The sequence below is a fragment of the Perca fluviatilis genome, chromosome 8, assembly GCF_010015445.1.
Source record: "Perca fluviatilis chromosome 8, GENO_Pfluv_1.0, whole genome shotgun sequence".
Taxonomy (NCBI): domain Eukaryota; kingdom Metazoa; phylum Chordata; class Actinopteri; order Perciformes; family Percidae; genus Perca; species Perca fluviatilis.
In genome coordinates, this window is record NC_053119.1 from 23832218 (window position 1) to 23956789 (window position 124572).

The window sequence follows — 124572 nt, forward strand, 5'->3', positions numbered from 1 at the left end:
CTCTCCGTCTGACTTCCTCTGTCCAGGTCATACAGACACACACACACACACACACACACACACACTCTCACACACATTTCCTTTGGCATACACTGCCCAGTCTGTTCTCCAGGGCGTTGGCTGCTGGGCACTTGGTCAATGTGTGCCCAAGTGTAATGCTTCAGTGCTCTGGGACTCGCATGCAGACAACACACACACACACACACACACACACACACACACACACACACACACACACACACACACACACACACACACACTGTGTAAAATGTGTCACCTTTTTCAGCCCTTCTGAGTTTGCAGGTATGGTCTAATGTATACAAGTGTGTTTAGTGTTTTGCAAATCACTGTGTGTATTTTTTTGCAAAAAACTGTGAAGCTGACATTGTGCTTATAGTGGTGCACATCTGGGCCAAAGTTTTGCTCCTTGAGTGTAAGGTTTTTATAATTGTGTAATACTTTTGATTTCAGTGTGTGAGCAATCGTCAACAACTGTAAACACCTGCTGAGATAGATTGATTCAAGTGAATGACTTGGTCAGTCAAGACATTAATACTTTTAGGCCATCAAAACATTATGGTTGCCTGTTCTGTACTGTTAGAAAGGTCCGTAGAAATATGAGCTAATATACTGTGTTAATATCAAGGACTTTTCTTTAATGGTTTTTCCGTATTTTGATTGTTTGTATTACTGTAACAGAAATGTCTGTTTAGAGGTACAGAGGATATACTGTAAATTTACAGAACTTTTACATTTTTTAATTAACAGAAGTGTCCGTAAACATAACGGAAAAGGTACTGGTAATTTCCTGCCAGGACATTATGTGTTTTTCTACCGATTTTTTTCTTACAGTGTATATAGGTTTGGATTATTGTTCTAAAACTGGTGGACATGTGTAAAACGGGTCCTAATCTGTTCATATGAAATGGACGTGACCATCCACAGAACACCCTCAAAGCTGGAATTTAACAACAATGAAACACACAATTATCCAACAAAGTCCTGTTGGGTATAGTGTTGTATCCACACAGCTGGGCAACTGGGAAGGAAAGGAACACACACACACACACACACATCGCCTCCACTGTTTACACACCCCTAAGCAAATGTCTGAAGAACGACGCAGCCGTGAAAATCTAAACAAAAACCTAGTGTTGTGGTCAACATCTCACTCAACATCGACCTAACATCAGTCCAAACCAAAAAGGTGACACGATACACCATTTGCAAACACACAGGCACATGCAATATATTCAAAGAAAATCAAGAACTTATGCATAGTACAATAAATGGCTTAAAAAACGGCTTAGGGTATTGCACTATGTATAGCTTTCTAATTTCAATATATTTTATAGTTTTTCCTACACGTTCTTTACTCTCCTCTACTTTATAGGTCCTTATATAGATATTTGTGCTTTATTTTTACGTCTTTCAAATGTAGTTTTGTTCTCAATGATATTATTGATTCATACCACTGACCTAAATTGAAGTTCTTTATCTTCACAATTCTTGCCATGTTATCACTTCTCTCTCTCTCTCTCAACAGTGTTGAAGAGACTAGCATGTGATGCACATCATGACTAATAGAATGGAATTGTAGCCAACTGTTCACGGCTGCACCCACGCTCTACAGCATAACAACTACTTATAAACTGAAATAATAATTAATGATGTGAAAAATGTCTTTGTTTGTGGACCACAGGTAATTTATAATGCTTTTCAATTTAATAAACCACACACACACACACCACACACACACAAACAAACACACTGATCACATGCAATATATTCAAAGAAAATCAAGAACTTATGCATAGTACAATAAATGGCTTAAAAAACGGCTTAGGGTATTGCACTAAGTATAGCTTTCTAATTTCAATATATTTTATAGTTTTTCCTACACGTTCTTTACTCTCCTCTACTTTATAGGTCCTTATATAGATATTTGTGCTTTTTTTTTACGTCTTTCAAATGTAGTTTTGTTCTCAATGATATTATTGATTCATACCACTGACCTAAATTGAGGTTCTTTATCTTCACAATTACTGCCATGTTATCTCTCTCTCTCTCTCTCAACAGTGTTGAAGAGACTAGCATGTGATGCACATCATGACTAATAGAATGGAATTGTAGCCAACTGTTCACGGCTGCACCCACGCTCTACAGCATAACAACTACTTATAAACTGAAATAATAATTAATGATGTGAAAAATGTCTTTGTTTGTGGACCACAGGTCATTTATAATGCTTTTCAATTTAATAAACCACACACACACACACACACACACACACAAACAAACACACTGATCACATGCAATATATTCAAAGAAAATCAAGAACTTATGCATAGTATAATAAATGGCTTAAAAAACGGCTTAGGGTATTGCACTAAGTATAGCTTTCTAATTTCAATATATTTTATAGTTTTTCCTACACGTTCTTTACTCTCCTCTACTTTATAGGTCCTTATATAAATATTTGTGCTTTATTTTTACGTCTTTCAAATGTAGTTTTGTTCTCAATGATATTATTGATTCATACCACTGACCTAAATTGAAGTTCTTTATCTTCACAATTACTGCCATGTTATCACTTCTCTCTCTCTCTCACCAGTGTTGAAGAGACTAGCATGTGATGCACATCATGACTAATAGAACGGAATTGTAGCCAACTGTTCACGGCTGCACCCACGCTCTACAGCATAACAACTACTTATAAACTGAAATAATAATTAATGATGTGAAAAATGTCTTTGTTTGTGGACCACAGGTCATTTATAATGCTTTTCAATTTAATAAACCACACACACACACACACACACACACACACACACACACACACACACACACAAACAAAGACTGTGAGGTTGAAATCTCCATTAAGTGGATGTTATTGTAAGTCTTTGTCAAACTATTATTCCCATGGCCAAGAATGAACTTTCAATTAATTGTACTTGTTTAAAAAAGTTTTACTGAACATTTTAACCTTTCATTCCTACATTTTCTGTGTCCAAGCCTCTGCAATGATTCCTAGATGTTTCAGACTCACAGTGAAGAGAGAAAGAGACAGACAAGTAAAACAAATCTTCAGCCTATGTTTTAGATGACTATAAATATCAACTACATTCAAAATTGGATTCATACTGTGCCTAAACTCAACCCTAGATAGGAGGTTTATTTGAGTGCATACAATCCTCCACATCCATCTCATAGTATTTACTTGCCCGCCGGCCCGTTACTTCCTACTGACCAAGAAAATCTCTCCCTCTGACCTGGCCTCTGACCTTTCCCCTTGGTATCACCTGCTATAAACGCCTAGCATTTGAACAAGGCATTCTTAGTCAGGGTGAGGCAACAATCTGTGTCAGGAGGCAACAGCGGCCTCAGGGAGATCTGGAGCCAACCCCCTCTTTGCTTTATGGCGCTCATTTAAGACGGCAGGCAACCAGAGTAATTGCGTGTTTGTGTGTGTGTAAGAGCTGATTTAGGGCTCTAGGCAATAAGTGTAGACCAGTGCTGGAATCCAGCTGGCTCCACGGTGAGCTAACCATCAACTAGTAATGAGTCCCTGGCACAGACAGATAGACAGACGGATAAACAGACAGATAGACAGACAGACAGATAAACAAACAAACGGATAAACAGACAGACAGACAGACAGACAGACAGACAGACAGACAGTACATATCTACAAACCACTAAGTGCATGACTTCAAGAACTTTATATTTAAGGAGCTTCTTTATTGAGAGTTTTGGTAGAGAAGGCGACTGAAACTGTCACTGTCAATAAAACCAGTATTATCTTTCAACACAAAAGGTTTGATATTTACTGCTAAAAGGTCAGATGCCTGCATCAGTTTCACACGATGTCGCTGTGGCGATCAGCTGTGAATCCCGCCTACACTAAGGGGGTACTATCCGCAGTGAAAAACGAAATAGAGAAAAGAACCTGGTATCAAAAAAAGAGTTTAGTCGTGCTGAATCATGCAGTGGAAATTTTGCTGTCAGTGGGAAGCCGTGTGTGTGTGTGTGTGTGTGTGTGTGTGTGTGTGTGTGTGTGTGTGTGTGTGTGTGTGTGTGTGTGTGTGCGTGCATGCGTGCGTGCGCGTACATGCGTGCGTGGTGAGTGTGTGTGTGTGTGTGTGTGTATAGAGAGAGAAGTGAAAGAGAGAGTTCCTTTGCAAGTTACACCATCATTCTGTACATGTGGTGCATCCATCTGTATATATTATGTATATTAATGTATGCTTATCACATTGTTTTAGTAATATGTATATACATTTAATATACCTTCAATTCCCCTCACACTTTTCTACTCATTTTGGTCTACTAATTTGTGTGTAGTGACCTGCAACTCACACTGTTTTTTTTTTGGCAGGGGTGTAGGGGGGGTTATTTATCTGAATTGATTAAAGACAGACTGGGTGTTGTATATCCACTGCTTTCATAGATCATTTAACATCAAACACTGCAAATAATAAAACAGAAGCTGAGATGTAATAAATAAATATGAAATGCTATTTATTAACATATAGTGCACTTTTGTTGAGAGACAGTTCAGATTTGTTATGGTAACCTTTGTTGGCTCATCTTTATTTTAGTAGTCATTCAGTATGTTTCAGGGTTTGGTTTCCATTTAGTAGCAGATGGTATGCACAGAGTTGGGAAGATGCCTTTAAACATGTAACCTTATACAGCAAATCCACATAAAGTCATGGATACTGTTTCAAAATATCAGTTGAATCTGTTGTTCCTTGAAATATCACCACTTATCCGGCAGACGTTATTGTCCTAGTAGCTACAGTGGATTTCCCTGCCAGTGTTTTGGGTTTAAAATGTCTGACAGGCAGATTTTTTCAGTTCAACAACTATGAGATGAAAGCTTGTACTATGGTCTGTAACCAACATAATGTTGGGATGTGTTCATGTTCACCTTTACAATGTATTGCTTCTGTGTAATCCTTTAATCCTAGAATACAACTTAATTCCTCAAATGTACAGTATATGACCTTGATGCTGTTCCTCTGAAAGCGAATGTTTACCTATTAAGAAGATTACTTTGGGTACTCCTCAACCCCTATGTGTTTAAAGCAGTTCTAATCATAAAAGCCAAACCACTTCGGTAAACCACCAAGTGGTAGCTATATAGTAAATACCTTTATCTTGCACTACAATTACATTAATTAGGTAAGTACTTTTTTTTCAGTCCTATACACTAACTAGCCTTCATTAATTCGGTGATGATGTCTTTGTGTTGACCTCTCTGGAATCTTTCTCTGCTCAGACTTTTCTAAACTGATTTCCTCTGGACATTTTGCTATCGCTGCACATGTGTTGTCAAATTAATGAAGATGTTTTCTTAATTTGCTTGTGTTTTGTCTATTAGCGTGTGTTTCATGAAGTTGCAGTGCATTTGCCCCTGTCGGCCACCATAGTTTACTAATAACAAAACAAAAACCTTTCTCCAACATCTTAAAAAAAAATAATAATTCCTACATGTTTCAGATAGCAGAACAACAAAGAGCAAAACTAAATTACTGCTCTTTTGGGTTGGAGCAAAATTCATTGGTAGTTCAAGCGTACAGTGAAAAGCCATTTCACATCTGCACAGACAATAGTGCCTGCAATGCTTTTTTTCTGCCTCCCAATCCTCCCAACCCCCACTGACTTCCTTCTTTCTTTGTGTGTGTGTGTGTGTGTGTGTGTGTGTCTGTGTGTGTGTGTGTGTGTGTGTGCGTGTGTCAATAAGTGTGTGCATTCTCCCCCCACAGCACAAAGCTGCCATTGGTTGGCCAGATTTGTTGGAGGGAAAAAAAGAGCGAGTAGCAGGGAGAGTGAAGCAGGGAGATAGTGCTGACTCAGGCACTTGGCCCATTGTTCTTGTCGTCTCGTAACCCTACACCTCCCTGCCTCCAGCCAGACAGCCCATTGGCCAACCACAAGTGCTGGAGCCAGTGGGACTGCAGTGTTAAACAGCACCAAAAAAGCTTATCTCTTCCTCCATTAGTCCCACAATGAGAGAATTCAGCAGCCAAAATCACAATGGACACAGGGCCATTCAGGTTGTGATATCTCTGCTGCATCTTGATGAGTGAGAGAGAGGTATTTTGGTGATAATCAGAGCATTTTATGTAAGGGCTTCTACCTATTTGTTGTGCTGCTTTGACAGGACATGTGCACTTTGTAACCAGCGCTTTCTTTAGGTGTAGGGGCGTCAGTTAGGTCTGTTTGTTGTAGAAGAGCTCTGTGAGACCTTCACAATAAGGTTTTGTAGTTTAGACCAGTGTAGCCCAACCTTTTTGGCTGTGACCCCCAAAGCAAACCATTGTAATTGTGATCAATTATCATTAACCAATTATTATTTTTTCTCATTTTGTGTTTCCTTTTAACAAATTTTAGAGACCCAAAATGGAGCAAATATCAGGCAATTCACAAGAAAAAGGCAAACATTAGATGCAGAAATGTTTTTTTTTTTCTGCTTTCCTACCTTGTTAATCGTATTGCGACCCACCATATTTATCTTGCAATAATGAGTTTTCAAGTCATTTCCAAATGCTGGTTTGGACACATTTCACATTGTTTCATGTTTAAATGTCATCATCTCACCACAGTTGCAGGCACTTGGAGTTAATTGAAATTAATTTGAGGTATTTTGGTATATTCTGAAACATGTTGGTTTTACCCAATGCATCTCTGTTAGCCTACTGAAAATGTATCTTTCCCAAGGACTAAACTAAAAATAAAAGGAATAACACAGAAGCATTTGGCATTTCTTTTACAGTGCTGTTTAACAAAAGACCAACCGAAGATACAGAAAACATTCCCTGAACCCTTTAATGCTATTTCTAACCACCCTTTGTTCTAGTAAAGCACTGGCAGACTTTTAAAACTGTAAACATAGCACATATTGTCACGATACCACAGGATAAATGATACAGGGGAATGTTTGCCTTAAGGAGACAGATTGACAGGTAACAAATCAAGGCTCGACAGGGGAGGAAAGTGAGATTTGCAGCAGTGCCAGTAATGGGATCCTCAGTTAACTAGGCCATTTAGATCCTCAAGGTGATTGTTGTGCCTGCCACAGAGGGCTGATTTTAGTGAGCTGAAACTTGGAACAAGCTGATAACTTGGTACTATAACATATTTTATGTCACCTTGCATCATCTTTCTGTCTGTGTGGCTTTGTATTGTCTTCACGGCTGCACCGAGGGTTATTTCTATCAGATGACAGTGATTTCCATGCATCAGGTACAATAAAAATAAAACAGCTAAAACACATTTGTACTTTTGTTTCTGTTCAGTCTTTGTTGATAATGTGATCATGTGCTTTTACTTATTTATGTTTACAGGCTGAGATAGCAGGGAAATGTAGTCCCTCTTTCTCTATTTTGTCCTAGTCCTAGTATCGTGACCTTTATGGTCAAGCTAAAAAATTTCCATAATGCAACCCAATGGCATGAGACGAAATAATACAACTGTTTTCACAGGTTGCTCCTCACGACAGCCTTACAAAATTTAGTTACTTATAATGCAGAATGGCCTCTTTCAGAGTGGTATGTGTTAACATGTAAACAGAATTTCAATGTTGTAAGTTGTAATAAATGTATAATGTACAATATTTTCTTCTGAAATGTAGGAGTAAGAGTGCAGAAAATGAATAAAACTCAGTAAATAAAGTACAACTACCTCAAGATTGTTTTTAATTACTGCACTTATTACATTTCACCTTTGAGTTATTTTTCTTTGTAACAACAGCATTAATTTCCATTACAAGTTAACATACTATCAAATAAGATAGTAATAGAGTCAATCTTTCAACAGAATAAGATAAAATAAAAATGTAACCTTCACAGACCCATGTAAACAAAATCAGTCACAACTTGCTAAAAGGTCACCCTTACATACGTATGTACAGCACAACCTGAGATAAAGAAAACGGATGAGTTCTTCTCTTGTTCTGATTAGACATGATACTTCCTTCTCGGAGGGCAGTTACAGTCCTGTGATCACGTTTGGGGATTCTGTAGCTACATAAGGGTCTTCTTAGTCAGAGGATTACGGCTGATTATTTTCCTGCTAAATGTTTTTTATTGTACAATAGTTGGTTATAGCATTAGGAAACTGTTCCACCGTGTTCATAAGAGCTAAATTATCGATTGTATCCTTCATTATTATTATGTGTAGTGCATCATATTCTGGCATAGTGGATAAAGTGTTAAATTCCATAGTTTATGTAGTTTTGATCGAACAGCAAATATATGTCAGAGAAAACTGTGAGAACAAGAACATCTGAAGATGTAGAAATGTATGCATTCAGGCACTGATCCACCTACACGCATGTTCACACGGATATATCCACCCTCATTGGCGTTCTTTACGTTCTCAACAGTGAACACATCACATACAGAATCACAACAGCCAGTTTCCACGCTCTCATAGCTGAGACATTGTTTGCCTGTGACGCCGGACAATTAGCTGCTTTTCTCATGTGAGACAATTGATTCCCCTGAGCCTACGTTTATTAGATTCCGCCCTGGTTGTATGAATATGGAGGAGGGCTGGCGCTGGGGACACAATGCCCCGCTCCTGTCCGAGACTGCACATCAAGCTTGGTCATAGATCGAAAAATTCTGCCCACGGACACTACACGAGACAACAGGGCTCTTTCAGCTGGCAGGGCAGCCCAGGCTCTGCCTTGGTAGCGTAATTTTGTGTATTTGTGTGTACACCTCTCCTGGGAATGCTAGACAGTGGGTTAAGTGTCATTTAATCATGATCAGAATTACTTTCCAAATGCAATAAATCAACTGAATCTATTAAGTTGATGGGGCAGTTTGGCAACTTTCTATTCACGTGAAGTTCTGTCACAAGGGATGACATGTCAGTTAGCATGTTAGCTCACTTTGAAGATATTTATCCTTTGAAAACGTAGCTGAGGTTGTAGTCGCATATTTGTGAAAAAGACTGATGATGTCTGATCTGGTGCAACCAAATAAAAGTTGTCATCAGTACATTTAGGTGCAGTTGTTCTTCTCCAGGTAGCTGATTTCTTAATTGTCATATAAACGTAAAACTGCTGTCCATAATCGAGGGTAGGGGATTAGATAAATCTGCTTCCCCCAGCTGGATTTCTTTGTCGTGTATATGCATAACTAGGATTACTAAAACTTATACTAAAACAAAGTAGCCTCTCTAAGTCTAAATAAGTCAGTTCACACCACTAAATAAATGACATTTTTTTAAATCATGACACATTTTCACTATCAGAAAAAAGGCTGTGTTTTAAAATCAGGTCAGGATTGGAGATAAATCTGATGTCCTGCTGCATGTATACATGGATGTATGGTAACCAGCTAACAACAGTACATGTAAAACAAATCCTACGTAACCTGATTTCTCTGAGTAACCCAGTGCATGTAAATCCACTCCATGTTTGAACTCCTGAGTCTCTTCTTTTTCACCTCCACCCTGTACACTACAGTCACTACGCCCATTTGTCTTCTCTACCCTCATTCTTCGCTTCTTCTCCCCTCCTCTTTTTCCTCCCCTCGCCTCTTGGTTTGGGGTGTACAATCAGCTGTCTGGCCCCCTTTTTTTCATCCCCATGTTCGTTCAAAGAGTCAAAGCGGGGCCTCTCTGAGGTATTAAATATCTTTATTAAACTGCTGCTTTTGGGGCTCCCGGTCAGGCCCCCTGCCTCCTCCTTTTCTCCTCTACACCCCAACTATCCCCACAAACTTGGCCCCTTTCGGCTCCTCTTCAAAGGCTCCCGCCATGCGGCTTCTGCCGACTACCTGCTGCGCTGCAAGATCGTGCACAATAGCCTACGTTGGTACCCGCTGCGTTAAACCAGGCAAGCTTCACCACACTCGGCTGGGCCACATCTGACGGGGGGACTTTGACCAGGCGGAGTCCACCGGATCAGGGAGTTGAGTGAGACGGAGGAGGATGGGGGAGTGAGGATAGTGGGGAGTGGATTTCTTGGGCCTGCTGTGTCATGGTTTAGTGACTGCTATCAAAAGACAAGCTCTGGAGTAACCAAGTAACCAAACACATGCATCCTTTTGGTGGTTTCACTCATGCACGTAGTGTCACTGTGTGAAACTGTGAGGGTGTTAGGGATGTGATTCGCTCCTATGCTATCTGAACAAAAATCCACACTCTTTAACAGATGGTTGCTACAAATTTGTACCCTCACAGGCCTGACACCCCTCTCTCTGAGGGTGACTACACTCTGGGGCGTTCCTGACTTGCATTATGCTAAATCCTTAAACCGTGACTCTGAGCAAGTCATCTGTCATCACAGTGACATCACAGGAAATCACATGGTTAGCTGCTGCGAAATATCGTAATCACATAGCATAGTAGCACTAGAATGTGACATAGAAGATCATCAAAAACAACAAGAAATCAATACTTACTTAATAATATATTGTAATTATATCCATGTGAATTGTGGTGCAACACTAAACACATTCAGTGTGGTTGGACATTCTGTCCTTGTCCTTGTGTTGAATAGGTTTGTCAAGTTGCACCTGTCTGATTTAGAACGTCAGTGGCATTCAATTTCATCATTTCAGTGTCATGTTTTTCATGTCAGTGACCAGTCCATGACATCTTTATCTGCAGACAAATCTCGACTACTGTATGTGAAACTATCTATGCTCTATTCATTCATCCATCCTGTACCTTTTTAGTAGTGGGTTCATCTCCTACTTAAGACATGTCTTAGTACGGATTTTAAAACAGTCCTTTCTCCTTACTATCAAATGAAAATTGATGTTCTCTTCAGTCTAGGCTTCGTTTGATTGATATTGCATTCATTCTGTGCTGTTATATCCCACCTACAAAGTCCTGTCTTAAATAGACTTGAGCTACTCAGTCTGACAATAAAGTTCTTCTTCAAACCACAAATGTTCTTCAATTTTGACCTGTGCAGACCTTTTATTAAGCTGCTCTTTGAAAGTCAAGTCTTATCAAGTCACTGATAAATTGTCTGCATGGATAATTCATGCAGACAGCGATCCTTATACAGACTGTAGTTTCTGGAAGGTGTGCAGTGTGTTATAGAAAAACAGCTGAAAATGATGTGCTTTTCATTTCATACACAATATATTTTTGCTGAATGAATACACAGAGTTTGACTTAATAAAGCCATGAAATAATGAAAATATCCATCAATAACAACAAGCAGTGGATGTATCACAAGTAGATTGTTTACTCCAAGTGCTACATGAAAACACTTTAAATAATGTAAAGTGACATCTGACTTACATTATCCCAAGTATGAAAATTCATCTTTTAGTGAAAATAAAATGTATTCTTATTAGCTTTATTAATTAAATCAATTTCAGATTTTCATTCATTTATTGCTGTATTAGGTCCTGCTGTATACATTTGAGGGGAAACAAGTACAAATTCAACACAAACAGATCAAAAGTTGCATGTAAACATTTTAAATAGTCAGTCTAGTCCACATTCACCCAAATGTACAAACTATTTAGGTGTTGAGCTCTTAGAATTTCAATTTTTTTCAGTGTCTATAATAAATATACTATACTCTTAGCCATCTTCCCCTCATCTCAGTGTGTAATCTAACATCCCAATCACTGTAACTTTTGGCCGATTTTTCTGCTTGACCGGCTTCTTCCACTGTGAAGTGGGTGCTTGTAAAACTACACTTTCAAAGTAGCCTCCCCCCACACTGCCAGTTGCAGCGCACTCTTTGTCCACCACAATGTGAGCTGAGGAAACAAAGGCGCTATTGCGGACCCTGAGGTGTTTTGGGAGCCGTCTGCCACTCAAACCCATTGTTGACGTGTGCAGGACTCAGAGGACAATGGCACTTTGTGTGAGGAGAGAGCTGGGACACACCCTTCTCCTTCTATATCTCTGCCTTCTCTCTCTCTCTCTCTCTCTCTCTCTCTCTCTCTCTCTCTCTCTCTCTCTCTCTCTATCTATCTATCTCTGTCACATTTCTCTACAGTTCTCTCTTCTTCGTTTGATTTTTTTATCCAGTCTTATTAATGCTATGCATTTTTTTTAATTGTTTGTCTTTTCATTACACCTTTTTGTCTGTATCAGTGTGTGTCTCAGTTTCTATTTGTTGTTCATACCATAGCACTACATTAAATGGGGAAAAAAGAAGCTGTGTGACTACTTGCAGAGTTAGTTGGTGATCTACTGTAGCTGGTGAGCTATCCCTAACATGCCAGGAAGTCAGGAACATGCTAGCATTAGTCAGTCACAACTACTCTCATGGTTATTTTTTCACTGTTTTTACCTGTATCATTATTGTTTTTGAATGCATTGTAAGGCTACCTTGGGTATCCTGAATGGTGCCCTAAAATAAAATGTATTATTATTGTTATTAGCTTCCTGTATTTTGGACTCTCCAGCTCTCTGTTCCCTCAAAAGTCAGCACTATCAAGACAGTTTGCTGTTTGGTCAACGGTGTAAATTTGCATGTCACAGATGTACTTGGCCAGGGCGAGCAAATCCATTAATCAATTCCACTAGATGAATAAATGGATTTTGCTGCAGAATGTCTGTTTCAGATGCTGACGTCTTAAGAGTAAAGGTTCTTTCTTTCTTTTCTTTATTTTTTGCTTCTGTCTTTCTCTTTGTGTGACACTGTTTTTCTTAGTGTTTCTCCCTTTTCTTTAGTTTTCTCTGCTTTTTTCCTTGTTCTTTATTGCTTTATTGCATTTAGTTTGCTGCCTCTCACTATCCAACAGGCACATGCACAATATAAGTGCTAACATTTGCTACAACAAGCACAGTGAGGCTTCTACCCAAATGTTTTGACACAAAATAATGTGCATAATATTAGAAGAGCAACAGTTTAATCAAATGTCCTAGTATTTCATCACAAAAGCACTTTTCCTTTCAATTGAGACAAAAGTAGCTGTCAAAAAAGATGTTACTGATACTGATGGAAACAACTTTATCAACTAATGAAAGTTGGTTCTGCTTCATTGCAGATGAAAAGTGGCTAGGACATTTATTTATTTTTTGAAAAAACTCAGTAACGAATCTTAACTTGACAGTTGAGTAGAAAATGATCCAGTCTGTGTTTTTGGCTTCAGTTTCTTTGTTTCTCTACAGTCCTGTAACTGCAACAGTAGTTCAGACGCACACAATTTTTTTGGCCGTGTTTTTTTCTTTTTTCCTTTTTTTTTTTTTTTTTTTTTGTGTGGGGTTTTTTGTTTTTTTTAGAAAGGGTGTGTGTGGGGGGGGGGGGGGTTTGGGTTGGGTGTTTTTGCTCTGAAACGATGTTCTATTTACTTTTTTTGTATGTGTGGTCAAAGCTATTGACATGAGTAAGCGAGTGTGTGAGACAGACACGTCGCAGTGTGCATGTTTTTATCTGTCTTGTAACAGTTTGTATTTTCATGTTTTCTCTAAAATGAGCTATTTGTCTCCTTTGTCTTTTTGTCCATGAAAATGACATCATTCGGTTAGCTTTTGAGGTCATATACATAACATTGTTGATGGCCATGGTTAACTTGCAACTTGGTAGAAGACGTTTACGCAGTTTACGGCTGACTGTAATTTCTTATCCCCTCTGCTCCGATCTTCTCTCCTCACATCACGCCAACATTTGCTCTCCTTGCCCTTTATCCTTTCATTCCCTGTCTTTTGATCTGAATCCATTGATTTCAAATTTACTGTTTAAAACTTGTTTACGTAACTGAAGTAGTTTGTTGCCTAAACCTAACCAAACTGCAACTGTCAAAATATCAACCACATGTTTAAAACTGTGACCATTGCATTTAGGTATGAGTACATGTTGATGAAGTGACATCTGCCTGTGTGTGTGTGTGTGTGTGTGTGTGTGTGTGTGTGTGTGTGTGTGTGTGTGTGTGTGTGTGTGTGTGTGTGTGTGACAACTTAACACGAGTGTACACACAAAATGTTCAGTCATGCATGTGTAGCAATGTCATGGAGGCAAAGAACAATGACATCATCTCAGTGTGTGTGCAGGAGGGGTGAAACTGCAAGGGGTTCTGCTATTGTTTGAGTGTGTATCTGCTAAGGTATGTGTGTGTGTGTCTGTGTGTGTGTGTGTGTGTGCGTGTGTGTGTGTGTGTGTGTGTGTGTGTGTGTGTGTGTGTGTGTGTGTGTGTGTGTGTATGTGTGGATGGATATGTGTGTATATAACAATCTAATATTGACCCAAATCAGATGAGTTTCTGTTTGTTCTTTGACATGACACAACATGACCTCAACACAAAAATCTGAGGTTTAATATGACATCAAAATGATCAGAAATTGTTTCGGCAAACAACCCCTCTAACCATATCTCAGCTTTTGTCTGACTGTGTCTGTATCATACTTTGTAAATGAGACGTATGTGACTCCTGACCTGGAAACATAACACTGTTGTTGCTGCTGCTGTCGAACAAGAGACTGCATGAAGTCAAACACATGCAGATGAAAAGTATACCAAATGTGATGGCTTGTCAATGATGGAAGGTTTTAGTTGCCCTTCATTTTCATTTCCTCTTATTTACTTCATGTCATTGCTCACATGGTTGTTTTGTATGAAATCTTACTACACCTGCAATTCACGTATATGTGAGCCAAGTCCATTCAGCAGCCAAGGAAGAAGAATCACTTAAGGTACATGTCATCAAATAATTATGCAATGATTGATTATGCAACTTCTTCATCTCCTAGGCTATTGTCAGCTAATTGTCCTTTTTAACCAAAATGTGAATGGACAATTTAGAAAGCCCCAGCCTTCTTTCCTGATTTCTCCTCTATAATCTCACCTACTATTCACTGCGTGTGTGATTTACCTACAAGTCTGTATTTTCAGCAGCACACAAACGTAGAAATGTATCCTCTATCTGCTTGAAGAGTTACATAGGCTCATTGTTTTTGGCGATCAACATGCTTTACCAAAAAATTTATCGGAGCAGATCTATTTAACTTGATTTTCATCCAAAAGTTGTTTTCTCCCCACTGTAAGAAGTTACTGTTCACCACAGTTTACAGTTCACTTTCCATTTGCCTATTCACAGAGATGGCAAAATACATAACACAGATCTTTACTCAAGTAAAAGTAACAAAGTACAGGCTTGGAAATGTATTTAAAGTATAAACGTAAAAGTAGCCTTACGAATGACAACAATTTTTTATGCAAAGCTACCTGGACCACACAAATGTTACTAGTGCAAGCTGAGAAACTTCAGTGGACATGGAAAAAAGGCTCTTTATATGCCATTGCCTTCATTTGAAATGGATGTCTGCCAACTAAAACATCGCATATATGATTATTGTGACAAAGACTGGGTCTCCAGGTTAATAAGATTCTGAATAAGTAGCAAGATATGAATTAAATTGGGATTCTGTGAGAATTCACAGATCCAGTTTCTCTTTTTTAATCTTCCCCTTAACATTGAAAGGAATCTACATGTATGTGTGTGTGCTCAAATATGGCTTCTGGAAAGAAAATAAAGGATAAAATATGCCTAATCTCTGGGATCTCCGTTTTCTTCATTTTTAATCATGTCGCCATCCATAACATTACCGCCATTAAGCCGCAATGATTTGCACGCACACACACACACACACACACACACACACACACACACACACACACACACACACACACACACACACACACACACACACACACACAGACTTTCTAGAAGTTCTAATTCTGTCCAGAGGCACGATGTGGCTTCTCCTGGCCTCTTGAGTCAACAAGGGCATCAGGTCAAAGGTCCAAACTGCTTGAATGATGCCCAAGGAGAGAAGAAGAGGGTGGGAGGGTGTAGGAGGAGGAGGAGGAGGAGGATGAGGAGGAAGAGTGCAGGACACCGGTGGGGGTGGAGGAGGAACAAACAGCGGGAGAGATTTTAGCGGGAAAACAGAGACAGACCTGGAAAGTCACCCCTTGCAGACAGACGGTGAGTCAGTCTGCCTCAGCCAACCCATATACAGCCTCTGAATCACACTCACATGCTTATACACAAGCACACAGCTCAGATATAAAGGCATGCACACAAACACACACACACACACACACACCTTAGCAGCCTACACACTCAAACAATAGCAGAACCCCTTGCAGTTTCACCCCTCCTGCACACACTGAGATGATGTCATCGTTCTTTGCCTCCGTGACATTGCTACACATGCATGACTGAACATTTTGTGTGTACACTTGTGTTAAGTTGACTCAAGAGGTCAAGGTCCACATTTTGAGCCTGATGTCACATAATACTGACTAATCCTCTCTAAACCATTTGAAGAAAATAGGACAGAGCGCGAAGGAGGGGGAAATTAGAGGGACATTTTAAGTTTCACTGTGTGTGTGCGTGTGTGTGTGTGTGTGTTTGCAGGGCACAAAGCATGACCTTTGTTCCCTGCCATTCACACTTGCACACTACATCACTCTTTAAGTCTTTAATGTGACACACACCCAGTAGTTGCTGGGCTAACTTACAGTAAAGAAACATAAGCTCTGTCTCTTCCAAAAAAAAACACCTAACTTGTAACAGCTTTCTAACCCTAATCACATGCATATTAGCTCCCGCGGTAAACACCTGACCATTTTTAGTCCACACACTTCCTCTAAATGAGCAGTGTATAAACACGTCGCCATCACCTCTACTTCAGTTTAATGATTAGAGCCCGGGGCCAAATTAACATCCCCTGGACCCCAGCCTGGGAAATGAACTCATAGCTAAATCCATGACATGGCACACTAGACATGAAAGCCCTCATAGAGCGGACCATTCAGCAAAAGGGGCCAATGACAAAGTGGCACAGGGCCCGTACGGATGTGGCAGGGGGAGTGATGTCAGCATGGTCCCTGCATGCTCTGCCAGGCAGCGTAGCGGAAACTGATCAGGCGTGTAGTCTGATGCCAACGCAGGTGCACTGAAAACACACGCAAACACACTAACAGTGACAGCTTGGCGAGAGCGGTGGAAAGACGGGTTGCATATTTCACACTTGCACATACATCTGTGTGTATGGCAGTACACAAAATAGTCTGTGTGTAGAGTGTTGGTGACAGTAGGTACGATTTGGGCTGCTATTCTCAACAAGAGAAACATCAACATAATTACAGAGAAGAAGCATCTACGAATAGTGCACAATGTAGCAGTGAATTAGCCTGGCTCCGCCCTCCTACGTACTTCCGCTCAATTTTCATTTTCCTTCAGTTCTCCGTCTGGGTTTGTGGTATATTGAGAACGATGACGTTGAGGTTGCGCGCTAGTTTGATTTGTAGTTCCGTAATAGCGGCGGAGAAAGATGCAAGCGAAGCCATTCGGTCCATTATACGCTGTCGAATATAAGTTAAAGCCCGAGCAAGAACAATCTTTGCTGAGTTTTGTTGGTGGCCATGATGTTGTGGCCCTCCTCCCCAAGGGGTTTTGGAAAAGTTTGATTTTCCAGCTCACTCCGTTAGTGGTGAAGGAGTTAGTTAAGGCGAACCCTAGCGATGCTAAGCCGATGTCATGACCAAACTTTAGCGATTGGTTATGGCAGATCCAAAGTGGCTCTGGGCAGATCCAATAGTTTTAAACTTCAACAGAGTACCCGCCTTCAAGGAAGTTAACAATGGAGAGTGGCCAGACTCTCTGTACAAATGAAATGTACGAGAGTCTGGTAGGACCAGGCTAGCAGTGAATGAACATGTATATACTTTTAAATAATCAGGGCTTCACATCAACATCCTGTTGGTTAACTTTTGGTCCCTTGTAGGAAAGAGTTTAGAGTTGGACTACTTCTTCTTGGTGTAAAACAGAGCCAGTTAGGATGTTTTCTACACCTGATTAGGATGCCTCTCGGATGCCTTCTCTGGAGTAGGAGAGCCTGGTGCAGACCCAGAACACCCTGGTGGGATTACACATCCTATTTGGATCCACCAGGAAGGGCTGGAGGACTTGGCTAGGGTGGAAAGGCATCTGGGCTACCTTGCTTGGTCTGCTGCCATCACAACCCAGCCCTGGATAAGCGGTAGAAAATGTATGGTTAACTGTCTTTGTTGCACTGAGTACTGTATGTCTGAGAATCATACTGGATGGCAATTTTTTCAGACAGAAGAAAAACATCATAAACTCTCACTCTCTCCAATTATCCTTAAGCAAAACAATGGCTCTATGTCAAACAGGCCTCTGATTTGCTGCCTGTTATCTTTCTTAAAGTGGTTGCATCAAAGGTTCTGTTTCTTTTTTCTTTTCTTTTTAATTATTGAGGAACTGAGAGAGTATATATAGAAAGTACTGATGGGGAAAATTACAAAAATTGTATAGGATTCATATTGCATTGTATTAAAATCATTATCAACACAAGCGACTACATTTGAGTTCACTCAACAATTTCCTTAAGTGGGCAGTAACAAGAAGCAGCAATAATTCACTGTAGCACCGCTAAATGTATTAAATGTGGGTTTTCTACAATAGTTAATCTGTAATTAAAGATAAGTTATGACTTTGATATATGACATCCCATATAGAAAACAACCAATCACTGTCCCAATGTAAATATGTCCCACTGTTACCCAGATGTGCTGTTGTTGAAACAAGATGGTTTGTAAATCCCACACAGACACGACATCATCTTAAAGGGGTGATAGAATGCAAAACCGATTTTACCTTGTCATAGTTGAATAATGACAGTTTAGTGGGTAACTAGGACCTACATAGAACCTCAAAATCTTATTGACACCTATTTCCTCTGCAAATCTCACAATTTGAAACTGCCTCTGAAAACGGGCAAATCTCAACAAGCTGCCTAGTTGACGTCAACTCGGCGGCTCATCCTCATTTGATTCTAGTCTCTATGTTTGTCACGCCCCAACATTTACATAGGCTACCCAACTGACCTGAGATCAGGTAGTCTTCTGAATCTAGGTCGTGCAGATCTCAGAAATTGTATACATTGTTCATCTGCTATTTTACCATTAAATTCACTTCTGAGACTTTTTTAAAGCGAGAAATCAACTATGTAGAGGTCAAATATGGGCCGTTTTTATGAAAATTGATGTCTAATTGCAAATTTTGTCCAACTGTGTGTCAGAGTTCAGCGGCCGGTGCTGCCTGTGTAGCTGCCTCACCACCTGGCCTGCCTTCCTTCACAGACCCCGGCCTGCTGTGAGGTAGATGGAGCTCCATCACGGCTGGCAGCCCACGGCACTCCGTACCAGCGCAAAGTCACCGTTTTTTGGGTTAATGGACTACCAAACGCTGCTGGCTGGACAGAGCTCCAGGGCCTGCAGCTCCCCTCTTCCTGCTAAATGGCCGGTGTGTGTGAGTGAGAGCGCGGTCAGCAAGCTTGTTACGCCAGCAATCTCTTACCACAGGTTCCAGTTAATCTTATAATGTGTGTAATTATAATGTGTTGAGTTATTTAAACAAACGATCGGTGAAATAAACGCCTCTTGTCCGCTTGTCTCATTGATAGAGCCTGCAGCTGGATGGAGCTCTATCAATGAGAGCTAGCTAGCCTCCTCTTAGAATTCCTCTGAAATTCACAAAAATTTATAAAATTGAAATTGAAAAAAAACAAAAGAAAATTGAAAATCACCATTGTTAGCTTTGTAAGACCTTGGGGTAGCTGTGATATAAGTGGCGTGATGAAATTCAAACTGTAAATATATTATAGTTATGCCGACAGCCGGCCGCAGAGCCCTGGTAGTGCAGTAATCCACAAAGGGTGACTTTGCGCTGGGTATGGAGCCCAGCAGGCTGCCGCTTTCTCATCAGACTGTGTGGAGCTCCTAAAGTCCGACACGTCTTACCAAATTTGCAATTAGCCATCAATTTTGGTAAAATAGCCCATATTTGAGCTTTATATAGTTGATTTCTCACATAAAAAAGTCTCAGAAGTGAATTTGGTAACGAAACATTGCAGTGTCTGGAATATGAGATTCTGTAGCGTCTCTAATGTGTTTGTATGGGGATTCGCCAATCAGCGCGCAGCTCATCTAAATATTCATGAGCATACCATATTTGGAAGAAAAGCTCTTGTTACAAATAGGGCCAAAACACAGGGATGCATAAGGGCCAATAAAATATCAACCAGGCCATTTTCAGCCTAACCAATGTTACATACCCCATTAGGAGACCTTAAGGAACAGTGTGAAATACCCTATATAATCATTCTATCACCCCTTTAACAAAAGGGGGGTGGGGTAGTGTGTGATGTGTTTCTTACACAGAATCTAAGAAAGTGTGTGTACATTTTCTTTTTTAGCATAACCCTAATTCACACGGTCACACATGGCTGCTGCTTCTGCCCCCCACAGCTCAACTGGTGCCTTGCTCAATGTGATTGGGATTGTCAAGGCTGAAGACTAAAATGACTTGGTTAGGTTTAGGGAAACATTGAGGTTTGGTTTACAAAAAAAACTTTGTTAAGGCTATAGGGAATTGTGTTTTATGTATGTTTATGGAAGTGCGGTTATTGTTAAAATAAACCAATGTTGACTGTCAATAGATATGGGATCAGTCCTTTCAGCTAATGCCTCGGTGTATTTTTCTTGGAAGGACAATCTCCCAATAATGTATGCACAGATATGGGAAAGAAGGCCTTCATGTTTTAGATTTAGATTCATTTGTTCGTCATAGTTCCTAAGAAAATTAAAAGACTGTTCTCCACCAGCTACTTTCAGTGCAACAGGAAAAGACAACAATCATACAGACGTACGTAAGAATGGATAGACTATAATATATAAAACCAGATTAAAAAACATTTAAAAAGAGTTAAAACAGTAGACGGTACAGTGTGTTAAAGTGCTGTAGTATGTCGTTAGCAGCGCAGTGTGTTAAAGTGGTGCTCAACACAGAATATGTAAAGTGGCTATGTGCATTTAGTACAGTCCTTTTAGTTCAGATTATGGCCCGGGGGCACAGTCTGTTTACAATCCTCACTGCCTGTCCAGCTGGACAGGGAGGGGGGCACCAATAATTTTACTGGTCGTCTTCACAATCCTGTGCAACCGTTGTCTCTCGTAATCCTTGCAGCTGCCGAACCAGGAAGTAAGGCCGTAAGAAGGTGGTGAGGTGTAGGGTGGGGGAGACCTGCCTTTTTGAGTCTCTGGAGGGGGTGGAGCCGCTGCTGGGCTTTCTTGATGATGGCTGAGGTGTTGATGGTGGAGGTCAGGTCGTCTGCTAGGTGAATCCCCAGGAACTTGATAGTGTTTACCTTCTCCAAAGTGGCACCACCGATGGACACCTCCTAAAGTCAATCACCATCTCTTTTGTTTTTTTCCACATTGAGGGAAAGACTGTGTGAACTGCACCATGAAGTTAAATGCTCCACCTCCTTCCTGTATGCAGTCTCACCATCGTTGCTGATGAGAGCCCCAACTGTCGTTTCATCAGCAAACTTAAATGGACTGTATTTATATAGCGCTTTTCTAGTCTTTTTTTAGATTATTTTTTGGGCATTTTCGGCCTTTATTTTTGACAGGACAGAGGAAGACATGAAAGGGGAGAGAGAGGGGGAATGACATGCAGCAAAGGGCCGCAGGTTGGAGTTGAACCTGGGCCCGCTGTGTCAAGGAGTAAACCTCTATATATGGGCGCCCGCTCTACCAGCTGAGCTATCTGAGCTAATCTTAACCACTACTCAAAGCGCTTTAACATAGTACCATTCACACACATTCACACACTGTGTCCGAGGCTGCCGTAGAAGGTGCCACCTGCTCATCAGATACACATTCACACATGTGGGGCCAGGGATCGAACCACCAACATTCCAATTGGTAGGCAACCACGCCACACCTGAGCCACAGCCGCCCCTGATGCCTTAATGATGTTGGGGGGAGGGAGAACGAGTTAAAACCACTACTCATCACCTAATATGTTATTGGACACACTCACAAATAAAAAAAATGTTTTGTATCTCTTCTCTACAGGAGGAGCAGTTCAGCTTAACAAATGACAAAAAAGATTCAACTTCTGTCAGAAAATCATTTCTGTTAAGATCCTGAAGTAGCTGAAGTCCTTTGTTTTTGAGCTTATGGTCAAAGAGGTCACATCATATGGACATCTGTGTGTGCGTTGTTTACCTCACTTTTTCAGTCAGATCTCAGTTTTTCTAGTAACACAAGTGACATGTTTTAAATGCTTGTCAACAGAAAAATTTCCTTCAAGTCTTATCTCCATGGTTTATCATTATAGGCCTCAGGTTGCGTCAATCAACACCTGGCCACGCCCCCCTGGAATCTGGAAACCTTTATTATTCTCTGAAGTAATGCTGCCTCAGGGCTACTTTTACTTTCAACCCTTACTCACTCTTTCCAAACTCACTTTTTCTTCACTCTTCCTCGAAAACACACACACGCACGTGCACGCACGCACGCACGCACACACACACACACACACACACACACATACGCACACACATTGCAGTACTGATTTACCGGTTTATGTGTGCGCATGCCATTAGCGCAGCTGTGACACAATATGAGGAAGCATTTGACCTTCAACTCGTTAACGGGAAAGTGCACAAATCTGTGAAGCAGCAGCCCCTCCAGCAAAGTTCAGGCTCACTTTGTGTGTGTGTGTGTGTGTGTGTGTGTGTGTGTGTGTGTGTGTGTGTGTGTGTGTGTGTGTGTGTGTGTGTGTGTGTGTGTGTGTGTGTGAGAGAGAGAGAGAGAGATAAACTCAGATTTATCTCAAGTGTTTCTCCACAAGCTCTTTGCACTATGACAGGGAGGAAATGGGCCTCCACTGTCCCCTTCTGGTGTCTGTAACACATAAGAAAAAGTAAAGCTTTATTTGAGGGAAAATAAAGATATTGCTCTTTTGGTTCAAATGATTTAATTCCAATGATTTGCTAGTGTAACCAAGACTCATCGCACAGCAATGCAGCTACAAAATGTGTCTTCAGACAAGCTTACAATTTAGCCTTCAGTATAAAAATGCAATGATGAAAGAATAATGAATAATTATTAACTTGGGTTTTTACATGGAGAAGTCCTTTCATGGAAATTACTATTCACCCCATGGTTAGGTGCCATATTACATAAATTGAAACCTATGAATTTATTGGAATGAGGGGCAGTGATTTTTCGCTGTGATTTTCTTCGCATTCGTTGATTTTATCTTGTGATTTTTGCAGTTGTTTAGTGGGGGAGTCATTCAAGATCAGCTTCTGCTGGAATTTATCCCAAAACATAGCAGAAAATAACACATCTTAACTTAATCTAAATCATAACCCTAACAACTATTGCCTGCCTTACCTTAATTTTAACCTTAACTTTAACCCAAACCCATTTCTAACTTTAATGCTAAAAATCAAGTCCAAGCCCTCAAACAGCCCTTTGAAGAGATGAGCCAAAAATGTACTTGGGAGTTCAAGGTTAAAACTCATGCTACAAAAATAGAAATACAAGCGCACACACACACACGCACACCCACACACACGCACACCCACACGCACACACACACACACACATAAAGTGAGCCTGATCTCTTTAAGCACCGGTCCAAAAAAAAAATCGGGCTCATTGCCGTAACACTGTGTGCTCACTTCTGACTGTACAATAGTGCTTGGTGCTCTTTGTAATCACCTCACATACAAGGTGATTACACACACACACACGGTTCAGGAAATGAACCCCATTACCTTCACATCAAGTATGAAAAGTGCTACCAAAACAGAAGCACAGTCACCATTTTGCACAGAGTGGCCTTTCACCGATACCATCCACACACAATCTATGCATGCACACACAGACACTCACACACACCCAAACAAAGAGGCAGTTCTCTCCAACAAGGGTGTGGCTGACCGCTGACAAGAGGTGGGTTGCTAGACTGAGGTTGGCCTGTAGTCTGTGTGTATATGTGTGTATCCTGCTCACACATGACAGACTAGGTTAAGTGGTAAAATGAGTTAGGGGCACTGGTATCACCAAACACTAGGATGAAGCTTTCTAAAAAGAAATGTCAACCTTTTTGCAATATGTAGTAAAACAGTAAAATAAATGTTTAAAAAAAACACTGATATATGCCATTTACAAATTAGTAAAGTGCTTCCAAACAGCTGCAACATTAGCCAGCAAGTTTTTTGTCGCCTGCCCCTCTATCTACGGTCACTTGTTCTGTGTTTCAAAACAGACAAACACCTGATACAGGTGTTAACATCGGCATATTTTTCAATATAAAATAAAAAAAACTAATTCTAAACTTTTAAGTAGTGAATGTTAATTATTTGGGTAAATTCTCCAAAACTAGATATAAGCAATAGCATTTTGGGAAGAGTCACATTAGAGTAAGTACATGCTGTGTTGGAGAGATACAAGCATTTTTAATTCCAGCAAAACCTCCAGCAGGCTAACATCGCCTCCTGCTGGTCAGAGTGGTCAATACATGATGATTCAATTGTCAAACTGAAGTTACAATGTTCAGTGATTTTGCTGAGTAACTGCCAGGATAACAGTATTATCAATACCCATATTTGAACTATGACATGTTACAGTGGAATATGTCTTGGAAAAATAGGTCTTTAATAGGCTTTAATGATCCCAAATAGAACACTAGTTAACTAAGTAAAGAATAAAGGCTGAGATTAAAAGAGTAAGGGAGATTACAAGACAATTTAACAGAAACAATTAAAAAATATTTAATTAAAAGAGGAATAGCATCTTTATGATCCTTACAAAATGTAAAAATATTTCTTTGTGCGGCTAATATAAAAATGTCCACTTACAGTATACTTGCACTACATAGTCTCACATACCCATATATTGTATACTACTGCCCATACTGTATATATTGACCCGTAGAGTATTCATATTTATACCACTGTCTATACTGTACATATCATATATATATATATATATATATATATATATATAATAGTGTATACTCTGTATTCATATCACACCAGCTGTTTATCCTGTATATAATTTCTTTCTATTAGCATTTCTTTGTATTTACACCTGCATCTTTTTTTCTACTTATACCTGCACTGCCGCGCTTGTTCATACTGCTCATACTATCTAGTGTATTCATATCTTCCCATTACAGTTTACTCTACAGTCTATATCTATTCTATATATTACTGTTAATCCTGTATATACTCTGTACATTACTTTGCATTTTATGCTTTATGCACTTTTCATGAAAAAAAATCTAATCAATCTAATCTATAGCAACTTCCTTTTTAAAAATGTTGTTGACACAACTCAAAATATCAGTTAATACATAAACATAACTATACGCATTAATTACAGTTGGTTACAGTGAGTAAAATGTGTGTTTAATTTTATTATATATTGTACAGATTCAGAAGCCAAAGTAATTCAGAAAATAACAAGATTACAGACTTTGGATCATGTGATGGATTATGTTAATAGTACTATGGTTTTAAGAATGTAATCTGTGAACAATGATAGATAATAGTTGGAGTGAATACGTTTTCAAGCTGTTAATCACCTCTTCCCTTTGGAAACAAAGAGTCATTCATTATGTCGTAAAGTAAGTATTACCAAACTAAGCAAAGCACTATATTACTGATGAGGTAATGTTTGATTTAGATACAAGATAATATACTAAAATAAGATACAAGTAATACAAAAACATTCAAAATGATTGCTAAGATTAGAAAGAAAAGTTCCCTAGTGGAATAGAATAGTTATATGTTTTCATTAGCGTGTAATGAGGTATAATGACATGTTTCCAGTTTGCACTTTTTAGACAAAACAATCCTGATAGACTTTTCATCTTTAATCAAACACAGGAAACACTGATGAACCATTAGCTCTGCTTCAACATGCAAAGTGATTAAATTCACCACTTATAGTTTACTAATTTTAGCTTGGTGTGGCCCAGAGAACACACACAGCCTTGTGCAATCTCATACATATATACACTCACACAGACTGCGGGACTTTCTCGCAATCTAAGAGGGCTGATAGTAGAGGCCTGTATTTGATAACACACACTGAGTGGCACTGACGTCAAACACTGAGATTAATCAGCAGTCGGCAGGAAAGAACCGACACCTGACACACAGAGAGGTGAGGGAGGGGAGAGACAGTGTGAAGGTGGGAATGAGGATGTGCGTGTGTGTGTGTGTGTGTGTGTGTGTGTGTGTGTGTGTGTGTGTGTGTGTGTGTGTGTGTGTGTGTGTGTGTGTGTGTGTGTGTGTGTGTGTGTGCATTTACAGTAATACAATGAACCTCACTTTGTCATTGTGATAGTCTCATTGTAAGGCCGAAACAATCAAAGAGTGTCATAAAATCAAACAATGTTTGTACCTTCATTGCTATTAGTAACATTGGACTCACTGAGAGATGTGGGACCACAGCGACATCAAAAAAAAGTTAGACGGGGCACAAACATGAGCCAGTAGACAATCAGACAATTTTAAACAAACCCTTATGGTTATGGTTAAAACGATTGCCCAAACCATCCGTTGTAAACATCGTCCTGGTCTGGGTTTGACCTACTGCACCTGCCAAAGTTGAGCGCACACGTTCTCCTGCACAAGTAGGTTCTTTAGGTCTCCAAATAAAATGGTGATAATTGGTGAACGTCAGGATATTAATTTTAGCCAGGTGTGAAAAAATAGGCTAACATCCATTCTAATGCTAAACATAAGCATTAAAGCTATAGTGTGTAGTTTCTGTCGCCGCCATGAGGAATTCTAAGTAATGACAAAAAAAACTGTCAGCGCATCCACATGATACAAGCCTTCCCCACCTCTCCTCAACAGTTCCTTGTAACCAAGGAGGACAGGGAGGATTAAAATAAAAAGTTCTCTCTTCAGAAGAGGTAATTATCTTCGCTCGATTTTCTGAGCGCAAAGGTCGCAGGATGACACCATTTTCTAAACATAGCCATACTAAGAAATACAGAGAGAGTTTTGTAGAGCTGAAAGTCTTCATTAACTTTGTATCAACTATTTAGCAATGGCTTGAATGTAACAGACGTTAATTAATATAATATAATAATATAAAAACACTAAAGCATTAAGTTGTGCTGTTAAGAATTAGCTTGGGACATATGATGTTTAATACGTTGGCAAATTAGTTTCCCTAATTTAAAAAAGAAAATAGCTTAATTTAATAATAATTCTTAAAATATGTGTATTTTTATGTATTAGCATACCTTTGAAGATATTGACACAACAGGAGAACACAAGTCAAACCATGTGACATTTATATTGTACAGTATTTACCTTATAGACTCTCAGTCTTTGTTCTTTGACAAGGTTGACCTCACACAAATAACAAGAAATTATTCAATATGTTTCAGTGGTATAAATTATGGCAATATGGTCAGTTCACCGAGTCCATTAACACAATAGGCTCATTAAAATGTACAATTCAAACATCGAAACAGCTTTCCAAAGCCACTCAGTGCTCTGTCAGTCATCTGTCATCCATTGTTGTGCTCTTAATCCCACCATTGACAGTGAGGTCCATTTCCACCACCGGGGACCCAGAATTAATCAGCAGACTTAAATTAGCCCAGGGCAATTAAAACACCCAACAAATGGTTAATTCATTGACTTTGGTGGTCATTAAACAATTCACAGAATCAATAAGGGATCAATGGTCACCAGCGACCTTTCATACTTGGACCAGATGGGCTGTAGCCACATAGATGAAACCATAGCTGGATAACAGCGGAGATGAGCTGTGCTTTATTTCTCAGACAGATGGATATGTATAGCCCTCATCCTACAACCCCCCCCCCCCACCCCACACCGCCCCCTCCCTTCTTATCATCAACTCTCCCCCCTAAAGCAAGGGTTTTATTTTTATTTTTTTAACCCTGAGGATACAGTGAAGTTGCCTAAGCCGTGTGTTTTCTCCTAATTCATCGCAAGTAAAGACTCATCATCGTGCTTTGTTCCTTTAATAAGGCAGTGGTTGTTATTTTCATTAGGGCTGCAATTCACAATATTTTCAACATTGATTAGTCTGGAGATTATTTGCTATTTAATGTATTTAAAAAATAAGCTCAAAACAAAGTCTTGTTTTGTACAACTGACAGTCCAAAATTTAATTTTAGCAGAAAATATTCACTTTTAAGAAATTGATTTTGCTTAAAATTTGACTCATCAATAATTAATTAATTAAATGTAAGAATAGCTTCCGATTAATTTTCTGTCTATCGACCAATCATTTATTCGACTTATTACTTTAGCTCTAATTTATGATGGGTTCAGACTACATGATATAAACCAGATTATAGTCCAGGTTGGATCAGGAACAACAATGGGCGTCCAGCACGATAATTGATCGTTTTATCCAGTGTCCTAGTGGACGACAACCGACAGCGCATCTGGGACGCCTCACCAAGTTCCGACATGTTATTATGAATCACACTGCTTTCCTTGGCAAGACCCGCTCTGCGTAGAATTCAAGTGCTAGGATTGGCCAGACGTCCATGCTCGCGCATTCAGGTCCTATCCCTATCCCCTGACCAATGGGCTTTCCTAACTATCCCAATACCTAACCTCTACCATCTGCCACCACTCAGGTGATACACTGGGTGGGTCTTGCCAAGGAAAACAGTGGGAATTATAAAAACACTAACATAGTAGAATTTTCTTTGCCTTCCAAGTTTTGCGCCATGACCATGACTTTAACCAATAGGAGCATAAAGCGCTCTTCCACGCACAACCGTAAACACGGCGAAGCTAAAGAGAAATTATGTTGTTGGTGCTGCAGGTAGAATTTTATTTTTATTTTTTTTCTGAACACACAGCCAGCATTTTACACACCGCCATTGTTTGTTTGTTAATTGAAGTCGGTGACTAGCACCTTCTTTCCGATGACATCACGCACATTGTGAAAGATGGCAAGCTTTGATTGGTCGGGAACCAATGTGTAGTCTGTCATGTCTCTCAGCCAAATTACGGCCGTAATTAATGACTATGATCACCTAATCTGACACAGTGACCATCATCCCAGACAAAAATATTGCGTAGTCTCAATTAATAATTGTTTTGTTATTTATCCATCTTCTGTTGTTTTAAATAATTTACCATGTAAGCATACATGACTGAAAATGTGAAGCTACAAAAGCTGCAGGTGACAGTTGTTAGTTAGTATTTATAGGTTCTGCCTGATCCCTGAAACAAAAAAGACTAAAAACTAAAAGTACTATTTACTGTATGTTTATGATTACAATAGACACACAATTGAACTTTTTCCCTGCACCTGACTGTCATTTATATACATATTCATGTTATGCAACAGTCTTCAGTACCTATGTAATTTCCAAAGATATAATGATTGGGGTCAATTTCTTGTCAAATGTGAATAAAAATGTCATTTTTACAAAAGTATCTTCTGCTGATGGTGATTTGTACAATAATCGCAACTGCGCTCAGCCTGTTTTCCTTTATTTGCCTCTCTCTTGAACCGAGGTTTGCTCCTGACCCCTGTATAGCCAGATGAGGACAAAGGAACTCCGCTTTCTAGTACATTCACCTCCCTCCTCCTCAACTTCTCCTCATTTAAACTCCCCAGACTCCCTCCATCCCCCATCTCCCATGCCCCAACACACACACACACAACCTCCACCCCACCCCCACACCCTGTTCATCCTCCACAATGTCTGCTGATCATAGTGACCTAGTGATGTGGATGCCAAAACTTTGGTTAGTCTGTCTCTCAATACTTTCTAACGTCCCCACTCTGTCTGTGGCACTCAAGTCCACTGGTTCTTACTGAAGACGAAAAATATATTTTTGTTAAGATTAAATTATTTCTTCAAACAGCTGGGCACTGTAGTTCTTAGCAAACATTACCCCAATAGGGATAAATGGTAAATTTGTTGAGGACTTTTTTTAGCGGTGGATTAACACACATGTACCATGTTATTGTAACGATTGCAACAGTGTGGCTCCTTGATGCATTTTTAATAGTTTTTGGACAACAATGGGGCTCCGTTTACAGAGGCATGACATATATCGAGCTCTGGTTACACAGACAATACTTGTTTGGCTTTGTTCATACGCCATACGGACATAAACAGCGGACGTGCACCCACTTCCACACATACTACAATTGGGGGTAGACATATATATGTGCACTAGAAACCTCACAGAAGCAACAAAACAACAAAAAAAAGTAAAAATAAATAAATAAAATGGTGTGTGTGTGATTGCCTAATAAGAATAGGACTAAAGGATGTGCATGAGCATCCTTGCAGTAAAACATTATGGCCATGGATGCGGGGATGCGGGTCACATCAATTGGTCTTTAGTACGATCAATTCATTTGTTTAGTTTGCTAATACAATTTTGAAAATGTCCAGCCTTATCTTGTAGACTAAAATAAAGGTACATTTAAATCAAAAACTAGACACCAAAGGACTGCAGCCAATTAACAGGATCAAAACAGTGAGTGTATATGTGTGCATGTGTTTAAATGCATCGGTGATGTCATTGCTGCTTGGTCTACCCCCACCCAACTCAATACACACACATAAACACGCCCTCACCCTCCTCTCTCCCTGGCAGCACAGGCCAGCTGTCTCTCCTGCTGCTCTCAGCTGACAGAGTACGAGAGAACTGGGGGGATACGAAGGAAGAGGGATGGGGGTGGGTGGGTCGACAGCTGAGCAGATGCAGAAGCCCCTCCTGGGTTTGCCGGAGACGAGCTCTTTCCCAGCCACCCCGCAGCCGTGCAGCTGCCCAGGCACCAGCTGTCCTGATAATCGCACCAAACAGACCAGGGACTTCCTCACTGTGGTGGTTGGCTGAGGGAGGAGTGGAGGTGTTGTAGTGAAGGCCCACTGTATGGACCAGCTGACACTCTCTGAACACCCACCGATCCCCAGTCACCACCACTACTCCAGACCTAAACTATCCCAGACTAAACATGCCTGGAAAATACACAATGTCTCCCATTTGACCTCTGACCGCTGGCTCGCACACACATACTTATATGTCACAAATTATATATTGGCAAGTAGATCAGTAAATTTATCTGGAAACAAATTAATATCATATTTCAGCTTCTCACAAAGACAGACACATTTTGAGTGTACAACATCTGACAGTATGCTCTATATGATGTCCTCAAAGATTTCTGCTCATCATCCCACAATGCAATGCTTCACATTTTACAGAATCGGACAACACACCACCTGACAGTGAGGATGCAAAATGACAATGATTCACAAGTGTCAGAATTTAATGTACATTTTGGAGTAAACTATTGAGTGTCTATTGTTTGGGGAGTAGTGAGAGATGGAGTGATTATGGAAACACTCACAGTTTAAAATGTCTTTATTCAAGACTGAACATTCAAGAACTTTATTGTCATTGTGCAAACACAACAACATTGCAAGTGTGTCCTTAAACGGTCAATGCTATGCAACCCCTCAGTGTTGACAAAAACAGGAAATATTTCTTAGATGAAGTTAAAATATTGAAGTCAGCATTTCCTTTTGCAAGATCTCTTTGAAGTTTACAAGTGTAAATTGTCATGACACCCCTACATTTTCGTCTACTTTAAAAAAAAAATACTGTCTCTTTCTGGTATAACACTGGTTCCCCCTAACTAAGTTTCAAGTAAAGCTATGTCAGTGTAAGATATGTATATTTTGTTGATGCTTTCTGTTATCAGTTAAGGTTAAGGTTTGAGTTAGGCACACATTAGCTTGATACAATAAGAATGTATATGCTGAAGTGTCTCTTGCTCTTCTCAAGCCAAATTTAGACCAGAAACTCACATCTGTTCTATAACTGAAGCACCACTCACATTGCACGATTGTGTTTGAAACATCTGTGCACATTTGAGAGTAGTTAAGAAAACATTTTAACATTATACAGTATACTTAAAACTATGTGTTGTACTCTACTTTGGTATCTTACTTTACATGGGTTTGCTTTTGTAGAAAATTCTAAAATGAAATACTGGATGGAGAAAGTAAATTATGCCTTTAACAGGAGTTCCATGTTCCACAGCCTGACCTTGGCATATCCACTTGAGTTACACTTAATGTGTCCATTAACACAGCTAGATAAACAGACCTGAAGTATGAAGACAAATGTATCAGTGTGCAGAGACGTGATGCCTGCCAGATTGCCTGATATAGAACTTTTATTCACCCCAGATACAGTAGGTTTGTTTAACAATTATATAGTTTTTTTAAAGGTCCAGTGTATAAAGTTGTTCATTATCAAAATCTGTTGCCCGTACACAAACTTGTCCTTTTTATGAATATTTATCAACACCATCAATTCCAAGTATTCCTATTAGCTTGAAATTTTACATTTGCACTTGCATGAACTGGGGTAGACGTTCCATATTCATGCGCCATCTTGAAATACGTTAGCCAGTAAGGGACATACAGGATATAGTGCTCCACTTTTCACGTTTTCGCTGTTACATGATAAACTCACAGGTGCTGCTAATGCTGCTAATGGGTATCGTAGCTTCCGGGCCCCGGCAAGTTTAAAGAAGGAAACATGGAGGACCACACATATTCAAAATCCAAATTTCAGGAACAGGAGTCTTCTTCTTTGCCCAGAAAAAGAAAAAGGATATTGAAAAGAGCAAGAGACCGGCGTTATCAGAAAAAAGCGTGAAGGCTACTATAGCTGTAACACGTACTTTGAACTGCGTGGCGCGAGAAAGTTGATTGCGATATATGATCTCAACGCTAGATGGGAGAAATTCCCACACACTGGACCTTTAAGATCTTACCTGTGATACATTCAAACTGTTACAAACCCTTTTCTCTCTCTTCTCTTCTTTAGCAGCTGCTTGTTGAGTCATAATTTATATTATACTTTTCTACTTATAATTTAAGTTATTCTTAATATTATTTTTATTCATAGGGTGATGCTGATAACTTTTGTCTATGCCTTTGTGGTATATAGTTTTTGTTGAGACGGTGTTGAAACAGTAAATAATAGTACATTTTTAGGCTTAGTTTGTGCGATTGTATCTGTTAAAGATGTACAGCGAGTTTCCTCACTCGCCCCATCCTCTTCCTTCAAGCTTGGCTCCTCTACCAGAGGCTTGGGAGCCTGAGGGTTCTGCACAGATCTTTGATGTTTCATCCTGGATAATGGAGTTCTCAGCCACCCCCCTTCCGCTTGGTGTATAGTCTCAGGGTGATGGACTTGGGAACCACACTGGATTTGATGTAAGCCTGAGCGGGATTCGAACCCAGCCTTAACCACGCCCTGATTCGACCGCCCTTCAAGGGTCCTGCTGAAGGACCCACTTTTGGCCGCCTGAGAGGGATCCGAGCCCCACACCCTAGTCATGCCCACATGAGGGTCAATGATGTTACCCACTGAGCTACCCAGCTGCTCTATATGTGCTATATCTACAGTATGCTATATATATATATATATATATATATATATATATATATATATATATATATATATATATATATAATATTGTATATAGTGATGAAATACAATAATATAAAGAGAAAATGAAATAAAATACACATTTGAACAGATATATAATACACAGGAGAATAATATTAAAAGAAATGCTGTACTGAGGTTTTAGTAAAAAAAAAAGACGTGTCAACGTGCCAGAAGTAGCTGACATAATTCTCTTCATGTGTGTTGAGTGTGTGTGTGTGTGTGTGTGTGTGTGTGTGCGTGCGTGCGTGCGTGTGTGCATGCGTGTGTGTGTGTGTGTTTGTGTGCGCATATGTGTATGAGAGAAAGAGAGGGAGATGGAGGGAGGTGGGGGCCCCAGATGGATAATGGATGGGAAGTGTGTTTCTGGGCTTGGAGCTGGCAGAGACACAGCAACATGCCACTGGTGGGAGACTGAAGGTCAATGCTGTTAACACGATCGCCCGTCCAGCTGACACTAAATGAAATTACTCTGTAATTTCATGTAATGAAACTGTAAATGAAATTACAGTCTAATTTAAATGTAATGAAATTATACATCAAAATGACTCTGTAATTTAATTTAATGAAACTGTAAATTAAATTACAGTTTAATAAATTGTGCATCACTGTAATTTCTTTTCCTCTCCAACATCTTTACCTCAAAGTCTATTTGGTGACTAGAAATGGAAAATTCCAACTTGATGAAGAACCAAAAATGAAAATAAGGCACAATTAGGACTACTTAAAAACATATAATCATATTTTTTGAGTGAATGTACAACGTTACTCTCTGTCTCTGCTCATCATAGGCATCTCATTATAATTGAATTCATCATCTAATTTAATTCAATAACTTTAACAGGACAGATGGACTTTTTTTAATTGACAACAGAATGTTATGCTTGTTTTCCCCATTTTCAGGCAAAATAACAACAAATACTCAGAGTTTAAAGCAGAATTCACACTTTGTATGACATGCTTCTGAAATAGCAGTTAGACCATTATGCAACAAAAAAAAACTCCCACTAAAACTGTCTTGAATTTGTTTTTCTCGCATGGCTCCATGGTGAACAAAGAAGGCAGAATTGAAGTAATACATTATTCTTCAGGAATTCAAGGTAACACGGGGCGAGTAATTGATTTACAAATGATAATTTTGAGGGTGAAGTATTCCAACTCTTTCAGGTTGGTTAACACATTGCCCCATGCAAAGAAACTCTATAGAAACCAGACCATAAACTCTGGGGTGTATCAAATTAAATTAACTTATATACACATGTTTAATTAGATCATTATAAATGAATAACATGTGGATCAAATGTGATTGCTGCTTTAACACACTGCTTATGTCCCAGGGATGAGGGAGCAGCCTATGTACCAACTGACCAACTGATATCTGATATCTAATAAAAAGAAAAAGGCCTATAAACTGTCTGGAAAATGGAGCCATTAATCAAAGACTATGTACAAAACATAGAGAATTTAGAGAAGGCTGTCGGGGGTCGGGTGTCCTCGGGGTCAGGCTGTGCCCCAACTCGGCCCTCATTAGATCAGGATGGTCTCAGCTGTACCCATCCATCACAGAGGCCCCGGGCACTGGACTGGGAGCCCCTAAACCAACACTGAGTGACTGACCACAGAGAAAGGTAACCTGCTGTCCCCATCCCTCCCTCCATCACCTGTTGTTGTTGTCACACATCAGCAGCCCCCTGACTCCTGGCTACAAACAGTAAACTCGGCGGCAGCTGGCCTGAAGAAGCAGAGCATCCTCGTTGTGTCGGTTGGGGGTTGCCTCTGAAAGTGCATTAGTTTCTTGCCTGGATCCAGACACTAATCCTCTCTCCTGTAGATGAAGGCTTCTTATGCCCAGAGGGTAGAAATAAACCAAGACACAATGTCACATGCTGCACCTTTATCTAAGGGGAAAATAGGTTTGCAGACCTCAAAGAAAAAAGGAAAATGGCTGTTATTTAGCAGGAAAGGGTAGCAATGTGACTCCTTGTTTGGTCCAATGTCAATGATCAAAAGCTTTTCATGCTTTGAAGTTATCCCATTGAATTACTTCCATATAGGATTTGCTGTGTAATAGCGTCACACTTGTGCCAATCACTTTTTTCTTTAATTTTCTTTGTTTCTTGTCCTGTAATATTTCAAGCAAGCAGCAGAGTTTTGATCAAAAATCACATGATAAAGAGAACATTGCTGTGTATACTTCACAATAAAAGCCTGAATTCATGCGAATGCATTGAATGAAAATAATTATATAACATAGTGTCTCGAAGGATATTGTATTTGTATCAGAATCAGAATAAGATTTATTACCAAGTACATTTTCACTTACAAGGAATTTGGCTTGGTGTTTGGTGCATAAACATATTAAAAGGAAATAAACAATAAAGCAAAGTTCTACAACAGACAAGCACATAAATATAGAATAGACATACAATAAAATATTACAAATTGTCATTTAAAGTGTTAAAAAAGTATTAAAGTGCTTTACTGGAGAAATAAAAACGAAAAGGGGGATAAAAGAAAAATTGGGATTTATAGAGGGGACCAAAGCAAAAACTAAATCTCCAATAATCCCCCACTCTTATGTTGTCAAGAGATAAATTGAGATTGGCATTTCAATCAATTACTTTAATTTGGTTTTCAGGGTGCATCGATTTCATGTAAAGATGAGGTATTGATGCGATTGATTGGGCTTAGAGCAAGAACAAATGATTAGCGGCTGGTTGGCAAATAGTGGATTCCTCTCTTATCTTTTTTTTGCTCAGCAATCATTACAGATTATGACTCTTTGTTGCCTCGTGTCATAACTGTCACCTCATAACAGGACACGGCAGGATCCCGCTGACTTCCTTTATGGAGCTCACGTTGTGCAGCCGAAGTCATGCTGCTCTGTTCAGCTTCTGTTTCAGGTCCTTAAATGTTGGCTTTAGCACCAGCAAGTGACAAAATCTTCACGACTCACAGGAGCTGACTGTTCACAGGACGTGTCAGTTGGGCCATTTGAAGGATTGAACTCTATCAGTATATTACAGTAGCTCGTGAGATTATCTGTAAGAGACGTGGGAGAATTTACACAAAAACAGAGGAAATGCATGAACGCTGAGGGAAGCAGACCACCTGTTTTTACCACAGCAGCATATGACAGCACTATCATACATTAAGAGCAGTAAATAATTCACTGATAGATGCAGTGCTTGTCCAGTTGCATGCTGATCCACCGCGATTTTGGCATGCAGAGATCATTTTTATGCACAAAAGACTTTTAGAACTTTGAGTTCTTCTTGGTCCAGCCGAATGTATAATTGTGAGAAGGGCTGACATTCTACATACATTACACTGTAGGCGACCTGTGTGATGAATCTGGTCTTGATGATATTTGTAGTCTGAGAGGTGATGTGATGAGATGTGAGCACTCACATAAGCTCTGATTGTCAAAGTTGGTTTGAAGCTGTCATCAAAAACAGCTCATAAATAGCAGGATTTGTATGAATCCACCAATAAAAACTAATAAACTCACATTTTTTAATCAACGTTTATTGTAATAGTTTTAAAATATACATGTTCACAACAAAAGGACATGTAAAACTACAATAAACTGTTTTTATCCAATTAAGGAAAAAAGAATGTAGGAACGATGATGACAGGAAATACAGAGAATTTGACAGGATTAAATGGAGGATTATCCCAAGTGGAAAACATGCAGACAACTGTTAAAGTGTCCTCAGGACCTCACACACAGACAAAGGCCATCCAACACCTCAGCTGTCTGTTGACATGTGGGTGTAAGAGCCAGAAGCTTGTGGTCATGATATCCAGAGGTGTGCAAACCACACACAGGAAATTAAGTCCTTTGCCATCACAAAGTGATGCCATCCTCCTGTCTGATTTTTATTTGTTCTTCCCTCATTTCAGTTTGCCCAAGAAATGCAACACGTGAACCACCTGGTTTACAAAAGGACAGAAGAAATGCCTGTTTCACACATAAAGGTCAAGACTGGCTTTTTTTACTGGCAGTGCAAGCAGTTTCCTCTGTTCACACCATTATCTGTATGACAGTTTCACATAGGTGAGAAGAAGCGTGATGTTGCAGTCATGGTAAGAGGATGCCACTTTTTTGTTGTTTTGGAAAGATGGAAAATGAGAAGCTTCTCTGAACAAACACTATTCTATGACGCAATCATCCATCCAAAGTTGACCTGGGTAAAAGTTCAGTCTGAAGTTTTGTCTTGAAGTCTGATTGTAACAGACCACACCAGGACCTCCTGTGATTGGCTCACTTGGTGTATGTAACACTCCCTTCCTCCCCCTTAAGGCCTTTATACACTGTTATCCAGAATTAGTTGACTTTACTAGAAATTTGCATGGAAATCCGTTGCCTTAAACCAAGTTTTTACACAAGGTGAAACTTAACAGGTCACGCTGTATTAACACAGAACGGTAAGTTGATACTGTAGACCAGTGTTGGGGGTAACGCGTTACAGTAACGTAACTACTTTTTTCGGGGAAAAGTAAAGTAACGCGTTACTACTGAAAATTTGGTAACGAAACGTAGTTCCTTTTTCAATTCGGCGCAATGTTACTTTTCCCAGGGACAGAGTTGACAGCGACACTGCCTTCTCAGCTGCACGCTCACAAGCTCCACAAGGTACGTGACAGAGGCTGGTAGTAGCGGAGCAATGGTGCAGCCAACGCTAGCTAACTTTTGAGAGCGTTTTTAGCTTCGTGTTTTTTTACTGGACGGCGCTCTGAGCGGAGAGCTATGCCACTACATCGCTGAGGACTGGCAGTTAAATCGGCCGTCCTACAAACAGAGCATGCCAGGCAGACACAAAGCTGACAACCTCACAGATGGATGCCGTGGAGATGGGCTCATACATAGACTAGGCTACACGCTATGGACTTGTATCGGTCGCACGGACACGCAAGGACTTCCAGAAAAGAGGCTGCATGTGTCTATGACAATGCACGGACCATCATGGCTGTGCGACCAGTACTACAAGTAGATTAGATTAGATTACACATTAACACTGTGTAACACCGATGACCTGCCGATGTGCATTCAACCCGCGCTGGACTCGTTCATAATGAATCAGCCGTCACTCTTGTGAGTAGAGAATCTGCAATGTAGCCTAGTTCAGGCACTTCACTGATAAACCATAGATTGGCTTTATGGTCAAAGATAGCTTTTGTATAATTAACTTCAGTCTCTGCCAGAGACACCTGCTTTTAAAAGTAACGTAAAATTAACAAGTAAAGTAAAAAGTTACTTTCCATAGGGGGTAACTAAGTAAAGTAAAGGATTACTTTTTTAAGAAGTAACAACGAGCAAACACTACTTTTTAAAAGTAACTTCCCCAACACTGCTGTAGACAAATCAACTTAACATTAGTAGTCATTAACAAAAATGTATTAGTAAACATAAATTATTTTCTCTTTTTTTTCTGGAGTCATATTGTAAGTTATGCTAAATGCTAAAATGTTAAGTTAAAGCTTTAGTGTGTAACTTTTTATATTTCAGTAATGAGCATCCATTACTTTTAAGCCATTGCCAAATGAGTTGCTACAGAGCTAATTAAGACTATCAGCTCCACAAAACTCTCTCTGTATTTCTCAGTATGGCTTTGTCCAGAAACCGATGTGTCCAACGACTTTCGCATGCAAAAAATCGTTCGGTCTCATCATGGTACAACAATAAATGTAGATAAACATGAACACTAAACATAACATAAATAATATAATAGATAACATAAATGCACACCCAAAACATTAACAGAACATTATTAAAACACACTTTAACTAGGACAGAACACTTTCAGAACATATATGTTTTTCCCATGAGCCTTTGTATCGCTTCAGGTAGAACCCCATACTGCCAATTTAACATCCTTAGTTATCTGCTTAATATGATCTGTGCACTGCATACTTAAGCTGATTATTACAAACAACTAATATGATTTAGCAATGTTTTTCAACAAAACATGAAAGAACACGTAGTGACCACTAAAAGTTTAATTACAACTAAATCTGAGTTTACAGTGTAGATAACATGGCATTCACAGAACAATTAATCATAGAGTCATGTAAATTAACTATTAAAAACCCTCTGATATGGCATGTCTATTTTCCCTAAACTGACAGCACCTGTTGTTACCATGGTAGTCTCGCATTGCCAGACCTATCTCCACAGCGCTGTGGAGTAAGGTCTAGCTGCACCACACATACATTCTATGATAAGAAAATTAAAAACGCTTTTGTTTGTTTTCATTTCTTTAAACCAATCATAATCGTCTTGGAAAGGAACTTGTTTTGGTGGAACATTTGCATCCCACAAAAGAAAACGTCACATACTGTACAATATTGAATGAAGGTAACTGTTCACACAATACAGCAATGTGAGCTATTTAAATTAGCTGGGTACATTGTTAAAGGGAATTTGCTCTTACCAGTGTAACGTGATCGCTGTGTGTACTTCATCCATAGCAATTCTGCCAATCAGTCCCAAAATGTCCCAGTTAGATAGTTAATACCTTAAACATATTCTTTGTAAATCTTTACAATCATTACCCGAAAGAACCAAGCAGGCCTGTCTTTATGCACAATCCAAATCTTCTTCAAAATCTGGCATTTTCAGCATGAAGCTGGCGAAGGGACTTTGAGAACAGCAACACAGAGAAAAAACAATTCCTAAACAAAATCTGCTGTACTGACTACAACTTAAAACTTGCAACTTGATAACTTGTGATTTAGTGCTAAAGTATGTGCAGACTTTTTACCTGATGAAGGACACCTTGAATGGCATGAACCCGCTTATATCATGGTCACTTGCCAAATACAATTTGGACCATTTATTTATATTTGAATGCGTTTTACAATCAAAATCTAAAGTTTTTTCAAACATTAACTCTGTTTCCCTGGTAACACCTGAGGGTTTGACTAATACTTGGAACAATTATTCCCATCCCATAAGGTTCTTCTGCAATCCAAATGTTGTTCACTGCTCCAGTGAATAGAATGGATCTTAACTACAACTTGCCATGCTTGGCAACGGGAGATATTTGTAGTTCGCTCAGCTCATAGAACCTCAGACAGCTAACGCTACGTGCCAGAAAGCTAACATTATGCTAGCAAGATTCAAAGTCAATAACATTGTGTACGGTTGACAATCAGTAAATATAATTTGAAAGTATGTTCACCAACAAGATAAGCTATCTATTCAGCCATGTCATTGTCCCTAAATCAATAAAGACTTTCACGAACAAATGATACGCCATGTGTACTTTTGGCCGCAGCCTGAAGTAGTGGATGAGCAGACGTGATGAGAGATGATCGCTGTGAAACAAAGTCAGTTCAGTGGGGCAGTGTAACTCACTTCTTGCAGCGTGTGTGTTAGCGCCATCATGTGGTGTTCAGAGGATGAGGCACTGAAGGACTACACTCAGTGTTGGAAATAAGATATTCAGATGTTTTTCTTCATTTAATGTAGCGCATTAATGTAGTAGGTGTCCTATATCACTTTTTAATGGACACCCTGCAGGCAATCAGAATTGAGTATTTACCCAGACTATGGTATAAATATTGTTGATTTGTTGTTCTGTATTTTCAGCTTGAGCACCTGATGTTTGCAATATAATGAGGAGTGAAGGATAGTGGGAGTATAGGCAGGCATTTATGCAATATTTCAGTATTCCAATATTCATGTCTTGGGGTGTGTGTGTGTGTTGGGGGGGGGGGGCTGGTTCAATCCCCAAAATCTTTATAGCATTTTTGTCCAGCATGATAAGCACCATTCCCAAAGTGAGGGAGGCAACAGATGGAGAGATGTTTGCATTCCGGAGCAGTTGGAGAGAACAAGACACCAGATGCTTTGCTTTATTTGTACGTGTTCGCTCGGTCATTTGGAGGTATGGTAGTCCAAGCAGGACAAAGAGCCAAGGCCAAATATGTTGGCTTTGTAGGGACAACAGCTGGGAGGAAAAACCAGGAAGGCGCTCCACTTCATTAAAGACCCAGCAGGAGAGCAGCAGAGCTTTTCTAGCTCTCCTCACACGCTCCATCACTTCACTCCTCCCTCCTGTCTGTCATTACATACATAATACACGCCTTCCCTTACCAGTCTAAGTTAGGTGCATGAACTGAAAATATGGAGAGTCCATTCCCACTTATATTATTTGTCTAATTTTTATTTACTTTATTTATAAAACCACCTTATAGTTAGTTTTTTTTTATGACATTCATGCCTAATGTTATTATTTTTGTTTCTTAATGTCGACTCTAATGTTCCATCTCTTAATATCAGTGTGTTAGAGGGCTGAGAAATAGTAAAATTTCCACTAAGATGGATAATAAAGTTGTATAGTATTGATTTCCAAAAAAGACCTTTTCTATATCAGTACAACACTGTATGGTCATGTAATAGCAATTCTGTAAAAGCGTTATTTTATCAACCATAGAGTTAACTCACTGTGAACAATTTTCATCAGTAAAATAATACATTTTAATCAAATATCATTTGTTAATACTTTGTATATTAAGAGTGTCATATCTATCTATCTATCTATCTATCTATCTATCTATCTATCTATACTTTAGATAGAGCTAATAAGCTCTGTGACTTCTAAGCTCTTCTTATCCTCCTACAGTGTGAAAGTGTTCTCCAGTGCTCTCCAGTAGCAGCTACACTAATCTCCTTCACAGTGGAGCCCTGCAACGACTGATCAGCTGCATCAGGATGTCACCTTCTAAAAAAAATTGTTTGTCTATGTGAGTAAGCTCACATTTTAGTACTAGTTTAGTTGAGTTGTTTCTCCTTCTCTCCTCATCTGGCTGATTTCCTGCAGATATGGCCCTGCTATATGGAAAAAACACCACCGCACACTCATCACTAAGCAGCCAGTTGTGTCTACAAGTCCAATAACAAAAAAAAAAAAAAAAAAAAAAAAAAAAAAAAAAAAAAAAAAAATTAATAAAAAATTTTTTAAACAAAAACCCCCCATAATTAGCAGTCACTTCATGATTTGCTTGTTCTGTGAGTGATGGACAGATCCCCCCTCAGCACCACAAAAGAAAACACCTGTTAGAATCTGCTTAATCCTAGAGAGCAGCCCTGCTCTTTGGGCTCTTGGGGGCCCCATCTAATCCGCACAAGGGCACTGGGCCAAGGCCAGGACAGATTAGACCCCCATCATCCATCTCTCTATCCATGCACACACACCTCCAAGTCTACCCCGTATAACGAGTGTTTGAATCGGCCCCTTAATCCTTGGACTCGGTGGAGTCCTCCACCCAGCACACAGCCTCCTTCCCCCTCAGCCCAAACCTAATCTCCATGCATCCCCTTCATACACACCCGCAGACCTGGCCCAGCCCAGCCCAGCTCAGCTTCACCCCCTTCCATCTCCTTTCCCCCAGTGGGACTGAAAGCCCATTGATTTGTTGATTTCTCTTCTTTTGTCTGCGGCCGGCCGAGTGTTAACAGGACATCCAGGGTCCGGGGCCCAGTGCCAGGACTTTTGGCATGGGAGATTAAGGTCCTGATCTGGGCATCTGTCACTGCCCTGTCCCCCTTCTCCCTTGTGGCTCTGGGAGAGGCCTTTCCTTCCATCATTTTCAGTACAAATGTGCTGCTTTAGCTGCAAACTGATTTCAACCAAGAAGAGATAAGTTTTGCTAAGAGAAGAGATAGACTGTTTACAGATGAAAAGATAATTTAAAAACACAATAATAATAATAATAATTATTATTATTAATAATTAATAATAATAATTTAAATTGCACTTGACCGACTAGTTTTGAGTGTGTCATTTGCATATAGATACACTAAAGACACACACACGCACGCACGCACGCACACCCACACGCACAAATAAAACGGTATATATGCCATATAACACACACACACACACACACACACACACACATATATTAAAACAATAATAGGAACTATGAATTTAGGTGTGGTAATGATAATCTGAAATGAGAGATATGTCCAAAGACCATGAACTTCATGATTTGGAGAGGAGATCAAGGTGATGAGTATCACTATACAGTATATTAGTTTGGCTTAGCTTCAATGCTAGAGAAACAACACTAGTTGTAATTTTTTTGTATATTTATGTATGTACTTACCATTATATTGGTGCGTTCTTTTTGTCTTGTAATCGCGACTAGTAGCTCGAGTGTGACGTCACATCCATGTCGAAAAACGAATAACCGCGGGTTGTTGCGAGAAAAGATGGATTTTTGTAACATTTTTAGTAACATTTAGGATTCTATTCACCCAGTTATTGACATATTACACAAATATATTTCACAGTTTGATACATGAAAATTACGTTTTGATTAACGTTAACGTTAGGCTACTGCTCTGCTTTCTGCTCAAGACTCTGCTTAAAGCCATTGTTGTCATATAGCAACCGAGCGTCTCTAGCCAATTTCAGCTGCACAAGCTACAAAATAACTAATTAGTCGGTATTTAACTCATAATAAGACTGTAGCAACATGCCTATAGATAGAAGTATACAGTGCTATGTGTACGACTTCTTCATTTGGTTACAACAAAGACAAAAGTGCTTAAAATTGTAGAAAACCACAATGTTTACTACGTGTGATGCATGACGTAGCCATCTTTGAAAGTGAACTCGGGGTCCTCTGAGTTCAGACGACTTGACAAGTCGTATATACGGCGTTCTTTTTGCAACTTCCGGTTCGTAACTCCGCAAAACGACCCGTAAATCGACTTCGGTGGACAAAAAGAACACACCATAACTATGTCAGTAGGGGTCATCATAAAACAAAGAAAAGTCTCACATATATGCTTTACATCCAGTACGTTAACATTTCCATGGTGACTTTAAAGCTATAGTGCGCAACTATTTTATATTATTGAACGTCTGTTACATTCAAGCCATTGCCAAATGAGTTGATACAAAGCTAATTAAGACTATCAGCTCCACAAAACTCTCTCTGTATTTCTCAGTATGGCTACAGTGCCTTGCGAAAGTATTCGGCCCCCTTGAACGTTTCGACCTTTTGCCACATTTCAGGCCTCAAACATAAAGATATAAAACTGTAATTTTTTGTGAAGAATCAACAACAAGTGGGTCCCAATTATGAAGTGGAACGAAATTCATTGGCTATTTCAAACTTTTTTAACAAATAAAAAACTGAAAAAGTGGGCGTGCAAAATTATTCAGCCCCTTTACTTTCAGTGCAGCAAACTCTCTCCAGAAGTTCAGTGAGGATCTCTGAATGATCCAATGTTGACCTAAATGACTAATGATGATAAATAGAATCCAGCTGTGTGTAATCAAGTCTCCGTATAAATGCACCTGCTCTGTGATAGTCTCAGAGGTCCGTGTAAAGCGCAGAGAGCATCATGAAGAACAAGGAACACACCAGGCAGGTCCGAGATACTGTTGTGGAGAAGTTGAAAGCCGGATTTGGATACAAAAAGATTTCCCAAGCTTTAAACATCCCAAGGAGCACTGTGCAAGCGATAATATTGAAATGGAAGGAGTATCAGACCACTACAAATCTACGAAGACCCGGCCATCCCTCTAAACTTTCAGCTCATACAATGAGAAGACTGATCAGAGATGCAGCCAAGAGGCCCATGATCACTCTGGATGAACTGCAGAGATCTACAGCTGAGGTGGGAGACTCTGTCCATAGGACAACAATCAGTCGTATAACTGCACAAATCTGGCCTTTATGGAAGAGTGGCAAGAAGAAAGCCATTTCTTAAAGATATCCATAAAAAGTGTCGTTTAAAGTTTGCCAAAAGCCACCTGGGAGACACACCAAACATGTGGAAGAAGGTGCTGTGGTCAGATGAAACCAAAATCGAACTTTTTGGCAACAATGCAAAACGTTATGTTTGGCGTAAAAGCAACACAGCTCATCACCCTGAACACACCATCCCCACTGTCAAACATGGTGGTGGAAGCATCATGGTTTGGGCCTGCTTTTCTTCAGCAGGGACAGGGAAGATGGTTAAAATTGATGGGAAGATGGATGGAGCCAAATACAGGACCATTCTGGAAGAAAACCTGATGGAGTCTGCAAAAGACCTGAGACTGGGACGGAGATTTGTCTTCCAACAAGACAATGATCCAAAACATAAAGCAAAATCTACAATGGAATGGTTCACAAATAAACATATCCAGGTGTTAGAATGGCCAAGTCAAAGTCCAGACCTGAATCCAATCGAGAATCTGTGGAAAGAACTGAAAACTGCTGTTCACAAACGCTCTCCATCCAACCTCACTGAGCTCGAGCTGTTTTGCAAGGAGGAATGGGCAAAAATGTCAGTCTCTCGATGTGCAAAACTGATAGAGACATACCCCAAGCGACTTACAGCTGTAATCGCAGCAAAAGGTGGCGCTACAAAGTATTAACTTAAGGGGGCTGATTAATTTTGCACGCCCAATATTTCAGTTTTTTATTTGTTTAAAAGGTTTGAAATATCCAATAAATTTTGTTCCACTTCATGATTGTGTCCCACTTGTTGTTGATTCTTCACAAAAAAATACAGTTTTATATCTTTATGTTTGAGGCCTGAAATGTGGCAAAAGGTCGAAAAGTTCAAGGGGGCCGAATACTTTCGCAAGGCACTGTATGTTTAGAAAGTGGTGTAGTCCGGCGATTTTCGCATGCAGAAGCTTGAGTGAAGATGATTACCTCTTCTGAAGAGTCCATCATGTTTTTCAATCCTCCGTGTCCTCCTTGGTTACTAGCAACTGTATGGATGAGGGGTGGGGGATCACAGAATGCTTGCATCATGTGGATGCAACAACAGTGTTGTCATTACTTAGAAATTCCTAATTGGGACACAGAATCTATATGCACTATAACACATTTTAATATAATATGAGGTAAATATAAAAATATGTAAACTGTCTAGATACAGCTACCTAACAACCTTATCAACATCACAGAACACATGAAATGTGTATAAAACGTCATGAAGGCAGCCATGCTTCAAAACCAGCTGTTCACTTATACTATGTCTCCATCTAGTGGTGAGAAAGCTGTAGCATATAATTTTTCTCAGGTCAGGGAGGTTGAACATGAAAGTGCACACTGTAGGTTATCTTACAGTAATACACCAACTTAATGTTTATACTTGTATAATTGCTTTTGTATGATATTGTGCCTTACAGCATTAACTTAAATATAAAGTAAAAATGTTGTCACAATTAACCGATTACCTACAAGCCAACACGAGAAAAAAGGTTGATATTAAGAATATAATGCATTTTGATTGTGGCATATAAGCAATGTTAAAGGATGATGGCATTAAACACATTTTAAACTGTTTAAAAAATGGATCAAAGTACAAAATGAGTATATTGATTTTTAGCTACTACGGGGTCAAATGTTTCAATACTTACTTTCTTTGATGCAGTTAGGGTTAGGGTTATTTCTGCTCTTGTTTTATTGCCTGTGTTCTCCAACATAAACTATTTTGAGAAGGGAAATATTTCTTCAACTGCATATTACCTGTCACAAGTGGAGTTTCATTACATTTGTTGATGCTTATAACTCCATCTGGTGTTTGAAATGCCTGAGGGTGCTTGTTTTATAGCTATAGACAGAAATAGTTGGTAAAGCACAACCATGAAAAAAACAGCAATACATTTATGCATAAAATATTGATCTAATTACACAACATGAGGCATTTCTGTAAAAGATTTAAATCAGAAAAAAACTAGTTTTGGTTTTATATGGCTTTTATTGAATAAGGCACATGGTAAAGTGAACTTTTTAAAGTATTCATACAATCTCATAGTCATTTTAAATGCTTTTTAGTATATAAAAACACCCAAACTGTTTTTGTGCGTCATACAGTAGATTAATGTACAGTTTCAAAATTGCAGTGAAATTTAAGTAAAGCAGCTCACCAACAAGGAATGACCCAACTGTTGATGACAACAAACCACGATGAGTTTAGCTTATCTTTCAACGGCACCACTCAAACTCTGTTAACTCATTAACATCCAGCCATCAGTAATAAATCAACGACTTACAACTGCTATATAGAATGTGCGTATTTCGCTGTCAGAGATAGAGCATCTGGAAGACAATTTGGATGAAGTATCTCAAGACACAAATAACATGTTTCAAGGAGTCCCTGAAATAAGGAAAGAAAAATGATATTTTCCTTAATATGTCACAAATTTCATGGTTATTATACAAAGAGATTAAAATAATGTTGGGTTGGATTTCATAAGTGTTTATCTAATGTGAGAGTTGTAACTACAATATGACTTGTATACAAGGTGAGGTCCCTTACATAGACAGTATACTGTCCAGTGGTGGAATATAACTAAGTACATTTACTCAAGTACTGTACTTAAGTACAAATGTTGAGGTACTTGTACTTTACTTGAGTCTTTTGCCTTTTTCTATTTCTACTCCACTACATTTCAGAGAGAAATATTGTACTTTATACTCCACTACATTAATCTGACAACTTAAGTTACTAGTTACTTTACAAAATAAGATTTTTGCACACAAAACACATGTAGTTTATAAAAGATGACAATAAAGTATCTTGAATCTGGAATGATTATAAATTAGACTACCCAACAATATAACGGCCTACAAGTCCAGCTGAAATGATTAGACTATTAAACACAGAACAGTTTGGATCGTTTCCAGTTTCTAAAATGTTAGGATTTTTCAGCATTGAGTACTTTTACTTTTAAGACTTTAAGTACATTTACCTGGTGATACTTATGTACTTTTACTTAAGTAATATTTGCAATGCAGGACTTTTACTTGTAACAGAGTATTTTTACAGTATTAGTACTTTTACTTAAGTAAAGGATCTGAATACTTTTTCCACCACTGATACTGTCTATGTAAGGGAACTCAGTCCATGTTGGTGCTATAGGTAACATCTGGTTGAGTTTATATGTGCATGAGAGATAAGGCAAAAATATTTTCTGGTTGACTTCTGAGCAGAGCCTGATGCTATGATGGCGTTTTAAACAACACTGTTTTTACCAGGTATTATGATGAAGACATTTAACATATGGAACTCATAATGTCGGATGCAGGGAGATATATAGAGGCAATGTCACAATGTTCTGTTGAGATGCTTTGTGTGCGTTGTCCTGTCTCTATGCATGTATTCCCGGTACCGTGTCTGTATAATAAAAGCTGCATATAATAAAATCAGATTATTAATCTGAAGAGGTCCTAGTCTGTCATCTGTTTGGATGATCATCAAACAACCCGATGACACCTGACAAGTGTGGTAAAATGAATAAAATAGTATGTATAATATCCCTAAACAAAGTTGCATTCCTAAGTAGCTCAATGTGAACTTCAAGATAAGCAGAAGTTCCAGATTTCCAATGCTGAGAGTCTTGACTTCACCAACTAATTGGAAACAAGATTGTTACATGGCAGCAGTGGGCTGACACCAACTCTCTTGGCACATTCATTCTGCAGGGGAAAAAAGGCAAATACGAAGTTAAGTAAACTCAATCTCAAAGGCTTTTCCTTAAAGCAATAGTTGGACATTTTGGGAAATATGCTTATTGGCTTGCTGAGAGATAGATGAGAAGATTGCTAGCACTCTCATGTCTGTACGGTAAATACAGTATTGTGCTACTGCCCGCAGCCACTTAGCTTAGCAAACTTGAAGGCTAGCTGTTTCCCCCTTTTCCAGTCTTTATGCTAAAATATGCTAATCAGCTGCTGATTGTATAGCTTCATATTTAGGATACAGATATGATAGTAGTATATTGTCATCTTTGATGTTTCAGACCCTGACTAGTTAGTTTTTGGGGTTGTTGTTTTTTTGCCGCTCTTACCATGTAGTTGACAACATTGATGTGATAGGGGATCCCGCCCATCTCCTCACACTTCTTTATGTTCATCCTCTCTGGATCTCCAGCAGCCAAAACAGGGGTGCTTGGGTCAGCCTGCGTCAAACAACAGCAACAACTAAATGAAATTCAAAGCAATTAACTTACTTTGTTTAATTTTCTTTGAAAATTATGAGACTGAGCTTAGTTGCCATCATTGGACATCATCTACATATTTTCTCCCCCCTAATGAGTCTGTATATCAACATTGCAGCAGTAGGATCTACTCACAGGGTCCATCCCTCTCTGGATGGACAGCAGGTCTGACATCCTGTCGGCAAACCCGGGAGCAAAGTTCTCTGGGTTGATTGCAACAAAACACTGACCCTGAAAAGACAAAATAGGAGATGACAACACTGTCAGTGTCAACTGACCCAATACAAACAGTAAAGAGAGCTGCATTGTGACGTAATACGGTCTACGTCAGACTCATTGATTGTGCTTATCTGTGAGATAGCATTTCAACACATACAATTTGGCTGATGTTTAGGGTAACTGTTCAGTCACATGCTCCAACTCATAGTGGTTAAGCGAATTTGATAAGAGGAACATAACATCTACATCATAAAACCAGTGGGTTTTATTTTAACTGGCAGCAGCCAATTTTAAATCGACCTCCTTGATGACGACAGAAATAATTCAACTCCAAAGCCACCAAATTCTGTCAACATCAAATTGGATAAATTCGGCTCCACAGGACATTTAAAGAATGTGTAAAAGCAAGTTTAAACCCTATTAAATTTCTAAGATTTATTTCCCATTTTAGATATAAACATGCAGCAATCAGTTAAAGGTAAAGCATTTTCAACCCATTTTTCAGTCATTTCACAGATAATAAGACAAGTGGGACAAGGGGCAGGTCTTTCTTTAAATGAGGTTAATATGTTCTCTAAAACACAACACAAGCCAAAAGTAAATAAATAAGTAACGTACCAGGTTGGCAACCCGGTCTGTTACTTTCCACGTGCGGACATGATTGCTGTACTGGGCACCAGCCAAGATACCACAGAACACCTCCACCATCATTCCCAGACCGTAGCCTTTGTACCCTCCTGAGGTCAACAACATGAACAGACATTACAGGACACACAGAAATGCACAGCTTTCAAATTTCTGGCAGAAATAGTGAAACACCAAGTTCCGTTTTTTGCTCCACATAACAGACTGACAGGCAGGCAGAGTAAGGTTGACATTAGAAACTGTACAATTCCTCCTTTATTGACCAATCATATGTTAGGATAGGGTAAGACAGGAGGATTATTTCAATTTATCTGAATGTCAGCAAAATGTCAAACAATCTAACTGCAGACAGAACAGTATAACCTATATTATTTCAATTCAATTTTAATTATAGTATCAAATCATAATGAGAGTTATCTCAAGACACTTTACAAATGGATTAGGTCTAGACCACACTCTATAATTTACAAAGACCCAACAATTCCAGTAATTCCCCCAAGAGCAAGCATTTAGTGCGACAGTGGTGAAGAAAAACTCCCTTTTAGGGAGAAACCTTGGGTGGTGAGGAAAACTTCCTTTTAGGGAGAAACCTCAGACAGACCCAGACTCTTGGTAGGCGGTGTCTGACGGTGCCTGTTGGGGGTGTGATGTACAGTGGCAATAATAGTCACAATGAAGATAATGGAACTATGACTAGAAATAGTAGTTGTAGTAGTTCATGGTGTAGCTGGGTACCGCAGGGCATAGCAGGACATAGCAGGGCATAGCAGGGCATAGCAGGGCACTGCAGAGCGTAGCAGGGTGTAGCAGGGCATTGCAGAGCACGAAGCAGGACCATGGCGACAGCTGCAACCATGATTTAGATGCCACCCTAATCCAAGGAAAACTGCTGGGCGAAAAAACATAAGGACTCCAGGGAATAAGCTCCCCAGAGCTAAGTTAGTAACAAACATTTCTGGGACATGGATGCACACAGATGGAAAGAGAGGAGAGAGGAGCTCAGTGTGTCAAAGGAAGTTCCCCGGCAGTCTAAAACTATAACAGCATAATTAAGAGCTGGTGTGTACGTACAGTAAGCTTTATCAAAAAGGAGAGTTTTAAGTTTACTCTTAAATGTGGTGACGGTGTCTGCCTCCTGAACCCAGACTGGGAGCTGGTTCCACAGGAGAGCAGCCTGGTAGCTGAAGGCTCTGGCTCTCATTCTACTTTTAGAGACTCTAGGAACCACAAGGAACATTCTGGGAGCTGAAGAGACCTTTAACATTAATTGTTGAAGGTCTATAGGATAAAAGCAGTCTAAGTATATGTCAGGTCTTGTCGTTCTTTCTAACGGTCCTGCGTTTAAAGGTGAACCGTTAGAAGTTGAGGGCAAGAGGTGATGAATTTTATCTCTAATTGTTATAATTTCATCATTAAAGAAGGTCATGAAGTCGTCATTACTCAGCGCTATAGGAATAAATGGCTCAATAGAGCTGTGACTCTCTATCAGCCTGGCTACAGTGCTGAAAAGAAACCTTGGGTTGTTCTTATTTTCTTCTATTAGTGATGAGTAAGAGTCTGATCTGGCATTTCTGAGGGCCTTCCTATATGTTTTCAGACTGTCTTGACAATCTAAACAAGATTCTTCCAGATTGGTGAAACGCCATTTACTTTCAAATTTTCTCGAGGTTAGTTTTAATTTGCGAGTTCGGGAGTTATGCCAAGGTGCTAATTTCCTTTGCTTCATCATCTTCTTTTTGAGAGGAGCAACAGAGTCTAAAGTTGTCCGTAGTCAGGCCGTAGCACCGTCTACAAAATTATCAATTTGGGAGGGACTAAAGTTAACATAAGAGTCCTCTGTTATATTAAGGCACGGCATTGAATTAAATGCTGTTGGAAAATCTTCCTTAAATTTAGCTATAGCACTGTTAGATAGGCATCTAGTGTAGAAGCCTTTTTTTCTTCTAATTTTGTATAATCGGGTAGTTAGAATTCGAAAGTTATTAAAGAATGGTCTGATAATAAAGGATTCTGCAGAAATACTATTAAATCTTCAATTTCGATGCCATATGCCAGCACAAGGTCGAGGGTATGTTTAAAACGGTGTGTGGCCTTATGCACACTCTAACTGAAACCAATTGAATCTAGTAGTGAGTTGAAAGCAATACTAAGGCTATTGTTGTCAACGTCCACGTGGATATTAAAATCACCTACAATAAGTACTTTGTCTGATTTAAGGACTACACATGATAAAAACTCAGAGAATTCAAATTAAATTTCAGAATATGGACCTGGAGCTCGGTAAACAACAACAAATATAATTGGCTGTAATGTTTTCCATGTTGGATGTAGAAGATTAAGAACAAGGCTTTCAAACGAGTCATAATTTAGTTTAGATTTAGGATTAATTAAAAGGCTTGAATCAAAGATGGCTGCAACTCCCCCTCCTCAGCCTGAGCCTCAAGGAATTTGAGTATTAATATGACTGGGAGGGGTGGATTAATTTAGACTTACATATTCTTCATAGCACAGCCATGTTTCGGTAAGACAGAATAGATCAATTTGATTATCTGATATCAAATAGTTTACTAGTACTGCTTTAGAAGACAGAGATCTAATATTAAATAGTCCACATCTAATTTTCCTATTCTGTTCTATCATTGCAGTGGTAGTTTTAATTCCAATTAGGTTCTTAAGTATAGCTCCTCTTTTGTTTACCTTTGATTTAACTGATCTGAGTCGGGGGACAGACACCGTGGTTATGGGACTATGAGTGGGCGACTGCTCCAACGGAAGCACAGAGAAGCGCGTAGCACTGCACCTCTGATTACTGATTTCAACCTTGGGTTGTCATGGTTTATGACCAATTATAGACTCGGTCAGATTTCTTGATATGAGAGCGGCTCCGTCCAAAGTGGGATAAATGCCATCTCTCCAAATCAGACCAGGCTTTCCCCAGAACGCCCTCCAGTTATCTACGTAGCCCACATCATTAGCTGGGCACCACCCTGACAACTGCTATAAATTATGTTTAATAACATGCTAACAGAATGAAGAAAAAAAAGGACAGGACCTTTCCTTCCCTGAGCAGACTTTTATCAGCTGGTTTCTGACCTGTGGCTTCACTGCCGCCGATGGGCACCAGTCCTCCTCCGCTCAGAACTCTCTTAGGGTCGGTGGTCAGCTTGCCCTGGGCGTCACAGCCCCAGCCCTCAGGGATGGGGTCTCCACGCCGTTCATAGAGCTCCACCTGTGCGCATAAAACATCATGACATTGAGTAAGAAGACTTTGGGCCCTATCTTGCACTCAGCGCAATTGCCTTTGCACCCGACGCACTGCGGACTTTTCCCTCCACAGACGCACGTCGGTAAATTAGGGAATGTATTTGCGCTCCCGGGGGCGGTTCAGCGAAAAGAGGAGGCGTGTTCCGGCGCAAACGTTACCTGGTGCTATTTTGCAGTTTCAGAAAACAATTCCGCCACAGACCAGGAAAAACCTGGTCTAAAGTCAGTGGCGCTAGTCTAAAGTCAGTAGCGCGTTATTCAGATGCTATTTTAGGGGCGCATGCTGTGCACAACGCGCATACACTTTGCTTCTCTCATCTACTCGGACGCATGCAGTTCCCATTTTTGCAAACCATACATAATTACAAACAAAAATATTACTGAAAATGGGCTTATAAGGTGTTTGGATAGATCAGGAGGCACTTTACAGTACAATTCTTTGTGGCTTGTTGTGTTTTACACAACATTTCCATGAATCATGGATGTGTTGATGACATAAATGAGGAAATATTAGAGGAATTAAGGAGACGTGATGTTGAACTACGGTGGGATGTGGGAGTGGCAATGCGCGATGCGCTCCTGGTGGAGCGGGTGGACGGAGATGGAGTGGGGGGAGGAGGAAGGCCCACAACAGGTGCAGGTGGTGCGTTTGGAGGCCCACGCTCCATGGCTGCAGCCAGTCAGATTGTTAAAATAGGGCCCTTTAAGTATAGCGTTTCAAAACCGCAGTTACAAAGAACTTGACAAGTGCACACTATAGCATGAAATAAAACAAAAAATGCTTTTATTAAAAGGCTTAAAATATTTCAATCAATCATTATAACTGTAAGTGGCCTCTTAACACCTTATTCAACTAGTGGCCACAAGGATTGTGCTTCTGCTAGTCAAACTAGTTTTAGAAAAACTGGTGATGCATTTATGTCCAAATCAACCAAGTTAGTATAAATTCTAAACCAAGAACTCTTGTGCAGTGACCAACTATTTCATCAATTTTAATTTTAGATAGCTATTTAAATAGCTATTGGACAAACAAACATGTGGCAAGTTATGCTCTGTATGTAAGGCATCCTTGATGGCTTATTAGTATAAAGCTGATCTCACCTTTCCAAGTGCTACTGCTGATGTGGCCATATCCAGAACAAAGCTGTCTCCGTCTTTAGCAGGAGCTGCCACGCTGATGGGGTTGGTGCCCAAAGTGCACTACAAACAGCATGATCACAGTATTAGAATGAGACAGAGAGGTTGTTTATGGCATAAAGTACAGTTTTTTTCTGTACATTTACCTCTTTACCACGTGTGGGAACCACCAGTGGGGACGTGTTGGTAAATGACATGCCCTGTGGTGGTCAGATTGTTATTAGACATACAATTAGATCACACAGCACATTCACCTCCATTCCTAAAAAAAAGGACATTTTGTTTTTTGAATTTATAAAAGGCAGATAAACCTTTCACTCACAATCATGTTTTCCTTCAGAGCTTGCATTGAGTAGTATCCTGCAATACCGTAGTGGTTGGAACCTAAGACAGAAAAGTGCCATACAGTATTTGCATTGTTTTGTCAAGATTAGTTGACCACTTTAGTGAAATAAAATTCTTCTCTGATACTGAAAAGTTATTTTTCTGCCAAAAACTTAATCACAACTTTCTTCCTCTCTCAAGTAAATCCTATTAATTGAAATCCAACGCAGTTTGCACTTATCAAACACTACAGTGGTTTTGATTTCTCTTCTACTGCACTTAATTGCCTGTTATATAATACTATGCTTTCTCCATTCCACTAATATTTCAACAGTGAAGATAATCCCTTTATGAATGCTGAAAGTTCAGCAATTAATCAAATACAGACCTGCATCTGAAACCTGAGCATGTTACATCAGTTTACAGGAAAAGAGAAAACCTGTTTATCCCGTGGAGGCGCCTTGGCTCAATCACAATGCATCATACAATTTAAGTTTCTATAGAATTGGACCAGTGCAGCAGTTATGACCTTTCAAGTTTTTTAATCATTCACCTACAATTACAGCATCAGGATGTTCGGACTCACCGTGTGCCACCACCCAGCCAATGCCAGCTTCTTTTGCCTTCTTAATGGCCAGTTTCATGCAGAAGTTTCCCACCACAGGACCCAGGAGGTTTTTCCCATCCACCAGTGCTGTGGCTGCACTCTCCTTCTCCACCACTGGCTCACCGTCCTTGGCACAGATTCCTGTCTGGATGTCCTTTACATACATGTCTGTCAAAAAAGTACAGAGCCAGCGAGCACAAACAACAACCATATTTGAATACAGACTTCAAAAATGTCCAAATTATGAAGTTGAAGTTCAGCAGAGAGATTTGTTTTCATATGTAGACTTAGAATTCTAAAGTACCTCATTAGTCTGCCCCATTTTTGTTTTTTTAAATAAATTCCTAGTATACACATTATAGTGCATAAAATGTAACTGGTGATTAAGATTGTTTTCAAAGGACAAAATACTAAAATAATTGCCTTTGTGAAAAACTGTTTTACATTGCGCTTTATAGTGTCAAAGTTTACAAAATGTTTCTTCTGTGCTATTACAATTGCGCTGCCACCTTTAAATCAAACAAGCAGATAAAGTGATAAACTTCCAGTGCCCCACTGACCCATCCTGTTGAGTCCATGGCTGTAGTGTCCTCTGAGGTCTCCCTCCACCAGTACCTCGGCCAGGCTGCGGGCATGATGCGGTTTTGTGCCCACGCCTGTCATACACCTCTCAATGAACCCTGCCACCTCCGACTTGCTAATCAGACATCTGCAGAAAGTAAAAGTTTATAATCTAATGATTATATCCTCAAACATGTAATTTTTAAGCAGTTAGTCAGCTTATGGTGTTGTCAGTGTGCATGTTAAAGTAACAAAGATTCTTATTAATGTCAGATTTAGCATTTTAAAGTATTTAGGAACGTGAAGATAATTGTCTTAAGATTTTACAACAATTACCTTTTGGGTGATGTTGCTTTCAACTGCAAGATGAGATGTTTTTGTTAAATAAATGATATTTGCATTCACTGTATGACCGAAGTGCAGTAACACATTAAAAGTTGAAGAATTATATTTTAGTGAGTAATGAGTATGACAATAGGTTGTATGCTCATCCCTTATGTCTGTTGTGATCGTTCAATTCCTCTGGCCTAATGGAGTTGCAAATCAAATTTGACTTTTGCAACTCAGAGCCAGAAAAAAATAATCAATAAAGTCAACAGAATCGTTTTTTTGGCTGATGTTTGTTTTTGTTCTTTAAACCAACATTTGTATGAGACAGAACAGAACAGAACAGAGTCTGACTTTTGGCCTACAAAAGTAATCGAAACCTATTGCAATGCTGCCCCACCAGAGTCCTGCAGTGGTGAACCCTTTTTTGCCCTACATGTTATAGCATTTGACACGGACAGCCCCATGCTAATTCAAAGTTTGAAGTCCATCTTTGCACCAGTGATTACGCAACATGTTACCATATAGATGATGTAGGGCATGACAATTATGCTCTGCTATTACATTAAATTGTTACTGCAACCCGAGATCATCAGATTCTGATGGTGGAAAACAAAACTGCAACCTTTCTGTTGCCCCCATTAAAGGGGTGTGTTTGGGGAGTCTTTCCTTCTCCTTTCCTTTCTCCTATCCTGTATGTCGAAAAGGACAAAAGGTGTCGTATGCTGTACAGATTGTAAAGCCCCTTGAGGCAAATGTGTGATTTGTGATATTGGGCTATACAAATAAAATTGACTTGACTGTTGACTTCACAAAGCAATTTTGAGCTGGGTGAAAATAATAACCGGCAGGACTTTATGTACCAGATAATGTTTTGGAAAAATTGTTAGTCTCTCTCCTCACAGTCACGCTATAAACAGTGGTGTCACTGTCTCTGTTTGTTCCACAGCTAGAGGCATGCGCATTAAACCCCTCAGGAACTGCAATAATTACACAGTAGGTGTAATAGTGTGAAAGATGGGCTGAATGCATTAGCATGGGCAGTGCACTAACACATGGCAAAAAATTAAGTAGTCAGTCAAACTAAGAATAATCATTAATATGCAATTAATTATTAATAAATTTGGTTAGATACATACATGAACTGTCACATGCCTGACTAAATGAACAACACACGGTCTCTCAATCAGCAACAGATGCAAAGAGTTACATCATGGCAGAGTAAAGATTGTCGAATGGAAGAAAACCTTTTGAGCAGAGATCACAATGACAAATACAGACAATACAATTTTAATATTCATCTAAACCAGGGGTGTCAAGCTCAACTTCACTAAGAGCCACACTTAGAAATAAGAATCACATCTGGGGCCAGACATGTAGAGTTTATTGACATGCTTTTATGTAATCAAAGTCAAACATATTTGACTGCATTATTGCATGTCTCATAGCTTTCTCACTTACAGTTATGTCGACATAAATCCCTAAAAAAAAGGTTCCTTAGCCATCATAGAGTTTTGCAAATCAAGCAAAACAATGATTACATTTTTTACAGCAACCTGTTTCACAGCCTAAATATGATAATTCTCTGTTTCTGTGGGAATTCCTGAGTCTCAAAATCGGCAAATCTGCCAAATTCGGCTTTGAGTGTCACATAATTACAGTTTGAAAAGAGTTTCCTGTCTTTTTGGTTTCTGCGCACAACTAGGTGCGCCAAAATCTATCGTGAACCTAAATTGATATGTGGGCCGGATCAAAACTTGCGAGGGGCCGGATTTGGCCCACGGGCCTTGAGTTTGACACATGTGATCTAAATGGTTGTCACAGGGTAAAGTTCAGTGATAAAAAACAAAATCTACATGTTCTTTTCTGTGTTATATAAAAAAAAAACTACTGCAAAATGTTCTTCAAAAATACTTCCAGAGGTTGAACAATAAATGTTATGACTCACTGTGATGAAACAAGTGTGGACGACTAATAAGAACCAAAATAATTATAAAATCATGCATTTATCAACATTGACAGAACACATCTATAATAATGAGGTCTCGGAGTGTTTTTCTGATCTGTAATGCTGAACACATTACATTCTACTTCCTGTCTTCCTTCTCTTTTTCCTCCTCATTCTCTACTATGTCTGTTGTTTTTTCATTGTACTCTTTGGTATTCTGTGGTCAGAGAATGGAAAGATTTGTAATTAACCATAATTGAGTCCAGATATGGGCTTTGGGCGAGCTGCCTCTACCTGGTGATTGGATGATTTTCACTTCCTTTCTAAAACAGCACTCTGTCGTGTTCAAAAAGCCCTGTTAAAAAACAATAACTGATACCAGTCATCAAATCTTCTGAGCCGCAGACATTTTCATAGTTTTTTAGCAAGAGCATTTCACTGTGAGACAAACAACTCATGTTCACACATTCTGACTGAAATCTAGAAGATCTCAAGAGCAACATATTTGAATTCTTAAAATTTATTTGAGACATCAACCTTTCCAACAAGGAACACCCACAATAAAAAGTTCTTGCGGGGACAAGTTTTGAAAGTTGCTCTTCAGCTGTTATTCATGAAGAAACATGCATGAATTAAGCTTTGGGACATAGAAGGGCTCAAAAGAGCATTGTGTACAACTAAATTCGCCAACCCCTCCCATCACTAATTCCAACGAAAAATCTGTCGGCTTCAGATTAAATCTGTACTAGTACTACTATTTGCCCTCAAGTGCCCTCTAGAACTTTGCTGTCTTAAATCATGAAACTTGCTTATTCGCGAGGGTCTAAGGATAGAGGGTGTCGTCTGCCCCTTTAGGCAAATTTGTGGTCTGTGATTTTGGGCTCAATAGATTGAGATCAATAGAAGTCTTATGTCTGTAGGCTAAATATGAAGCTACTGCAAGTAGCTTTGCATTGAGACTGGAAACATGGATTAACAGCTAAACTTGCTCTGTCCAAAGGTAATAAAAATTCACCTGTCCAATGTCTTATGTAAGAAAGAGGTAAGAAGCCTACATACGATTTCTTATGTAGCAGAGAAATGAGGACAAAGGAGTCAGGGATAAGGGAAAACTTTGCCAAGAGCGGCATGATGGATGTCACCTTTCAGACGGCCGGTACCAAAGAAAATCTTCACTGGTCACACTAAGGCCCCCATAGTGTTTGTTTATGCATTATATAGCCAGTAAATGTTATTATGGCATTTCAAACATCGCTTAACCCTTGTGTGGTCCTTCGGGTCCCAGTGACCCGAAGGACCACACAAGGATTATGTACTTCCCTTTACTTTGTTGAGAATTGCTCTCTAAACCCTGTTTGTGTAAAGTAAGTAAGTAAAGTTTATTTCTAGAACACATTTAAACACAGTTTAAGCTGACCAAAATGCTGTACAAACAAGAACTAAGGTGCTGTATTAACCCTTGTTTAGAGAGCAATTCTCAACAAAGTAAACGGAAGTACATAATCCTTGTGTTGTCCTTCGGGTCACTGGGACCCGAAGGACAACACAAGGGTTAAAAAGTTGCCATTGTCACTGCCATTCCTCCTTTATAATAGTTCTACATAAAAGAAAGACAGCTGAACATAAGAACTGATTGAATGATCTGTGGACAATGTAGGATAAAAGGGTAAACCAGCCCTTCTTTTCTTTGTTCATGTTACAAGTATAATGGGACATGCATGTCCAAAAAGGGGTCAACACTTCTCTACATCACAAAAACACGAAAATACAATGGAAACAGATCCGCATAACAGCTGTAAGTCTTGATGCATTTATGAACTGCTCCACAAATCTAGATCTGAATACAATCGAAGATCAAGTAGATACATACTGTATGATGTTCCACAAACTAAAACAGAGTTTGGCAAAACTGCTTTTAGTTACAGTGCTCCAACTTCATGGAATGAGTTGCAAAATCTGCTAAAACTGCAGGTTTTTATTTCACATACTGAATTCAAGTCCTACCTAAATCAAATATATCAACATGTCCGCGTTGTTTTTAAAATGTGATTTTCTGTTTTTATTTCTTATTTCTTATTCCTGCCCATCCCTGTCTGTCTGTTATTTGTTGTCTGTTAAAATGTATCCTCTATGTGCTGCCTTCTTGGCCAGGGCTCACTTGTAAAAGAGATTGTATTCTAAATGTGATTCTTTTCCCTGGTAAAATAAAGGTAAAAAAAAAAAAACCATAAGATATACTTAAAAGTTCTCATAATGCAGAAAACAATGCCCCTGTGAGAGTAATACTGAAGTAGCATATCTACTACCTCACCATTTTAAATGTCCTACTTTGTTACTTTCCTACAAGTCTATAAGTCTTATCAGAGCCTTTAGTGTTGCAGCCCCATCCCTCAGGAACACCCTCACTGCAGATGTCCGAAATCCTACATCCCTGCACATTTTAAAAAAAGAACTCCTGAAACACCACCTGTTTACCACAGCCTACAACTTCCTTTAGCTTAGCCACAGTCATTCTCTAAAGTGTCCTTGGGTTTCATGAAAGGCGCTATATAAATAAAAGTTATTATTATTATTGTTATTATTATTATTATTATGATTATTATTATTCAAACCATCAAGAAAAGATTTTTTTTCCTGTCAGTTCTGCTATTGTCGTGTCATGCAACTCATTCATGCGCTAATTGACTTTAATTGCTTTTATGTCAATTCATTGTGGACCAGACCCGAGTCCTTACCTGCTCATGTTGACTGTCCTGCTTTGTGCTCCTTCAGGTCCAAGGTTGTTCGCGCTGGGCTCTGGGGATCTGCTGCCGGTGTCGATCCACGGAGACACAGACCTCTTCAAGCCTTGCAGTGTTTGGAAACGCCCGGCGTTGTCAAAATCACAGGTATCCTGTCTGTCTGTCTGTCTGTGTGTGTGTCTGTCTGTCTGTCTGTCTGTCTGTATTTATGTCTGAGGGCGTGATGGAGGAAAGTCTTTACGGGGGCCGTTTATCTGCGCAGCGTCAAACATTCTTGTTCTTGCCAGGCAAGTTCGTTGCGTTATGTTGTGATGCTACATTGTTTGACATATAGGAAGCGTATACCTTTGGAGAGCACATGACGGTGAATGCCCCTTGACACAAATAACACCGTAAAATGAACACATAGACGTCTACTGTTTATCAAGAGGCTACACTGTTCATTTTTCCTGTAAAACCTATAGGAATGCTGTACTTCTTTCCTTATCTTTCGGATGAAGAGTCACTGTATTGATTAAACCTTTCTAAATTTCTCTAGGTTCCACTTTATACAAATGATAAAAAAGTAGCCTAATAATAACAATAATATGGATTTACCAAAACAAAAATAAATAAAAGTTTCCTCCCAAACAAAATAAGTCTATATAGGGCAATTATTAATTACCAGTATAATACCGGCTACAGGACTTTAACGAGTTAAATAGGCTGTATTCCCGAGTGATTTTTTTGCAAACAAATAAGTAAATATAAACTGATAAGAGATGCTGGCTGTAGAATATGTAAGAAAAACAATAACACTTTGCCTCTGTGGATGAAGCTCACTTTCTAGTTACGATACAGTCCGTTTGAGAAGCAACGTAAATCCCTGGTGCTTGTAACCATAGAGCTTGTAACCAATGGGAGCATATGGCTTTAGGCTAAGGTGTAGTCAGTGACGTTAGAAACACAGAGAGAGAAGATGGGTGGGGGGGGGGCAGGGGGGGTGACACGTTGCTCCCTCTAGTGGTATAAATCTATCTTCGATTAAATGTTCTAGTACTTATGTTTTTACTTTTTGACTGTTTTTGAGATGCTGCCAACTTGATCCATAACTGTTTTTTTTTAAATGTATTTATTCATTTGTATTATACATGGTCCTATAAGCATAATATTCTTTAAAATCCACATCGGTCAATATGTATTTTTACACAATGTATTTAATACACAATGTCCTGTCCTTTTTCTAAAATAATGTATGCATATGTAATGTTCATCATAAAAACGTATAACTTACAGCAGCCTTTATGTCACTGTCTTACAAATCTTACAGCTGAAGATCCGTGTTGGTTCCTTTCTTTTTTAGTGCAGCAGGCCACAAGGGGTCAGCCACTCACTGGACTTGGAAGTGCAATTCAACTGAATACGAGTTAGATGCAAACATAATTTAATTTATGCTACTCCACATAGCAGAAACACGATAGTAAAAACCTAATGAATCTTAGATTTTGGGAGTCTTGTGCGAGCTCACATTTGGCACCAAAGCTGCTCTAATGAACTGACTTCATGTTTGTCGTCCTGTAATTTCTGAGAATGAGAAAGGTGAAAATAATATATTTAGGTCTCATTTTCTCTGCAGTTTACAAAATACTTGGAATTATTATTGGTATAAATAACTGTTTGTGGAACAGTGTGTACTTCAACAAACTTTAACCTAACAAATAAAGCTCCGAAAATACTCTGAAAAGATAGCGGCAGTGAAGCATATTGTTTGTGTTTTTCCAGTGTTGTAATATAGGCCTGTTTTTGTTTTTGATTGTTCATGTATTGGCCATAGCATGCCTTTAGAATGGCGACAAAGGGCGTGGAAACAAGTTTAACTGCTATAACACTCACCCATGATCACATGTATTTAAATTCCACAAGATCTTCTGCTTATAGTCACCCCCTGTGTGCTTTTATTGACAAACCCGTGTGCAACATGCATCTAATAAAAAGACAGATCCTCTATAAAATGTGTTCTTTTGTATAACAGCCAAGTAATTTAGCCAGTTCCCAATAAACATGGCGAGGTGGGAAAATGTTAGTAGTGACAGAGAAATTAAACCTTTCTAAATTTCTCTAGGTTCCACTTTATACAAATGATTAAAAAGTAATAACAATAATATGGATTTACCAAAACAAAAATAAATAAAAGTTTCCTCCCAAACAAAATAAGTCTATATAGGGCAATTATTAATTACCAGTATAATACCGGCTACAGGACTTTAACGAGTTAAATAGGCTGTATTTAAGATAATAAAAAGACAGATCCTCTATAAAATGTGTTCTTTTGTATAACAGCCAAGTAATTTAGCCAGTTCCCAATAAACATGGCGAGGTGGGAAAATGTTAGTAGTGACAGAGGATCCCAGAGGCAACTTATGTTGGAAATTGATAGTCAACAAGAGTCATTGTTGGACTAGTTAAGACATGAAAATAGAGCTTCAAGTTCACAGTGTACCCAGGATGTGAGCCAGAAGACCATTTGCATCCGATGATGTGGCATGTTACTGGGCGGCACCTACCTATGGTAATATAAATAGGGTGTGGCTATTTGCACCCCTGGTACAATTAGCAGTGTATGCTATTTGCACCCCTGGTACAATTAGCAGTATGCTATTTGTACCCTGGTGCAATTAGAACTGTATGCTATTTGCACCCCTGGTACAATTAGAAGTGTATGCTATTTGCGCCCCTGGTACAATTAGCAGTGTATGCTATTTGCACCCCTGGTACAATTAGCAGTGTATGCTATTTGTACCCTGGTGCAATTAGAAGTGTATGCTATTTGCACCCCTGGTACAAATATCAATGTATGCTATTTGCACCCCTGTGCATTTACAGTACCTTGGCATATATTTACACACAGTCACGCCCGCCGATAGGGGGGGACAAACGGGTCTGTTGTCCCGGGCCCACAGTAGGGGGGGGCGGGGGGGCAGAACTGGGCCCTCATTAAATTATGGAAGAATTAAAAATCTTTTTTTTAAATAGGCCTATTTGTGGAAAAAAATATGTAGCATAATATTTGAATTACATAAAAGCGTTTTATTTGTTTTCTTCCTAATTGTCCTGGAAATGGTGGTCAAGAACCCCCCCACCCCCAACATAAAAATGGTTTGGCCACTGATCAAAATTTGATATTGTCACTTGATTTGAAGTTCAGTACGCTCAAAATGTCCGGTCAGCATAAGTCCGGAGCTCGAGGAAAAGAAAGAGAAGAAGAAAATAGAGGCCTTAGAGATTTTCTAAACAAATATTTAAAAAAAGGTGGTGACGGTGAAGCTGGAACTGTCAACGTAGAGCAAGGTAAGAAACAGCGCAGCCAACGTTTACGAGCCTTGTAACGTAACTTAACAGGCCAGCTCTCATGTTAACGTCCATTAGCTCGTATAAAAGCCTGACACAACACGTTAACTTTGACAGAAACAGTTGAGTTTGGTAGCTCCATCAGTAAGGATGAGACAGAGAGAGATCCAGCTGCTGTCAGGTGACAGAGAGAGTGATGCGGGAGGGGCCCGCTGCCCCGCAACGGAGGGACAGAGTCAGGCTACCCGTGAGAGAGAAGAGAGAGAGAGATAGAGAGAGTGATGCGGGGGGGCTCGCTGCCCTGTCGGAGAGTCTGAGCAGGATGGATCAGAGACTGATTACACACTTAATTTCAGTGAGAGATGTGAGGACAGGAAGAGCAAGGGAAAAGGAGAGATCTGTCCGCGAGGGGGGGGCCCATCTAAGATCTCGTCCCGGGCTCAGGCAAGACTGTCAGCTGGCCTGCACACAGTTATCCATACTACTCATGTATTACACCTTTTTGGAATATTATCGCCCTGACATTCTTACCCTAACCATAACCATCCCACTCCTCTTGCCTAAACCTAACCAACCCAACCAGAGCAGGCATATTCATGAGTCTTCCCCTACCATCCTGCAAAAAAAAAAAATAAGATCACCACACAGGGGAATCGAACTCCAAACTCCGATACCAGAGGCAAGCGCACTAATTACTCACCTAGCAATTCTTTCAGGAACTAAACAACTTTTTACCACTTGGTTACTTCAAGCCTCGGTTGCTAGGTAACCATACTGTATACAAAAAAATAGGTACTAACTAACAAACTAACGGTTGTATGCTTTCACTGAAGACAGAAAGCGCAACTGTAGTATCCATTTTCCGCTAGAAATTCAATTGTTATAAACTTTAGAGACAAAACTTCCCTAATAGTTTCTGCGGTCATGGAAGATGAACGTCCGCCATGATTTCGGTGCACGCGAGCAACGTTTTTTTGTTGTTACGTCACAGGGTGTAAATAGCTCAGCTGTGTGGCCGAGGCTATTCGTACCGGGGGTGCAAATAGACACTCCGATATAAATAATATATATCTACTAGGTTTCATGAATAATCCACTGTTCCATCTCTTTGTTTAAACAGTTACTATTTAAACAAAGGCTAAAAAGCAGAGTTTGCTACAATTGTGAGATAGTATTAAAATCTCAGCTAAAGTCTGTCAACGTGCATTTAAGTGGACAAATGCCTGTATGCAAATGCATGGGTTGGCCTGCAAATGTTGTGTGTGTGTGTGTGTGTGTGTGTGTGGGTTGGCCTGCAAATGTGTGTGTGTGTGTGTGTGTGTGTGTGTGTGTGTGTGTGTGTGTGTGTGTGTGTGTTGTGTGTGTGTGTGTGTGTGTGTGTGTGTGTGTGTGGTGGGTTGGCCTGCAAATATGTGTGTGTGTGTGTGTGTGTGTGTGTGTGTGTGTGTGTGTGTGTGTGTGTGTGTGTGTGTGTGTGTGTGTGTGTGTGTTTCCAATTTTATCATGGTTATTCTAAGATTGCCATAAATGTTATTGGACCCCTTGAGTATAAATTGTTACGAATGAAATGTCAAAATCTAATATATAAATGTTGATATTTACTGAGCACATTAATAAACCCCTAAAGATGACGAATATTTTTATTTCACTAAGTGGCTTTGTCACTTGTCAGGCCGCCACTGTAAGTAAAAACTTGTTCTTAATGACTTGCTAAATAAAATAAAAACCCTTTCCACATTGGATACTCCATGAGCTTTCCTCTTGCACCATCTTGTGTGCAGTGTCAGCTTTGCAGTATTTTGATCCAATAGGCATCACTGTAGCACAACAGGCTCAACGAAAATCAAAGTCATTTATACAGACAAGAAGCTGGATATCATAGTGCTGGTTGTTGTTTTTGGGACATATCAAAATGTGGTCTGAAATTAGTTTCTCACTGGATTCAGTCATACACAAGTAAGAACCAAGTGTGAAATTGTCTAAGTCAGAAAGATGTTTGAGGTTAAATTAATTAGGATTTAGACACAAGATTAGGTTATTAAGGAAAATATGTGTATTTTAAATTAAAAATACACTAAATAATACATTCAAATCCCTAATAATTGAGTTGTTTAAACAGCATAAACATTGTGCTTGGATTGACCAAACTAACTGCTGAACTAACTGCCTATTCAATGTGATTAAACTCCATGAATAAGTCTAGTTTAGGGTCAAAATTAGGGATGACAAGCCAAGGTTGAAGAGTAAGGAGAGTTTGTTGAACCTGACTTATGCAAAGTCCTTCCTGCATGTATTCCTCTTGCTTCCCCTGGCCTCAGCTGTAGCAACAGCTCCCCAGAAAGAGCAGCGAGAAGTTAGCACCCCCTCCCTCTGCAGTGCCAACTCCTAGCCTGTAATTCTCCGCGGCTCAGACATCTGTATGCATTTCTCTCCGACCGCAGGAGGAAAATAGAAATTTGGAAGCTAGAGGCTGTGATTTGGGTGCGTATAAATAAAGTTGCGAGAAAAGGAGAGGCTGCTAATATGATAGGAGTCCAGAGGGTGGGAGGTCTGGAGGAGCGGGACACCAAAGTCATCAAAGCAAGAGACGAGGACCAGGGGGACAAATGGAGCCTCTGATGGTTTTCTATAGGACATTCAGATTTAGTCTCTGTATTGCTCAAGGGCATCTCAATGGGTGTATTTCACATACCTTATGCAAGTACCAACGTGATTAATTCTCTGCTATCACATCTTCCTTGATTTGCATGCCTGCCCACCATTTTTATTTGAATATATTAGTTCCACTCCTTAATTTAATAAAAAAACAAGCATTTCTGTCCAATACAGCATTACATCCAATTAAAAATGATTTTCTTGTCTGATGCATGATTTTTGTTTTGTTTTAAATATTATTTTTTTAGGGCCTTTTTCCCTTTATTACAAGTGACAGTGGATAGACATGAAAGGGTGAGAGAGATTGGGGATGACACGCAGCAAAGGGCAGCAGGTCGGATTCAAACCTGCACCGCTGCAGGACTCAGCCAACATGGGGCGAATGCTCTTACTGGGGGAGCTACAGGCCGCCCTGTGATGCAGGATTTTAAACTGGTGCTATATTTTAAACATATTTCTATGGGCATGTCATATCTGGTGTCTTTGGAAGCCTGAACTGACCCTAAAGGTGGGACCAAGCAGTAGTAAACATACATTGGCTCAGGCTACAAACTAACCATCCAGCAAAGGGCTAATATAAAATGGCAAGTCATCTGCAATAATTCCTCAGACAGAGAGCAGATTGAGGGGAAATGACCCATCTCATCTCATTGCAGGCCTGTCCAGTGCTGCCGACTCCTCTGTAGTGGTCTGCCTGGGCGGCCCTGCCTTACAACCATGGGCACACTTAAACAGTTTCCTAAAATGGGATGCTCTGTATATAATTGGTACAGCAGCAGGCTCACAGCTGGGATGAAAACAACCATGCCTTGCCCGTTTCCTCAGACCCGCCCCAGAATCAAACCTATGAAGCCCAAAATGATCACTTTAAAATTGGGTGTAGGTTCAGCAGCGCAACCTCAACAGCCATTTGAACGAAAATCTCTTCATCCCCGTGTTCATTAAGAGGGGATCTGAAAAAGACCTGGAAATTGTTAGTCAAGGTTTTCGATAAAGTAAGAAAATGCATCATGTGAAAAAGAAAATAAAGACTTATTTATTTTTTCAATGCAATACTGACTTAACAGTATCTGGTTTATTTAGCTCACTCGCAAGAGGTCAGCAACAACAGGATGTAAAATTAGAATACTTAACACAACACAATACTAATAAAATACTGTAAATAATGACTAAACAGATGTATTTTGTAATAGTAAGAAGAAGGAAAAAAAACTGCTGAAAGAAGAAAAATAAGTGACTATCAATGGGAGGTGAAGGTTGATCGTCCTTTGTCAAGTGGCTTCTCATTATCGTGACATTCAGACTTTGGCTCCACAGTACTCTGTTCTTATGATTTCCGCTGTCATCAAAATTTCTACTCAACATAAATACAATAAATAACAACAAAAAGGACCCAGAGGAGCTGCTTGCTTAATCTCTCAGCCGTTCTTCAGTCTGTTTGTTCCCCTCGTCGCCATTTCAGGCTGTTCAGTCTTTGATCAACTTTACCTTTCTACTGACCGCGTCTGGGAGACTGCCATGTGTAAGCTGAACTCCCTCTAATACTGACATTACAACGAGGGATGCACCAATACTAATCTCCAACAGCACTCACATTACAAATTCTGATGAGGTGTTGGCACACAAGTATTATACCGTTGTGTTGCTTTGACTGAACAAAAACTTTTAGCATTAGTTTTAGCTCAATGGTCCAAAAGTATTATGTTTTATCCATTTTTTTTGTATGTGTAACTGTCAGATAGTAGTTGAATGTCCTGTTTTAGTCTGTAATTTTTAATACCAGCATTAGTACTGGTGCACCACAAAGAGGACATTTGAGTGCTGAGCAGATTTTAGCCCAGCGCAGGTCCTGATTTCCATGTAGATTTCCATTATTGCTTGGCTCAGACTGGCTAAAATTCTTAAGAGCTATTATGTCAGTTAGCCCTCATCTGCTGCATCCTATCAAATACCCTCTCCCGGTTAGTGTGAATGGGTTGACTTTGTGTGTTTTGTTTTTTTCTCTCCCTATGCCTCCGTTTACCAACTGAACAGTTTCATGAAGTTTTGGAAGCCGTCCTCCCCGAAGAAGTCAAAGGAGCCCTCGGACGTGCCCAGGTGGATGAGCAGGAGGACGAGCAGGACGATGGCCAGAAGTGGAATCAGCAGGTTCCAGCCGGCTGCCAGGATGTTGTACCACTTAGCCTTGTCTGAGCACTCTTGGGCCAGCTGCAGGTTGCCCTGAGTCTTCTGGTCCCTGGCCTACACAGAGGCACACACACACGCAAACTCACATCATTACATGCAACCACTGCAGTCAGTATTAACTAATACAGAAATCCAGAATCAATATGTTTCATAATAGCTTCAAGACGGTTAAATACATAAAAGCTTTGACTCTCCTACATGGTCCAGCTAAATCTCTCTAATGACAATTTATGTACATAAAGAACAAAAATGCTTGTTTCTACATCCATGTATTCTGTAAACAGTGAGAGGAGGAGGGCAAACAAAGGCATGATATGTGATAATGTTCAGTCGTGTCTTTTTTATTACAACCAGTTCATCACAGCTTGTCCCTTAATTTTCAGTTTTTAGAGCGCAGATTCAAGGTTGAGCAAGGGTGGAGTGATATGAAATCCTTGAGCTGCTTGTTAGTGTATCCTTATATTTTGGAACGGACCAGGCGGAATCTTTTCCCAGCACTCTCTAATTTCCCATGAGTACTTGCCCATTAGAAGGATGCCAATTACACCATTTTTAACTCCCTAGACGAGCAGCCAGTCACTGTCTTTAATTTGGGTGGTGAGCCAATACTAGGCCTGTGATTCAGAGCACACAGACGATCCCTATGCACACAGATGAAAGATAAATAATACCTCAAATAAAAGGGTATACACACCCTCTTGTGGGGAGTTTTCTTTAGAACCCTTTTTATTCTGGTAATCACACAGTTTGTCCAATCTTGCTTTGCACAAGGCATTTTCATGGATCTTCGAGCCGTCTTTTAGTGAGAAAAGATTTTGTTGTGGTTTACGTTTCTGTTTCTACTGTGATGAAGAGCAACCCAACTTTCTACTGCGTATGCCATCTGACAAGGGACAATAACAGGTCTCCACCATGTTTGAAACATATTGCTTTTTTTCCATTTTACAAAAAATATTGTCTGGCGCTCTAAATCCAGCCATGCCAAATGTTCCCTGACCTTGGCAAAAAAGTAATGCAGAGGTCCTTCTTGCTCTTTTAGAAAGTATACTGTCGTGCTGGCATTCGCCTGCGGTTTATTTCCCAATGTGGTATTTGCCACAACATGCCCGTTGTTTTAAAGCGCTCCTTGCCAGCTCGACCCACCCTTGTCTTTTTCTGTCAAACTCAATTTACAGAAGGCGTTAAATCATCTTGCCCTCCCCAAGTTAGGTTGCACCAGAGTACCACTAATACAATCATACATTATATTGTATGTTGTTTACCAATATCAAAATTGTTCTCTATTCTTGTCAAGTATATTCCAGTATTTCTACCCTACCAGTAAATAAAACAGTTTTTTAAATAAGTTCATAAACATCAATAAAGCTTGGAGTTACAATAAATAGTGACGGCTTTAAAATGTTGTTTTTTGTTAAGTTAATATAATGTCAAATCAAATCAAACCATTTTCACATGACAGTGAACAATGGCTTGGCCCTTGAAATGTTGGACATTGCTACTTGGCCCTTGAAATGTTGGACATTGCTACTTGGCCCTTGAAATGTTGGACATTGCTATAGAGAAAAAATCCTTTAGTCATTGTTTGGACATCCTATCTTAAACATAAACACATGCAGCCTCATCATATCTTCTTCCTTTTAACACTTCAGTTCATTTTTTTGGATGTTGCACGAGTCATGAAAACGGTCCAAACTGAAACTTCCAAGTAATGTGTGGCACAAAAGTAAAAAAAATAAAAAAAGAGAGAGAGAGAGAACAAGATCTGACCTTGATGGAGTAGACGAGAGCCATGAATCCCAGGCAGCAGAAGTTAACGTACAAGGTGTTGCACAGCGACCAGACTAGATAGTCCCGGGGAGCATTCTTGCCAGTGTTGCCCATGTTCACCACGGTGGATCCAGCCGGCTTACGGGCAGACTTACAGTTGGTGAGCGGGGTGCAGTCTGAGGGGAAGTTGTACGAATGGTTGTCCATGGTTAGCGTTTAGACAGAAGATCCCCGGCTATGGATGAGTAGGTGCGTTTGCAAACCGGCGAGCTTTCCAGATGCTTGAGCACGGTCCCTCTTTGGAAAGTAGTGCCCCCTCTGTGTGAGAGACTTATAAAGGCCCATAGAGAGGGAGGTGACCAGGAGAGGACGCATGGGCCGGGTCCTTTAATATACAGCAGGTCTGTAATTTTGTGGTCAGGCCTGAGAGAGACTGAAATAGAGATACAGCGAGACAGAAAGCTGCATGAGAGAGAAGACAGAAAAAGAGACAGCAAATAAATACATGGGAGCAGCCCAAAGGCTCTTCCAATAAAGCACCCATCACCTCAGCTTTCAGGTCCTAGTGGTTTTGGGCAGGTGGTTGAGTTGGGGCGGAGGTAGCATAGGACAGTGGAGGCAGGGGGTGTAGTTCAAAAGCCTTGAAGGTGTTGAGGAGGAGTTCATCTGAAGTGCTGTCTGGCTGAGGCCTTGATGGACAAGTCAGTGGGGTGGTCTCTGGAACTGAGTGAGGGCAAAAAGGTCATGTTTTTACAACACCTTTGTAAAATATATGACAATTGTAAAAGGATTTGATGTCCAAAGTTGCAACACCTAAAATAAAACTTGCCAGAAAGCATCCCGTCTGAATATAGTTTTTATTTAAGGTAAAGCTGAAACAATCAGTTGATAAACTTGTGTGTGGGTTTGCTTATTGTCATTGTAAGATATAATAGTACACAGAAATATCTTTGGGTTTTGGACTGCTGGTCAGACAAAACAAGCAAGTTGAAGGTGTCACATTGGGTTCTGAGAATTTATAATATATTCGGCATTTTCACTATTTTCAGACATTTTATAGACAAAACAACTAATCGGTGAATTAAAAAAAATATTTTGCAGATTGATAATGTAAATAGTTTCAGCACTAGTTTGAGGGTTGAGTGTAAGATAACAAAGTTAAAACCTGTTTTATTTTGATTAAGCCTTTCTTTTAGAGGGCAGGATGAGCTCAGTATTATATTTAATTTTAAGCACAATTTATTGAGTTACGCAAACTGGAGATTCCAAGTATGACCACATTCTACCGTTGATGGCCACTGAGCATCCCCACTGCAGAAAAGAGGTGTTTAGTGTCTTGTGAAAGGGGACAACAAGCATTACTCATATTCTTACAGATTTTCTGAGTCAATACAGTGGAGATTAACTCTGGCAAAACATGGAAACTGACCTGCTTCTCTGCTTTATTCTCACTTATTTGATGTTAACGCAGAGAACACATTATTGTTGACAAAGACATCCTGGATATGAAGGATTAGAGACTTCATGTCCGTGAGCAGTTTTCACGGTGCCGTTTAGGAATGTTCTGTGTTCAAAAACACAAAATATTTTGGAAAAAGAGTGATCATCTTATTAAGTTGAAAATGAACATTGATAAGTTGAATATAAGCATGGGTATGGTATAGTGTTGAAATGTAGAACAACAGTGCCCTCTGCTGGCCGCTTACAACAATCTAACAAATATGGCTGACAGTAGGTTATCCTAAGCATTCTTTTTTTCTTATTGAACTAACATAAACAATATGGGCTGACATATTAGTTTACGTTAATGATATTTCTTCACAATTCGAAATAAAGTAACAAACGTGTGCAGAAAAAAAAAAAAACCTTAGCAGAGGATGGTTTCGATCCATCGACCTCTGGGTTATGGGCCCAGCACGCTTCCGCTGCGCCACTCTGCTGATTTCTACATATGCAATAAACACAGTTTAAAATATTAGTTTCAGTCACAATCATTGATTTACACAAAAGGTCACAATTCATATTCTTGCATTACACGGTAGAAAATGTTTTTGTCGTCATGGAAACCCATTTATTAGAAGAAAAAAAATCCAAGATGGATATATAGAAGCTTGTGTTTTTTCTCCTTACAAAATAAAAGCCTAAACTCTAAAATGAACAAGGCCGATAATGACTCAATTTACATGAAAGCAATTATTGAAGCAGCAACATTTTTAAACGTTTGGGACTGCAGGGCTCTCAAGTTTTGAAGACAGGCAAGAGTGACACCTCCCCCAAAAAAAAAAGATCATAGATTGGTGGCGGGTTGGACAAGTCGCAGGAATAGGGGTGTTTCATTAATATTATTATAATTAGTGTTTTTGTTGTTAATAATTGAATAATTAAATAAAAGAAAAGATTTGACACATGGCACTGACAATTCAACCAAATACAAAGTATTTATTCAATTTCTGCATGTTTACTTATGATAATGGGGGGGTCTGGGGGTCCTCCAGATCTCCCACCGTGGTCAGAAAGAACAGGAGGAGACACTTTGTTTCTCTCACTATGACTATAGAGTCGGTACTTGCTCCAAAGATAATCGCCGTCACTCTCTCACTTCTCCCTCTACCACACACTCCCCCCACACACACACACGTGGCTCGACGCACACACCAGCGCACAAGCATAAACATCAGGCCGCTTATGTAGACTACTGCAAGAGCTCTGCGTGGAGCCTCCGCACAACTGTAAAACGGCCAGACGCGTTTGATTCCTGCCGGTTCCATAGTGAGAGCGGCGCAGCCAGAGAAATTTTGGGCGCTGCGGCATATTCAATTTATTATAAATAATTTTTATGCGTGAGAAATACAATGTGTGGCGGGAGTGCGTGACAAAAGACCGAAATGAGTGACTGTCACGCTCAATGCGTGACACTTGAGAGCCCTGGGACTGCCTCATCCACTGCGTGGTAGACAGTTGGAAACTTGAAGACCTTTCTCTTATAACAAGGAAACTACTAAGAAAAGTTATGTGAAGAGCTCTGTAACTGATTATCCCGCTCTAAAACTTTATATTAGTGCAGCGTGATATAAAATTAACCAATTACATTTACCTGCAGGGTTTTTTTGTATAGGGTGATATCAGGTAAAATGGGCCATCAGGTAAAATGGGCCATTTAAGGTTTGGGGGTCCCAGCCCCTCTGGAATTTAGAGCCAATGACTGCAAAGGATTTCAAACTGTTGTCTTAACTGTACTTGACAAGTAACAGGTGATTTGATTGGTTTATGGTTGCTAGGTGGGGGGCAAATTCAAATAAGATGCACCAAAGTGCATGGTAAGTAGCCGGCATACAAATAACTAAATATTATAAGGATGATAAATTATATAAAAAAACATGCAATAAAAACTATGCTTAATATCTGTTTGATGGCATCAATCAGAAACAATGTTGTTAGTTTGGTATATGAACATATTTTAAAAAAACCAATGTTTTTTTGGCGCCCAATTTACCTTAACCTACTGAGGTAAAATGGGCAAATGTTTCAGCTAAAATGGGCATCATCTGTGTACTCACAAACACATACACGTGTTTGAGTGAGTGAGTGAGTGTATTTATGCGTCGTGGTACACACACCCACTAATATCCCAAATATAATGGTAGTAGATATTGTTGTGTTTTATCAAAAAATATCAGTTATCAATTTTGAACGTGAATTTGATTTTTTAAATGTGTTGTTAAACACACACACACACACACACACACACACACACACACAACACACACACACACACACACACACACACACACACACACACACACACACACACACACACACACACACACACACAACGTTACTGATTATGCTGTTCATAATGACTTTTTTAATTGCACATTTGAATATGGGTTTGCACCCAAAATGTTTTTTTAATGGCACATATGAATGTTTGTTTAATGCAATTTAAATGTTATGTGGCTGTATAAGCAACTGTGTTTTAAAATTAATATTGATGATAAATTACTATTTCCTTTGTAGTTTGATGGCCCATTTTACCTGAACAGCTGCCCATTTTACCTGAAACTGCTCATGCAAAAAAGTTGGCACAGCTGATGTTTAAGAACTGTAGGGCCTAAATAATTATATTTTATTACATAATTTCAACAAAAATTGTCAAAAACAGTCATTAGTAATCATAAAAACACAAGGAAAAGGCATATATGGTATTGTATTATTGTCCCAAACGATTTACCAAAAAGTGGCCCAATTTACCTGATATCACCCTAGCTGAAGCTACATTTTAGTAAAAATGCAACAGAAGCTAACAACGTGCTACAGCCGAGGAAAGGTGGAATAGGCTGAACCAGAGCATGAAATCATTTTCAATCTTGTGGCATTTAAAAGTCTTTAAAACCCGTGATATATTTGTTTAAATTAATCAAGTTATTTTACTGCTTGTCGGGTAGAGGAAGACATGTCCACAGGAGCGCGGGTTCGACTCCGAACTAAACTTGAATTAATTCAAGATATTGACTTATAAGACTTGTACAATAAAAGTTATTGTTAATAATGCATTAATATTAAAAACATATTTGATGTCCTCTCCAGAGGGGCAATACACAATCCCCCTGTATTGGTTGTATCCTCCAGAATGTGCCTTTGACTCATCTGAGTCTGCGTTTGCACTGGTTCATGGGAAAACAACTAATGTATTTATGCCAATGAAAAAGGTCTTGCTTTTCAATCTGAATAATGCTTTTTTTATTATTATTATTTCAAATACCATAACCTACACAAGAGAGACACCAACCTGGAAGTAACCTGTTGGCAGTGAAAAGACGGTCCCTGAGCAGGATTACGCCCCCCTTTGCTGGTGGCGTCCATGGGAGCACCCGGGGTCTGTTCGGTACCGCCCGTCTCCCATCCGACTCAGCAAACAGGTAAAAACTATGCAAAAGTCTTACTTCAGAGATATGCCCATATAAACAGTGATCTGGCTACTAGTAAGTACGTAGTAACAGAAATAATAAAACAAAACAAAAACAATGATAGCCCGTAAGGCTAAATCGTTTCTTTTTAGTCAATTCATTCAGTTATATATTAGTCAAATCGTGGAAGGAGGCTAGCATATGACTGGTCAAATCTTGCTAGATATTTGGTAGAAATAGGCAACGCGATTGGCTCTCACATGAGTGCATGTTTAAGATGAGTGTTAAAGTGGTAACGAGGTGCAGGTCTACTGTTCATTTCCACTTATAATAATACAATAATAGACTTGGTCAACTCTTACTTGCAAAGACAAAATTTCGAGCCATCCAGGAGTCGAATCTAGAATCTTCTGATCCGTAGTCAGACGCGTTATCCGGGAGGGAGGGGAAAAGGAAAAAGAAGAGAAAAATGAGAGGAAAGATGCTAAATTACCCACGTAGTGTAAGAGTTTTATAGTTTCTATTTAGTCAGATTTTAATTTAATTGCCGAAATCGTGCTTTTTCTGTTAAATAAGGGAAGTTTAATGTAGATCCAAAGGTAGTACGTTCGAACCCACCTAGCGCCAGAGGACCCACAGCTTACCGGTGAGTTTAGTAAATTGTCTTTACACTGTCCACTACTTTGTTGTTGTACTAAACAAAGTTTTGGTGGAATAATTTATTAAGAAGCTTCTGAAACAGTTGAAACAAATTATTTATAACTTTTAGATTGACTTTTGAACAAAACATCTGTTTTTAGTACTGCAGATACATATACATTTGGTAATTCTACTATATTTGGTTAATATGTCTTGTGTGTATTCCATTGCCTCAATCTGGTAGTGTCAAATAATGTTTGTATGACAGGTAAAAACAAGCATTTAAGTATGACATAATCATTTGCCGGGAAGTGGGGTGTATAAAGGCAAGTAATATGCTCAGTAGTGTGTAGACTATTATTTGGAATAATATTGAAATGTAGCCAATATTAATATAAACATGTCAACTTTATTACATTATTGATCTGAACAAAACCATATGTCTTGAGGTAATGAATAATATTGTTTAGCACAAGAAATGACTAACTATACAAAGGTTTGTTTTGACACCAGGTAGGAAAACAAGAGAATCAACAAACTAACACATTCTGTACAAAGTGTAAAACTTAAAGTGTAAAACACATATACAATGTAAAGCACAATACATAACAGCATAGGAAAATCTAACTAACTATTTACATTATACATTTACATTTTAGATTTTTTTATCTAGTAGATAGTGCCTTGATATTGGCTGTGCCCAGTCTCTGCGGTCCTAAGTTGTCCACATTTCCTGCAAGTGTTGTACTCCACCTTCCTCTTATTAAACCTTGCCTTAGAGGCAGGGCGACCACTGGCAGGTGGAGGTGCTGATGGAGCAAGAGGGGCAACAGGTGTATGGGGGGCACGGTATGCAGGTGTTGGAACAGCAAAAAAAGTGAAAGTTCCTGGGGCTTGAGAACAGACAAAGGTTGCTTGAGGGAAGACAAACAGAGGACCAGAAGCAGGAGGCTGTAGAAAAAGTAGATTCTGTGCTGATGGCTGTGGCATGATAGCCTGTGGGGCAGCGGTGACAGGAACTACTGCCCGCCACTTTGTCTTTGCCAACCCCACAGTGCTTGGGGGCAGGTTGTAAACAAGTTCAGTGCAGTGTGTTTGAGGAGGAGCAGCAGCGCGGGTGTTGGCAGTTGGAAGGGCCTCCGAGGCCACAGCAATATGACCAGGTAGATTTATTCCCTGCAGGATCAGTGTAACATCCTGGCGCTTCACCCGTTTATTATGCCACTGCATCAGGGTTGTTTGATTGATCTCAACCAGCTGCAGTGTAATGCTCTGCATGCTGGCTCCATTACCCAGAATTAGCTGCCGGATTTTGCGGTTATCCTGCAGGACACAAGTCCATTTTGTAATGTAGTCCTGTTCTTTACCATTTACTTTCTTTTTTGGATTCTTGTGTAAACCGCAGAGTCTAATACAAATGGCTTCCACCAAGCGGCAGCAGTCTGGCCACTGGGGGCAGTGGATCCCAGCACACATCGCTTCAAGCTCTCCACATCAGGAGTAAACTCTGCCTCTGAACTTTCCTGCTATGAGCCTGTCTTGGTGCCTGGCAGTGAACACCACCCGTATCTGGTCATATGGCAGCAGGCTCTGCCAGAGGTCAGTGATGGTGCTGACCTGTTGGTTGCTCAAGGTCAAACCAGTATGGTTCTTCAGAGCCACCAGATACTCTGCTAGGCTGTCCACAAGATCCATTCCTGGCAGGTTGTGCTCATCCACAGCCTGAAAAAGGACATCAGACCAACAATTGCAAGTTATCACTAATATTATGTACACAATACTATGGGATAATTCCCCTTTGGGTATTCTTTTTCTTAGCGCTTCTGTAATCCCTCTTACCAGTTGTCCTTCAGGCACGGAGACGGCTGCAGGCTGGGTGGACACAGAGGCAGCAGTAGCAGGCTGGGTGGATGAAGCAACAGACTGGCCTGGAACAGATGCTGATGTTATCAGGCTGTCTGACTGTTGGGTCTAGATCCTGGTCCTCAAAGCCTTCATCTTCCTGCTCCTCCCCCATGTTAGTGGTTCTTGTTGCAGAGGCATCAATCAAACTGCCAGATGATGTGGTGGCAGTGCTGGAAACGACCTGGACGAAAAGAGAAATTGCATGTACAGTACCATACCAACTATTCTGCCAAAAAGATCCATTTTTAATGTTTCAAGTTTAACACAAAGTCATTTCAATTCAGTTTATTTAAGAAGAAGAGAGTGCAAACTAATAAAATGCATTATTATACATGGGTTATACAACATTAGAAAATGGCTACCACATTCATTAACCAATATGTGGAATCATACCTGAGAAGTTTTCCTGGCCACACTGAGGTTGGGCTTCAGCCACCAAACCGTGGTTTGAATAACTGGGGGACTCTGTGATCATTTAACTTGTGACATTTCATCCTCCGGGAGGATGAAATGTCACAAGTTAAATGATCACAGAGTTGTACAGGTCAAAGCAATATACATGTAATTAAAGTGTTTGGAACTTTATCATTGTGAAAGCTACCGTTTGCAGGCTTTGATTCTGTTTATGTTTTTCATTAAATAGTAGTGCTGAGTACCATTTCAGGGGTTAATTTGGGTCGCACTTAACTAGCAGAGGGTACAGCACCAGGTGTAGCAGCAGAGTCAGCAGCAGTTGACAGAGCTGGGCCAGGTGCAGCAGCAGATGTGGCTGTCTGCACATTAGTTTTCTAATAAAAATATCAAAGAAATTCACACCCACATCCACAACATTGACAGTCTCACACATTGTATAACGGACTACATCAATTTCTGTGTGGAAAATGTCGTACTGACCAGGACTGTACAGTGTTTTCCCAAAAATAAACCCTGGATTACGCCTGACATAAAAACTCTTAAGGAAAAAAGGAGGGTCTTTGAGTCAGGAAATAAAGAGAAACTCAAGATGATACAGAGGAAACTGAGAGGGAAGATCAGAGAGGGAAAAAAACCCTACAGGAGGAAGCTGGAGGATCAGCTGCAGCGTAAAGGCTCTGACACACCAACAGGTCTGGCTTCTCCCGAATTTCAAAGCTGACCATAATGGCGGCTCGTTCGGAATACGATCTCGTATTTTACGAAAATAGTTCACTGAAACGTGTTTCTGAGAACATTTTAAGCGAGAAATAGGCCATGCAGTTACTGAATCTGTCTGTTTTTTTGATCGGGCGTTCTGAGAGTTTTGAGAGGCGTTCGTGACGAACGCCTCTCAAAATCTTTCAAACTGATCTTGGTCGATCAAAAAAACAGACAGATTCAGTAACTGTCATTTTAGTACCGCCTCAGCGTGGCTGGTCGTCATAGCGACTGCCGTGGGCGTGGCTTGGTAGCGTTGCATTTCCCCTGACTCATTTCCTGGTTCTCCTTCTCCATAAACAACATGAAATTAAGGACAGGGTTAACTTTTACTGCTCCAGATTTCCCACCTCGGTCAGAAAGAACAGAGGAGACACTTTGTTTCTCTCACTATATGACTCTAGAGTCACTACTTGCTCCGGAGCTAATCGCCGTCACTCTCTCACTGATCCCTTGCTCTATCACCCACTCCCCACACACACACACACATGCCAGCTCGTCGCACACACCAACGGAGAAGTATAAACATCAGGCCACTTGTATGCTACGGAGAAAGCTCTGCGTGGAGCCTCCGCAGGACCAAGAAAAACTTTGTTTCAAAAGAAGCTGGAGGCAGCAAACAACCACCGCTGGCTAAACTATTTAAAAATGCTGGGTTGGTTCAGGACACCCCCGTCTGTCGCTAGCAACGATGACGCAGTGATCAGTGATGATTCTTTCCGACCAATCTGTAGTCTGCAGGTTTTTACGTCACCTTTTAGTATCGCCTCAGCTCGCTTGGAAACTCGACTGAGGTGGTACTAAAAAAAGTACCTGTTAGCAGGTACCAGGGACTTTTTTTTCGTGATGGAAAACCAAAAAAGGCGAGTAGAGTCGAGGCAAGTCGAGCCGGTACCATGTAATGGAAAAGCGCCAAAAGTGGGTGAATGATCTAAATCTTTTCTTCAACAGATTAGATAGGTCAATCTACCCCTCCCCCTGCCCAGTCCTCCCTGCTGCAGCAAACACCACTGTCTGCACCCCCTGGGGCTTGTCCCAGCCCCGCCATCACTTCCCCACTCACAACCTCCAACAAACAGCCCCCCCTCCTCCAACACACAGCACCCCTCCCCCAACCTGTCCTTCACAATACACCAGGTGAGGAGTGAGCTACGGAGGATCAAGGTGAGGAAAGCCGCGGGTCCTGATGGCCTCAGCTCCAGGCTTCTCAAATCCTGTGCAGATCAGCTGTGCAGGATAGTGGGACACATGTTCAACCTGAGCCTGAAGCTAGGGAGGGTGCCACAGCTCTGGAAGACATCCTGCATGGTGCCTGTGCCAAAGACCCCGCATACCAAGGATCTCAAAAGCTACAGGCCGGTGGCACTGCCATCCCACCTGATGAAGACTCTGGAAAGGCTGGTCCTGTTCCATCTCCGCCCCCTGGTGAGCCCATCCATGGACCCACTTCAGTTTGCCTATCAACCTGGCACTGGGGTGGATGATGATGCTATCATATATCTTCTCCACAAATCTCTCTCCCACCTGGAAAAGGCTAGAAGCACTGTGAGAATCATGTTCTATGATTTCTCCAGTGCTTTCAACACCATCCAGCCAACACTTCTGTGGGAAAAGTTGGAGCGGATGGGATGGACCTCTACCTCACTAGATTGATATTGGACTACCTCACCAACCGACCTCAGTTTGTAAGGGCACAGGGCGGTGTGTCTGACAAAGTCATCTGCAGCACAGGGGCCCCACAAAAAAACAGTCCTGGCCCCATTCCTGTTCACCGTCTACACTGCAGACTTCACTTATCACTCAGGAAACTGCCACCTACAAAAGTTCTCTGATGACTCCGCAGTTGGTGGCCTCATCACAGATGGGGACAACAGGGAGTACAGAGAACTTAAAGACTTTGTGGACTGGTGCCAGCGGAAAACACTCTCCACCTCTGCCGGTGAACATCCTGGGTACGGACATCGATATGGTTAAATCATATAAGTGCCTGGGTGTTCACCTGAACAATAAATTGGACTGGACTGACAACACCACAGCACTTTACAAAAAAGGCCAGAGCAGACTGTATCCGCTGAGGAGACTCAGGTCTTTTGGGGTGCAGGGGGCACTCCTGAGGACATTCTATGACTCTGTGGTGGCATCAGCCATTCTCTATGGAGTGGTCTGCTGGGGCAGTGGCATTGCAGTGGCAGACAAGAAAAGACTGGACAGGCTGATTAAGAAGGCCAGCTCTGTTCTTGGTTGCCCCCTCAGCTCCTTCAGTGACAGGCTGCAGTACCCGCGCTGAGTCACGGAGAGGTACCGCAGGTCTTTCCTGCCTGCTGCTGTCAGACTCTCCAGTCAGCACTGCTCCCAGTAGACCACATGGACAAAACACACACACCAGGGCTGATAAAACGTGCAATAAAACATGTGACTGTGCAATTACTGTAAACACATTTTACTACCGGTATTTAATATTTACTCTCTTTAATTATATTTATTATTGTGTGTTAACATGTGTCTTTTACTTTTCTTCTTATCCCTTGCTGCTGCAACAATGTTAATTTCCCCATTGTGAGATTAATAAAGGATTTTGAATCTTGAACCTTGAAAACCCACAAATATAAGTCAGTTTTAACAACATATATTATGGTTGCATCTTTAGTATATTGCTATCATTTAAGTATCCCAATTAACTTTACCTTCTTAGTGTGAAATCCACACATGCAGACCTGTGCTCCACCAAAAAGAGACATCTGCCCCCGATGGTGGCGTGGACACTTCTCTATCTGTAATAAACCAAAATTAAAATTCACCAGAATGTTACATGACATTAATTAATTGTTGATACTTGTTAAAAAACATATAAAAAGCTTTACCTTAATATAGAGGTCATGCCATCTCTTTTGCCTAGGGGCTGGTCTATTCCCAGGGCCAAACCCCTGTAGCGGCAAACCTCCTCAGCCAGGACAGCCATTCATCGTCCCCCTTGCCACAATGCTTCTTAGCTTTAGATGCCATCTGAGATTAACACTGAATTTTTAATAATGTCAATAAGTTAGGCGCTTAATAGGGTCCCTTCATTGTATCCAAAAAGACTAAACTATTGTGTAAGATTTAATCAAATAATTATATATTACAGGCATGACTATGGAATTGCTAATTTCTATCATCTAAATCTATCTACAATTTCTAGTAAAACATTTTGTAACATTGCTAGGAAAAGGGCTTGAGGCATACATGAGGCTTATGATAATCATTATTAATATTATTATATTACAATACAATAGTATATAGTATTTTGTTGTCAACAAATACTGCAGTGGACTGAAGTTAAGGTAAATGTTTGAATGCTAGTCTATAATAATATAATTTAGATGGGATTGATATCAATTCAAGCCACTATCAATTCTGTCTCTCTCTTTCTATCTCTCTCTCTCTCTCTAACGTTACTAACAATCGGCTAAATTATCAGAAACTATTGTGTTGTTTTGAATAACGTTATATAAAATTACAGCTAACGTAAGATACTGATAACGTCACTTAACATAGTTGACGTTACTTTACACATAACGTTTACAGTAACGCAATATCCATGTATCCTGTTGACTTACGTTATACTTTCCTTAACTAGAAAAGTGCACCACAATATGACATCGCAGTCAAATAAATACATAAATTAAATTAACTTTTGACAAGTTTAATACACGAGATTTGCCAGTAATAAGTTACTTTATTTACCGTCGAAAAATACCGAGATGAGTCTTCTTCTTTTATACTGTCTATGGTCTACTCTTGCGATTGCAGCAAAGCGGCCATTGAGCGGAAAGAAAGTTTTGATTGGTAGGAAATGGAGATGGGCGTTGCCGGGAGGACGCGCTTTTTTGATTGGTAAGAAATGGAAGGGAGCTTTGGGTTTGATTGGTAAGAAATGACGTGGACGAATAAGGTAAGATAAATAATACAAAGACTCTTACTTGCAAAGAGAAAATTTCGAGCCAGCCAGGAGTCGAACCTAGAATCTTCTGATCCGTAGTCAGACGCGTTATCCATTGCGCCACTGGCCCGCCATGAGGAGAAAAATATCAATTATCCTTCTTCTTCTTCTTCTCCGATTAATAATTGGCTCTTAAATCAACGTACATAGCTAGGTGCATACCATAGACATATATTATGTGCATACCGCCACTCTCTGTACTAGAGGCCAATTTGCGTTTCCTAGGATGGCGCCCTACTATGTCTTACAAAAGAGGTTACAATAATAAGAGGCGACACTCGCCCGTACACTATGCGCTCAGTCGCCGCCATTTTAGACTGAACTAGCTAAAGTGTTTGCAGATACGTCAAATATGACATTCCTACTCAAGAGAAGGGTTTAATTTGTTTAAAACTGCTAGAAAACAACAACCATGGCAGTCATTTAATCCAAACGCATTCCCTTGTCTTTTTTTTCCTGTTTAACGAAAAGCTGAAATTGAAACTATAGACTGAATTAGTCAAACTGGCTAACGTTAGGCAACATTACTAACATGCTAGCTAACGCCACACTTTTTCTATATAAACTAGGATTTAGCATTGACCTATATTACAGTAAAAGCCACGCTAATGTCTGAATGCCTCGAAGAGACCCTTTTTAAGACAAATATTATTCAGATAATTATTATTATCTCTTTGGTCGTACTCTGCCTCTTAGCTACCTTGGTATTTATGCTGCGTTCCAGACACAATTTTTCATCATAATAAAAATAATAATAATAAAAAATATATATAAATTAATGAATAATGACCGCAGTCGGTCTTTTAACCATACATTCATGATCACAGTGTGTAACATCAGGGCTTTACATACTTCAGGTTATACAAAAGTAAAGAGAGAGAAAAACAATCTTTAAGAAAAATCAAGAGAGCCTTGCAGCATTACCTTACGGATTCGAACCTTGTTACTCATCCCTTCCAAGATCCATGGCCATCCTTTAGGTCTATAGATCATATATCTTATCTTAGGATACATATCTATAATTTACAAACATCACATTTAGCTCTTATTCAATTAAATAAAGAGTTGGTTTTATCAGTAGGCTATCTCCGAATCTTTAATCTTGAATAAACACTTAGCTACTCTCTTCTGAAACTTCCCTTTGAAAGTCTTATTCATCTTAATTGATTTATGTATGCTGTAATACTGTCTCCTTTTGATATCTTTGACTTCCTCTGCCACGAATCTCTCACTGCCTTACTTATTAAGAATTTGGCCTCATCTTTTCCAAAGCGAACTTTCATGACAGTGTTAGCTATTAAATACTGTAATTGTGGGATACTTCTTGCCGAACGTGGCAACCACGAATCAAAACAGGAAGTGTGCGCTGGCGGGAAATTCGTAGGGTTACCAAAAAGGGCTTTGACTTTTCATGGACTAGTTAGCTAGCTAGTTGACTAAATTAAATTGTTGTCATATAGGCCTATCAAATATTGACAAGCAGAGGTAAACCATTTATGTGTGCACTTCTTTTATCACATTTAACATTTAGCTACAGTAACAACAGGCTCGCTAAGGTTGACAACCAACGGGGATTTCTCTGCGTTTACCAGCCGCCTGTGTCTGTGTCATAGACTGTTATGGTCTGTCTGCAGGTTGATCATGAAGGCTGCAATGGATAAAATCGTCCTACTTTCAGATGGAGACAGTACCGTGGAACTTCAGAAGTGCCTGTCGTCTTTTACAAATGACCAGGTAACGCCAAGTTGCCCATCACAATAGATCGCATGCGTCAAAAACAAACTGTCACTGTCCGTAAATCCTGTCGGTTGGTTTATGAAATTCTTCCCCCTCTTTTATCTGCTCTAAAGCTAATCACTGGGATTACGAATTACGCACTAAAGGGTAAGAAGGTTGGCGCCATGATTAAAGGCATATTTAAAGGTAAGAAACGTTACACAGTGCCAACTGCTGTTAGTGATATTAAATAACATAACACAGCTGTTACGCTTACATTTTCATACCTGTAGTCAGAGTCCTTAAAAAAAAGTTTATGTGACCTCTTTTTTTAGGCTCTACACCCAGTTCCACTGAAGGGTCAAACCGCAGACTTCTTGTTTATCAACACTGCATCCCTCTTTGTGAGTCAGGGGATCTTCAGACTGAGGTGGCAGCTGATATCATTGGACTGCTGATGCTGGAGGTAAAAATAAAAAGCCTGATTATTATGATGCTTTTTCTAGAGTATCTGTTTATACAAGACAACACTACAAGTGGCTTTTATTAAAATCATTTCCTCTTCTGTCAAAGGGCAAAAACAAGTAATGACATGTAAAAAGTAAAATAAAGTCTTGTACTGTAACTGGCAGGGTTGTGGTTGTACTGGTCTTTAAAAGTATTAGTCTTTGAATGAGAAATTAAATAACCTGTCAATGCTAATGACTGTTTGAGCTCTTTACAATGCCCAATGCTATTTGGGTATCAACATAATGCTAAAATATCTTAAATGTAGAAAGTATTACACACCTACTGATGAAAAAACAATAGTCTGGGAACATGCACATTTTTTTACAAAATAATTTACTGAGTTGCTGTCCCATCAGTTTTATAATTGTTTGCATTGTAGAAATGTCATTACATATTGTCAACCCTTGTCCCTTTTCTCTGTTCATATGTCCAGCATGGCACAGGCAGATGTCTTTCTAATTCCCATTTTGCTTCCTAAATGTTATACACAGACTCATACACTCCCTGGACCCTCTCTTGCAAAACTGGCATCTCTTTTTGTTGAAGCAATTAAGGTGGGGAAAATGGGCAGTGGCAAATCCCTGGAGCTATTTCCTACTGTGCTTACTGCCCTTTCAGCCTGTGAAGCCTTGTCTTATGGCAAAGGTGAGTGCAAATTACTTGCCCTGGTAAATTTGTCATTTTACGTTGTATCAAACACATCAGCATCGTAGTTAGTAGTGTAATCTACAAGGTGCAAATTTTAAAATATGAAGAATCTCTGTCCCTGGTGGTTGCTTGCTATTTTATCATAACTGTAGGTGAACTCAGTGGCGAGGAATACAAGAAACAGCTGATCAACAGCCTCTGCTCAAGCAGGTGAGGACATCAAACTACAGTATGTAGGTGATGTGCAATTTTACATGGAGTTTTTAAGGAGTCCATGACAGTATTTAACACAAGCACATAACGACAGCATGTTCGCTCCCCTCAATGAGAGACCAAATAACTAAGCCCAAACCATTTCATATGGATCATATGGATCTTTAACAAACCGTAATAGGAGTCACAGGATGTTTGTATTTATTTTCATGCAGATGGGACCCGCAATGTGTCATCCACCTGACGACCATGTTCAGGTAACACCTTTGACTATCAGACCATCACATTCTCAGACCCCTTCAGTCTCCCACATAATAACTTTTTATTTTATTTTTTGTATGTTTATTGAAGTACCTGTTTTTGCTTTAATAATGTTTAAATCAATATAATAATGTTTTATCTGCTATAACTTGCTTCTTGTGATGCCTTTCAGGGCTTGTAACATTAGTCAGTAGTTTCTTGTGTCTGTGTCGGATTTTAGGGATGTGCCCTTGTCATCCGAGGAGCTGCAGTTTTTGGTGGAGAAAGTTCTGAGGATGATGACCAAGCTGGATCTGCAGGAGATCCCCCCACTGGTTTATCAACTGCTGCTTTTATCTGCAAAGGTGTGTGTGTGTGTGTGTGTGTGTGTGTGTGTGTGTGTGTGTGTGTGTGTGTGTGTGTGTGTGTGTGTGTGTGTGTGTGTGTGTGTGTGTGTGTGTGTGTGTGTGTGTGTGTGTGTGTGTGTGTGTGTGTGTGTGTGTGTGTGTGTGTGTATAATCATGTCTCCCTCTGTGTCTAAATATTTTCCCTGCCTCTCTGTTAGGGTTGTAAGAAACGGGTACTAGATGGAATCATCAGTTATTTTAAAGAGCAAGACGTTCGCCAGGAAGAGGAGCAGAAACAGGGAGAGTGAGTGGCTCATACACTACTGTGTTCACCTGGAAATCATACTGCCTACTTTCCTTTTACTGATTCTTGTTTTTTCTCCATTTCTTCCTCAGGAGCCTGGATCTAGAGGTTCAGTCCATTCCACAGGACCAGTTGAGGCACGTGGAGGGCACGGCTATCCTCCACATAGTCTTTGCTATACGACTCGACCATGAACTCGGGAGAGAGTTCCTCAAATCCTTTAAGGTTATGTATAACTCGTGTTTGTTTGTGGTTGAAGTTATTTTTGAAAGTGTGATTACATTTGTTATGTAGAGTGTGCCATGACTCTTGAATTGCAATTTAGCAGACATCCTATGGAGATCTGTGCCCTTTCAGTGTTGCCCTGTTGCTCTCAGTCGCACGCATCCAGCGTTATGAAGAGCAGGTAAGAAATCAATATTATTTTTCCCTATATTCATTTAAGTTTTTATTTTTATTTTATCTTTTCTGTTCACTTATTTTTTGACTCCTGGTTTGGTTAGGTGTTTGACCTTTTAAAAGGGGCCATCGTCAAGAGCTTCAAAGATGAGCAGCTGCAGCTGGCGTCAAAGTTCCTGCAGGACCTCCTGCCTGGGCACTGCAGCGTGGCTCAGATGATACTGGACACGGTCAAAAACAGGTCAGAGCATCCGCTATCTGTGGTGGCAAAGATACACTACTTTATCATCTCCCATCTATCACAAACACAATATTTGTAGTTAATCCTCTTCAAATTAATTCTACACCTCCGCCTGTGCAGCATGTTTGGTTGGGATCATGTGACCCAGGGGCTGGTGCAGCTGGGCTTCTTCCTTATGGATGCATTTGGACCCAAACCTGGACCATTTGGCAAGACCACAGAAGGGTCTGCTTCTACCATAGCCCGGACCCCCACTCAGCAGGCATGTAAGCTGGGAGGACAGGTGCTCCTACAGGGCTTTAAGGTAACAATTGTTTTCTTATTTTATAGAATTATCAATATGTAAATGACTGATAATTGACAACATCATTCTATTGTATTGTCTCACTGGAAGATGTGTCTTTATTCTACAACAGATGCACGAGCCTATCAGAGGCGAGATACTGGAGCAGGTCTTGAATCGATTGGTCACAAAGACAGCCTCACCTGTCAATCATTACTTAGGTAATACAACCTTTAGATATACTGTAAGTCTCAGCTGTCAGTTGTACGCCAGTGTCTTAATTATTCTAGTTAGAGACTAGATTTTGTTTTTCATCCTTCTTTCTTTGTTGTTTCTTTATCATCAGACCTTTTCTCTGACATTGTGGTCTCTGCTCCCATGATCCTCCTGGAGTCATCTTCCAAGGTGACGGAGACATTCGACCACCTGTCATACCTCCCCTTGGCCACTGTTCAGGGTCTACTCAAAGCAGTCCAGGTGCGCGCGCGCCACACACACACACACACACACACACACACACACACACACACACACACACACACACACACACACACGTTTCGATTGTTTAATCATTCTTCTCTGTTTAATCTCCAGCCCCTGCTCAAAGTCAGTATGTCTTTGAAGGATTCTTTGATTCTAGTTCTCCGTAAGGCCATGTTTTCCAGGTGCGTACTGCTTTGCTTTTAATCAGATGAGGTTCATCAGTACAGTTTAATGAATCATGCTTTAGTAAACACATTTGACAGCTTAACAGTAATTAAAATGAGAGGCAGTGTAACATCTCAAATAAAGATAATTTCACTGTTCTCCCCCTATATGACTCTTTGCTAGCCAACTGGACGGCAGGAAGTCTGCAGTGACTGGCTTCTTGTTGCTGCTGAAGAACTTTAAAGTGTTGGGCAGCTTGGCCTCGAGCCAGTGTAGCCAGGCAATCTCCACTAGCCAGGTACAGTCCCAGTTAGACTATGTGTGGTCTTTCTGTAGATGGGTGTGCAAGAATGAATAAACATCCGCAGCTGTGACATGTGCAGTTTTAAACATGGTCTGTTATGTAATATCTGTCTGCCTGAACCCCTGAATAGATCCAAGTGGACGTTCACTCTCGTTATAACTCCGCTGCCAATGAAGCGTTCTGTCTGGAAATCCTCAGCAGCCTGCGTCGCTGCCTCAGCCAGCAGGCTGATGTGCGCCTCATGCTCTATGAGGTTAGAGAGCTTGTTTTAATGCCATGTTTATTAGTTGCTTTTGATTTTTCTACATGTTACAATAACTAACCATGAGTGATAGTTTTGATGAGCTCAACTTCTTTTACTCCACCTTAAGCATAATGCGTACATCTTTCAGCTTCAGAGAAAATCCTACAAAAAAAAAAAATCATTCAATATTTGTAACATGACACTTTTGTGATTACTCTGTACAGCAGATAACATTTAAGGGGTGACATGTTTTACACGGAGAAATCAAATTCTCGTCTATTTCAGGGTTTCTACGATGTCCTCCGTCGCAACTCTCAACTTGCAAGCTCCATCATGCAGACTCTGTTCTCGCAGGTATGTGTGTGTATTACGTGTATACTGTGTTACGTACAATAGCCTGTTTGTCATGTGATCTATAACATGGAGAGCCATGGAGTCTCATGTCTTTGTATCCTTAGCTGAAGCGGTACTACGAGCCTGAACAAGACCTCCTGCCCCCGGTGAAACTGGAACCGTGCATCACAGCACTCGGAGACCAAGTCTACCTCCAGGAGCCACTGGTACTCCCCACTGCATTGGAGCTTTTTTGTGACTGTATTTTTTTTTTTGCTGTGTTAATGTCTTACTATAAATAGTGTTGGTTCCATTTCAGGCCCATCTGGTGAGCTGTACTGTACATTGCCTGCTGTGGCTGCAGAACATGCGCCGAACGGCCAACCCCAAAGATGATGACAGTGATGAAGAGGAGGAGGAGGAAGAGGGATGCCAGTCTGAACTACAGACAATCCTAGAGAGCATGACAAGACGCATGATCAAGAGTGAACTGGAGGATTTTGAACTGGTATGCATTAAAGACAGGAGCGTACACTGTAAAAGAAAACATGTCCACTGAACTCCATTGTGTAATGTTCAAAGGTTCGGCTCAGTCTTTAACTCCTCTACTACATCAGTTTTTCTTTCTTTTTTAATGTAATTGGTCTTACTAATCATGTGTCTCAGTGACCTGCACAAGTCTGTAAGATAGGAAGTACTAACCGTTAATAAAATGAGTAGTCTGGTCGAAGAAAATATGGGAATCCTAAGATGCGCAAGCATAAAGCAAATAAGCATCTATAACTAAGAATTAATTAATGAACATTATATTTTTAAATTGTATCCACTGTCCTCTATTGCCATTGTTCCTCTTTCCTTGTTCCACATTAGCTTCCACGCTTGTCCCGACACTTGCCAGTTATTTGTTGTGGCACTGGAAGCATCGTCTTAAGCCATGTTCTGTCTGTGTTGATCAGGACAAGTCAGCCGAGTTCTCCGTGGGATCTAGTGTTGGGGTGAAGAATAGTATCTATGCTGTGCTGGTGATGGGAGTGTATGAGATCCTTATGGAGTACAACTTCATCAAAGCCAAGTACAGGTAACAACCACGTCTCTTTCTATGGTTAGGACGTTGTAGCTGAAGTGTTGTTAAAGTGGTGCATTTTTCTTATTTGTGTGCTTACCTATGTGCGTTGCAGTAAAAGCCGCTTCGAGGAGCTCATGGAGCTGTTCAACCGCTACCACAAACTGTCTGAGATCCTGAAGGAGAAATCCGGAAAGGGTCGAGTGCCTTCACACAAGACCCCCCGCAGTTTACTCTCTTTGGGCTTCGTATCAACTCTTCTCACTGTGCTCTTTAGGTAACTGCTTTCAGTGGCTATGTTCACATGGATTACTGTTACAAAGATCCCATTTTATTAAATTAAATCATGAAAACAGCTTTTATAAATACTGTATTCATCAGGGAATACACATTGTACACTTTGTATAGCATTGATCAAAAGGACAGTTACAAATACTAAGCAAACTTTAAGAGCTAAAAGTTAGAAATACTATGTAAATAAATGTGCATTAAATCAAGAGTAGTATTGACAACTAAAAAACATTAAAACTATTTATTTAAATAGTTAATTGCCCCCGGATTGTTTGCTGAAAATGTAAGTAGTCGCACAAATGTAACAAACAATTAATTTCTCTCTTTTTAGAGACAGTACTCAGAGCAGAGAGGAGGCTCTCTCAGTGCTTCGCTCAAGTGGAGAATTTGTGCGTTATGCAGTAAATGTGGCTGTACAGAAGATCCAGCAGCTGGAGGAAACTGGTAACACAGATGGCCCAGACGGACAGAACTCAGACAGAACTTTCCGCTTCCTCTGTGACATGACAAGGTCGGAATCCCTTGGCTTCCCTAAATCATAGCATTAAGTTAGACCGTGTTCATGGTTTTGTCGTCTATGACATTGTTTGACCGAGAGTTCTGTTTTTGCATTTTTTTCAGTGTGCTGATGTGGCGTTACACCAACATCCCCAGCGTCGTAGAAGACGCGGGGAGGAAGGAGAAGCGCTCCAGCCTGTCCCTGCTGTGTCTGGAAGGTCTGCTCAAGATCTTCACAACTGGTCAGCAGCGCTATCCAGACAGGATGGCCCAGCTCCTCTCCACCATGGGTTAGACACGCACAGGAAAAAACAACTGTAAAAGCAGTGAACTTTACACTAAATAGTACGCAGGAAGCAATCACATTTTGTGTTTCTCACAGAACTCTCTGAAGACGACGCCGAGCCAGACGATGGCAGCGCTACAGAGATGAACTTCTTTTACATCCGACAGTTTCAGGTGCATCTATACAGAATGGATTTGGTTATTCTCTACTTATTTTAAAAGGTTAAAATTCAAACATTTATTTTCTGATGGAAAAGTGTAAGTCACACCTATCCCTTCCATTTCAGAAATCTGGCTTAATATATTTCCACACTGATTTTTTTGATAGGCTGTGTCTAAGATACACAAGAATATTTCATAAAAAAATGTTGCAGGAGCCATTTGATATGTGGTATACAAACCCACTTGACTTTATCAGACAGCAGTTTTTTGAATGTAGCGAGTACTGTTCGACACTAAAATCACATTTTCCTTGCCCGTCACCAGAGGGCGCTGTTCACACAGTTAAGTGGAGGCGAGGAAGAATTTAACGGCAAAGAGGCTCAGCTGCTGGTCAGCATCTTGAGCGTGCTCTCGCGCCAGCTAAAGCCCTCCTCCCAACAGGTAGGTGTACTCTTAAGTGCACTTATTAATACAACAAACTCTGTAGCACCTGTTCCACTAACACATCTACAGTTTGTGCAGATGATCACGTGGACTGTGAAAATCTGCAAGGAGACCAGTTTTGGTGAGTGACTGCGTACTTAATCTTTGCGTCCATGTTAGCTACAGTAAGGTGTGTTTTGAGATCTGTGTTTTTCTATCTTTTAGAGGATTCTGCTTTCTCCAAGGGCCTGCTCTCTCTTCTCTTTAACCTGCACGTTCTTTATAAGAGTCCTGTAAGCCTGTTGCTGGAACTCTGCCAAGACATCCACAGTCAACTGGGAGATATTGATCAGGTACACACAATTGCACTCTACAGTGTTCAGAGCACAAGCATTTTGGCATTATACCTTCTTTTTTTTTAAACAATTGCAGGGCAGTAGGTGGCATCTGTTGCTACAAGCCATTTATAGTGATTTAAGTACGGGTTGTGTTATTATATATCTCAATTTTTACATTCTTACTTTTCTTCCTGTATGGTCAGGATGTGGAGGTGGAAAAACAGTCTCACTTTGCCATTGTCAACATGAAGACTGCAACCACAGCAGCAGTGAGTGAAGCTTCTGATTTGCTTCAACATCACTGTCTCAGAATCAGTTTGCGCAGTGTGCTCACCATCTTCATTTTCACTTTTAATGTCTTGCCCCAGCTGCTGGTCCTCTCTCAGGTTGACAGAGTGCTCGATGAAGTGGACTGGCTGATCGCCAGAAAGAAAAACCAGACGGCATCTGACAAATCGGGTTCTGGTAAGAAGCCTTTCACTGATGCTCAGTTGGATTAATGGTGAGAGGATAAGGGAAGAGATGCATCTCTTTCAGGGAATGGTACTAAAACTTCTGTGATGTTGCGTCCCTGATGTTTAGGGGAGGCCACCCAGACGACAGGCCAGCACGATCCAATAGAGAAAGCAGTGACGCTGCAGCTCGGGACTCTTTTGACCGCGTTAAATGAGCTGGTCCAGACGGCCCTGCTGCCTGGCACCTGTACCATTACGCTGCTGAGAGAACTGAGTCGCACATACACCACCCTCACCACCCTGGTCAAATATGTGCGTATTTGTCCACTCTGTGATCTCTGTATGAATAAGGTTTGTCTAGTTAAGTCCAAATCGACGTCTTTTCATTTCCGGGATTGTTACCGTGCCGCCGGAAATTCCGCCGGATGTCCGTCACCTTGATTTCTGAGGACTATGGTTAACTGCTCCTCAGATCTCTGCAGGGTAAATCCAGACAGATAGTCTAGCTATCTGTCCAATCTGAGTTTTCTGTTGCACGACTAAAACAACCTTTGAACGTACAGTACAGGCCAAAAGTTTGGACACACCTTCTCATTCAATGCGTTTCCTTTTTATTTTCATGACTATTTACATTGTAGATTTTCACTGAAGGCATCAAAACTATGAATGAACACATGGAATTATGTACTTAACAAAAAAGTGTGAAATAACTGAAAACATGTCTTATATTTTAGATTATTCAAAGTAACCACCCTTTGTTTTTTTTATTAATAAGGGAACAAATTCCACTAATTAACCCTGACAAAGCACACCTGTGAAGTGAAAACCATTTCAGGTGACTACCTCATGAAGCTCATTGAGAGAACACCAAGGGTTTGCAGAGTTATCAAAAAAGCAAAGGGTGGCTACTTTGAGGAATCTAAAATATAAGACATGTTTTCAGTTATTTCACACTTTTTTGTTAAGTACATAATTCCATATGTGTTCATTCATAGTTTTGATGCCTTCAGTTCCTTCCCGAGGCTATTTTGCAGCAGCACCGTTGCTCCGTCCAAGTGATTGGTTTAAAGAAACTCCAGTAAACCAGAGCACGTTTTTCTCCCATCCCGGAATGTTGTGTGGACCAGCCAGACCCTCCTCCGCAGCGCTGTGAAGGAAGGTCTGGCAATGCGAGACTAGTCAAGTTTGACATTAATTAAATTTGTGTCGTTTTTAGTACATCCAGGTGTGTTCCAGCCAGCACGGTGCACTGCCAGCACGCTTTGAAAAGCTGGTGAGTCTGGGGGTGTGGTTTCTCTGTTTTGAATCTTGTAGTAATTCTGATGTCATGCTAACGGAGTGTTTTCTGTGCAGGTCAAACTGTCGGGCTCCCACCTAACACCACAGTGCTACTCTTTCATCACATACGCACAGGTACAACTCAGTCCAGTTCTGTAGAGTCCCTGCCAAAGCTCCAGGTGTTCAGAAAAATGATAATCTTTCATTATGACATTGATCTTTTTTCTATATTAGAGTGGAGAATTTAGTGGTGGAGGTGCAGATGACAAGAAGAAAAAGAAAAGGAATGAAGTGAACACTGCTGCCTCTGTAAGGACATCTCCTATAATTATGTAATTGTTACGATTGTGATTGAGTAGAACAATGCATTTACTTTTGTTTATCTTTATTATAAATATATAAAAAAAAATTATACACTGTACAACTAAAAACATTTGAGCCTCAAACAAATTGGATTTTGAATCCATTCAGAACTTGCTAATCTAGATCTGTTCTTTTTCTCTCTCTCTCGGCAGGCAAAACTCCTGCGTGAGACAAAAGCCATCCCTAACGTGGTCTTCGGTATTGAGCAGTACGAGAAATACCTCATTACACTCTCAAAGAAGTCAAAGGTATGTGTGAATGTGATTGGTTGAGGTAGTTGACAAAATAGGACTGTCAGAATACATAAAGAGACTTGCAAAATACAGAAAGCTCCCTGTTGGTGCTGGGTTATCAGTTAGGCTACTCCTACTCATACTTGTTACCAACACCTGTATGTTTGTCCAGGTAAATCTGATGCAGTACATGAAGCTGAGCACCTCAAGAGATTTCCGCATCAACGCTGCTTCTCTGGACGCAGCCATGCAGGAACAGGACGACAGTCAGGAGGTAAGTGCAATCTCATACCGTAATTAGCAGCTCCAAAGGTCTGCTCCATCTTTCCTTCCACATTCACAGTGCAATTGTATTTCTTCTCCTCCTTTTACGTGATTACATTATTCAATAAAGAAGAGTTGTTTTAACTATGCAGATTGAGCTAATTGTTCAAATATATTTCCCTTGTGATGTTTTAAATGCATCCGTTCTGCATTGAAGTGCTCTGAACACACTAGTCCTGTGATGGCTGAGCTCTCACTGTGTTTCTTCTTCCATTCCTTTCAGACCACAGAGACACAGGATGTAGAGGAGACACACGAACCCAAACAGAAGAAGAGAAAACAGTGAGCGAAGCCTCTGTTCCTTTGTTCGATAAACACTTCTCCAGATTCTTCACTATCTTGAACTGCTGAACAGCTGCTCTGAATAACAGTCGCTTTGCCCACAAAGTGCTATCTTCCTTTCTTCAGAGAGCCTTTGGTGATGTCAATGATTTGGTATATGTCCAAGGCCTCACCTGTGGAAAGTTTGCACACATTGTTTAACACTCTGGTTGTGTTTAAAAGAAAAATGTATTTTGTATATGACATGTATTTTGAAACACGGGAAATGTCAATTGTATCTGTTCTTTTTGACCAATGTCAAAACTGTAATTTTTATTTTACATTGTTTGAAGATTTGTCAAGGATTAGCGATCCAATCTAGATCATCGGTTTTAGAGAAAGTACAGTTGTAACTACATATAGTAGTACTTTAAGAGGCAACTACTTATCAGTCCTTGGCTACACAAAGGGAACAGGTGGATCTATGGTTTCCAATACACGTATATGAATCCTGAAGAGATTTTCAGCCTAGCTTTATATCAAGTGCTGTTTTAAAATAAATATTTTCTCTCTTATTCTGTTATTAATACTGTTCTTTATATTGTGACTTGCATTGCATTTTACTAAGCCTTTGTAATTCATTCTGTTACATTAATAACTACATTGTACATTATTTAAGTAGACCTTTTTACTCTTTTCTGGCCAGGTCACACAAGGCTGTGTAATGCAGTGTAAACTGGAAGGTCACTGGAAAATGGCATCTTGGCTTTGATATAGTTGTACAGTTTGATTTTTTTGACTGAGACGTGTGGATGTACGTGTAGTTTTACAGCAATATTTTTTGTATGAATTCATGTTTAAGGTACCCTCAAAAATAACAACTTCTTTAAATATACACAAAATGATTTGTTTCACACCTGCAGGGCTTTGATCCTTTTACCCTTCTGCTTTTTTTATGCAAATTGTTTATATCACACATTTGTACTATACCTCATACTACAGAAAAAAAATGATGGTGTGCAGAACTCACCAGGTGGTAGGCCGTATCTTCTTTCCAGACCTGTGGGGTTGGAGGGGGTCACACAGTTCATGGTGACCTCCTTCCTCAGACACTGGTCAACGTCAACTGCACTGAAGAAAGCTACAGACTGGGGAAGGTCCTGCATGCCTAACGCATGGGCGAACACACTCCTGCAGGAGACACAAGCACGCGCTCAGAGAAGCTGTCAAGTTTACAGTCTATTCTATAGTGGACATTCTGACAGGGAAGAATAAATACTAAGCTGCGAGCAGACCTTGTTAGCAAGTTTGTGATCTGAAGTGCCAGCGCTGCTCGGTAACGGTCTTCGCTGCGAACATGGTACCGCACCTCATCGTGGATGCTGATGCAGAAACGGCCGTCGATGTCGTGCTCCTCAAAGAGCCACTTCATGGCCACCAGCATCAGGTGTAGGTAGTCCACTGCAGAGCTCTGGACCACCCAGTTCACTCTGCTTGTGATGAACTGACAAAAGAAATACGGCAAAATCTTACTATAAAGACAAAGAGGAGATTCTGTGGTTCAGAGACCATTAGCAGTAACACTGGACCTCATCCAGTTCTTGCTCTATATAATGTATATTAAATTCATTATTTAGGAAAAAGCCTCCATTTCTATGCTAATAATGTCTTCTTTAAAACCGATTTGGCTGCTCATGTTAATTGAATGCCACCATTTTGATTAGATTAATGTTAAGAGCTGGTCCGTCCCACTGTTCAGCACTGCCTCACCTCATCCTTAACTGCCTTGGGCTCCAGCGCTCTGCTAATCCTGCAGCCTAGAACAGGAGTGGCTGGCTGGGCGGAATGAGCAATGCTCTCCAGCTTGTTGAACATATCCGACTCTGTACCTCCAGCCCACAGGCGTTTCTTGACCAAATCCCACCTCTTCCGACGAGAGCTGAGGCGTTTGAGGAACAGAGAAAGAAAGAGCATGAGGGAACAGAGCAACTGAAAGGATGGGAATCTGTGGTGAGTGTCCTAAATGTATTCTGACAAGGATCCTGACAATTGTCCGTGGATGTTTGTGTGAGGTTTTACTGGCTCCCTCACCACTGTGACACCAGTCTAGTGATCCTCCGCAACTCCGGCAGGGTGACACTTCCATTTTCTTCCTTCTCCACCTCTATACCCAGTTCGTTGACCAGCCACTCCCCTTCCTCTGACAATTGGTATCTGGCGAAACATAAAAACACAAACGTGTAGCACTAGAGCTCAACTTAATCGCCTTTGCACGAACAACTGAACCGAAACAACTAAAAATCCAATCTTTATCTGAACACGCAACAATTGAACTTGTTGAGCTTACCTGCGTATGCCCTTTGTTAAGGCGTACATCTGCTTGGCCTTTCTAGCAGCTTCTGTCTGACCGAGGCGGTGGTTGAACTGCATTAGCAGCCTCTCAGCAAAGGGTTGTCCTGCACCGTAAATGCGTCCATAGTTGAACACCTTGGCATGCTCTCGGCTGATGCCCACAGAATCGGCAGTGCGGCTGTGCAGGTCAGTGCCCTGACTCTTCTTTCCCTGTAGGGTCATCCAGCCAAACGCTGTGCAACCTGAACCCAGCAGAGACTCCAGATGAACACAGAGAACGTCAGATGCTCTTTGTTGAAACTATAATAGATTTTTTTTAAACTAAAAAACTGTATTGTCCTCTACAACTTTAATAATATGGTGTTTAGGTTTAAGTAAGAACTATTTAAGATTTCAAAAGGGACAAATCTCACCGTGAATGCCAGCAAAGTGAGCCTCTCCGAGCACAGCAGCAATCCACAACTCTTGAGAGTCTACATCTGCTCCCACCAGGTGATATCCAGGTGGTACCTGCACCATGGCCTTCAGCTCACTGCCCACCCGATCCCGCTGTGGACACAAAGAAAACAGTCCACACAAACTACAGTCAGTAATCTCAGACATGCAATGTTTTTTTTGTTTTTTTTTCTTTGTCGGCACTGCTTCTTACCCGTGCATTACTGGCTGTCAGCCACGTGGGCTCCACAGCCCTACGTGTGACTGTTCCAGCGGTGATAACCTGAGGTAATATGGCACCATACTGGCCCTCTTCATCAAACTCTTTGTGTCTTTGGGAGACAGAAAGGTTGTTATAAACAGCAATGATTTTTTCCCCTACTATATGGCTGATGAATAAATAGAGGATAGCTATTGATATACCAGACGCACCTGCTGACAATACGAGGAAGCTCTCCCTTTCGCAGCCACAGCACCATCTGAGAGCTATAACGACACAGTCAAATTGTGTATTTGCCATCTTTATGACAAAAAGATGAATAACAATATGGTGGAAACTGACAAGGTACCTTATACGTTTGTGGGCATTCCTCCAGAAGGACATCATTTTGTTGATCTCCAGGGCTCGTGTAGCGTTGGTTCCACCATGTCCTGCCCTGAGAGTACCGTCCTCCATCTTGGACAGGAAGTCCTTTGAAAAAGGACTGCCAACATTGTTTTGATTACCATCCTGAAACACACGTGAGACGATGAAAGTGAGTCAATGAAGTGACAGTGTGCCAATGCTACCGTAGTTATTCGGGACACTCGAAGGTAAACAGTGAAACTTCACCTTATGAGGTAATTTGAAAAACCAGCACCCTGGGAAATCTACATCGTTGTAGGGGCCATTTCCATGGTGATAATGGCAGTGACTCTTCTCTGGGACATAATGTGGATCTTGAGACTGTTGTTGATACAGAATGTAACAAATCACAATAAGTCACTTTCAATTTTAGCACAGGTGAAATAAATAACCACGTGAATAAAAAAAAAACACACTGCATGTTAGAACAGATAAAACCATTCCATATTAACAAGGCTGTAAGAGGAACTGAAATACAGACAATTGAACAGCACAATACAGTTCTGAGAGGTGTTCATGATACAAAGTCATAAAGCACCTGTTAATGACAACTATTTCACTCACCAGGTTGTTCTTCTTCTCCCCATTTTTCGTCATTCTAACTCCATTTTCCTCTGTCAGACTCTCCAGGGAACCTAACTCCTCCACCTTGAGGCGAAATTAAGAAACACACACCTATGTCATCCCATTGTATTATTCCAGAGCCCCTGGGTCTGATCATTGTTTCCAAGTAGCACTGATGAAACCCCAACACCAGGTCAAAGGATTCAAGGAGGATTCAACACTTGAGCCCTTTATTTTTTTTTACCATAAACCTAATTACTGTGAGTGAATCGGCATCATAGAAAGTCATGCTGCATTAGCTACTCACTTTTCCTGTTGGTCTATAACAATGTTCGTACAGACAATGACCATCGTCACTTAACTGTTCTATGGTTATGATGAATGATTTAAAGTAAAAAAAAAACAACAACAAAAAAAACATCTCTTTTGTATGATTTCTAAACAGCGGAATTATGGATATTTTTGAAAAAAGAACTTCTTGTGAACACCACAAGAATGAGGTAAATTACAGGACGAGCATTTGCACCTTTGCCCACACTGTGCTGTCTGTCAACATGAGGTCCTCTGAAGGGTTGCAGTCCAGATATTCAGGCCGCACTTTACTCTTCTGCTCACAATACTCTCTGTAAACACTCTCAATAGCTCTGTGGGACAAAACAAATGCTTAAATAAACACCCACGCATGCTATGCTGTGAAAATGAAAGACTTAATAATGACTAGTTCACGTCTTGATGGCATAACCACAGTGTATTAAGTACCTGTGTGGGCACACAGGCCCTGTACTTTCCTCCTCAGATACCAGGTTATCCCTGCGTCCGGGTACCAGGTAGCCCCACCCATGCTTCTCTGTGTAATGCAGGGGGAAACCGTCCCACGTCAGGCCCATCAGCTTAGGAGTCACTCTCATCTGTAGACTGATGAGGTTGGCTCCAGGTGACCAGCTGTCCTCCTCAGACATCTTCTCACACAGCTTACGATACCACCTGAAGGACACAGTAAGGGGGGAGAAGGACTCTTTATTCATTTTTTTTTCAAACATGTAGAATACAAAAACAATACAAAATGAACAATATGTCAACATTAGCTACAATCTATAAGTGATAAGTGAATGAGAACAGAAAAACAAAATCTGACAAGACATTACTTTAATTAAAAATATTCAATAATGTAGCACTTGTACCAGAAAGTAAAGTATAGGACTGACTTGTCATGTCAGTGGAAACTGAAAGCTAAAATGGCTCTGTGGTGTTTGGGGAGTGATCTTACCCTGGATGTCCAGGCAGATGTTGCCTTCTCTTAGGAAGTCGATTCACCGTTTCCTTCAGCTTCTCCACAGCCAGCCTGCCGGGGCAAGGACCAGCCATCTGCTCCTCAGAGGGTGGACCTGGGTCTAATATCGCAACCACTCAACTGAATCATCTCATCTGTTATTTTTTTTGCCTTTTTGCATTGTTGTTATAATATTTGAACTAAAAACAGCCATCTTAAAAAATGAAGAGAGATATAACATTGCTTTTGTAAATATGGCCCAGATGTAGATCTGGGCTTATACCTTCTTCCCAGTCTGGAAGAGGAGTAGCAGCTTGTGTTTCTGCTGCTTTTTTGGAGTGTTTCTTCTTGCTGCCTGCTACTTTCTTCAGCTTGAACTCCTGCACATCCCACTCAAGATCCCAAAGCCAGGGGTCTTCTTTGTATCTTAAATAAACAAAAACATATATATATAATGTGGATGTTTTTATATAAAGCACTTTAAAGCACCTATTTCTTGGAGTTATGGAAGTAAAATTCTCACCGGTCATCCTGCAGCAGCTGGCAGGCATCGTCTGCTAGAGTCATCAGAGACTTCTTCATCTCTTTTTGAAGCTCTTCGTAAATGTCCTGAGAATCTTCCAGGTAACGCCCCCAGTTTTGATTGACAGGAAGGTAGCTCACACCCATCTCCAGCATTCCTGCAAACGTCACTGGATGAGGACACCTTATAAAGGAAAAAAGAGAAGGCACTATTATGCAGCACTGTGGTCAAAGCAATCATATTCTTGGCTAGACAATATATATACAGTACAGGTCAAAAGTTTGGACAAACTTTCTCATTCAATGCGTTTCCTTTTTATTTTCATGACTATTTACATTGTAGATTCTCACTGAAGGCATCAAAACTATGAATGAACACATGTGGAATTATGTACTTAACAAAAAAGTGTGAAATAACATAATAACATGTCTTATATTTCAAATTCTTCAAAGTAGCCACACTTTGCTTTTTTTATTAATAAGGGGAAAAACTTCCACTAATTAACCCTGACAAAGCACACCTGTGAAGTGAAAACCATTTCAGGTGACTACCTCATGAAGCTCATTGAGAGAACACCAAGGGTTTGCAGCGCTATCAAAAAAAGCAAAAGGGTGGCTACTTTGAGGAATCTAAAATATAAGACATGTTTTCAGTTATTTCACACTTTTTTGTTAAGTACATAATTCCATATGTGTTCATTCATAGTTTTGATGCCTTCAGTGAGAATCTACAATGTAAATAGTCATGAAAATAAAGGAAACACATTGAATGAGAAGGTGTGTCCAAACTTTTGGCCTGTGCTGTATATATATATATATATATATATGAAAGTTAATAGAAAATATTTGGTTGGGTTTTTCTGACCTCTCCATGAAGAGGGGAAGCTGTTCTGTGAAGACTTGATGTGTGGCCTCTACATCCATGGCGCAATACTGCATTAACTCCTGTAGAGGTCAGCAAAGCCAAATGTATTTGTCTGTACGTCATGATGAGTGCAAGTCATTAGAGGACTTGAATGTAACGTAATATGAATACATTTGGCCTTTGATTTCAGACATTCGGACACAGGATTTGGCATGAACATCTGACCTGGAAGTTGTTCCTGACATCCATGATGCTGCCCTTCACAAACGTCTCTCTGGCCTCCTTCTGCAGTGGCGGCCCTCCCACATACAGAGCATGGACATCAGCCAGGTTATTAATGCTGCTAATATTAACCCAGTCCCAGGAGCCAATCTAAACACAAAAACATCATGTCACATTGAGTTTTGCTGATGATAAAAGTGACTGACCTAACCAAAAGAATAATGCATGCTGTAGCTGAAATATGGTGAATTAAAAAAAAGGACACAAACCGTTGGACCCTCCCTTTTCTGTCCAGCTTTTTTAATGTGTTCCTTGACCTCCTGAAGACCCCTCCTTTTACCCAGCTTATTGGCCATCCACAGTGTGCGCTGGAACCCAGTCAGCCCAGAGATGGCCATGTGAAGGCTCATGGTGTCCATGAAGCGTACCTTAGAACCCTTTAGGGGAAAAAACACATTTTTCTCTGGAGTGTACTGTAAATAAACTGTAATGTCATACACAGGCAGGTACATGCTACTTGGCATATTTGCTAATTTGACTCATACGAGGATCAATAAATCATATAATAAAGATGCAAACAAACTTTTCCTAAAGAGCCAACTAAGACACATACCACCCTCTTAATACTGACCTTTAGTAAGTATTGCTCCTTAATGTAAGATCGGTCAAAACTGACATTATGGCCTACTATGAGCCTCTCCTTCCACTGTCCCCCAGGTGGGCGGGCAGAGTTGATAGGGGTCTCCAAGGGGATGAGGTCAGCTAGGGTCAACTGGTTTGACCAGGAGTACCGCTCTTCAATCAGACGCTTACTGCACCAGGAGTACCTGGCAAGTGAAAAATATACACATTGGGAAAATAAAAATCTAACTGTTGCCCATTTACATCCACATCCCATTTTTACGAATACAAACTTGTACATTTTCAGGAGTTTTGGTAGCATTAGTGGGAGGATGGAAACCCATCCTCTGCCTATTAAACAAAACAACTCAACCCATAGAGCCACACCACAATAAAGCAAATCAATCTTTCCAATAAACAGTTTACTGCCATTCGGTGCATTTCTCCTCTTTACACGATCTTAACCATTCTTGCTTGTTCCTCACCAGTTGGTGGGAGACACAGCAGCAGCCAGTGTGGGACACTGTCCCTCTGTTATGCACACCTCCACATCAAACACCAGTGCCGACTCCTCTGGAAAATCAACCTTCTGACTCTCCCCATTGGGCCCATAGCGTGTCCATCCAACCTCCCAGCTCCATTCCTGTGGCATGGGAGGGAGCTCAGCCAGCTGCAGCTTGGTGGCAGCCTCGAGGTAGGGAAGACTCTGCTTCTGGGCCAAGACACGAAAGTGCTCATCAATATTTTTGCCATACATTTGGGGAAGCTTCAGCTCCACTTCAGGCAACAGTGAAGTTTCCTTTCCCCACAGATGATGTTTCTGCAGGTGCCTAATGCTGCGCTCCACATCATCCTCTTTGTACTCTGGTTCCAGCACCCCAAAGATCTGGTCGTGGAGGTTCTTTGACAGCATCTGAATGTTAAGGGGGTTCAGGCGGGTCTCTGTGGAGACCTCGCCCTGAAGAGAGTGAGGCTTGGTGGAGTAGAGGGAGCGTAAACACCTCCATTGTAGAGAGATGAGAGTCCTCTGTGAAGGACAGCGCAACACATGCAGCATCACCTCATGAGGACTTCACACTAGAGCTGAAAGACACAACCAATTGAGACAATCAATTTTCTGACATTTTAGACCGTTTGTCTCTCATGCAATGTAATGAGAGGTCCAAACTGGGACTAGAAATACAGCTGCATCTAGGTACTAAACAGATTCTAGATACAGATAATGATGTTTGATTTTATTTTAAAATGTGTGATTTTGCAAGTGTAATATTGTTCAATAGTTGAACATGTATTGGTCAAAGAACACAGCTACATATATTTCACTCAGATAAGTTATTATCACCCAACGTTAACAATAATTAGACATAACGTGTCTGTGCTGGACTAAACGTTAGTTATTGTAACTTAGCATAGTAAAGTTCCACACGCAGAACAGTCAACTTATTTGGTTAAAATTAATATAAGCTAACGTTACCACCAACCTGCTAACATGTTTAATAACTATATAGCTGTCTAAATAGCGCTTGTTAAATAGACTGTCGCTAAAAGCAAAAAAGACACCTCACCCGAAATGTATTGTGAGGTATAACGTTAAAGTAATCAACCAAAATATATGTTAAATCACTCCACAACAAATGAGGTTCTTACAGCAACTAAGCATGTCAACCATAGATGTCAACCCACGCCGGAGTTCTAAGACCAAAGCCAGAAGACGAGGCGCTAGCGACCCCAATCGGTCCGGATGACTGCATCGGTTTCTACCAATACAAACAAATGATTCGATAAGTATCATAGCGCCCACGCTGTTTTTGTTCGTGTTTTTTTGTTTCTGAATGGGCAAAATGGATTAGCCATAACTCCTGACATAAAACAATCCCACAAATTCAAGATAACAATTGTCAAAAGCACTGTTAAGAGGAAATTATGCCCCCATCTTTGTCGTGTCGTGGCCGCGTGGCCTAATGGATAAGGCGTCTGACTTCGGATCAGAAGATTGCAGGTTCGAGTCCTGCCGCGGTCGCTGTTTTGTGATAATGATGAAAATATTTCGCCTCTTTGTTGCCTTTAGCAATAATGTTAATCCGTTATCTGTCATCAATGTAATGCGAGAAGGAGGGTTATGGTAGTGTTAAAAAGATCAATTTGACCTTGCAATAATTTTAAACCCACCTCTCTGATGAGGTGGATGTGAATTACAGTGACCGAGGATGCAGTGTCGGTCTTATTTCACTGCAACACCTGGCTTATTCCAGCCCTATAATACAGCCTCGCGTTCCCGTAAAGGTAGGCTACTAGGCTTTACTTTACACATAAACGAACCTAAACCAATGGGTATTTTCTGTCTCTCTCTAAATGTAGCTAGTGTTTGTCGTATTGTATTAGCTTACTAGGTCTATTAGATGCTCTGGGATGATTTAATCCTGTTGTGTTTTGTCGTTGCTTGTCAGACGATGGCGGATGATACGGAGGATGTTGAGCTGGACTTTGCTGCTGACGAGCAGGAGAGGGCGCGGAGAAGCGCAGTCATAAGGTGCAATGCAGGACATGATTATTGTCAAATGAACTAATTTGTCTTGGACAATGTTTTTCTATTTTGCTTTTAGACTAATACGCTTATAAAATTAAAAAGGATGCATGCCAACTTAGTGTAATTTAAATCACTTAAAACGTAAACAAATCGCAACAATTTACTCGGAGTTATGCTCTCTCACATGTGTTTTTTCAGCAAGCTAAAATATGCTGAAAGGTAGCCTACAGTTGCTGTACAACGAATTTGTCTCTGCTTGCTTTATTTATGTGCTCTATTGGCATTTTAGGCTCTTCATCATTTTTAATTTTGTGCCTTTGGTGTAGACACCCCCTCGCCTCCTTTTTTCACCTGTTCTTCCGGGTGGTTGCCATTGTCGCCTATTTGCTCTGTGACTGGATCAGCGAGAACTTTGCATCGTGCTTTGTCCTGATCATCACTCTGCTCTCTTTTGACTTCTGGTCTGTCAAGGTGAGAGGTCAACTAGGCCAGCAGCTAATTCCCCTTGCTTTCCTATGCCTCATCCCTTTCCTGCCCTATTGTGCACTTCAGTAGCCTACTGATCAATCCCTTTCTTTCACCTCATTGGTTTAGATTAGGCCTACTCACATTTTTCCTTTGTTTCAGAATGTGACTGGCAGGCTGTTGGTGGGCCTACGCTGGTGGAATCAGATCGACGAGGATGGAAAGAGCCTCTGGGTGTTTGAAGCCAAAAAAGTAAGACATTGTTGCCATTTTGAGTGTGGAAGAGCATTTTGGGGATATTAAACATTTGTGCATTGCTATTTTGTGTGTGTGTGTGTGTGTGTGTGTGTGTGTGTGTGTGTGTGTGTGTGTGTGTGTGTGTGTGTGTGTGTGTGTGTGTGTGTGTGTGTGTGTGTGTGGCGCTGCAGGCCTCCCGGGGCAAAAACACCGGGACAGAGGCAGAGGCAAGGATATTTTGGCTGGGACTCATCGTCTGTCCTCTCATATGGACATTCTTCTTCTTCACCTCCCTCTTCTCCCTGAAGATTAAATGGCTGGTGAGACACATGTTGGCTTGTGTGTGCATGCTCTGAATATACAGTAGAGGCACATCACATAATGTCCCTCTTACTGCAAATGCTTCGTCTCTGTGTCTTCCCCCAGTCACTTGTGGTCGCTAGTATTTCCCTCCAAGTGGCTAATCTCTATGGTTACCTACGCTGCAAGGCAGTGGGAGAGGATGGCCAGCCTGCAGACACCCGCTCTTTCATGGGACAGCACCTCCTGCAGCGTGTGAGTGACTTACTGCAGCCTTTTTTCAGTTGTCCTGTTAACATGTCAGTGTTCATTGAGATTGAACATGAACTCACTGATCATTTATTCTTTTTCAGCCAGACATAATCTTTGGAATACTATGAAGATTACCTCCTTCTGTACAGCCACTCTGCTGTGTGTGTGTGTGTGTGTGTGTGTGTGTGTGTGTGTGTGTGTGTGTGTGTGTGTGTGTGTGTGTGTGTGTGTGTGTGTGTGTGTGTGTGTGTGTGTGTAAGCGAGAGAGAAAGAGGGCAATGGATGAGAGCTGCCTCTCCAAAGTTCCCACAAACTGTATCTACTGTATGGCTGTGCCTTGTGCATGCCATGCTGCTGAGTGTTCACTTCACATGTTGCCAATGAATCAGTCTGACTATTATGTCAATAAAAGATGAGAGCATTTTGCATTTTATCCTACTCTGTTGCTGTTGGTTGAACACCATGAAGGCTATCTGCAAATTCTTGAGAGGTAAAAGCATATCGATTTTTTTAAACAGCTTAGTTTTGCATGTTGTTTGTCTTCAGTAAGCGTCTACGATAGAAAACACAGGGCTACATCTGATGTAAGGACCCCTAAATATAGCATGAGTCTAGTAGTTTGAAATGGAGTGATTGGCACACCCTGTCTCCAGTGTTTGATTGAAATTGTCCCACTATACCTCCAAAAGTTTCAACAGGAAATACTGATGTAACCGCAGATATACCGTGTAACATTATTTATATGTAAACAAAGAAGTTTGATGAAAATGTAGAGAGTTGTAATCTGTTCGAGGCCTTTACATTGTGACGTGTGCTTCAATGCACCACATGATGAATAAATGAGCAAAAGAACAGGAACCGCACAAAATCATCATCAATCATGCTTGTCTTGAAAAAATAAATAAAAAAATCATTCAATCATAACTTAATATCCTATAGACCAGTTCATTTATTAAGTGTTTGGATTATAAACCATGTATATATGGTAGGATTTTTTTCTTCCATGAGAAGTTGATTCATAGGCTACTGCAGATTACAATCTAACTTGAATGCATTTTTCATTCCTCTGTGATTCCAAACAAAAACTGGAGGGGAAATTGGCTATTTTACACTGGCTATGTTGAGCTTGCCCAATTCAAATAATATTTCTGCTTAGTGGTCAAACCATTTATTATAAAATAAATGTGAGTTAAGGTATTTCAGCCTATCCCTAAACTGGAATGTAGTGAAAGCTTTAAAAAATAAAAGCATTCCGACCATACACTTTAAAAGTGATTATGATTAAATCTTTGTTCGCGCATTTGAAATTTAATATTCAGAGTAGCCTAACCCAGGTTTGAGTCTTACATTCTGCCGTTATTTACTGTAAAACGTAGCTAAAAGACACAATGGGAATGACTCTTAATGTATTTCAATTTGGTTCCAGTGTACTTTACAGACATTAAAAGTTCACTAAACATTTTATAACCATATCTAGGAACTGTTCATACTGGCCATGGCCCCTGTGTTCTCCACACAAACGGCTCATACCCCAAAGATCTTTTATTTGTTGAGAATGCTCACATCTGCTTCAGCCTGTGAAACCCTGTGAGCAGCATAGGGAGGAAAATAATTTTCTCTTGCTCACTTCTCTAAAATATATACACCTAACAAGTATGCCAGTAAAGAAAAATCCCAGTGATGAAATAAAATATTAACCTATAGGTAGCACCAGAGTGATAGAGAAGCTCTCTCTATGGCTCTGGGTAGCACAATTTGCCTGCCTATAGGTCACCAGAATTGTTATGTTGAGCCACCGTGGCAGTGTTACCTTGGGCGTGGCATATTATTTTTGCCTATTTATATAATGGCAGTGGATCAACATTAGAACTAGGCTATCCCTTTTGATAATGTAAATCAGGACATGTGGAATTGAGCTAGATTCTCACGAAGACTTTGGACTGAAAAAGACCTTTGAAATTCTGATGACGCCATTTGTGGATTTGAGGTTTTTTCTTCAATAGTAGATCACAATATGGCCTTGTTTATTTAAAATAAATTATAAATATACATTGATATAGCCTATATAAGGTTAAGAAATATTAAGCTACTTCATAGGCTACTGATGAAAATAATGTGAAATTATAAAAAGCCCCACAAAAGCTTTAAATGGACCTTGAGGTGATGCTGTTTTGTCACCTGCTGCTTCCAGGGTCAAGGATGAACTTTAAATATCAAAGCCAACATGGATGAAGATCCCTCCAACTCCTCAGGAAAAAAAAAAGGAAATTTGAATAACTACAATATGCATAACTCCATATGATCAAAAGCTCCAGAATGGACCACTGGAAAAAGGGTTTGTCTGGTTATTATTATTAGCAGGCCTACCAGAAGTAGAAGAAGCAGTGGGGAAGAAATCAACCAAAAGAAAGACAAAAATTGTTAGGAGTGACACGTCTTGCTGAGCTCGGACATTCTTTGGTGGCGGCGGACTCTGTGATTGGTCAACACGCCGCCCTGGTCCTGCTATGACGTCAGTGCGGGAGCGAATAGAGGAAGCGCGCAGAGCGGAGGAGAGGCAGAAGCTGGAGGACTGAAGATGAAACCGGACGCACCTGAGAGCAGCAGCGCTGACTCTCTACGAGGGCCCGATGTAAACGCAGTAAATGTCATCTGGAGAATTCGTTACGACCTAAAGTTGAGGACATTTCTCTCCAGAGTCTGCTTTGCTAATGAAAAAGGTAAGAAACGCGCGTGTAAATACACAATAGGCTATTTGCACGTACGGCTCTACATTTGACCAGCTTTGAATCTGTTATCATGCCATGTCCATGTGTCTTATGCAGAGAATTTAGGGACACATACGATGTATGTTCAGTTTTTTTTTTTTTTTTTAACATGAGGTAACATTATTTAATCACCACAGACGCCCTTGCGGACCATTTAAAATGAGGGTAGGCTATCTCTGGTCCCTAATCAGACAAAAACACTTGTTCTTGAAAGTGCCAGAATATTAAACCACGCTTCTCGGCATATTATTATGATCAGTAACAAATTGGTTTCTGTAATAGCTTATGCGGATAATCCTTGTGATGTGAACTAGTCTAGTTTTAGCAGAAGTAGGCCAATCGCAACTCTCATTAAAAGTAGGGATTCGTTGCCCCCAGGAGCACTGAAGAGCCCAGAGCGAATTAAAGCATCTTAAAACCCAGCTCAATTCACATTTAGGAGATTTTTTTTTAAAAGAGTCAGCTGTTGATCTCGCAGCATCATTAAATCTGCTGCATTAAAGAGACGTTTCTTTACCTAACGCTGTCTCAGGTTCATGGTCATTTTCAGGCCGCCCTATAGTTTGGTCACACTGACTTTTCATGATCATCCAGTAAGACAAAATAGGCTGAAAAAGTATCTGCTATTACCCTATACAAACATGTGTTCTAAAGGATGTATCTTTATGAGTTTACCACATAAGTCAGGTTGTAAAATATTCATTGTGTGTGTTAAGATGTAGCCTATAGCCATATAAAATCGCATGGCAGGCCAGCAGTGGGTCTAAATGTTGCCTTAAATGAAAAATACCTCGTTTAAAAGGAGAGTGTAGTGTAACAGAATAGCTTTGCAGAATACAGGGCTTTTCCTGCAAATTAACTGTGTGAGTGTGTTATTTATTTAAATACTACTTAATACGTAAAATGTGACTTGCTTGTTTTTCTAATAGCCTAGGTCTTTTGCCGAGTTTATAACATTTGACACTATTAACTATGTTAACTATGCAATATTATAATTATTATATTATAGGATGTTAATTGCAAGAAATGCTAATGCAATAGGCTCCCCACATATAGGCCTATATAGGCTAGCCTATATATAAATACAAAATAACTTTTTCAATTTAATAATAATAATAATAATATTTTTTTATTTTTTTACTGAAGCCTACAGTAATAATATCTTTTTTTGAAACAGGCTTTTCAAATATAGCCTTATAAAATGAGACATTTATATTACATGAAGTAGAATTAGGTCACTATAAAATTGAATAGGCCTACAACCAAACACCTTATATAGCACGACAGGAATATTTGACGGCTGGATGCTTAAGTTTGAAGCTTCTTTACACACACACACACACACACACACACACACACACACACACACACACACACACACACACACACACACACACACACACACACACACACACACACACAATATGTGTTAGCCTAAATGTTTAAATGTAGGCTACACATCTGATCTCCTCGTATCATTTCGTGACAGGCTGCTGTTACAGTATTCTCAGTGGCCCGTATTTAAACAATAATAAATGTGTTTTTAAATATTCTAGGCCTACTAAAAAATCTTCATCCTCCTTCTAGATCACGTCAGCATCATGTCGGGCTACATCACTGTGAGAGGGGGTCTGTTTCTGTCTTTGGTTATCTAGCTGTATGAGTGTTAAATGCCTGTCATAAAGCTAGATAACCGAAAGTAGAAATGACCTCCGTAACGTTGTGTTCATTCCCGATAAAAAAAGAGAGGGGATTCCTCAGGCTTTAAACTCTAAAAGGTAAGAAAATAGTTTTGCTTTGTGGTTTGTGATTTTATTGTGATAAAAATTAGCATCAAATAATCCCAAATAGTACAAAACGTAGGCTAAATATGACATCTCAGTTTTTTATATAGCATAATAAGTGAGTTTTTTATTATTTTTATAATAAGCACAAACGTTTGGTATGGCAGATTTATTGGCATCTTAATAGTTTTTTAATAGTATTTTCTTTGCAGAAAAAAAAAAGTTCATCTGTTAATTGTATATGTCAGTGTTACCCTAACCCTGTTATCAGTCATGCCATTATGGGGTCATTTTAAGGAAACCAAAAATGTATTTGAGACAATATTGAGACAAAAGGCAAAGTTAACCAAGCTTATTATAGAGTTTGAAAGTGGTTTTTTTGCATATATAGTATATAGTGTCTATCTCACTGTATCTTTATTTTGAGGATTTAGTATACCAGCTGTAAAATTGACTAAGGGGCCTATACAGTTAATATCTAGCCCTGTTTTAGGGTGGTTAGGGTTGCTGTCCATTCAGGTCCTCGGCAACATGGTGCTGAATTTTAAACAGGTCGCTATAGTGGATGGAGAGGAACAGTGTAGAATAAAACAAGAACTCTCAATCTTCCTCAAGCGCTCCTAAATAAAAATGCATTGAGACCTGAGATTTAGTAACATCTTCTGAGAAGTATTTAGGTTATATTGTGTGAAAAAAAATCTAACAATATTAATTATGTATTATGCCGGGGGAGGGGCTTGTTTTCAGAGCAGATATTTTGACTTGGTGCTCATAACATATATACATATACTGTACATATACACATAACATGTCCCAGTAAGTCATGACAGTGAGGCAGTGAAGCAGTTGCACAATATCAGGGCCCTGAAACTGAAGCAGCTAAATGGAATTCAGCCATCATTGATTTGATTATTTACACATGTGCTTTTCCCACTGTGACGTTTTCTTCGTTGTGTCTTCTGTGAAAAAAAACAATAAAGCTACAGTCCTCCAGGATTTCTCTCAGGGATCCCTGGAGGTTCCTGCTTTGGGACACACTGGTGTGTTGCCATGCCATCCCTATAGTCAACGCTCACATTTTACCAAAGCAGATCCTCTGGACTTATCCTTTGCATTTCACAGCATACTGCTCAATTCATTTACTTTAATCTTTTGGAAGAGTATTTTCAATGTATTAAATATTTAGATTTCACCTGTGGTTCTTAGTTTTTAAAAAAAAGAAAAGAAAAGGGAGGCTACAGCTTTGTCCAGGCACTCATGTTTCTGGGACTGCTAATAATGCAGTTGAGTGATGTAGCACCCTATACACACACAGGGTTAAAGGGTATTTAAAGCTGTAGCTAATCTTGGAACCTTTGGGCTACATTGTGCTTGCCTCAATGAGAAGGCCAAGGCCATCCTGTAGACAGGAGCTGAACTTTTTAACTTGGTACTTTTGCATAAGCTCAGCCCGGAGAATGCCACTAAAGCCTAAAGAGCACCAAAGTGAGATGAGTTTTCATTCACTCTGTTAACTACCTATTGTAGTAGAGCTTGCTGTCAAACCCGGCTAATTGCTTCGTTTCACAGCGAGATATTGGATATGTGAAAAGGCCGTGGTCCAAGTCTTTTCCTTCGCCTCCTTAATGAATCGGAATAAAAACACTTGAGGCTTTATTTATGGGACGGTCCAAGGCATTCTGGTTTCAACCTGTGTACATGTATAATGCAAATGATCCTTTTTGTGCTTTTGTTGTAGCAAAAATACACACTCATGCACACAAAAAACACAACAAGGGGACTGCACTTTAAATCAGCAAAGGCCAGAGATTTAAACGTTTTGGTAACTCTATAACCAAGACTCGGTGCACATGTAAAGTGCTGCTGGTTTAAAGAAAAAAACTGAAGCAATTGTTTAGTTAAGAGGCAGTGTTTAGCTATACCCATATAACTAAAAGTGCAAAATGTGCTTTTCATGTTTTATTCCTCTGTTTTCTCTCTTCCATCTGCTCTTGATACAGACTTCCGATTAACAACATTGAATGATCGGGGATTCCTGAAAAGAGGGCACAACCATCATTAAAAGAAAACAAAGAGAGAGGGGAGGAAAAGTGGTCGGTCCGGAAGTGCCACCTCCTCCTCTCCCGTGCCACCACTCCTCACCCTTTTTACCCAGAAGCCTCTGATGCCATCTGTACTGCCAACGGGGGACACTTTGCCCGTGCCAGGAGGCGTACAAAGACCCTACTGGATCCCTGGAGTATGGGCACACTCAGAGGAGCCATCTTGGGAGATGTTGCCGCGACACCTAAAATGGCTGAGCTGGCATACGAGGTAAGCTGCATCATGGTTTTGTGTTGGGTACCAGTGTTGATGGTGGTGGGCAGGAGGTTGGGGAGTGTGTGTGATTGTATGATGGGGGATGGGGGCAGTAAGAAGGATGAGGGAAAGAAGAAGAGTTTTCCATTTCCTCCCCAGTCACACATGGCCTCTCTCTTTTCCTCTCTATATTCTGCTCCTAATTAGCAGTTAAGGGGTGATGTGAGGGGGGTGGCGGGTGATGAAGGGTGGTTGGTGGTGGGAGGTGGGGGGGGTGGGAGCAAACAAAATTAATGAGCTGGCACTGGTTGAAGGAAACCTGTCATCCTCTCTTGTCATGGTGCTTCTTTACTCCCTGATGCACACCAGGCAGCGGTGTACGTCATGTTTCCACCTGACAAACCTCGTAGATTAATTCATGCAAAACTGCTTTTATTATGAGATTCACATTATGATATTTAGTACAGTATCTTAACTATCTTAATGTGCTGAACCCCTCAGGTGAATTCTGTTTAGGAGGAGATCCGCGCATAATTCCTACTTGGGGAATTGCAGTTTTGTTTTTAAAAGTACAACCATTCCAATCTTAGATTTAATTTAGTTATATGAACAAAGATATTTTGTCTCACAAAGCAGTTCTTTATCTGTAGTAATATCAGCACTGAATATTAGCAGTGTATAATATTTATATCACAATGCTCATCAGAACATTTGAAATGCTTCAAATGGCATTTTTGAAACACTTCAAATACTGGTTACATGTCGGATCTCATATTTTCTTAAGCATTTAGTCCCAAACATTTGATATTGCTTACAACTCTCAGTATATATAAGCAATATGAATCTGCTACTGCAACACTGCTCACATGGTTAAGAACTTTATTTGACACACAGACACACACACACACACAGACTAAAAATGTCAAACATCGCTGGTGTAAAAATGTCACATTCTTCCAAAATCTGACATGGGCAAATATCAAAGCTCCAAACCTTTATCACTTCCATCCCTGTAAGCTCTCAGACACACACACACACACATACACACACACACACACACACAGATCCTGCGAGCGCCTCTTACCATGGCGTAGAGCAACTCTGTAACCCTGGTGGCTCTGGCAGCAACCTGAAGCAGAAAAGAGAGACACGTGAGCATGTGTGTCCAGGACCAACATGTGCAGCTGCAGTGCTTATGTGTTAATGAACAGTGCCGTGCGTTTTCACATTATCATTCAGCTCCGCTCTCTCGCTCTCTCCCCTCTCAATAGCTGTTTAGTCCCCCACCCCCCACCCTAAGTAAAGGCCTGCTTTCCCACCATTGTGGGAGCTGGTGCTGCGGCGGGCCTGGGCTGGGGGGCAGGGTGGGAAAGACCCTCCAGACTAGACATGAGCAGATGCCTGAGACATTAGACTGTCGTGCGGATCACCGGGGTCGGGCGAGCCGCTGAGTTTTAATGTGTGAGCAAGTGTATGTGTGTTTGATATGTGTGATGGGGTGGGGGGGTGTGGTAGTCCAGGCCCTGGAGTGCCACCTGACTGTTCATTAGTCTATTCAGCCTCCTCTGCATGTCTGAAAGGCATGGAGATGCTGTTTTGAGAAGGATTTTACTGGCATGAGAGATGCATTCATAAATTATATGCATATAAAAGGTCAGGCCTGTCACACAGTAGATCACGGTTTGCCATTAGATTCTATCAAAGGCCTAATGCAACAATGTTTAAACACCACAGATGCATTTTTAGGTCTTTTATTGATTAAGAATATGATTTTCTTTTATGCAGTGTGCCTGTCATCAGCCATGCACTTCTTTATCTTTGCTCAATTTACCAGCTACTTCATGCAGACAGAATCTACATATTTGTATTGCTCTCAGGTGGTGAAACAGACAGACATCATGAAAATCTCACAAGACAGTTGTATGCACAGTGTATCACCGAGAATGACTCAGCTGAGGCGATGACAAGCTGAATGATGTAACCCTGTGGATAATGATTATTAATGAGCTTCATACTGTACACGTGCCTCCACAAAATATGTAGGCATGTGCAGCCCACATGTCAAAAGATTATTCCCTCTCTTTATTCATATGAACGACTCAAAGCTGTCTTTATAATTGCATTTGCCCTACTCATGTGTGCTGGAGCACATTGCTTCGGGCAGATTAGACAGAAGGGAGAAAGCAAGGTGAAGGCAAGAAATTAATCTTGGAGATACTGTAGCTTGCTTTATGCTACATCTATGTTGCAGATATATACATTGGGGGGGGGAGGGGGATGATGAAATTGTGTGTGAAGTCAAACTAAAGATTGGCTTGTCAAGACAGGGTTAAAGACAGTGGAGACAAATGTATACGCCGCGTATGTAAAGGAGGCACCAGAGGCAGGTGGAGCACATGGGCAGCCATGTTTGTGTTACCTCTGCATTAGCTTCTGTTAGCTTGTGCAGCGCTAAAGCAGTTTACAGCCTGCAAGGAGCTGGGCATGGAGGACTAGTGTGTGTCTGTGTGTGTGTGTGTGTGTTTGTAAAGAGTAAGGGAGGGAGGTTAGTCTGCAACTGTATGTGATAGCTGCGGCAGTCGACAGAGACAGCGTGGTCAAAGAGAGTGGGTGACTGAAGCAAATTTGTCAGTGAAATGTATTTGTCCTCACTTGCCTGGTAAAAGAGCACTATTTCTAGTATTTGGAGGATGTAAAAATGAGTGATACACACACACACACACACACACACACACAGACAGACACATGCACACAGAACATTACTTCATCTAATGATTAATGTTCTGACTAGTTGCAAAATGCAGCTAGACGTAACATGAAATGAGTATTAGGGCGTGGACACAGAATTAAAATACGCTATCAAGGTGAGCTTATCTTGATTTTAATAGTATGATGTCTTATAAACACTTTGGTGAAACTGCTTAAGAGTGTGGTTCTAATCTGCTCTGAAACAAACAGTTTTCAATTAAGATTGTCTGAATCCAGAGCGGCTGAACGGTGAGGTCAGCAGCTTTGACACCGGTTCAGAAGGATTTAGGATGTGGACGTCCCTGAATATTTCTCTGTGCGCTGTAGACACAGTAACTTCAATATTCATTCTTCAATTCCTTCTTGTACATTACCTAAAAACTGACAAAAATGTATTTCCCCTTCAGAAAATGACAGAATATAAATGACTTTCCTTTCTTTCTTCTCTCTTTCCTCTATTATTCATTATTAACTATGTATTGCTTTTGCTATGTGGGATTTTCAGTGCAAGGAAATTATAATGTGTGACATGATGAAGTGACAGTAGCCGGCGCCCACTTCCAATTCTGTGTGGGTGAAGCAGCGTAGCCATAGTAGCGATAAAATGTTAATACCACATCGCTCCTGGGTTACCTCTTCGGATTCTCCTCACTATGTGTGGACACTATTAATGTTTTAACGGCTCTACTGTGATATATAAAGCCCGGCTCAGGGGCCGCCCATAGTCTTGGATGAGGTCCAATGTGGGTCAAGCAAGGCTCATCTGGGGGTTATTAATGCAACTTTGGCCGAGACTAATCTAGCACAAAGCCTGACATTAAGTATCTTAGAGGAAGAAGATGGAGAAAAGTTTCTACATCCCAGGCTTTTCAGATTATGTCTGTTTGCTGTGGCATCCCTGAGCAGGGGTCCTGTATGCTCCAATGAAAGTAGAGGAGAATTAGGTGACTGAGCCTTTAAGACAGAGCCCCTTTGTAATCATATCAGGAGGAGATGAAGTTCTAGGGTGAGGAGAATTAGAGGGGAATCCTTGGTGTGGCCTAATTTTTACATGTACGTAAATTTGATACCACGGCAAAGGGTGAAAAATGGGGAAAAAAGGGGGAAAAAAGGGGAAAAAGTCCAGAGCATACTCAAGTCAAGTTCAAGTTCATGGGTGCAGCCACTCTGTCTGCGTCCAGTCGGGGGAGTTAAGAGAGTCTGTGGCCACCCTGGAGTAAAGGAGGAGGAGGAGGAGGCGGTGGGTGGGTTGGTGGGTGGGGGGTACATAGCCTTTGACCTCTGTTAGGGTTGCTATGGGAAAGAGGCCGGTCGGCTCAGTAATGTACAACTGAAAAGGCCGAACTGTCAGAGCTGTCCAGCAGACATCAAACCCCCTCCACCACCAGCACACATGCACACACAGACTAACTCTAACCCATTCACACATACTCACAGATGGCACTGGCCAGCTTGGGAATGTTGATGCGAGAGAACGCTTTATGTTCATCAGACACCGTTATAATTCATCCAGCCGTTAGAGTTACACATTACCAGTTACTTCCTCAGTGCAGACGCACTATTGTGTTTAACCACTTCTGTCTCATTTTTCAGCCTCATATTACAAATCTGATTACCCATTGTGTGTGTGTGTGTGTGTGTGTGTGTGTGCGTGCGTGTGTGTGTGTGTGTGCTGTGGATTTATGGGCTTATAAGACACAAAATATACCACTACTATTGTAAAACAACACTTAAAATAAATAAAAGAACTGCTTGCATTGCAAACAAAGAGCTTGGTCTCCTTTCCCTAGTTCTATAAATAAAATCAACCACAAAAAAGGCTTCCCAACTAAAACATAACTCAAGTCTTTTCAACCAGGATCCATCTTCTGTGGCCCATACTCCATATTTATGCTGTCTGCATAAACTACATTTATATAAATAAAATAATCTGTGGCATCAGTTAAGCATATATATTTCTGTCTGCTCAATTTAAAATGATCAGTGTTCAATGTTGGCTATGTGTCAGAGAGGGCATGCAAATCCCCTGATTGTAATGTGTGCATGTTTCCATGCCCCCTCTGTAAATGTGTGCAAGTGTGTCCTCATTTAAGGTTGCATTCATTGAGGGGAGGGATCTCAGGCATAAAAGAGCGCCTATTTGCATACGCTGCATGCTGTCTGCAGAGAGGGAGCAGTCAAAAAAGATATCAGAGGTGGACAAAGAGAACAAGGACAAATCCTTCATTGTGGGGTTGGTGAGAGAAAAGGCTTGTCTGAATTGGGGAGTGGGTGAAAATTGACAGAGAAAGAGTTCTGACTGGTTCCCTGTGGGGATAAAAGCCTTAAGATCTCTCCATGCATACAGCCTGAAAATGGGAGAGAAGAACAACATGCAGGGGCCTATTTTTACAGGGCATGAAAAGGAAGTTTGTTTCTCTGAAACGCTGCCTACAATTCTGATGTACAAAACAAAAAAAAATCATGACAAATCATGACAAATTCAATATTGTCAAAACACACTCATCAGCATTTTGAATAACCAAAGAGTTTGCAGAATCATTATTACCTTTTACATATTGGTTCTTAAAACATATCTCCATAGACTCGCGTTTATATGCCAGTACTTGTGGCCCTTTTTGTTTTTTGTGGTTTTAATCTTTTTTCAAACAAATGTTGCGAGCACTTTGCAAGCTTTAAAAAATGCTTTACAAATAAAGCTTTTAATTAATATTAGGAATGTTGTATGTACTAGTTCTTGACAAAACTAATTAACCGTTATGCTTTTTTTTATGTCAATACTGTCTAATCCTAGAGAAAGTATGTATTGTAGTGGAAAAAATCTTGTGAAATATTATTACCGCCCGTGCACAGTGGAAGAGTTTATAGAATGACGTTTTATTCTTATGCTAATGATTCTCTCCATGTTTATCCTCAGGATGGGACAGGATCTGCAAGCCTCTCGGCACTCTGTGGGAACCTGCTGTGGCACAAGAGACTCATCAGAGACTCTCAGCACAACATGAGAGAGATTAACAGTCACCTAAATGAGGAAGAGTCGTATATGACTGCAGATACAAAGTAGATCATCTGTAAACCTGAAATGTATAGGCCTAACTCAACATATGTCTGTTATGCATGAAAATAAGTTTACTTTAAGATACTTTAATGATAAAGTGGTGTGTGATGTGATGTGACATGTTTACACAGATCTGTTATTTTCAAAATTGCAAATAAAATAAAAAACCTTGAATGTTCCTACTTACTTCTCACTCAAGAGATTATGTGCATTTCCATCACTGATTTTTAATGAATCGTTAATGGATTCATTGTTCTCATATGTCTAAATTGAAATGCTAATTCAGGATGTAAATGCTTTAATAATGAAGTGAATTGTTTTAAGTTTACTGCTGACAAAAATTTGAAATAAAAATGATGGAAAATTATCATCTCTCTCTTACAGTCTTGTTTTTGAGCACTATTGTGTTTTATTTTGGTGACCAATTAGGCAGGGAAACAATAGATTATTATAACACTGGATTATTACACTGCTGGCATGCTAAAGGATGTGTTTTTATATAGAATATTTTCAACAGCGTTTTGTCGTTAATTTTCAAAAAAAGCAATTAAAATACATCTAAAATAGACAATGTATATAGGAGTCAAGCCTGCAGGACCCTTTCTCTCTCTCTGTCTCTCTCTTTTCTTTTTTGAGATTCACCTGGTGTGTGAGGATCGAGTGAGAAAGGGTTTGAGTGACCCCGCATTAAGTTTTAATTAGGAGGAGCAGACAGAGGGACGTGTGTTGAATCAGTGTGGGAAAGAAAAGTTCATCAGCCACAAAACTCAGTGGACAAAAATGACCCTGCCCACTGTTAAAATATATAATAAGATTTTGTAACTTCCCCTTCTTTTTTTATATCAGAAAAAAAATTTAAACAGGTCATTTTTCTTTTGTAGCATGGTACAATCACATTGTGCAGATTATTTTTACTGCAAAAAAATGCAAGTCCTAAACTAATGACTTATAAAGAGTGTGTTGTATTTGAAAATCTGGATAAAAATGTGTTGTTTCCTTTAAATCCAAATCGATTGCCCACCAGGGCCCAGTTTGGATGATTAATCAGGTTTTGGGATTACAGGCCTTCCTGGTGTCAGTCGGGCCTCAATCAGTGTCCCACTGATCTGTGTCCGGAGTCAAACAACAGATGGACACGTGTAGGGTCAACAGGGGATTATTTCAGTCCCTTTAGGCTATGTGGAAACAAACGCTTAATATAGACCAATGTCCATTAGTTACAACTGAGTCCAGAGTTTAGTCATTTCCTCTCGGTGACAGGTGACAGCCTTGTGTTTTCAATTCAACATTTCTTATATTTTAGAGTTGTTGTTTTTTTCAAGCAATGAAAATAAATGGTATTATTTTATTCAATGATAAAATTTTATTAAAACGTAAAATAGTATATAAAACGTATTAACCTTTAAAAGCAGTCAGATATTATAGTACTAAAGTGCATGGTAGCTGAGTTTCATCTTCATACTGTAGATATGCCAACATGTATTTGAATTTGAAATCAGTGATGAAATTTACAGCAACCTTTTTTTCACTTTTGCATTTGCAATGAATAAAGAGTAAAAGTACCACCATCTCATTATGTGAGAGACATTGAAAAATAAACAAAATAAGAGAAACTTTACCAATCATCACAGCAGCATAAGTTTGAGAATACTATAATACCTTTTGAGCATAATGTACTAAATGGAACATCCAGAAAACTAAATAAAGATAGGCTATTGAATATACCAACCACAAATATTAACTGAATAAAAATAGTCACAAATAAAGAGAGGTCAGAAGGGAGTTGCAGTAAGAATTGAATTAAATAAGTAGGGTGAAAAGAGTGTAAAACCACTGTGTTTTACATCTCTGCTTAAATCTAAAAATTATACTCATGTAGCAGTGGAGATCTCACCCATGGAGGGTCGTGCCGGAGTCAGCATGTTTTATTAATCCATCCAAACACTACAGTGGCTGATTTTGGTGATTAGTCGTTGTTCCCCCACCTCGGTTGACTGGAAACCAATTTGTGAAATCATCCTTTGCAGACTTTGGATGCCCAAAGGTTTCAAATGATTTTGTTAAAACTGTTACACTGGTCTGATTTTCATCATTAAAAAACATTTTCTATTCTGTTGACTTTACCCAATATGCCCTTCAAATGTGTGTTTTCCTGTTTCTTTCTGCAAACAAATGTTAGAGAGCTCCAGGAATAATCATGACAGCTTCCATGTCCTGTCATACTTCTGCAGAAATAATTGCTTAAATCGGCTACTTGGGTTAAATATTGCTTTTTGAGGCGTGTCTTGTGAGGCCAGGCGCCTGGCCTGGGACCTGTTGGCGAAGTCCCTACAGGTCAGCAGGGGGTCAGGGGTCATGATCTGGACAGTCCCCCAGAGGACATTAAAAACAGGCTGTAGAGATGCCGAGGTCAGGAGCTGTCTGAGCCAGAGCCAAAGGTCAAGGGCCACTAATTAAGTGGCCATTTCCTGCTATTCCCCATTGACCACACATAGACAGACAGGAAAATGCCTGAAGAAGTCGATTTACCGGAAGTTCATTAAACCTGATTACTAGAAAACATTTAGGGAGTGGAACAACAGATAATATAAGGGGGGACACAATAGCAGGTTCACCTCCGAGGAGCTTTTTACAGAGGGAAATAAAAAGAAAACCCACTTTCAAAATAACGTTCAGCCTGTTTAGCTCAAAAATAGAATGAAAGTTTGATATTTTTAACATAATTTAGACTTTCATACAAGTATAGCACTATAGAGTATAGATGCAAATAAACATTGATGTTTTCAGCTCAATAATCTCACATTAAAACCGATTAAGAAGCAACACGAGAGAGAAATATGGAGGCAGGACCTCAGAGCTCAAGTTGAAGAATCCAAACATTTTGGAGGGAAAGTCGGTAGGAGCTGTTCATGCCTTTCCAGCCACTGAATGAGCCTATGTGTATGATCCTTTAGCATAAGAATGGAGATGGGGCCTGTGAACTCCTCTGACACTGACCTTTCTCCCAGGATGTGAATAGTATCACTCAAGGGCTGCCCGGCAGCCTTTCAGTCAGACCTGAGCCTTGCCCTCACCTAAAACTCCTAATCAGGCTGATTTAATGTATCCTACAAGTCCTTCCTCACCACCCACCCCACTGCTGCTTCAGAGGAGTCGCTCTGTAGCCTTTTTACTGGAGGCACACACTCTTTACAGTCCTGCCTCTGGGCCCCTGCACTTTGGGAAGTTAGAGGAGCTGGTTTGAAACAACAGGGGGCCCTTTCTCCTTGCAGAGTCTGGCTGTCTTTATAATCAATTGGTTCCTTCTCTAAGGAGCTGATGCTTAATTCAAACTACGTTGGATTTCTCAAATAGTTTAAGAATGATAATATGTAAAAACTTTTTTTTGAAAGGGTCCAGTAGAATGCAGTCAGCTGAAATTGACTGTGGAAGCAACAATCAAATATGAATTAGAGAAAGAAATACAAAGACAAATAAAGCTCTACATTTAGCTAATTGTTTACATTTATTTCTAATGTAATACGTAATTTTGGAGCATGTAGAGACCATTAGGAATTCTCTGTAGGAAAAAGGGTGTAGTGCTGAAAGGACAGCGCCAAGTAAAAACTGATCCTGGAACAGATGAATACACATATACCGACAAAACTCATCTCAAAATACAAGTTTGCACACCATCATCGCAAAATGAAAGCTAAAAAATCACCACGAAAGGCTACCTAGTGTCAAAGTGAAATAAGGTCTTTAAAAAAAAAACGGGTTAATTTTCCAAAAATGATCTCATAAAGTTTAAGTAATTCTCTGGTTTGGGGTTTAGCCTATGTAAATATAATTTGAAGAAACTACGTGTACTTCTATGCTATTCCTACAAAAAAAGATCTAGGTATAGCCAGTTTACAAATTTGCAAATTAATAATTCTTAAGTCATGTTTAAAAGTAGCCTATATTCCAATGATCAAATACAGTCATGTATTATTTTTTTTCGTTCTTGTTTTAGTTGCCTGGATGTTAATTTACACCTTTTCATTTACAACTTTACATGAGTGTTTACAGCCAACGTGCCTCCCTTAATTGATGCGTAACACCATCAGTGCAGCGTGCACCGCCTCTTGTTGCAGCTCATTCCCGGCCTGTAATACAGTTAATGGACAGCCGGTGTAATGTAGTAGTTCCTCTGAGAGCCAGCCTGCACAGGCTCGGTGTACACAGTCAGTCTTCTATTAAAGGCCACATGGTACACACATGATTATTTGGTTGGGGTTTTAAATGGTATGTGATAACATGAATTCAAAATAAAGAGACACATGTAAAAATGACGGCTCGCCATGCGATTAAGTTGGGCTACAATTGGATTGTTAATAACTAATAATTCAAAAATAATGCGAATGCCACTTTTGCGTCATGACATTTGTCGAGGATACAAAAAAGTAAAGTCGCGTTTATTATGCAACATGCCGCTTGCAGCTTACAGCCCTTTGATTTCCGTTATCACCGTTTTATGAGAAATTTAAAAAAATATCTATTTTTATATATTTCCTGAATTGGGTTTTACAAGTTGTTCAAACGAAAATGAACTTTAATCACATGTAGCTATGGGAAGTGCAAACATGCTGTCACTATTATTCAAGATAATGCAAAT

General features: G+C 40.2%; 6 protein-coding genes, 1 long non-coding RNA gene and 3 other non-coding genes across 18 annotated transcripts; 4 read left to right on the forward strand and 6 right to left on the reverse strand.

The window, feature by feature from the left end:
- Positions 1-48073: 48073 nt before the first annotated feature.
- Positions 48074-61379, reverse strand: LOC120564460 (uncharacterized oxidoreductase YjmC-like). The gene is made up of 11 exons (XM_039809456.1): positions 61075-61379; positions 56064-56212; positions 55483-55671; positions 54895-54956; positions 54719-54772; positions 54537-54635; positions 53265-53400; positions 50145-50263; positions 49443-49538; positions 49158-49268; positions 48074-48786 (listed from the first exon to the last, which is right to left on the reverse strand). Exons 1-11 carry the CDS (start codon positions 61080-61082, stop codon positions 48721-48723), a joined length of 1089 nt encoding a protein of 362 aa, XP_039665390.1. The 5' UTR covers positions 61083-61379; the 3' UTR covers positions 48074-48720.
- A 6696-nt stretch (positions 61380-68075) lies between these two features.
- Positions 68076-72580, reverse strand: LOC120563437 (interferon-induced transmembrane protein 5-like). Its single transcript, XM_039807594.1, has 4 exons — positions 72446-72580; positions 71564-71739; positions 71017-71449; positions 68076-69303 (listed from the first exon to the last, which is right to left on the reverse strand). The coding sequence occupies exons 3-4, from the start codon at positions 71221-71223 to the stop codon at positions 69082-69084; spliced, it is 429 nt and encodes a 142-aa protein (XP_039663528.1). The 5' UTR covers positions 71224-71449; positions 71564-71739; positions 72446-72580; the 3' UTR covers positions 68076-69081.
- Positions 72581-72884: 304 nt separating this feature from the next.
- trnam-cau lies at positions 72885-72956 on the reverse strand. The gene has a single exon. It is a non-coding gene; the product is annotated as a tRNA-Met (tRNA).
- Positions 72957-76951: 3995 nt separating this feature from the next.
- LOC120563922 lies at positions 76952-83985 on the reverse strand. 3 transcript variants are annotated; one of them, XR_005640032.1, is made up of 5 exons: positions 83600-83985; positions 82502-82655; positions 82325-82411; positions 78402-78648; positions 76952-78284 (listed from the first exon to the last, which is right to left on the reverse strand). XR_005640032.1 is itself a non-coding variant. In XM_039808436.1 (2 exons), the coding sequence occupies exon 2, from the start codon at positions 78036-78038 to the stop codon at positions 77232-77234; it is 807 nt and encodes a 268-aa protein (XP_039664370.1). In that variant the 5' UTR covers positions 78039-78284; positions 78402-79601; the 3' UTR covers positions 76952-77231. The 3 variants fall into 3 exon arrangements, 1 of the variants encoding a protein (XP_039664370.1); XR_005640031.1 differs by having other exon boundaries at positions 83364-83985; XM_039808436.1 differs by lacking the exons at positions 82325-82411; positions 82502-82655; positions 83600-83985 and having other exon boundaries at positions 78402-79601.
- fanci (FA complementation group I) lies at positions 83547-96598 on the forward strand. 4 transcript variants are annotated; one of them, XM_039808430.1, is made up of 38 exons: positions 83547-83571; positions 85254-85353; positions 85470-85542; positions 85671-85801; positions 86337-86490; positions 86646-86703; positions 86922-86963; positions 87188-87311; positions 87512-87597; positions 87690-87822; positions 87923-88003; positions 88101-88237; positions 88358-88541; positions 88654-88741; positions 88867-88997; positions 89115-89185; positions 89352-89466; positions 89603-89725; positions 90002-90070; positions 90175-90276; positions 90369-90557; positions 91006-91127; positions 91228-91389; positions 91735-91914; positions 92025-92191; positions 92284-92360; positions 92673-92789; positions 92862-92913; positions 92997-93124; positions 93313-93378; positions 93478-93574; positions 93692-93876; positions 94781-94837; positions 94918-94977; positions 95077-95151; positions 95358-95453; positions 95611-95712; positions 95986-96125. In XM_039808430.1, the coding sequence occupies exons 2-38, from the start codon at positions 85261-85263 to the stop codon at positions 96046-96048; spliced, it is 3990 nt and encodes a 1329-aa protein (XP_039664364.1). In that variant the 5' UTR covers positions 83547-83571; positions 85254-85260; the 3' UTR covers positions 96049-96125. The 4 variants fall into 4 exon arrangements, with proteins under 4 accessions (XP_039664364.1, XP_039664365.1, XP_039664366.1 ...); XM_039808431.1 differs by lacking the exon at positions 83547-83571 and adding an exon at positions 84971-85104 and having other exon boundaries at positions 95986-96598; XM_039808432.1 differs by lacking the exon at positions 83547-83571 and adding an exon at positions 84971-85104 and having other exon boundaries at positions 87926-88003.
- Positions 83617-83689, reverse strand: trnar-acg. Its single transcript has one exon. It is a non-coding gene; the product is annotated as a tRNA-Arg (tRNA).
- polg (polymerase (DNA directed), gamma) lies at positions 95211-105243 on the reverse strand. 3 transcript variants are annotated; one of them, XM_039808433.1, is made up of 23 exons: positions 105147-105243; positions 103985-104582; positions 103510-103705; positions 103148-103315; positions 102882-103028; positions 102657-102736; positions 101793-101975; positions 101553-101695; positions 101267-101390; positions 100759-100983; positions 100526-100643; positions 100000-100083; positions 99643-99756; positions 99380-99540; positions 99243-99296; positions 99025-99142; positions 98789-98924; positions 98371-98617; positions 98115-98237; positions 97794-97962; positions 97319-97527; positions 97054-97214; positions 95211-96217 (listed from the first exon to the last, which is right to left on the reverse strand). In XM_039808433.1, exons 2-23 carry the CDS (start codon positions 104554-104556, stop codon positions 96153-96155), a joined length of 3597 nt encoding a protein of 1198 aa, XP_039664367.1. In that variant the 5' UTR covers positions 104557-104582; positions 105147-105243; the 3' UTR covers positions 95211-96152. The 3 variants fall into 3 exon arrangements, with proteins under 3 accessions (XP_039664367.1, XP_039664368.1, XP_039664369.1); XM_039808434.1 differs by having other exon boundaries at positions 105065-105182; XM_039808435.1 differs by lacking the exon at positions 105147-105243 and having other exon boundaries at positions 104044-104130.
- A 202-nt stretch (positions 105244-105445) lies between these two features.
- LOC120563923 (Golgi apparatus membrane protein TVP23 homolog A-like) lies at positions 105446-107713 on the forward strand. 2 transcript variants are annotated; one of them, XM_039808438.1, is made up of 8 exons: positions 105446-105498; positions 105698-105782; positions 105947-106029; positions 106353-106497; positions 106654-106743; positions 106920-107048; positions 107155-107283; positions 107382-107713. In XM_039808438.1, exons 1-8 carry the CDS (start codon positions 105461-105463, stop codon positions 107406-107408), a joined length of 726 nt encoding a protein of 241 aa, XP_039664372.1. In that variant the 5' UTR covers positions 105446-105460; the 3' UTR covers positions 107409-107713. The 2 variants fall into 2 exon arrangements, with proteins under 2 accessions (XP_039664372.1, XP_039664373.1); XM_039808439.1 differs by lacking the exons at positions 105446-105498; positions 105698-105782 and adding an exon at positions 105814-105830.
- Positions 105447-105519, forward strand: trnar-ucg. Its single transcript has one exon. It is a non-coding gene; the product is annotated as a tRNA-Arg (tRNA).
- A 2142-nt stretch (positions 107714-109855) lies between the features above and the next one.
- LOC120563924 lies at positions 109856-120290 on the forward strand. The gene is made up of 4 exons (XR_005640033.1): positions 109856-110000; positions 111636-111826; positions 113833-114145; positions 119796-120290. It is a non-coding gene; the product is annotated as an uncharacterized LOC120563924 (long non-coding RNA).
- The last annotated feature ends 4282 nt before the right edge of the window (positions 120291-124572 follow it).

Coding starts and splice junctions, on each gene's coding strand:
- LOC120564460 (XM_039809456.1), bottom strand. Junction 54,957..55,482: donor TGGCTGGGTGGTGGCACACG/GTGAGTCCGAAC, acceptor TTTCTGTCTTAG/GTTCCAACCACTACGGTATT. Junction 50,264..53,264: donor CGGCGGCAGTGAAGCCACAG/GTCAGAAACCAG, acceptor TGTTGACCTCAG/GAGGGTACAAAGGCTACGGT.
- LOC120563437 (XM_039807594.1), bottom strand. CDS start 71,223: ATGGACAACCATTCGTACAACTTCCCCTCAGACTGCACCCCGCTCACC. Junction 69,304..71,016: donor CTCTCGTCTACTCCATCAAG/GTCAGATCTTGT, acceptor GCCTCTGTGTAG/GCCAGGGACCAGAAGACTCA.
- LOC120563922 (XM_039808436.1), bottom strand. CDS start 78,038: ATGTGTGCTGGGATCCACTGCCCCCAGTGGCCAGACTGCTGCCGCTTG.
- fanci (XM_039808430.1), top strand. CDS start 85,261: ATGAAGGCTGCAATGGATAAAATCGTCCTACTTTCAGATGGAGACAGT. Junction 85,354..85,469: donor CGTCTTTTACAAATGACCAG/GTAACGCCAAGT, acceptor TCTGCTCTAAAG/CTAATCACTGGGATTACGAA. Junction 85,543..85,670: donor GATTAAAGGCATATTTAAAG/GTAAGAAACGTT, acceptor CTCTTTTTTTAG/GCTCTACACCCAGTTCCACT.
- polg (XM_039808433.1), bottom strand. CDS start 104,556: ATGCTGCATGTGTTGCGCTGTCCTTCACAGAGGACTCTCATCTCTCTA. Junction 99,143..99,242: donor CTTCCTCGTATTGTCAGCAG/GTGCGTCTGGTA, acceptor TGTCTCCCAAAG/ACACAAAGAGTTTGATGAAG. Junction 96,218..97,053: donor AAGATACGGCCTACCACCTG/GTGAGTTCTGCA, acceptor AACTTTCCACAG/GTGAGGCCTTGGACATATAC.
- LOC120563923 (XM_039808438.1), top strand. CDS start 105,461: ATGGATAAGGCGTCTGACTTCGGATCAGAAGATTGCAG. Junction 105,499..105,697: donor TTCGGATCAGAAGATTGCAG/GTTCGAGTCCTG, acceptor TGTGAATTACAG/TGACCGAGGATGCAGTGTCG. Junction 106,030..106,352: donor CGGAGAAGCGCAGTCATAAG/GTGCAATGCAGG, acceptor CCTTTGGTGTAG/ACACCCCCTCGCCTCCTTTT.